This window comes from Uloborus diversus, chromosome 4, assembly GCF_026930045.1.
Source record: "Uloborus diversus isolate 005 chromosome 4, Udiv.v.3.1, whole genome shotgun sequence".
NCBI classification, from domain to species: Eukaryota; Metazoa; Arthropoda; class Arachnida; order Araneae; family Uloboridae; genus Uloborus; species Uloborus diversus.
In genome coordinates, this window is record NC_072734.1 from 100,620,386 (window position 1) to 100,764,564 (window position 144,179).

General features: G+C 33.5%; 2 protein-coding genes across 2 annotated transcripts in view; both read right to left on the reverse strand.

The window, feature by feature from the left end:
- The window catches only part of LOC129220732 (uncharacterized), an 8,659-nt gene extending 6,465 nt beyond the window's left edge, over positions 1–2,194 (reverse strand). The window contains exons 1-2 of the mRNA XM_054855161.1: positions 2,075–2,194; positions 874–1,273 (exon numbers count right to left, since the gene is read on the reverse strand). Of these exons, the coding sequence (XP_054711136.1) occupies positions 874–1,273; positions 2,075–2,194 (520 nt within the window). The remainder of the gene's footprint in view (positions 1–873; positions 1,274–2,074) is intronic.
- Positions 2,195–28,133: 25,939 nt separating this feature from the next.
- On the reverse strand, positions 28,134–86,838 carry LOC129220733 (cyclic nucleotide-gated cation channel beta-1-like). The gene is made up of 17 exons (XM_054855163.1): positions 86,757–86,838; positions 81,436–81,586; positions 79,132–79,250; positions 76,431–76,622; positions 73,448–73,656; positions 67,853–67,903; positions 65,390–65,476; positions 61,007–61,071; positions 55,126–55,248; positions 53,815–53,956; positions 46,839–46,998; positions 46,631–46,728; positions 44,449–44,532; positions 42,135–42,253; positions 38,095–38,241; positions 30,250–30,385; positions 28,134–29,099 (listed from the first exon to the last, which is right to left on the reverse strand). Exons 1-17 carry the CDS (start codon positions 86,836–86,838, stop codon positions 28,134–28,136), a joined length of 2,931 nt encoding a protein of 976 aa, XP_054711138.1.
- Positions 86,839–144,179: the final 57,341 nt, after the last annotated feature.

The window sequence follows — 144,179 nt, forward strand, 5'->3', positions numbered from 1 at the left end:
CCCGCCATCGTGCATAAAGTTTATTTGTGGAATCGGGAACTAACACTATAACTTGCTCTCCCTCTTTAAATTCTCTTATCGAAGATCTTAAATTATAGTGGTGCGCCATCCGCTCTTGTTGGATCTCTGCAGTTGCGTTAGCTAATCTCGCGGCTTCTTCGAACCTCATTTGCATATTGTCTAAGTATTTATTAATTGGAGTCACGTCTAATTGCGCGTTATGCACCTTCCCTGTCCAGGTCGACTTTAATATAGATAATGGCCCTTCGGGAGGTCTCCCATATAATAGCAAGAACGGTGACACCCCCGTAGTACTGTTCGGAACCTCCCGATACGCCCATAGAAGATAGGGTAACTGTTTGTGCCATCCCCGTTCATCTTCTCGGATTACATGATGGAGCATATTTTTCAAAGTCTGGTTAAAGCGTTCGACTAATCCATTGGCCTGGGGATAATACGGCGTAGAAAAACGGGGACTAGCCCCTAATCTCCTTTCGAACTCCTTCGTGAGTCCTGAAATAAAATTCCTGCCGTTGTCGGAGCTTATCACGGAAGGAACTCCCGTACGCGAAAAAATGCTCAACAAAGCATCGCAAGTCGAACGAGCAGTCAACGATTTTAGAGGAACAGCCTCCGCCCACCTGGTATGCTGGTCTACCATGCATAAAATATATTTGTGCCCCGCGGAGCTCGGCGGATCTATAGGTCCTATCAAATCTACATTGACGATCTGAAATGGAAGTTCTGGCCTGGTTATGGGGGTAATTGGTGCCCTATCTTTAATTTTTGCATTCCTTCTCAGCTGACAGCCCTGGCATGCGCTGCAATAACCCTTTATATCTTTATTTATCTTCTCCCAATAAAACGAATAACGCACACGATCACATGTCTTTTTAGCGGCCATGTGTCCGCCGAAGGGCGTCTCATGCGCTCTTTTCATTACCTCTAAACGTTTCTCCAGAGGCAAAACCAACTGAGTAACCTCTATTCCTCCAACCTTCTCTTTGTGAAAAAGCAGATTATCCAGGACAAAATATCCTCCCTTTCCCTGGGACGCGAGCAACCATTCCTGGAGCAGAGAGTCGCTCTTCCGCTGCAAGCGGAGAAATTTTTCTTGGGGGCTGAGATCACCCTGATAGTCAGCTCCGTCCACTTCTCCCCGAACTGTTTTCCCCTTTTCCGGTGCCTCGAGCGCTTGCTCTTTCTGCGCTTCTTCCTCGGACGTTGCTGCTAACTTCTCTGTTTCTACCTCCAACACATCTGCTTGCTCTTTCTGCGAAGAATCGGTTCCCCGTTGCAAACACTCGCTTTCATTTCCCCCTAGCAACAGATTTAAAATTTTTGGGTTCAGGATAGCCTCCTCGGAAATAAACGGTGTGATTGCACATAATATTGGCTTGTGCACCACACTAGAGTTACCCCCTATGGGTACTGCTAAATTTAAATGCCCCAACTCCGTCATAATTGGTTTACCGAACGCTGGCTTTAATAGAATCCTTCCTTCGGACTTCTGTCTCCCTTTCGGTAACATACTTTCCTTTATAACAGTGATTTGGGACCCCGAATCTTTTAGCGCAGATATAATCCTTCCTTCTACACTAATTTTTATCCGTTCCAATGGAACGATTAATGGGGTATTGGAACTTGTTATATCTGTATTGTGCCCAATGTTGATTTTAGCCACAATTGTCCCCTCTTTTTCTGGTTCGATTTCAGAATTTTCTGCCACCTCTATATGATTTACTCCCTGACCATTACTCCCTGTTTTTAAGTTATAGTTCTTTATTTTATTTTTATTCTGGGGACAGTCTTTCTTACGGTGGAACTTCGAAGCACAAATAAAGCATCCTTGGTTGGAATTTTGTCTGTTTTCTGTGCTCCGAAAGTTTGGTCTGGCCGTTGGGTAGCTTTTGGCCTTCCCTTCTCCCTCATTAAATTCATTTCGACTTTGATTTGAGGCTGTTGCGCTCACGTAATTATCGATTTGTGTAGACAATTCGCGCGGGAGGAACCATTTCTCTGTCTCTTTTAACTGTATGTATTTTTTTATTTCTGGGCTTAAGCCATCTTTTACCTTATCAGCAATAAGTAGCTGTTTCAATTGATCAAGATTGTTGACTTTTCGAGAATTGATGTACATATTGACTGCAGCTTCTACCCGTAGAGTGTATTGGGTGTATGTTTCACTGTCCATTTTCCTTATTCTATCAAGGTTGTTTTTATATTCTATTGGGGTGATCTGGAATTCGCTCAGCACGAGCTCTTTTAAGTTCTTATAACTTTCCAGACCTTCCTCCCCTAGTCTAGAGCTCAGGCATGTGACTCTCCCCTTTAAGGTATGTAGGATTATTTTACCTTTATATTCCTCAGGAGTGTCGTACAGTCGAAATATTTCTTCGACCTCCTGAAAGAAGAAGGGCCAGTCTTCTGGCCTTCCCCTCACTTCAGGTAGGGCCCCTTTTATGATATTCAAGTGGGTCACAAAATTCTCCTTGCTTAGATTTGAATCCGCCCCATTCCTGAATTCATTTGTTTTAATCCTTTCGACCTCTAAGATATGCCTCCTCTCCGCTTCTAGCTGATCATTTTTTTCCTTCTCTAACCTGTCATTTATTATTGTAGTTAAGCACCCCTTAACAAATTCCTCGTCATACGAGTCACTTTTTGTAATTAGCTCTTTAAACTCAATTATCTTCGCATTTAAAGGCACCTCAATATTTAACTCCTCCGCTAATAAAGCGAGGTCTTGTTTTTTTCCTTTAGACAAAAAGGCCATTTTGTTCTTTTACCAATAATTTTACAAATGACAAGGTTAAAAATAAGCAATTCCAAAATTCAAAATACACATAAAAATTATCAACTTGTACTAAAAACTCAGTATTTTAAACATAAATAATGGGTTCGCAGCCAAAAAGTGCCCACTAACCTGGAGACCGTTGAAAACATCTCTTGCGATCTATTGTACTGCTGGGAGGATGACGGAGATACACAGTCCCATCAATATAGAGGCTTCAAATCTGTGCTGCTATATTCTGCCAGAGGCTATTCAGGAACTCTCGAATGTCTCAGCAAACTGCACTCCAGTCCGAATCGGAAACACGCTTTCAGGAACCACCTTCCACGGGAAACCGGGGCCTTAGATTTTATTCAGAGTCCCTCATTCAGCGTTGAAATTGGTGATCAAGTTCGTCCAGAAAGCTATTTGACTGTCGCTGATATGAAATCGTCATTTGCGTTGCCCGCAATCGTTTTCCTGCCTCTCAACACACACACACCCCACTCCTGACACCAGTATGTCGGAGTTGGCCGAGCGGGGGCCGTTGTAATTACTTGTGAGATTGGTGTGAGGAGGCAATTGAGCAGAGTTCGCTAAGCATAGCTTTATTTATACAATTCTATGTACAAGATGATGATGATGAATATGGAATGAATGATGGGTAGTAACCTGACCGACTAAGGCCAGCTAAGCCCTTCTCGCAAACCGCGAGAAGAAAATCACAGCCTCCCGTGTGTACGGGACCGAGAGACGTACCTCTTCTCTCTTGAGCTTCCAGGGGTCAACTGCCCCCTTCTTCGCGCGGCGTTCTCTCCTCCCCCTCACTCCTTCCCCACTTTTGGCGGAGCGCGCTGTCGATCGCGACATATTATAAAATTAAACATTAGCAGACGATAAATTGAAAACTAAAAAGCATATTTCATATCACGATGCTTTGTCTTTTCCTTTTTTAATAATATCGCTTTTTGATTACAGACGATATTTTGAGCTCATTTTTAGCCTACTTTCTCGTTAAAGTAATATAAAATAAAAAAGGACATAAAAGGTGGTTTACTGTGCTAAGGTTAATGTATCGTAAAAGTATTGCTTAGTACAAAAAATCAGTCAAAGAAATAGATAAAATAATTAAATAAATATCAAATTCAAAAGTAGGGGTTTGAGATGGGGAAAATATGTGTCTGTCGGTCGACCTATGTGCCCTCCCCCCCCCTCCCCCCCCAAAAAAAATTAACAAATCGTTCGATTCAAACAAACTTTTTTACTTCCTTTTACAAAAAAGAAAGTATTGTATTCGCGAAAAAAAATTTCACTCAAAAATTACCTCAATTTCCATTTTGCTCAGCCCCGAATGAATGTTGAGTTTTTTTTTTCTTCGACTCTACCTCACGTGGATAAGTGCCTAGACACACGAAATATCCATTTTGACGATTCCCAAGTTAATTACAGCGAGTTTTCTCGTGACGTCCATACTATGTATGTGCGGATGTGCGTATGTATGTCACATAACTCAAGAACGGTATGTCCTAGAAAGTTGAACTTTGGTACGTAGACTCCTAGTGGGGTCTAGTTGTGCACCTTCCCTTTTGGTTGCATTCGGGTGTTTCTAAAGTTGTCTTTTGCCACTTTTTTGGAGGAAATCATTGTTAATTTCGATGTAAACTCAAGTGGTGTTATAATTTGGAGGACACTTGGCAATATATCGCCAGTCTTTTGGACGCCAAGTTTACAAATTTGGCGATTTTTTTTTAAATCTGGTTTCTTTCGCCACTGTTGGTGATATTCAGAGAGTATTGCCAATAATGGGAAAATTACATTAAATTGGAGTAAAAGGAAGTCGTTTTTTTAAAGATCTTCCCTATGACACCTCATTCCGGTATTTCATTTTTTGATTTGAATATTTTTTCGTTCAATTTTGAACAGTTCAAAGCACTTTATATTAGCGCTTGCGGGAAAAATTTAAGTCAAATATAAAATGCGAACTTAAAGACGGATTTGTTTAAGAAAAACTTTGTTGGAAAAAGCTCTTGATGAGAATATTTTTACAAAAATTTTTTTAATTAGCCATTTAAGGGCAATTTTTCGACAATTAATTTTTTTTTTCAAACATTAACGGCAACGCGAAAAAATATTTTATGTCACCAAAAACTGAAAAAATGGAGTAGATTCTGAATACATTCTCAATTTTTGGTGACAAGAAATAAAAATGAAAGTTATTAATAAATGTAGAAATATCATATCTCATAGACTTAACATTGATGAAAGTCAGAGATTAATATGACTGAATCAAAATGAAATGAATTTAAAGCGCAAATGTTTTTACCAGGACTGCGGAGCTGAAGTGAAAAAGAACCAATTCCGAACTGTGACTCTTACCCTATCCCCTCGTTTGTGCACTAACTATCAAGCAAATATTCATTGCTGATGCTTGAATAATTTAATCCAGTGGTGAATAACCTTTTTTTTTTTTTTTACCTGCGGGCGACAACTCACATTAATAGGAATCTCGTGGACCAGAACAAATATCAAATTTATTTATATGATTTAAGTTTAATTACTACATGCTTATTTTATTGCATCTGTGTTTCAGAAATTAATTTATGACTACTTGACCTCAAAATTCATAACACCGAAAGAAGATTACTAGTATTTTTGGAAGGTTTTAGAATATATTTTTCGTTTTTTAACACTGAATACAATGACGGGGCACGTGGGTCAACATTTGATCCGCGGGCTGTAGGTTGAGCACCACTGATTTAATCAATGCTCCCAGTTCATCAGAACATTGGATAGACTATAAATGCGGGCAGTATTGAAATACAATTTAGCACTATTTCCATTGCATCAGATAATGTTCAAAAACTAGTCTCCTGTACATGCCCGAAAACTCAGTGTTCTTCGAAGAGATGTAGTACATGCAAGACGTAAAATTGTTCATGCACATAATTTTCCTCTAGTGACTGTAGCTGTATAAACTCTCAGGAGGAAAATAACTCCATACGCAAAAACAGGATAAATGAATTCAGTGATTCTGACGATGATACTTCAGAATGAAGAGTTTGCTTCTTGAAAAAAATATATTTTCTGATGTACATACATAATGTTTTTAACGTACATGCATAATATTTTAAATGTACATGTATAATATTTTTTATGTATTTAAAATTTGTCTGCCTCTTGCTTGACAGTTTCACTCCTTTTCATGTATCTTTAATGGTCTGTAAAAAAATTATGAGACACTATTTTTTTGTGAACATTAGGTTTTTTTCATCTGTAGACACTAAGGATTCAGAAAAATATCACTTTTCGTAGTTCCCGAAGTTGGCAAACGAAACCATGTTTTTAAGCATCTTTTATGCCTTCGTCCCACAGCCTATAACCCCCATTTATACGATCTGAGTTGATGCTCCAGCCTGTTGAAACAAATATTTTATTTTTAGCAAAATTACAAAGCTAGTATTGAAAAAAATTAAGTCATTAAGTTTTATTGTTATTTTGCGTCCGTCTGTCTGTATGAAGATCGATCTTCTCGAGAACCGCTGTGAATCGAGAGTCAAACGAGATACGGGTAAATTCGAAATTTTCCAAAGAAAACAATAGAAACAAACTCGTAATTGTGCGACTTTAATTAGCGGAGATATTAATTAAAACGTTAATTAACATAACGTTATTCAGGAATTTTTATTTCTTTGCTGTTGCCATTTTGCATATAAGTGAGCAAGTAAAATTCTAATAATTGTTTTAAAAGAGATTTTTTGGCTGCTGTTCAAATCTTAAAACACCGTTTCCATCTAGAATTTCATTTTAAATTAGTTTAAAATTGGTTGCTCTATTCGGACATAGCCTTTATTTTATCGTCTGTCCTTTTTTTATTTTTTACATTCAATGTTCTTAACTCTTTTCAGCATATGAAAGTTGTTTCTTTAGCTTGTTAATTGATTGTAGTGCAAGCTTATCATTCACCGGCCTCATAGTTTGGTACAATTAGGATGTGTGACTAATTATGTTTATTTTGTTGGACTTTCTCCCGTCACATGGGTGAGTTTTCAAATTGTAATAACTCTCTTTTTCCTTTCTGTTTCTATTTTTGAAATACAGTTTGTATCGTTAAAAGAACATGTTAAATTAAGATTGTTTGGATTTCCTTAAGTGAAACAGAGTTGAACCAAACAGATTGTTTTTAAGTATTTTAACAAAAGCTAAATTCGAATCTGATGACTTGGCATTAAATTAATGCTTATTGGCATTTATTTAGTATTGGTGTTTTAGTTTCATGTAATCAACCAAAAAGTGTGTGTCATTTTATGTAAAAAGCCGATTGTAATTGCACATAAATATTTCAGATATAGTCTATCAGATGTAATTCATTTTAACGCGAGTACAGATAATAGTTGATAATGCATATAGTTTCATCTTTTGTGCTAATTGAAAATACTCATAACTTGTATCATTGATAACTATGATTAACGTTAAAGAGATTTTTGCCAAAAATATGCTCAACTGTTGTTTTGCAAACCTTGCATTACGCGTATTTATTTACTCCTTAGTGCTTTAGAAACTGATGTCAGAGTAATACAAAAACATCAATTGGACACCTCTTTCATTTTTTAAGTAGCCCGTGTAACACTGGGCACGCAGGAAGTTATTAAATAATTTGTGAGACTCGCATGTTTTAAGTTACGCATGCATTTACTGTATTAAATGAAATACATTTTTCAAACCTCGTTTTTAACAGCTTGGCGGAAAGGACCAGGCCAGGGTTATTGAAAACCTGGTGACTCTCGAATTTTTCGGCATGCCAGTTAGTACCATGGACGTCGCAGCCCGGGGGGGGGGGGGTCCGAGAGGTCCGAACCCCCTCAATAATTGAGAGTCAAACCCCCACAAGAATTAGAATTTGTCAAGATAAAATCCATTATTTTGGGGGGGGGGACTTATTACTATTTTAATTTCAAAAAAAGAACGATAATGCACAGTTACATAACACATAATTTATTATGTAAATGCAGTTGTGAAATGTTTGAGCTTCGCTAGCACAAAAGGAAAGCAACTGTCTACAATGAAAGCTTAGAAGCAAGGAATTGCTTCTGAAGCGCTGCTAATTATTTCTCAGAAGCCTAAACTACCTAGCAAGCAAGTCTGTCATTTCGAATTTTTACGGGGGGGGGGGGGGGTAAGGGGGGGGAGTAAAATTTATGCAAAAAAAAAAAAAAACACTTTTACTAACATGTAAATACATACAGCCCTGGCTATTGGGCCCCCGGTAATTTACTGAATATACCATGCCTTGCCTTCAATCCTCGAGTTGAACCGGACCATTGCTTCGGTCACTCGTCTGGCCTGCGCTACTTCTATATTAGCTACCTGTTTGTTTGGCACTCTTGGCTTCCTTAAGAGGTTTTCCATCTCCAGTTCATTCACTTTCCTATGCCGGGCTGATGAGTGCTAATAAGCACAAAACTGCAGTCCTCGGCTGGAAATGACTGAGCTGGCAGTGTATTTCATGTATTTCTGCTTTAGCCCTGGCTATTGGGCCCCCGGTAATTTACTGAATATACCATGCCTTGCCTTCAATCCTCGAGTTGAACCGGACCATTGCTTCGGTCACTCGTCTGATCTGCGCTACTTCTATATTAGCTACCAGTTTGTTTGGCATTCTTGGCTTCCTTAAGAGGTTTTCCATCTCCAGCTCAGTCACTTTCTTATGCCGGGCTGATGAGTGCCAATAAGCACGAAACTGCAGGCCTCGGCTGGAAATGACTGAGCTGGCAGTGTATTTCATGTATTTGTGCTTTAGCCCTGGCTATTTTGCCCCCGGTAATTTACTGAATATGTAAGTACATTATTTCCTCAAAACTAGGGATAACCTAAATGATGGGTCTGTTCGCAAGACAAGGATTAGCCATCAAGACATGGCAATAGGAACCTCATGCAGCTACCGAAGGTTTACAGATGAACATAACCCAAGCCTAAAGCAGAGGTTTCAAAGAGAGAGAAAATGTACTCAACTGGATATTCAAAATGAGATTTCACACACATGCTAATGTTATACCTCATTGAGAAGATCAATAGAAATCACTTTTTATTTTCTCCGTGATTTGCGACGGAAGGACATAATAAATTTCAAGGTTATACATTATTTCGAAAAAAGAAGATGCTTAAGATCCCCAAGAAACTGTTCTGGGTTTCTACAAAGCTCCTGCTACAGCAGAAGACCAACTTGTATATCGCTCCCTGCCCTTTTTTTTTTTAGAAGTTGGTCCTACAATTTAATTTTAATGATGGAAAAAAAAACCTTTCGCAATCTTAAGAATGAACTAGTAGATGATAAACGAGCAAATACAATAAAAGTGGAAAAAAAAAATATTTTTTTTTTCTTTCTAAATACATTCTTAAAATATTATTTAGGAACATAGAGATTCTGTATTTTTTAATTACCTTACTTGGGCGACCGAAGTATGTTTTAAATAGAATTAAAACTGAAATACAGTTAGAGAGATTTAAAATATTGTAATGAATAATCACAACAGAAGTTCTAAGTGCTTGAATGTAAGAAAAAAAAAAGTAAAACAAAACTTAATTAAGATATTCAGAAGGCATGATATTTAAAATTATGTGAAAAAATAGACCTAAAGTATCAGTGTAAAGTATTACACTAGTCTAAAATGTTAAGAGTTTTTACTCAAGCTGCAGACGAATTTCAAGCAAATAAACTATCTGGTTTGAAATTGAAAATTTCTGTACAGAAAACCAAAGCAGTCAAATGGTTTTGGAAAAGAAAACTCTCCTGACGCCTTATCCCTTCAGTTTACTTTATCATCTTGGGTAGCCTTAAAATTGTGTTTTTGAAACTTGGATTTTGAAAGCAAGGGAGAGTATCCAAATTTCATTCCTTCCAATAACGTCAGCAACGATGAACTACAATTACGTATTTAGAATTTCAATGTCGAAAAACTTCCAGGAGAGCGCCCTCCTCGTAAACCTGGAAAAACACCTACTCCTCACTATCAAATATCGTCTTAACTTTCGTTTTCAGGGTTTCAACTGTGAAAATATTCCAGAGATCCTCTGAACCTCCCACCTCTCTAATAGCACTGAAGAGCGTCTAAAACTTCGTGTTTAGACCTTCACTTTCTAAAAAAGTTTGTGAAAGAAGCCTTTAAACTCCTTTTCCCGACACCATCGAAAGTCATCTCAATTCAACTTTTTCGGAGCTTCAATTTCAAAAAATTGTTTGTTCCCAAATGTGGCCGACAATCGTGTTTTTAAAACTTTAATTTCGAAAAATTTTCGGAGAGAATCCCCGAATCTCTCTTCTCTCAAACATCAGCAAAAATCGTCTAAAAACTGAGTTTATAGAACAATAAACTCAGTTTTTTAGTCCCCTCTCCCCGCATGTGTGTGGGTGCATGTGTGTCTGTGTATGTATGCATGTGTGTGCGTGTTGTGTATGCAGTGCTGTTTGTGTACGAGCGTGTGTGTGTGTGTGTATGTAGGCATATGTGTTTGTGTCTGCGTGCAGGCATGAGCGTGTGTAGGAGTGTGTTTGTGTCTGTGCGCAGGCATGAGTGTGTGAATGTGTGTGTATAGGAGTGTGTGTTTGTGTCTGTGCGCAGGCATGAATGTGTGTATGTGTGTAGGATATGAACGCAACCTGGAGACGGTTTTCGCAAGAGGAGCAGCATCGTGAGGCCGGTCGACGCGACGGTGGTGCTGGCAGAGGGAGGTGGTGGGAAAGCAAAATCATAGGAATTCAAAACAGTCAAATGAGAACAATAAGCAATCGTGATTACTCAAAAAAAAAAAAAAAAAAATCGTGTAAAATATCGAGTATTTTAACACATATTTTTAAAAATCTCTATAGCTTTTTTTAAAGTTTTTTTTAATAAAGTTTCTTTATTAGCGCAAGATTCTGTGAACACCCTTTATTTCTTCATGAACTTCGAAGCAAGTTGCTGTTTTATCAGCAAAGCCGTAATGCGAATGAAATTATAATTTGGTACTACATGCCGTGCTCCATTACTATTATGGTTATACCAAGAACGTATCATGTGATTCCTTTAATTTTTCCCTTTTGTAAGCTGAAACAAAGTCCAAAATTCTTCAATTTGGTTCCTTTAAAAAAAAAAAAAAAAAAAAAAAAACTTTATAAAGCAAAAATCATAATTGAGAAATTTGCTAGTCGCTTAGAGCGAGTAACCACAATTTGATTAGACGCCACTCTTCCTTCTCTAGTCGACTTTTCTCGTAGATCCAAAAAGAAAAACAAAAGTTGCCAAACAACACATTGGCTTTTGAGTTGATATTAAAACATAAAAATTAACAGTTTAAATAAACGCTAACCTTTTGAAGTCGGGGCCTCCTATAAACAACTACATAACGTAACTGACAACCCACCGAATCCTGAATTAAACACTAATTTAACTATACGCGAAATTAGTCTTTAAAACTAAACCTACTCAGTTACGTTAGGTAGTTTATAGGAGGCCCCGACTTCAAAAGGTTATTAAAAATTAAGAGACCGTATATAATTAGTTAGGTATTTAAAATAATTCATCGTTTAGTAATTTAAATCAGTGTTTATTTTATAATTCGGTGTTTAGTTTAGTTGATTTTTGTGCTGGAATTTTGTAAAATAAATTTTATTTCTATATTTGGGTAGGAAATAAATGTAAGTGCAATCAGTTATTTTTTGCTTCTTAGTTTTTGGGTATTTTTTGAAGGCGGTTTTTTTTTATTTAAAAGTAATTTATTTTTTGCTTTTTAGTGGTGTAAAAGACACGGCGAGCGTCTCGGAGACTTCCGACGACTGTGAAGAAAGGCTTTTTCAAATGCCTATGTACAAAAAAATTGTCTTCATCATTTGTTCAGCTTGATCAAAGTTTACTTTCCGAAAGCAAATTCACAAGTCACTAAAAAAAAAAAAAAAAAAAAAAAAAAAAAAAAAAAAAAAAAAAACGAAATCGCTTTTAGTTTAAATTTGTAAAATTGTAAATTTTAGAATTGTAATATTGTAAATTGTAATTTATGTTTCGCAATTAGTGTCATGTAACCTGTGATAAAAGTCGCATGTTTCTTCACATGGCCCCACTATAGATGAGGATTAAAAATTCTACTAGAATTAATTTTATGTTTGCTTCAGAGAATCCTTAATTCAAAATTTTCATTATCATTACTCTTAATAATATATATTTTTAGTACTTTCTTTAACTATAGGTAAAGAAAGTATAAACCTTTGTTTTATGGCCTTTGTTTATCGATGGGTTTTATATTCAATCGTTTGTGAGGGAAATTGCATGAAATTTATTGTTTTACCCTTAACTTTTCACTAAAGAACAAATAGGGTAAATCAAAGATTTGGAACCTATGTTAAACCAACCCTAAACAAAACCACCACTAAACAAAAAAAAAAGCATAAAAACCGGTTCACTAAGTGAGGCGATATACAAAGTTAATAAAGCACAAATCGATTTAAATGTGAGTATGATATTTGAAGAGTTCCTTCAATTTCATCAAATCTGAACTTGATTAACATTAGACCGCCGAGGGACTATGCAGTTTCAAAAAAAAAAAAAAAAAAAAGACTTTTCCTTATTGGTACAGGCAGGGCAGTGCACAGAAATTTTGGAGCTCAGCATAAATGACTCTTCCGGGCCCCCTTCCATATTGTTTACCCCTATATTTCCCCGTTAGTTACAAAAATATTGTGCCCCCTCCAGGCTTGAGCCCGGGCCAACAGGTGTCCCTCCCCCCCTCCCTGTGCACGTCCCTGGCTACAGGTGTTTTCGAGTATTTATGGAACATTGTACAAAGAAAAAACAAATCCGACGAGTTCAGAATCTCTTGCTTTTTTTGAAGCCTGCTAATTGATATAACCCTAATTTCAAATTGAACTGGCGGCATCGTGAAATAGTAAATCTAGAATATTGGTCAAATTTCAGAAATCATACACAGTTATAATGTATATTATTAAAGAATATAATTTAAATCGTGGGGGAGGGGTGTTCTGTATTCAATTCCCCCTCAATTGAACACTAAATATATTTAAAAATTGGAATATTAAATAAAGAACTTTATATTTTAGTGCCTAAATAAAGTTATTTATTAGTAAATAAAATATTAAGGTAATTGATTCAACTATTAAAGTAGCAAAATATATTTAATTGACTGCTTTGCTACGCAGTAATAAATACATTAATAACACCTATAATAAAAAATTACCTTGCGGCGTAGCGTTGAGAAAATTTATCATCCATGTGCCTCGAGAATTAAATATCACTCAAGAGAAAGCCAAAAGCTTAAGTGTGAAAATACACCGATTACAACAACACCACGTGATCATGACGTATGAAATTTCAAGTTTCTTGGATTTCTCCGGGACCCCTTATCAGATCCAGACCAAATTACAATGGGACCATTTGGGAAGTATACCCTTCCAAACAAATTTTTTTTTTTTCAAATTGGTTCAGTAGTGTTGGAATAATTCGAAAACACACATAAAAAGCTGCAATAGGAAATCATAACCTCCTTTTTTGAAGTCGGTTAAAAAATGACATTTGGGCATTTGAGTTTTCTTTTCGCAATTCGTTTTCCAAATTTGCCGAATTATCAGACAGAATTTTCTGAATAAGGACTTTTTCGGAGGTCAGTGACCTCCGTGACCTCCTATTGGGAAGCCCCTGCATACAATCAAAGGTTATTTAAGTGGAAAGGAAAGCACTACATTTTTAAGAGGAATATTTTGAATCTGAGAATTTAAAATTGTTATTCCCTTTTGTTGATAATTTCACTCATCAATTACTATTATCGAAGAATAAAAAATATCCCTCCGATAACAACATTAACAAAATTAAATTCTATACCACATTGATTTTGTTTCATATATACAAGTTTAACATGAAAGAAAGATTGTTTTTTCAAATTATAATATTATTCAACCTCATGAATGTTTTAGACATTCGATCCAAAATGCCGCCCCGGACAGGGGTCCGGTTTGTCCGGCACTAGAGCCGCCCCTGCAGCAATGAAAGTCGCGCCACGGCATGATAATTCGATAATATGTTTTGGAAATATTTGACATGCAGGGAAATGCTTTAATGTCACAAGGCTGAACTGGATCCGGTAACTTAGCTGTTTTACTGGTAAGACTGTGTTTTGTGTACTGGTAAGATTTCAGGGGAATGAAGAAACAAAAAAAAAAGGGGTCAAAAATGAACGCTATCTATTGGAGTTTAAGGTTCTTCCACTGGACTTAGGGTTTAAATTGCAATCATCAAAATATCACTAAACAGGTAATTACTTCGTTTAAATGTAGAGGTAAAATTTTAACCCGTCATATCTTGACGGGCGAATTTCTAATAATAAAATATTTATAATTTTTTTACCCGTGTAAGTACTGATGATATTACACAGAAAAAACGAAAGTATGCAAAGTAAACAATAGAAAATATGTAAAATCAACCATAAATCATTTTCTCAAAATATATTGAGCAGCTGAGAGTGTAAAAATAATTAAAAACCAGAGTAACCTTCAAGATTTCGTGTCAACTTTGCTCTGATACCTTTATTTGCTTTAAAAGTAATTTTGAAAAATTATGGAAAAAAGTTTTTCGGTAACACTCTAGTTGAAATTTGAAAGTTATTATTTGTAACTTCAAAAAAAAAAAAAAAATAAATAAATAACACTTACCCATATTCTTGATTAGTTGTATTACAACAGAGATTTTAAGTTGAGGCAACTGCTTCTTCGAAACAACCGAAGCGCAAAATTGATGTTCGACGAAGAGCGATCCCTCCGGCTTTATAACAAGCAGTAGAAAATATTGCACAACGTTTTGCGTTCTTCCCGTTTCGAGCCGATTGTTGATTTCCAGGGTTGTCGCTTGTACGAAACGTGGTGCAAATGACTCTCGGATCTGGGTTACCAGAGATGAGTTTAAGCATTGATTAGCATGTTTGTCAGGTACTTTTTACTAAATTTCTGATGCAGCGAAGATATTAAATATTTTTAATGCTTTTATCCTCAATAAACAGGACCCAATTTCTCAATAGGCAAAACAGGGCAGCTGCCTAGGGCGGCAAAATTTTCAGGGGCGGAAAATTTTACTTTAACCACACATTTTTAAAATTATTTTTTATTCTTGAAAGTAAAATATTTGCATTCTTTCATTAGCATTCTTTCATTTTTCTGATACAATTTTTTCTTGTAATTTAATAATAATTGCTTTCACACATCTTAGGAAAATCAAATGTATTTCAATCATGATAATTGATCAGCGTAAAACATTAAGTGAAGACGGATAGAGGGTGTCAATTTCAGAAAGTGTGGTTGCGTTTGACCAGAAGTCGCAACAAGATTGGAGTTTGACCTAGATTTTTAGTGCTATATTCAATTGAGAACTGGTTTCTTGAATAATTGACCTTTATTTCTTTTTTACAGTATTAATATTTAAAAATTGTTTTCTATTAATATTGAGTCTCGGAGGTAAATGAAAATGAGTGACAAGCGAAAAAGGTTGAATAATTATAAATAAAGGGAAAAAGGTTAAACTAAAAGTCGAAGAACAAAAAAGAGTCTTCTAAAACGTTTCTTAACGTGATATATTTTTTTCAAATGGGCAGTTTTAAAAAGCGGAAATGAGGAAAATCTAATGAGAGGAAACGTTAGGTATCATTAAAAAACAATGATAAAACTTTAAAAGAAGAAAAAAGAATATGTTGCAATATTATCTCGAAATTTTTCGAATCGTCAGAAAAATTTGCCGAATAAGAAATTTTTTGGGAGATTTCTGTGACCCTCCCATCGGGGTGCCCCTGAATGTGAAACGTCATTATTTTTTCATAAGCTTGAGAGTTTAAATTTCGGGAACACTTTTTTGCGTGTTTTTGAGTTTTTGCTTCTTCTAAGAGGAAGGGGACGGCAGAATATCAAATCTGCCTAGGGGCGGTATGAAGCTGAATTCGGCCCTGTCATAAAAGAAATGAATTCTACAAAAATTAAGATTTTATTTCCTGTCGATTCTTTAACACTTTCTGACATAATTAAACGTGAATAATTCTGTATTGGAAGTTAAAAAAAAAAAAAACTGATTATTAACTGCTGATTCTTTTTTTTTTCATTTTATTCTTGGTTACTTACATAATAATGTCGTGGGAAGGTAAAGCGCAGTATCTACAGAACTAAGTTTTTGAGATATTTGAAGAAACGCTTTTTAGATTCCGTGCTAACAATAGGGAATTATTGGAACTTGGTGTTCTTTTCGTGCTTTATTTTTAGTGGAAACCAAATCAGCAAACTTTAAGCATAAAATTTCTTCCACTTTGACCAGCAAAACCCGGAAATTTTCTGGCGGGGGGGGGGGAGGGCATAAACATCCTAATACGATCATTGCCTGATTGACCTCTGAAGTTAGGTTAAGCTCAGGCTCCTATCAGGGCCCCCCACATTTTGTTTAAAAAAATTTTTCTAAAAATTCTACGAACATTGAAATAAAAGAATTATTTCTGAAAAAGGTCCAGTAGAATTCAAATTAAACTTTATCCCCCCCCCCTCCCGACGTATAGAAATAGTATCATTCACACATTTGTTAGCACTATTTCTCAACGAATGAGGGTGGTTAGTATTTGAATCAGATTTGTCACTACACAAAATTGTTATAAAATTACATTGTAACAAAGTTGAATCAAATTTTATTGAGCCAGTTCTAATGATTGTAAAAGTGCTTTGAACGGCAGAATCTGGAATTTTTAAACAAGGTTTTTCAGTCATTTTTTGGGCCCCCTGAACATTGTCAGGGGAACTCAATCTTTCCGAGCCTTTTGGGCAATTCGACTTTGAATGGGGTATGGTGTCACTTACTCTTTCACTGAAATCGGTTATGTGGGTGGAAGAAGAAGTTGACCAGTGCCGGATCTATATATGCATTTGTCTGAGGCGAGGTAAAAACTTGAAACTGCCGCCCTTAACCTCACTAACCTTAACCATCCTCTTTAAAGTTTTCGACCCATACCAGCGAAGTCAGATTCGGACAGATTTGGGTAAAAGGAGTCAGAGTCGAGAGTTGAAGCTTTAAAATTCTAAAAGTCGGAGGGAGGAGGAGGAGGAGGAGAAGTTTGTCATTTTCCTACAAAGTCCGCAACTCTGCCAGTGCTTGCCGTTCGGAGTCCGACTGATTTTGCGGTTAATGAGTCGCAGTCGATGGCTGTAATATTCCTGGAGTCGGAGTCGGACATTTTACCTCCGACTCCTTCCTGTTTTTTTTCATCCAGAGCACTGCTTCTAGTGTTGAGCCCTTTGAGATACAGGACATAAAACTAGGGCTGAGACAGGCCAAGGATGGATCCAGAAATTTATCAAGGAAGGGGCTGGTTGATTTTTTTAAAGTTATCCTCTTATTATGTATCTGATTTACACATGCTTGGGGGAAGGGGGAGGGTTGCAGCATCATTTTAATCTAAATTCTAAAGCATCATAGAAGTTTATCCAATTAGGTATCCGAATCTATTCTTTCGTTGAAAGAGGTGCTATAAAATTGCGCTTTAGAACTTCAATTTGATAATAATTCGGGGGAAATGTTCCTAAACTTATTTCCGCTAATATCATCAAAGATTGTCTATAAATTGCGCTTTTTGGACTTTCGGCTTCAAAATATTACCGGGGGGAAATCGCTGAACCCATTCCTTTCCCCAACTCTACCAGAGATGTCTGCAATCCAGTGGCGCCGACTCCATGGGGCCTGAGGGGGCCCGAGCCCCCTCAAAAATATTATTGAGGGGGCAGAGCCCCCCCAATAAATCAAGAAAATTATTAGTTATATTATGCTTTCTAAACTCATAAATTTAACTTTTATTTTCTTTGTTTGAAGATAGTTAATATTAGTTACCTTGTAAAATACATTCAGTAATGAGTTAAAACAAATAATTATTGCGGTAGTAAGCAGGTTAACTGAAAACAAATGGTGTGAATAATGATAGTGTTACGGTGTTGCAAGCACACTTAGAATTTGTCCCAGTTCGCGAACTTACGGATCAAGTCAGTTGCTGGTGGGCAGCGCTGCGACGCGCTCATCTAAGTTTTGCTGATCTGGAAAAAATATACGAGGGTTTGATTTGTCTATTAAATGGGAGGCGTGATAGTTTTGAATACTTTTGGGTATTGTGCTTAAAAGAAAAACCTTCACAAAATGAACAAATTCAACATCCTTCGCTTCCTCAGAATCGACGTATACCAAAGAAGTATGAAAACAATGAAGCCAGCACACCGCACACTTGCAAAATCCCAAAGTACTACAAGGCAATACATTGATGAGGTTTGCGAAATGGCGCAATCTTGCATTATTGGGCGATTTACATCAACTGGACACTGGACTCCCACAGGTCATTGCAGTTGAACAAGAGTGCTTACTTTTATTAAACAGAGGTGAAACAAATTTTGAAAAATCAACTGTTTTTCAAAAATGACCTAGACATTGAGAGACTGCGTTTACATTTGAATATGTTAGCCGATATCACTAATGAAAAAAAAAACTGGTCTTAAAAAACATGTGTAATATAAGTTACCATTTTACAAAAATACTGTACATGTTTGTATTTATTTTTTCCCTTTTTCAAAGTCAAAAAATATGTTTCAGGCTTGTCGAGTTTTCGGGGTTCTAATGTTCATTATATAACTTTAAAATGCTTTAAAACTCACTGTTTTTCATCTCAAATTTAGAACATTTCCCGCTACAAGACTTTCCAGTATGACCCTCCCCCCCCCTCCAATATTTTTTTTTTTAGTCGGCGTCTCTGGGAGTGCTTTTCTATGCAAGTCAAGTGCCCTACCTTTTTCAATGCCTAGCTACGGCACTGCACGGCTCCCCGTAAAAAAGAACAAAAAAATGCCTCTTACTAAGACAAGTGACATGATCTAGTTGAACCAGAAAATTTGTATACAAATTTTTAGATTGTTTTACTTTGAAAACGCCATTTCACATTTGTTTGTTTAAATTATACACGCCAGAAAATATGTAAATTGGCATTTTCAAGGAACAAAAATCTGACTTTTATTGGGGGGGGAGGGGGAACCTCCTAAGTCCCTGGTGATGTCTAGCCCCCCCAATAATTTTTGCAAGTCGGCGCCCCTGCTGCAATCGTATCTTCAAGACCTACATTTTTCAAAATGCCTGGGGAAATGCCTCCAGATTCCTCCCCTTAACATCACCAAGGATTGTCTGAAATTGCCTTTCTGAGACTGCAATTCTGAAACGTCTCAGGGCGGTAGATTTGAACGAAATTCCTTTCCTTAAGTCATCAAAGATGCCTTCACTTGTGTTTTAGGACTTCAATTCAGAAAAATTGTGATGTAGGCGACCTCAAGGGAGGGGCGATCGCTCCCATCGCCTCCCTATCCTTTTGTATCCGTCTTTAAGACAGACTGAGAGCAGGCAGGACCACAGAGAGCCAAGGCGGGCCCCTTGTCAGTTATGTCACCGGGAACCTTCCGCCCCCCCCCAAAAAAAAAGGAGAAAAGAAGAAGAAAAAGAAAAGGGGGAAAAGAAGTAAAAAAAGAGGGTGGGGGGAGAAGAAAAAGGAAAAGGGGAAAAGAAGAAAAAAAAAGTTGGGGAAAAATGAAAATAATCAAAATTGTTTACTAGAAAAACAATTAAATCTATTTTAAGTGACATAAGAGTAAATATCAAAAGAGTAAATTTTACTTAATCTTTAAGTTTTCTCTTATTCGGAGTCCCTCCAGACTTTTTTTTTTCTTTCTTTTTTTTTGTGTCAGTGTCGTCGCCCCGCTCCAAGGCCCAAGCCCCTAGTTTCCGACTAGGCTCTCATGGCCTCTCGTCGGGCCTGAGAGCAGGTGGATTCTGTTAAAAGTCCAACATTCCTCAAAGAGTAGATTGAGCTGAGAGCGTGAACATTTATGGATTTATGGCCTCATTTCATTGCCGTGGGTTGTTCTCGTGAGTATTGAATAAAACAAACTAATTGAGTATGAAACTATATTTTATTAGAAAATAATGTTCTACAATGATTCTCGGAGAAAATCTAATTTCTACATTTCTATTTAAAATACTCTTTCATAAAGATTCTTCATTGTGCATTTTGATTTCAAAGTTATAACTATATCAGTAAACATAACGCTTCTTAAAACATTCTTTGGGCTTAGCAAAATTTTTGCTGTTGCATATATGTTTTTCAGTTGCTTCTGATTTCATTCGTGTAAAATGAATGTGTGTAAATGATGAACAGGAATTTTTCACAAGATAGTATTTGTTTGGAAGTAATAAAAAAGAGAATACTAAAAAGAGTACTGACTTCTGACAAATTACAAAACGTCAAGTGGTTGGCCTCGTATCAGCTGATGCAAGTGAAACACAATGGGTCTATGCGGCTTCAGCTTTTTTTTTTTTTTTTTAAAGAAATTTATTGTAATGTAGAAGAATAATTTACTTATTTGGAAAGTGAAGTTGAGAAAAATGTTATGATTTTGCATGGGTCATTAGCTTTATTTACAAGAGCAAAATTTATTCACTATTTCGTATAGTTTAACTCCCTTGAAGAACATTAATCGAAAAGTTTATTATTTAAGAGAAAAACCCAATGCAGCTGCATTATTTACACTATTGAAGGATGTATTATAGTGCAGTTCAAGATTGTTGGCGCTCGGCTATGGCCGAGTCCCCGTTAAAACCGGATGAAAACAAGATAAGCATGGGCTACTGCAATTAAGCTTTGGCGAAATTGTGAAATATCGTTGTTTGTTTACAATAAGAAAATAAATTTCAAAAGAAAATTCTTGACCAACTTCCTGATAAGGAGCATAATATGGAAGTCTTGATTTGCTTATTGCTTTCATTGCCTCCCCATTTCTTTGAATTCGATGTTTTTGACTCTCCCAACGGGTCGCCAACAACGCTGAGGGGCACTACGTTTTGTTCGCATAAAGCATTTAAAAATGATGCGTTAAAAATGATTACAGCGGAAACAATCCTGAAAATGGAATCTCCGAGCAAAGCTAGTTCCTGTTTTCCAAAGGCGATCAACGATTCTACGGTGGATTTTAATTTTGAGTTATTCCAAGGCAAATGCAACTGGAGTTACGTGTAAAATAATTGGAGGGAAAAAACCCGTCACATTTTTTTTTTTGAAAGTTGTGGGTCATTTCACGAAAAAGTAGCCATTTTGTCCTGAAAATGACGGTTCATATATTTTATTAAATAGTAATAATTTTATTAGGTAATGACAAAATTTTTTGCTTCAGAAATCACATAATTGTAATTTGTAACGCATCAGGCTGTGGACACTCGCTGGTGAGATAAATTCATTTTATCTACCACAGAGGTGCATACCCCCCTCAGAGGAAATTCACCACCTAAATATTGAAGAGCCCCCCCCTCCAAAAGCAAGAGCCCCTCAAAAAAAAGAAAAAAAAAAAAAAAAACTCTTCGAAACACCCACTAAAAATGTCAATGGCACAGTCTGCGCCTTGAAGCCCCTAGGTGGGTACCCTGTCTACCAGTTTATTGGCACTCTCGGTTTCAATGAGATGGACATCTGCCTCCAGCTCGTTTATTCACTATTCCTGACTGAAGAGTTCTAATAAGAACGAAACTGAAATCTCAGGATGTGATAACCAGGCTGTCTGGTATACTGCATGTAATTCTGCATTAGCCCTGGCTTAGGGGCGGTAACTTACTGCTAAACAAAATTTTGTTCATTACCATTTTAAAAGTTTTAATTTTGACGAAATATATGAGGCGTCACGTGCGAGACAAAACGACCGTTTTCCATAGAATGGCCCTTGTGCGTTATTAAAACTACTCCTTTTGGGGCGATTGAAGGATTAATGTAGTTTTTAGGTTGTAGTTCGGAAAGCTCCCTCTGGTTTTGGTTTCACAAGCTGTGTTAAGCTACTGGAATCACGGAGCGTCTGGCGGCTGCTTTCCGTTGAAATTGGGTATTTCTATCTGTGCGATGCATTGACTAAAATTCGAAAAAACGTTTTCAAGCGTGAAAGAATGAAATGTTTTACCAAACGAATCGTTTTTGTAAACTAAGTAAAGTTTTTATCATGAATTACTTATTACTTATTGTGTTTATGTAACCAACTATGGGGTTTTGTATAACCAATAAATAGTTAAGTTCCATTCTATGCAGATAACTTTCTGGTTAGTTATATAGCTAAGCAATATGACTGTATCAAGCCTACCTAGGAAGCATATCATACAAAATATTGCTTTGAAGTTCTGGAATTTTGGAATTTTCGCGAATAGAATAATATTTTATGAAATTTAATTGAGTAATTTTAGCATTTATATTAAATAGTATACATATTCTCCTTTTCTTACTATAATGAACAAAAAATGTCGCCTATTGTATATGTCATAAAGCATCACAGCAATACTTTCAACATACACCATTTTGAATATTCAGTGATAGTTTTAAAGACGTATTTTGGCGAAATTCTTTGTGGCGACTAGTGATTGCAATACCGGACCAAAATGAAATACCGGTATTCGGTATTTTTCAAAAACGTGGTATCGGAATACCGATGTTAATACCGGTATCAGAAATTTCTTAGAAAATGATCAAAAACAGTTTTGTTTCGTTACCATATTTCATAGTTTCATGCAGAAATATAATTATGTAAATTTATTGTGAACAAATATTACATGAAGGAACAAGCGTTGTAATTATAATAATATATTTTTAAAAATTTATAGCTAGTTTGTGTTCTAAAAACGATTGCTTTCCAGTATTGATATCATCTTCAGCGATTTTATCTTGATCAGGATAGGCTTGTGTTTACTTTTTATTAACTCTTTGGTTTGAAATTTGCTTAGCTAAATTTAAGCTTGTTAGTTTCTTTTATTCATTTTATGTTCAAAATTTTTCTTAATTTTGCAACTTTCTGACGAAATATTTTTCAGATCACTATTCCTTTTCTCTTTGCAAAGTTTCAAGGCACTGTATAATTAAAAATATTATTCACACCAAATATACAGCTAAATTAGCGCGACAGAACAACAAACCAGTACCGGTGACAGCATTACAATTTGTTACACTGATATTAAAAGTTTTCCCCCGAAATCCAGTATAAATGAAGCAATTTTGAGAATAATAACAAAATATTGCAGGAACTGACAGTTGAAACAAACTATTTATAGTAAAAATACAATTGTACTTGAAATTAACTTTTACAAAAATGTGAGTGATGAGAAGGAAGTGGAAGATATTAAAACATGGGGCACATAAACGCGATTTATGACACCATCTAGTGATGAAAATATCATTACATATTTTTCCGCTACTTTGAATTAATTAATGTTCTTTTTTTTTTCGTGTGTTTTGAACCCAAATTTTTGCTTCAACAGATTGATCTTGGTACTTTCTCCTCAAATAATTTAAAACTTTGACTAAGAATTTTTTTATTATTTGCAGCTAATACCGAAAATACCGGTATGTTACCTACCTATGCCAATACCGGTGTTACAAAATTCCAAATTAGCTTGAAATACCGATATTCGGTACACCGCATTGCAATCACTAGTGGTATATCAAAAAAGTAGCTAAAGACCATAATTATTTACAGCCTAATCAGAAGTATAAAAATCTAGTGTATTTAGTTTTACTACATAAATTAGTTTCATACATAATAGTCTTTGGAGAAATGTTGATAAAAATATAAAAGTTCGTTAAAAATTTATATAGTTATCTTTCAAAATTTTAACATTACGATGGCTTAGTTTGGTATCTGTGATCAGTAACTTTTTAGAAGGCAATTAAAGCCTTTTAGGTTTAGAGCATGCTGTGTATTTAGTGGGTTTAATGCAACGAATATCTCAATTTGTAGGTCACATTTGAAGTAACTTCATTATTTTCTGCTTATGTAACTTAAAATAATAATCAAGTTGAAGAAAAAGAAAAAGAACTTTTTTTCCCAATAAGTGGAGTCGATTAATATAGTCTATTGATTAATAATTACATAAAACTGGAATCACAAAATTCTCACATCTTTTGTTGCTAAACTTATTGCTTATATCTTATTTCCTCTCGATACATTTAGGGTTTCAGAAACAAAATAGGTAGAATGTAAATGAAACGAAAAACTTTGATTCAGGTAGAAAATTCGTAATATGGAACACAAGATGCTTAATTTTTTCTTTCAACTGTAATTATTTTGCAAATTAAATGAAATAGTTTTAAGGAAGTTCATATTTATAAGCTGGGCTGTTTGATCTACCGACATTGGTGCTTCATAACAATAAAGTTCCATAACATTGCTCCATAACAATGAAGTTGCAAGTACGGCTTTCTTATCTCATTAGTTGGTGTCACTATTTACCTTTGTTAAACTACCAGCACATTTAAAGGCTGCATAGTAATTCTTGTTGCATCTTTAGCATCTTTTTGTATAGTATTGCTGTATAGTAATTCTGAAGCATCTTTAAAAAAAAGGAATTTAGGTTATTATCCTATTGCATTTGAAGCGTGGTTAATTGATCGAACATGTATTTCAAATTCAGATGATGTAATAGTTATATGTCGTCATATATAAGTTCCCCCACCGGGACTTAAATGTTTTTTTTTTTGGTAATGGGAAGGAATCTCGAAATGACAGATGAATCCATATAGAAACTTACAATCATTTTTCTCAGTGCAACAGAGATGCAACAAATGTAATTTTTCGTAATGATAAATTTCTTTTTACAACGATAGACTTTCAAAGTGCAACAATAAAATTCGTTTTATTCCATAATTATCAATCTAATGTTATACTTTTATTCTATTTTTTGTGTGCTTAGAGGCCGTCCATCAATCACGTGAGGCTCGAAAGGGGGGGGGGGGATCCAGAAAAAATCACGAAACATGACGTGGGGGGGGGGGGGAGGGTTTGTAGTAATATATCACGTGTATTTATTTTTTCGACAAACGCGCAACCGATAAACGCGTATGTGGTCCGAGGATACTCTACTTTAATATTTTTTTCGAATACCTTTCATTATTATAGTCTTTGTTATTATTATTGTACTCTTTCATTATTAGATGATACTTACACATGTATTTTATAAATATTTAAAAAGAATAATATAGATTTTTCGTAGGCACTAAAAATACACGTGATATAGTAGGGGGGGGGGTAGTCTTCAACCTCACCATGTATCAACAAGGGGAGGGGAAGGGTTTAAAATGCCAAAAAAAAAAAAAAAAAAAGAAAATCACATGATTAATGGACGGCCCCTTAGTACAGGGTGTGTTATAATGAATGAATATTTGTGTTTCAGAGGTTTTGAGATGAAGGTGTCCCTGCCATTTCGCCGACATGAAATTCTCCTCCACGTTTTCTTTTTCAATCTTGCCTTTAGAGTAATTTTTCAATGAGAGGAGGAAAGAAATTTTCGTGTCGGCGGAACGAGGGGTAAACCAAGATATAAAGTGTTACAATAATTTCTATAGTCAACATCCGAGAAACCCGTGTATGTAGTTCTCTGAAAATTTGTGTGGTTTTTACGCTGTAATATATTCTTTTTCTTTTAAATATGTTTTTATTTTTAAATATTTAAAACTTAATGATTAAGAAGGGTATTTGATTACGGTGTCTACCCGTGAACTATCACTCGTTTAGTAAGGAACACGCTTGCATTAATGATACAAGACTATCGGATCACTTTGGCATAACTTTACAGATATAAATTACTAATTGAAGGCAGATTGATTTTTCGAGAAGAATTATTCGACTACGTAATAATTTAAAAAAAGAAATGCTTATTGAACATTTCTTAGAAAACTGTTTTTTAAAAAACAAAGCACTTAATGCATTGATTTAGTAAACAATTCACGTGAGCCTTAAATAGGACTTAAAACATAACAAAGGTTGGTGTTATAAATATTACATACGTATCTCAGAGCAACAGTAAGATACCTTAGTATTATTCCTGGGACTAGATGTCTTACTGTTGCTCTGAGGCGACGATATACTCTTTACTTTATCATTTCTATAAAGTGGTGTGCCATATTATTTAGATCAGTACCAATATTGTCTGACCACGTTTGGCATGGAGTTGGCAAGTGGACAGTTAAGACAATACTACCTAATTGATGGGAGGGGGGGGGGGGATCTTTGAGCGTGTTTCGTTCATTTCAGTGTGACTTTGCTAAGGGGAGTCAGTATCCTAAATACTTTCAAAAATTAGATTTTTTGATTTTTATGTACATTTTGAAACTCCATTTCAATAACCTTTTTAATGATACAAACTTCTTGATCGTGCTCATATTAGAAGTAAGTTAAAATAAGCTTTAAAAAAATGTAAACCTATTTTGATGAAGTATGATTTTCCCCCTTAAATTGCAATATCTCGAAATGGTATTTTTGAAACTAAATGTTCCTTTTTCTCAGAAACTAAATTGTGTTAAGCTTTGAAATTTTGACCACCTATTGCATACATCTAATTGCATATACTGAAGTAAATTTTTTCTCATGTTCGAAAAATATTTTTTTATAGAGCTGATTTTGAGTTTCAAAATGGCATTTTTTGGAAAAAAAAACAACAAAAAACAGTGACCTACACATTACAATTATTAAAAAAAAGAACTAAGTTTTTTTTCTGTAACAATTTTACTTCAGTAGAGAGAAAAGAATTTAAGGTATAGAAAATAATTCATAATTTTATCTTTAATAGATTTTCAGTATATGAACCTGTGCAAATCAACATTGATGGTATAGGGGGGTACCAACTCCCCTTAATTTAGAAGCTAAGACACATCTGGAAAGTAAAATTGGCATCCCTGCAAACAAATAGATGCGTCCGTTTTCGCCTGTAAACTGGATGTTGGCATTTCCTTCCCAGCCTTGGTCAAATAGCAGTTTTTTTTAAAGTCACTTATAAAAGACTAATAGCTACATCTTATTAAAATCCAGAGTGGTACTTTGAGTGATAGTGCTTATAATATTGTAATTAGTTTTAAGAGTTGTTTACTAAAAATTGATTTGACAGCGACTCACAGCTGACAAAAAAGCAATGTCCAAATGACATTTTGGTTTTCAATTTGAATTACTTGACTTCAGAAAATAGTAAAAAGTTGCACTGAATGTACGCAACACAAAATAACAACTGTAATTGCAGCAAAAACAACCCTTTTTTCCTTGCACATAACATAAGGTTAATTTTAATCGTTTTCTTTCCAACAGTTTTCTTTTCAACATAACCAATACTTTTAACCTATTAAATGTTCCATTTTACTCATCATGATTACAGTTATTAATTAGATTACTCACTATCACTTATAAAACCATTGAAATTTTTTTAGTAATATACATGTAATCTTCGTCTTGGGTCTAATAGTATGGCAGCACCACTGCATATTATGGATTCCAATTAATACATTTCTTTAAAACAAAAAGTGTACGTTGCGCAATTGACGTAAAATGACTAAGTTCAAGAATTAATTTCCGACTCAACTAAATAAGAATCCGCAAAGAAAAATAAATGTTTGAATTTCGTATCGATTAATTAAAATAATATGTTTCTGTTTATATGACTTGAAAGTTGGTTATTGCCAATATTTTAAAGACTATTAGTAAAATTCGTAATTCTTTTTACAATTCAAAATTTAACGTATTACAGTCGCCAAATTGAATTAAAGTATTAAAATTTTCATTTTTAAACTGAAATTTTGATTAATTTTAGAATGCTCTACTAGTTTACTGCAGTTTACTATGTAACAAACGAATATTGTTATTCTTATTCGTAATTATAGGTTCATGCCATTAAAGATTATTTATTTTCTGTTTAATGAAAGTTTGAGTTTTTGAATTTTGAAAAATATCGTTTTTTGAGTGGAGAACAAATAATTACTTATTAGTTATCTTTTAGGGAATTTGATTATAATTATTTTTAAAATTTAAATTTAGATAATGATAAAATATTCCTACAGATAAGTTCTTCTAAAATTCATTTTATTGGCTTTTTAATTGGTAGGAAAACTTTCTGATGGTAAATAATAGCTTAATTTCCATCGATAAATAAAAACATGGTATAAAATTTTCAAATCGTTAAATATAAACTAGAAAGTAGAAGTTTTTTTTTCCTTTTAAAAATATTTGATCATTTGCTCACACTATCTCTCATCATTCGGATCTAGAACTTTGCCCCATTGCCGTCTTCTTAAAAATTTACATTAGCAGAAACGCCGATTTTTTTTAGAAGAAGACAACCTTTATATGTTTGCATGCTTTTTCAACTTCCTACTCTGACTCGCGCCCTTTCAACTTTCTAGGATGATATAGAAAACGCGAGTTTCCTCGGTTAATGACAATGAAACCATTCATTGGTTTTTTAAAAAGATGATTACAAAACTTCGATGTTAGGAAGGATCAGCAAGAAGAATCACTGAAGGTACTGGACCTCCTTGATAACATACTTCCTGGAATAAAACTCAAATTATCATACCCAGTAGAACTACTTCTACTTGTCAGGCTAGTTGGACTGGCATAGATGTTCTCTGCTCCATCTTTAGGAATAGGAGATAAAATGATGTCCTTGTTTGTCGAAGTTGAGGATTGACTGCTGCTGGTACCAAAGAGTCCACGCAAGCTGAAAGTAGATGTCGAACTTGATATCCACGGAGAGCTACGATCCTTAATGGCGGCACTATCCCCGGCGATCCTTCTAGTACTTGTAGTAGAGATATCACTAGAAGCATCAGAGTCACAAGAATTGACTTCGGACTCTGATATAGAATTATCATCTTCTATCTTTGGTTCTGAGATTTGGTGTGCGCTGTTGTCGACAGATATTCCCGAATCTTCACTCGTTGTGTTTGGAGTTGGTAAAATGTTGTCAGGAATTTCCGTGTCCACAGGATAAATGGCATTCCGTCTCCTGTCATATAATTCGTTAGGAACCATGTTTAGGATTGTCTTTAAAATGTCCCGCACTTCATCAGACGTTTTAGAATCTTCCGTTTTTGTACTGCTTTCGGTTTGCAGTGAGTTTTTGTTGCTGACGGGTGAACCTTTACTGGTGGCAGTGCTTGCTTTTTGGTGAAGAAAAGCACTTTCTTGGGATGATTGTTGTTTCTGTAACGTCCCATCACTCATAGATCGAGGTTTGTCCGTTTGCGTTTGTTCTTGATATTCAGAATCGTGTGGTTTAAATATTTTAGGTGATATTTCTTTGTCTTTAGAATTTTCTGATATGTTTGATGAAATAATTCCGGAAGTTTCAACGTTGGTAATTTTTGTTTCATCTGTATCTGTTGTGGCTGGAATGTTCAGGGGAATGTCTGTTGAAGGTGTCTTGGAAAGTTTCTGCACACATTTAGATTCTTTTGGGATCATCTGAAAATAAAAAGAAAAAAAGTAACTTGTAAGAACTAATACTAAATTAATAATTTTGAAAAACATCCGATTCAATAGAGTTATGTTTAAGAACTGTCTGGTTCAAGTCAACTTTCAAGCAAAAAAAAAAAAAAAAAAAAAAAAAAAAAAAACGTTTAGTATCTAAGATGCCACACTAAGACGCACAGTTTCGAGCATTACACTTATAATCCTCCTCTCTCGTCCTTTTGCCTACGTTGTTAAAATCTTATAAATTAGATAACTTTCTCAACTTTTGCAAAATATTTTTAGATTTCCTTTTATTTTTTGGTAAAATATCACTGAAATTTTTTTGATAAGTTCAGTTAAGTTACATATGCCATGAATATAATAACGTATTAATGGAAAAAATTTCTGCCAATTTTTAATAGCGGCTAAGACTGCTTAAATACCCAAGAAGACCGTGGATTGCCTATCGCTGTACCATACCAATCAATAACAGCTTGTTGGTAGGAGCTCGAGCCTTGGACCATGACACGGGCAGCCTCAATGAAAAGTTTTGAGTAGAAATTTAAGTGCATAAAGCTTTAAATGTTTTTTTCAAATACAAAAGACATCTAAATTCCTGATGATAGAAATGTCACAGGTTTGTATTATTGAAAAACAACAACTTCGAAAGCCACATTGTACGACATGCTTATGTTCATATTAGTGATGGCCATAATCGAGAACTTCTGATAATCGAGAACTCGAGAAATTGATAATCGAAATCTTTAAAAATTGAGAACTCGAGCTATTGATAATCGAGATCTTTCGAAATTTTAAACTCGAGCGATTAACAATAAGATCTTTTGAATCGAGATCTCGAGCGATTGACTTATCGATTATTTTGAATCGAGATCTCCTGCAGTCCATTGCTTGATAAGTCGGAAAGTGATGATCGAGAACTTGAGCACTCCATCGCTCGAGAACTTGAGATGTGATAATCGAGAACTCGAGTTGTGTCAGTCAAGAACTTGAGATGTGATAATCGAGAACTCGAGTTGTGTCAGTCAAGAACTTGAGATGTGATAATCGAGAACTCGAGATCTTATAATCGAGAACACATAACAAAGTTCTCGAGTGATCTTGAATAATCGAGTGATAATGAATAATAATCATTTTTTCATACCTGAAGAACAGTTTTTATGAGCTTGGGAGTACTTGGTCTCCTTTCGTCGAGTTTAATAACCGTTTCTGGTTCAGCTATCGTCAAATTCGTTCCTTTTTTTGCTTGATCTCTAGCTTCGTTTTCTTTTATTAGGCACCTATAAGACATTATCATTTTGTTATGCACAAGGCTGAGATCCACACAGAAATGCATATTAACGCATTAGAACGCTGATATCGTATAGGGATTATTATTACAACTAGGTAACTATAATTCAGTTTGTTTTATATTGCTTCGAGAAAAACTCAGCAAATCATCGTTTTTTAGAATTTTTGGAGAATGACTTGATTTAAATGTTATTGAATTACCATTTCAAAATTTCACTTAATTTGAAGTATTTATGTCTTATTTTGGATCAAAATTTCCAACAAAATTGAAATTTATTTTGTTGCCTTTGTAGTTAAACCAATACACCTAGTTATAGTACTCAGCCCACGATATATAGAAATAGCTAATTTTTAAAACACTTCGGAATGATTACTGACACAAAATATTTATATTTTTTAACTACATGTAAAAACAGGGTTTTCCTTACTAATTTAAAAATCATTTGGGGACCACAAGCGATTGACAATTCGAGCACAAAAATGTAAAAAACAAGAATAATCTAGAACACATTCTTCATCTGATTGCCAGAACAAATTTCGAATCCCACGAAATGCTCTCTTATAATTTATATATGTAACTAAAGTTTTGCTTTTAGGTTATGACAGAACACTAACAAAGTTATCTAGAGAATTTCAAGAAAGTAACTTTTACTACTAGCAGTGGCGTAGCTACAGTGTTTGCCGCCCGGGGCGGTCCCTCAACTTGCCGCCCTTTCGTTGTTAAATAGCTTATTCACAAAACTCTCAAACGTGTTTAAATTAAAACTAGCAATTTAATTGAAGAAAAAATAAGACCTTATTATTCTCTATATACTTTCAAAAGAAAAAAGGCGGGGGGGGGATAAGGGCCCCCACTTGGAGAAAATTGCTAAATTTAAGTCAAAACCGCAATTTTAGTAAAGTTTTTAGAAAGGGTGGGTTGTGTGTGTGTGGGTTTGCTCCAGATTTTTTTTTTTCAAAATCAGTCTCTTTTAGTGTTTCTTTGTTGACGTTAGGGGATCGGTACGCAACGAAAGGAAATTTCACGAAATTTTAAAATGCAGCTTAGCCTACTTAGAAGAGGTCAAGGGAATCGGGAATGGTCGGATACTAAATGCGAAAATTTTAAGCTCCTAAATATGCAATTTTAGGCTATCTTTGGCAACGCAATTTCACGCGCATTCCAGTGTTGCCAGATGGTCAAATCCAGATTTCCCCAATTCCCTTCCTACTTTTCCCCAAAAAGCGGTGTTTTCTATCAAAATTCCCCAAATTCAAAAATTATTTTTCCATTAATATTTTCATTAAATGAATCGACATCCTTTAATATTTTTGTCTCTTGGATTTTTTTTCCCCCAAATAACCAAATTTTCTTAAAAAATTCCCCAACTTTTTTTTCTTCCCATTTTCACTTTTTTTTTTTTGTCTTCTTTATCTTTATCTTTCTTTATCGTCTTTACTTAATAATAAAGCTGAAAGTCTCTCTGTCTGGATATCTTTCTGTCGGTCAGGATCTCTGTGACGCGCATAGCGCCTAGACCGTTACGCCGAGTTTCATGAAATTTGGCACAAAATTAGTTTGTAGCATAGGGGTGTGCACCTCAAAGCGATTTTTGAAAATTCGATTTTGTTCTTTTTCTATTCCAATTTTAAGAACATTTTCCCGAGCAAAATTATCATAAGATGGACGAGTAACTTACCTAGCTATCATAACGTGGACCCGTAACGTGGGCAAGCCAATTGGCGAGAATTTCATCATGCATTATTTGTAAATATACAGGGGAACCTTTTAATTTTCTACTGCGGGCAAAGCCGTGCGGGTACCACTAGTCATAAATACAAGCGCCTGACTGAGAGATGAGAAATAGCCAAATGTTTTTTTTTACTTGCATTTGCTACTCTGCTTCTGTACGTACATTTAAACTATGATTTTTGTACATTTTTATCCAAGAACATTCTTCATCACACTTATTTTTACCTGTTTTACGTATCAACTAGTTGTTTACGCAGAACATTAATATGAATTCCGTAGCATAATATTTCACATAATGCGAAATGCGAATTCCATAAAGTTGATCAAAGCTAAACCAACGCTGTTTGATACAAACAATGTAACTACTACTTCTTTTCATGAATCTCAATACAAAAAAATTCTTTTTTTCCCGAGGTTTTTCTTTTCCCAGGTTTTCCCCAAGAAAAAAAAAATTTCCCCAAAGAATTCCCCTCAAAACTCATTTCCCCAAAATTTCTCCAGAGATCACCAGATTTCCCCAAAATGGGGAAATTTATCCCAATCTGGCAACACTGCCGCATTTTAACGCAGTTGTAGGAGTTAGGGGAAAGAGGGGCACCGAGGTTTCTTATTGAAATACTTTTTTAAGTTGAAATCAATTTTAAGGGCATCTTTGGTGGTTTGGAAGAAAAAGGAAGGTTCGGATTCTTTCTTTGGAAATTTTTCGGCACCAAAGCCTCAAAAACTTAATTCCAGGCTGTCTTTGGTGACTTTGAGAGGTTCCCTAATGGCTTAAAAAATGTTGTGAAGCCCCAAGCGGTTCTCTCCTGAAAAATTTCCGTAATTAACGTTCGACTTTGGGCTTTGTTTAATGATGTTAGGAGGAAGAGGAGTCAGAGGGAGGTTTCCCTCTAAATATCATTCTTAAAGCTGAATTTCATTTTAGACTATCAGTTAGAAGGAAGGGTTAGCAAACCCTCGTACTCACGCAAATTTCTAAGAAAGAAAACTTTGGGCTATTTTTGGGGACGCAAGGAAAAGGGGTGAAGAGAAATTTTAAAAGCGCAGTTTTCATCTTAGGAGACATAAGTTGAGAGGGGGAGGGCGACTAAGATATCTTTCTCGGAAAAATTCCAAAATTGAGCCCTAAAAACGTATTTCAGGCTACATTTGATCACTTTAGGAGATCAAGGACAATCAGGATTCAAAATGCTGTTTTCACAAATTGATATTGAAGTATCGAAGCTCTAAAAACGTAATTCTTTAGCTAGAAGTTGAGACTTTAGAAGAGAGGGTGGGAGTTTTCTCCGGGAAAGTTTTCAGAATTGAAGGCCTGACTATATGCTTTTTGGCTGTATTTGCTACGTTAGAGGAAACTGTAGGGCTAGGGGCTCGGCCCAGAAATTTTCCAACATTAAGGTCTAAAAACGTATTTCTAAACGTATTTGGTGATATTGGGCCTAAAAACATTTTCGCACTGTTCGACTACAGATTCGGGGTGGGAGAGGTTCCCAACCGGAATTACATATTTGAAACTGAATACTTTAAAACGCATTTTAGACTATGTTTGGATAAGTTGAGGGTCCAACTCAAATGTTGAAAAATGAAATATGCTTACCTTCCACAAAGAATAGATTAACATGTGATCTAAAATTGTCGGATAGATTATCTACTCGCAAAAGCGAGAAAACGGAAATCTCTTATACTTCGTTTGAAGAAGAGAACTCTTGTGAAGAGTGGGAAATCAAAGCAAACTCGGAAACATGTAAAGTGTGACGAGCAATAAATTGTTTCGTGTAACATTTAACATCTCCTCCTTCCCCCCTTTTTTTTCTTACTCTTGTCACCGTTTTCCTGAAGTAAAAAAAGGGGAAATTTTTGTTTCACGAGCAGGCTTTCAAGAAACTCTAAACTTAAAATCCTGTATTAGCTTTTTCTTATAACAAAAATTGGAAAAGTTCATTGTTTTTGTCTTCCTGAAGTTAACTTCTACAGTCTAAATAACAGGTTAAAAAAAAAAAAATACTATGCACTTTTCATATTGCACTGAAAAAGGCAAAAGAACTTTACTGGATCAGAATGGAATATTTAAGTATTATTCCTTTAGTTTTCAATTATTCCAATAAAATGACACCGCAAACGAAGAAAAGAGCGGCTCAATTCAGGTAGAGAATTTCTTATTATTATCGAGCTTTCAATCATAAATTTGAGCGTTGAAACAGGCATATTTTTCTGGGAATGTTTGGTTTAAAATGACTTGAGCCGCACTTTTCTTCGTTTGTGGTGTCGCTTTCTTGGAATAATTCAAAACTACAGGAATACTTAAATTGTCCATTATGTCCCAGAAAAGTTATTTTGTCCTTTTGAGTGCTTTAAGAAGATATTTTCTTGCTTGCAATAAATAGATTAAAACCATAATTTCCTTATTTAGAAAATACATTTAATTCTTCCACATCAAAAAGGCCAATTTGCCGCCCCTAGAAAAGTGCCGCCCGGGGCGGATCGCCCCCTCCGCCCCCCCCCTTAGCTACGCCACTGACTACTAGTGAGAGTTATTATGAGATAAAATATTTAATCATATTGCTTGAGTTAAATTTAATTCTACAGGTTTATTTATTGTGATATGCAGATCATCTATGATTACTTCAAGCAAAATTAATAATAAAAAAAGTTAATAAATTATTTAAGTTGAGGTTGAAGGGTTGGTCAACTACTGGTTATCTAAAATGCTATCAATGCAGTAATTGACCAAAAGGGTCAAGTAATGAACTTATGTTGGTTTTAAAGCTTTTTTTTCTTCTCAAAACCAAAGTGACTTACAAGCATTTTTTCTTAAACTGAAATATTATATAATTTTATTTGGGAAAAGTATTTTGAAACTTCTGCGGGTAATTAATAAATGTTTTTGGTCAACCACTAAATAACTGAAAATAATTGACATATTTCTATAAATTATAACTCTATGAAAAGTATTCACGACAGACAGGAAAACTATCAGGGCCACTAAGAAGGTAGGGTAAAGTAGACGTATTTGCCGGTGCTCAAATTTGATCCCCTGAGTTCCTTTTATCTGACACTAGGTGTCGCTACCGGTGATGTCTTTTCTGATTAGTCAAGAACACTATTTAAAAAGAAAGTTTTATGAGTCCAACCCACCGCGTCGCCGTTCGGCAGCATTTATTCTGATTTTTGAAAACTTGATTTATCGTAATACTCTTTGTAAATGTTCTTTTTGATTTATTAGGAGGTGTTCATTTAGTTCAAATGGAAGTATTTGTTTAGAGTAAGCTGTGAACTGAATGATCTGAGCGTTTTGCTATATTAGGTTCACTTCACGAAGAGTAGGAAATCACCATATTGGTATGTAGATGTTGTTATTTTCGTCCCCTATCAAGACTGGCGTAAAAGACGTTGATGCATATAATGCTAGGTGCCAAAAATGTTTTATGAAGAAAAACATGGAGAAATATACGTTGCCCTTAATGTGCCTCGTGGCAGACACAAAATGTGCTAAGAGGCGAAGAAAAAAAAGTTTGTGATGCTTGCTTGGAGACTTGAATAATCAGTCTAACATTTCGTAATTAAGTATTCTGAAAAAAAAAGCCCAATCTACTGTCCAACCACGGATTGTATGGAATTTTCAAACGTCCATATGAGACAAATCTATCTGACTGAGGGGGAAAAGTAAAAATCTGATGCGTGTTCCGCTTATTTGAATGAGACATTCTGCAAAAGCTGACATCACTAAAAATAATAGATTTGTCCATTTCCGGCTGTAAAACGGATGTTTGTCTTTCCATACAATCCATGGTCAGACAGTATGATGTTTTTTTTTTTTAATTATAATTCTTAGTTCGTATTTATTATTATTACCAGCTTTTTAACCGATTACTACATCTTATGGAAGGTATATTGGAGAGGGGAAAAATTGGATAATAATTTTCAATTTTGTTCAAGGCATTTTTTAAAAACTTTCTTTTCACGGAAAACAAATTACGTATGATGTATTTAAACTTAAATACCATGTGTGGGCTTAGTTAATGGTGTTACATAACTTTTTTTGAATTAATTGATAGTAGTATATACTACTCAGATGCCAAAAATCTTGGAGGAGGGGGGGGGGGCAAATATGGTGATTTTAACCCCATGTCAGCAAGTCAGAAAATAGGTGCTGACCTGTGCAGGGGCTCTACTAGAAATGAGAGGGTAAGTTTATGGGAGGGGAGCGGGGTTTGGTGCTAAAACGGACATGGTGCTCGCCTATATTGCTACTATTAAGTATTATTTAATACGTATAATTGTATACATTATATATATATTTAGTTATGCAATATTTATTACGAGTAGTAATGCTATTCAATATTTAGGCAATATAGAAGCACCTATGACGACTAGATTCAGGTCTTGCGTCGACTCACATGTGATGGTAAGATAAACATGTTGTTGTTTTTTCTGCTTAGAGTCTATGGGCTTGCCGAGAAATAAATAAAATAAAATTCTTTTTGGTGTCAATTTTGACGAGATATTGCCACAGATCGCCAAGTTCGACTACATTTGGCTACTTTTCGAACCTTATAGGTTATCACTGGCACATACCCATCATGAAGCTCACGTGCGATGACGTCATCCACCCAACAGTCAACCAGATGTAACCTTTAGGTGGACATACATGCTCGTATATATAATATACATATGAATGGTCGGATTTTAATTTTATAGATTTTGAATTTTACTGTGTGGAAAAGATGGTAAACTACTGGCTGACACTGGTCAATTACTGGACGTAAGTGGCCTATTACTGGCGAATCCTCATTTTTTAAATAGTATTGAAAACAATTTGAATAATGCTAAATAAATCAGTAGAGTGATTGATTTTTGTTAATCCTGATATATTTATTGACGCGTTGGAAAATTTTCAATTTTTTTTCCTGTGAAATTTTTTCTTCCGTGAAACTAAATGGAACTTGTAGAAACTTCTTCTAAATGGTCTATTACTGGCAGTTCTTCCTACTTGATTTTAAAATTTTTAAAATAAATCATGAAAAGAAAAATATGTTTTAAGCAACTCTTTATTAAAGTACGCAATGGTTGGCACATTTAATTTTTGCTACACTCTACCTCAAAACATTCGTAACAAATTGCAAAGTTAGTATTACTCGAGAAGAAAAAAGATTACAGCAATAAAAGATACAGTTTGGGGGGACCACACAAGGTTTTAAACATCTTACATCACTGCCAAACGATACGTATTTCGTCATTTACATGTAGCCTCATTGTATCCTTGAAGCTTAGGTTCATGTTCTTTTCACCGTTCCAATTCAAGGAAATAAAGCTCCTATACAAATGTTTTTAGCTTCTTTTTTTGCTGCATTGCATTTTGCTTCACATGTATTTTCGATTTTATACCCTTGCAAGATTACCTTGTAATGGTTCCTTTACTTTTTTATACTCCCCTAATTGTTTTGAGCAGAGATTTGCGCATAATCCTTCCTTTACTTTGATCCCCATCCTATCAAGATTTTTTCCTTAGTGGTACAGTATTAGTTAAAGATATATAGGTGGCGTTAACATCGAAAACTGTGTAAACGGTGCGACGTTTTTGAAAGAAAAAACTCCCAGAGGAGCCGCGAGTGAGATTTTGAGGATCAACCGCCAGGAAGCTTTGCATTTAATGCATATCACCACTTCTAATAGGAAGATTTACATCCATTTTAGGACCATATGACCATAAATCCTACTTGCAAATGTTTGTAATTGAAAACTGTTTAGCACGAGTTATGGGCATTATCATTTATGATTCTAATTTGAAAATTAATTGCTGTTTCTCTGTTTTTTTCCGTGGAGTTGTGTAATTTTTGTTCAACAAACTCTGAAGGTTTCATTGAGTTTCGAAAAAATAATTTAATTTTTTTAACCATTTTTCTGTTTTTTACTTGTTTTTTGAGATAGAAGTCTATCTTTTCATTTTATATCTCAAGAACTACGTACTTTGCTTTTTTCCTGAGCACTTTCTGAGCTTCTGGATAGTTCTTTAAGGCCTCCCACAAGTCATCTTTGCTCAGTACAAAAAGGTTGGAAAATCCTTTGCTTCTCACATCAGCCGTTCGACGGTTACATCCAGGAATTCCCAGCAAGCTGTAGTAGCGAAGAAAAAAGAAATCTGAAACGTTAACTAGAAGTTGAAAATATTTTTATGATAATTTTAATCCATAAGCTAGACCTTAAAGAATGTAAATTAGTCTAACACATGATTCCAAGCAATATTTTAACAAATAAACAAATAAATATTCGAAACATTCTCTGTTCTTCCAAAGAAAATCATTCAGTTTTCTACAGCTGCATGAAGGTTATTGCATGTTATTTTTGAGCACACGTATGTTTAAAACATCTTCTGTAAGGAAATTGGGTCATTCCATGTCAAGTGATCCAAAGTTTTTTCCCTCACCTTTTTGTATTTCTTTGAAATTTGGCTCATCGATTGTACCCTTCAAGGTAATCAAAAGTCCAAATTTTTAGATTTTTATCTCTATTATTTTTTTATTTATGACACTTTGATTTTTCAAAAAACCCTCTTTTTTTCATGGATGCTTGAACATAAAATGGACGATAACTCAGTACCAAATACAGATAGAAAGATTTGGTAAAAAGCATTTTAAAGTACATTATTTGCTGTTTAATGGAATATGCAACATGACTAATTTCAGAAAAATTTTAATTTTAAAAAAATGAAATTTAAATTTTAAATTTAAATTTCTCAGAAAAGGTATAATGAATTTTTTTAAAAAAATTCTTAAAAATTTGTGTGTATTTTATCTTTATTTGTGCAAAGTTTCAAGTTGGGATCTCAATGGGATCGTATTTTTATGAATTTTTAAATAAAATTTGACTTATGAAATAATGACATTTTTTCAGATTCTAACTAGTTAAATATGGGGTTCTCTTACTGGGGATGGTCTAGTAAATAGTAATTGATCATGACTATGCTTGAAATGAGCTGACATGAATTTGTTGATTAGTACCCCCCGCCCCCACACAACCACTTTTTATCTTTTTTTTTTTTTTCAAAACTGTATTAAAAAAAAAAAAAAAAAAAAAAAAGCTGGCGCGTAAGAGTTATAATCATAATAAACTGGGAGGCACGCTGCTAAACATCAGTAGTGACTAAGCCTTATAAATGGGGAGGGGGGTCATAAAAACTAAAAGTCAGAAAAACTTTAACAGACAAATAGAACCACTCATTTGCAGCTTTTTTTTTCTTTCGGAAAGTAGGAGGGTAGGGGGGAGGGGGGCATTCTGGAATGAAGCTTAACAACATGGAAGGTTATGCTGAAGCTAGCAAAATTTGTTTGGTCTATAACTACTTTTAATATATCTGTAAATAGATCTCGCTGCATTGCTCTCCTTTACAACAGAAATTAAAAAGAAAACTAGCGTTAAAGAAAAGAAAAAAAAAAAAAAAACAGCTGCACTCCAAATGTTGTAGAAAGATGGTTTTATGCGGACAGACATATGATCTGATGCTTAGATTTAATTTTAGTTTAGTGTGAAAAGAATGGAACAACATGGGGGGAAACACTTCTATTTTGCTATGATCTTGGGGCAAACTATTTCTCTCCTCCCTTCAAAATTGAAAGTTGGTGCAGGGATACGGGATGAAATGAATCATAACTTTCCTTATCAGATAGTGAATTAATCAAGTACTTTTTGTGAAGTTCGGATGGAAAAAGAAACACTTGGTCTGAAAAAAAAGCATCAGGTGAGGCGTGATACTAGTATAGTGTTAATCGTATGGGTGGGGGGGGGGGCGGAATGTACTTCGTCTTGTATTAAAGAAGAACATTTACCTGCTTTTAACATGTTTTCTATTCATTTTGTTTTATTTTACTCATTTATTTATTTTTTACATTTTGAAAATAGTTTTGAAAAAAATAATAAAAGTGGTGGTGCGGGGGGTGGGGCTTTTTCTTGCATTAAAGAAGAACATTTACCAACTTTTAATAAGTTTACTATTCATTTTGGTTTTTTATTTATTTATTTGTTATTATTTTTTTTTACATTTTGAAAAGTTTTGAAAAAAAAGAAGAAAAAAAAAGATTAAAAGTGGTGGTGGGGGGGGGGGGGAGTTTACCAATCTACAAATTCATGTCAGCTCATTTCAAGCGTAGTCATTATTAATTACTACTTACTAGACCATCCCCAGTAAGCGAACCCCATATTTAACTAGTTAGAATCTGAAAAATGTCCATTATTTCATAAGTCAAATTTTATTTAAAAATTCATAAAAATATGATCCCATTGAGATCCCAACTTGAAACTTTGTACAAATAAAGATAAAATACTCACAAATTTTTGAGAATTTTTAAAAAAAAAATCATTATACCTTTTCTAAAAAATTTAAATTTAAAATTTAAAAATTTCAATTTTTAAAAATTAAATTTTTTTTTGAAATTAGTCATGTTTTATATCCCATTAAACAGCAACTAAAGTACTTTAAAACGCTTTTTACAAAATCTTTCTATCTATATTTGGTGCTGAGTTATCGTTCATTTTATGTTCAAGCATCCATGAAAAAAAGAGGGTTTTTTGAAAAATCAAAGTGTCATAAATAAAAAAATAAAAGAGATAAAAATCTAAAAATTTGGACCTTTGATTATCTCGAAGGGTACAATCGATAAGCGAAATTTCAAAGAAATACAAAACTGTGAGGGAAAAAATTTCCCAAATTTTGGATCACTTGACATGGAATGACCCAATGGTCATAACATGATTCATGCTATAATGACTAGCACAAAATCCATCAATTTGGCTGTTTGTCCAACGTTTGGAAGGGATAAAAATTATACCGAAAGTATCTTGTCTCAAATGCTTTACTTCCTCCTTGTCTCAAATGCTTTACTTACTTTTTTGATTTCAAGAAGTACGCAAGATTTACTTCATATTCCGGTGATGAGAAGCTGTCTCACCAGTGTGATAACTTGTGGAAACTACCCTAGTTTTCGACGAGTTTGAAACACTTAATACACACTCTCTAAGTAACTTACAAACTTCAAATAAAATTCACAGTGCGGAATTTTTTACTGACTTTAAATAGCAGGAGAGAAAAAAAGAATTGCGCGAGTAGTAGTAAAAACAAATCAAAAATATAAACAATGCACGTTTTATTACTAGTCGCCAAACATTGGCCGACATGAGAAATTTCTGGCTTTTGTTTCTTCTAGACCTAAAGGGAAACATTGACTTTTATATTTGTAACTAACAGAAAGTTATTGTTACGAAAGGAGGTAAATTATTTTCCAAAAGTGTTGGCAACCTTAAATTGCATTAGTTTTTTCTCATTCGTTCTTTCCTTCTTGCAACAAGATCGCGTCAGCAGAATATGCAAATTACCAGTAGCATTTAAGCTCCCGGCACTTTGCCTCATTCTCCTCCCTTTCAATTTCAATCCCAAGTCAGACTTGGTTATTTTCTTTCGGCAGCTCAGTTGAGTCTGTCCGTTTTTGCCGATAGCTTCGGCTTACTGTTTTTGACATGAATATCATAACTCAGTATGTTTAACGTTTCATAATTTGACTTAGAATGTTAGCTTCAGAAGTCATTTAAAGTATAATGAGCTACTTAATATTGTAAAGAGCGTATTCTCAATATTTCCTTTAACATGTCATTGTATATATCATACCCATAATAAACAAGTTACTTTTTTAACTTTGGCTCTTCATAATGTTGCACAAGATAAATATGTTTTTTCAAGAAGTATCATACGTCCTGGTTGAGCTTCCACTTAAAGTTAATAAGCTGAGCACTTTTAAAAGCTCACAGTTTAACAGTTATCATCTTGGTAAAGAATAAAAATTAGTACATCGCAATAATAAATCGCAAATACTTCCTATCAAAATATAATACAAAATAGCTCCTAATTATTTTATAAGTGTTACATCTTAAATTGTATGAAATAGCTATGATCAAAATAAAAAATTGAAATCAGAACTGCTGGAAGTTATTTTTTTTATTGACAAGCGTTGTGATATTACCTTATTTCTCCAAACACGCTTCCTTCGGATAGAGTTGCCAAGACGACATCGCTTTTATCTCCTCCGAAAACTTGGACGATTCCTTTATTGACTATGTACATTTCTTTTCCTACTTCACCCTGTAAAATACGACTACATATATTCCTTGACTCACTCCATTCTTCAGAAAATGACTTTATATGTTTCTTCACTTTTACCTTTTGAAAAGAACTGTAGATTTCTTTACATAGATTTACGTAGGTTTGTTTTTTTGAAGATACATGCTAATGGTTTTTGAGAGACAATTGATCAAAAACTGCTTTAACTTTCATTTGGCACTTTTAAATTATTACAAAACTAGCAAAAATACCCGGCGTTGCCTGGGTCAGTAATAATTATTAGAAAAAACCGTTACTTGCTTTTGTTTTCTGTTTTAAGTGAAAGAATTTAAAACACATCTTTTTGACGTGATTAAAAATCGAGTTTCTTCCTTAACCATAAAACTAAAATAGCAATAAGTATAAAGAACAAAGTAGTATTGATTTAGAAACGAAAGCACTATATTTAAGCATATACAAATTTAAAAAACATGAAATTAATCTTCTCATGTTTAAAAAGATTAATCTGTTGATACTTTTTTTTTTTTTTAACATGGAGTCTAAAACCTTCTCTGTATGGCTAATGAAGTACGAAGTGATTAAAAAAAAGTAGCTGCGCTCGTAATCCCCTTATACTTGCTTTAGTTATTTCGGGAAATTTCAATCATTGTGGCTCTTGGTGTGATTTTACCGAATTTGCGAAAGTCGTTTCGGGGTACTTTCGATGATGCTCCCCCATTCTTTCCTTACTTTGTAAAACGATATGATATTAATTTTCGTTACAGAGATATCGTCGCCAGATGCTGAGATATTTTTGGTCACCATAAATTGGCGCTAAACAGTTTCATCCGAAATGTTACCAAAATAAGTAATAAAATTCGGTGATTGTTTGAAATTGTGCAAAAAGGAAAATTAATGGAAGTTTTTGTGCTGTTTATGGATTTGCCTAATTTAGTTGCTGGATTATTTAACACGGTAAAAAAAGTCTTTTGAAAATTCTTTGATTGGCGATATTTTGTTTACATGGTGAAAGCTGAGAAACATTATGACGTAGTCTTCGGTTTCAAAAACAGCGAGTTGAAAAAACTGCCAAATGCATCAGCTACGGAAATCTTTCTGCAAAAATTTTGGCGATCTGCTGGTTGTTTGGATAATGAGTAAGTGTTCAATCAGCATAAATAATAATAAAAACCATTAATTTCATTAAAGTTCCGTTTAAATGGAAAATCATCAGCCAAATCATGTATTATTTGCCAATCTTGTGCAAAAATCTTACTTCAAGATTTGACTTGAGAAAAGCCTTGAACAATCACGAAAAGCAAAGAAAGTCAACAATACAACAATTGTCGCTATCGACAGGGAGTTGAGATGATACACTAAATACTGTATTGAGTTGAGGAAAGCCTTCGAACATGGATCTAAAAAGCTCATAACTCGTTTTTTATTCTACTTAGAAATTTCGAACAGGTGCCATCTTCAGCAGAAAAATCAGAGCTTTCGATGGACATATAATGTAAATATGTGCAAGTATTTTTTCATCCCAATATTAGAGAATTTATACAAAAATTGTGTTTTATTGCCCCCCTAAGGGGGTTTTGCTCCCCATAACGGGACGAAAACTACCCTATGTGTTATTCTGATGCATAAGCTATATTATTGTAAAGTTTCATCAAAATCCGTTCAGTAGTTTTTGCGTGAAAGAGTAACAAACATCCATCCATACATCCATACATCCATACAGACAAACTTTCGCATATATAATATTAGTAAGATAAATAAAACTGACATTGCAAAATAAATAAAATTATGTTACAAAGTAAATAAAAATTTATTAACCAGCAGTTAAAAAAATCTTAGAGCAAGATATACTATTTCAACAAGGCATATATAAAACCACTGCCTCACTTTAAATTATCTGCTACGGATTTCATCAATGCCACTTTAAATAATTTAAAGCGAAACTAAGTGTAACAAACATGCATTTCGGAAATAAATGAAGTCTATTGGTGATTTTAGTTTTTAAAATTTGATGTTAATGGAACTCCATTTCCAACAAAAATTAGTAATAAATTAAAATTAGATTTGTAAAAAGTAATTGTATTTGGTTGCTGTCAATGAATTAAATTTAGATATTGAATCGATGTTTAGAAAATTTAGTAAAATGTTCGAGTTTTATAGAAACCTTGTCGTTACTCTAGTGACTTAATACTTAACTCTTAGAAGGAAAGTTTCATTACCTTTTTACAAATATAATCTCCAGGTAAAAATAACACAGGTTTTAATTGTAGAACTAAATCTCTTAACAAAGCTTTATCACAGTCCTGAAAGAAAACAGTATTATTCAATAGAAATTCATCAAAACATTTTTTTGTCAAGGCTATGTTAGTAACTAAGTGACCGAATTATTAAAACTTTGAGTAGTTAAGACGTGATGAGCATTTCGAAATTGTTAGGGGCGCGGGAAAAGTAGTAAAACGTTCCAGATTCCGAAATTTTAAAATTAATTTTTTTCTGAAACAGCATGCTTAAAAACATAGAATTTGACCATATTTTAAATGATTTGACAAAGTTTAATATTTAAAAAAATTATTTTAATCAGTGCGAAGATTCAATTTCCTTTTTTACGCTTCTGCACATGACATCACAATTGACGAAATGCCATTCATTGATGCCGTTAGAGCAGAGCGCACAGTATTTAATTTGCTTCTTTACTCACATGTATTGGCAACGATATGGTTGATAGAAAGCGAAGAGCGCAATATTTTTAATTCGCTTCTGAATTATCATAACCTGGAAACGCGGCCATTCAGCGTTCCATGGAATGCGCGCCGAAGTACATCACTTGTGGCGTCATAAAGACCACGCCTTGTTTGGAAAATCGGACATTTAAAATTTAATTAAAAATTAAAGGTTGGGAAAATGAAGGTATTTTCTGGGTCCATGCTATTTTTTTTGCTCAATTTATCAACCTCAGTGACTAAAAGTAGTACTTTTGACTGAAGGAAACAAAACCATTGGGGCCGAACCTACTTCGTAGAATCGACATTTTCGGATAATCGAGAAATCATCAATAATCATCTAGTTTAATATGTAGTATCGTCTTTGAACTGTTATTATGACTATTTTAACTGTTAAACAAATTAAAATTAAAAGTGAAAATAAATTTATTTCTGGAACAAAAACTTACAATGGTTTAAATAAGAGCTTCATCTGGTGTAAATTAGCCATTCTTGAGATGACAAAAGACGTTAGGATCTTTGAAATTGCTTACAATCAGGGGGTGCAATAATATTCGATTGTTCTGGGACTACGCAGTATTACCTTCCAAATTTCGAAATGGGGTGCGTTTTTGTTTCGAACACGTTTGAAAGTGGGGACGAGTACTCATACCGAGAATTGAGCTTGCAAGAAGGAATTTAAAAACAGAGAATTCCATAATATCTATCCGCACTCGTAGTTCGAAAAGGACGGCTTGCATACAAAAGTAATGTGTGTGTGTGTGGGGGGGGGGACGACTTTATAAATGTATGTCTGCTAAGAGAAAATTTGTCATTGCTGTTGTGTGCCAGCTAGGCTAGTAATTTTGGAGTGCGCTACTTCATTTTTCCAATTGAATCGTGATTTGGTGTGAAGTCCAACTTCCACAGTACACACATGTCATAAGGACCAGTTAAAAGGATAGATAACGATTCCCAGCACAACAACACACTCACCCAAAAAAAGGAGAAGGGAGAGAGAAAGTACATCCATGCCAGAACCGATGTTCGAACCCGGGACCTTCCATCGCTGTCAGATTACTCTGACTACTAAATAGTAGAAAGTGAAAAAAAAAGTGAAGATGACACTGGCTTCCGTTAATCGAGGTCCGGAACTACGGTATTTAGATGAAAAGGATTTTTAAAAATGTATTTTTAGCAACTTTTTTTCCAAAACAATATAACAATATTAGTCCTTGTTAGATTAAGATCTAGATCTATTCAGAGTCCTATCACAATTCGTGATTGCAAGAAATGTAATTTGAATTGAAGACGTCAAATTCAAATGAATGCCATGGGATGGATGCTGAATTTTTTATTCATTTATTTTTTAACTGTCAATGTTGATAAGCGCGAAATTTGTTCATTTTAAATTTTTATCTTAAAATACCTGCTTCCACTGTTTTAAATTTGGGAAATAATTGGGGAAAATTTGGGAAGTACACGATGCAGATTAGATTTGCGTGAGAGTTTGCCGTCACTAACATAGAATTTGGATGAACACTTGATTGAATAGCAAAACTGAAGGCTGACTCTGTGACTATGATTGTAAAATGAAATTGCCGTCGTTTTAATTTATTATTCTTTAAGTTTAGAATGTAGCTATTGGAAGTTAAATTATTCACGAAATTGTAAGTGCATTAACACGAAAATTAAAACTTACTTTAAACAACTGCACTTTTACTAAAGTATTATAATGAACGTGGATTGCAACATCAGTTTTCATTTTTCTTGGCAGTGAATCTAAGATCCCACTTTCATCTGGGGAAAAAAAACCCTTAATTGAATGCATATTGAAATTTTTTAACTCAAAATTTAATTCGAGCAGACATTATTTGACTGCAGATAATGTTTATTGATATTTAACTTACTTAGCGTTTTTTGTTGCTCCCAAGTGTGGTTCAACCATAACCGGACTCTTCGCTGCAAATCGTCTGGAAGATTCAAATTCCTCATGTACATCACAGTTTGGTCCATCAACTGCCGGTACTGGGTTCTACTCTGAGTCGCCGTGGCCACGATGTCACGAATCTAGAACACAAACTTGACCGATATTCAAATGGGTCACTCACACATATTGGACTGCAGAAGGAATTTTTCGATTAAAAACATTAAGAATTCATTTTCATTTACATACCATTTGCTTAAACGAAAGCTTTTCTTTAATACAAGCTTGATTGTACAATAATACACCATTTCAAACATTATATTTGACTTTTTATTTTCTGACTACACTAGTCAACAAAAATAAATTTTTGTCTGCATCCTGGTTTTAAATAGTCAATTCCTACTAATTTTGGGTCGAAAAAAACGAATATGGTAGTGGATTTTTTTAATTAGCTCTTGTTTTCAAGATACAAGACACAAAAGTCCACCGAAGAAAGATACACAGCAACCACACATTGATTTGAATGTAATGTTAAAAAGGGGAAAAAATATCCTGTGTAATAAATGTTATTAAATAGATCCTGTTTTATTAAACAATGCTGTTTTTTCGGAAAACTGGTTGCTTTTTGGCTTATTGCTGTAAACGCTTCATTTGCGATTGCTTTTTGTACTTCAAAGAAAGACCATCTCTTGTAATAGTAGTTCGGCAGCATTTGGTGGGCATCAACTCAGCCCAATAACCCTGATATCTGCGTTCCATTGTAAAGATATCTTGTTAAACCCTTTCCTCATGATCACTACTCATAGTTTTAGTTTTTAAATAAAATATCCTGGAAGAAGTGAACAAAGTAGAGTTTCAGAGACACATCATTCAACAATGGTCACAGAACTTCCGTAGGGATTGTTTGACCAACTGTTTTTAGTTCTTGTCTTTTCTGTTACTTCTTAGAAATACTCATAATACACCCTTAAAGGCTTCTTGGGTGTGTTTTTTTCTCCCTCCGCATTTTTTTTCTTCCAAAGACAGTGATTTTTACAATTACGCGCATTTAAAGAGCCGTTAAAAATTCTCTCCTTAAACTTAGCTTCAATATATCTTGGAAACTTCCCTTTAAGGTATTGGAAAATTGTCTTTGTTCACTGCTTTCACGAAGTTCTTCATTATTCCAAGCAGAATGAGCATGAGTGGGCTTTCTATCTGCCAGGAAAAAAGAGCACTAGTGAGAATTCACTATCCTAGTTGGCTATGTATCTTGAAAACTGGAGCTAATCTTACATTTTTATGGTGATTTTCGTGTTTAGCGAGGCAAAATACTTCGGAAACAGCTATTTTTGAGCCGGATGCATTTTTGTTGTTGACTAGTGCAATGAACTCTTGCTTATCCTAATAATATTACCGTTTAACTTTTGCATAAAACAAATTAAAAGTATTTTTGAAATAAGAATTGGCATTAAATATACTCGTTAATACTACTGAATTATGGCTCCTATCTCGTTCCATGGCTTTTAGAAGGTGGATTTTTAGGTGAAAAAGTAATGAAAATTAGCCAGTATCTTTCTTTACTAATAATAAAACTGAATGTCTGGATACCTGTCTGGATCTCTGTGACGCGCATAGCGCCTAGACGGTTCAGCCGATTTTCATGAAATTTGGTACAAACTTAGTTGGCAGCATGTGGGTGTGCATCTCGAAGCGATTTTTCGAAAATTCGATTTTGTGCTTTTTTATTTCAATTTTAAGCCACCATTGGTAGAGTTAATTCTTCTTCAGCAATACCGAGCGAATTATTATAACATGGACGAGTAAGTTACCTTAACAAGGACGAGTAAATTACCATAACATGGACGAGAAAATTACCATAACATGGACGAGCAACTTACCGTAACATGGACGAGTAAATTACTACAGTATATTAGCGAGAAATTCATGAACCATTATTTGTTAAATTACAGGCGAACCAAATGATGTTTTAATTTTCTATTACGGGCAAAGCCATGCGGGTACCGCTAGTAAAGAATAAAAAGTCAGCATAAATTTCATCAGTCTCGAGAAGGGTATTTTGTTCGATATTAGAGCTCATAAAACTTATTTTTATTTGCTTCCTTGATTTCTAGAAACATGCCTTTCAGAATTCCATAGTTCTCGCGCCCACACTCATCCTTAATAGTGAAAGCAATGTTAGATTAAACCGAGGACGCCTTTGAGATTTAAAGGTGTGATATGACATTGTTATGTAGGGATATGTCGGCACCTTTATAGACCAAGATCCCACTAGGCTTGACCTACCCTCATCGAGTTTCCAAAAATTGCACCATTGATGAAGAGTAAAAGTTGTAAATAAGACGCGAAAGTAAGAATTTCTATTTCTTTCACTTGAACTAATCAGGGGCTTGAAAAGTGCCTAAAAATGAGTAATTTACCTTCATCAAGTTTCCGAAAATTGTTATCATGGATGAAGAATAAAAGATGGAAACAAAACGCTTAAGTAAGATTGCCTACCTTTTTCGGGTAGCTAATCAGGATTGTCAGGCGCTAAAAAGTGCCCTAAAAGGGAGATAATTTACCCCTCACGGAGTTTCCGGAAATTGTTGTCATAAATAAAGAGTAAAAGCTGTAAATAAAACGCTAAAGTAAGGTTGTCTACCTTATTTTGGAAACAACGTTTGGAAACTCGATGAGGGTAGGTCAAGCCTAGTGGGATCTTAGACTATTAAGGGAAATGATGAATAACTACACTGCTCAATACAATTAGGGGAGCAAGCAAAAAAGTGAAGAAAATCGTGCGAGACAGCCACGTATTGGCATACAATGGATAGTACACGTGTATCAGTGCCCAATACAGAAAAAAGCCATAAAAAATTTGGAATTAAGCTTTAATTCTTTAAAAATATGGAAAAAATACGAAGAGATGGTAATCGATAAAAAAATGTACTGTTTAGACATGATGCATGAGTTTTAATAGGTCGTGTTGTCTCCTTTAACAGCGAAAACTGCTGCACACCTGTTTGCTATGGATGTGATGAGGCTATCTATCAGACTTTGGGAAATACTGTTCCACTCCTCAAGAAGTGCAATCTTCAAGTCTCGAACAGTAACAGGCGGCCTTGGTCGCGCAGCAATGCGTCGTCCAAGCATGTCTCAAACATGCTCGATTGGATTCAGATCAGGAGAGCACGCTGGCCATTCCATACGTTGTATTGTTTCAGCATCAAGCAGGTTCTCCACCAGACGGGCTCTATGCGGTCGGGCAATATCATCCTGGAAAACAAAGGAATCTCCAATGGCTCCAGCCGGCCCGTCAAAATGCCACTCTGAATGATATGCTGGTTCATACATCCGCCTATGCTGATTCCAACCCATACCATCTAACCAACCCATCTATATTGTGACCTTTCACGAATGAATGCGGAGTTATTTCGAGTGCCCCTGTCCTTCAATACCAGAACACGTCGGGTGTCACACTCCAGACTGATTTGGGAATCATCTGTAAACAGCACTTGGCTCCAATCATGTTGCTCCCTATCTCGAGGTTCAGCAGCCTATCTTCTTCGGGCCGCACGGTGGCGTGGGGTCAACAGAATGCAGACTATTGGCCTACTTGCATACAGCCCTCCCTTAGCCTCGAAACAACATTTCTGCAGACTCCAACAGCGTCCGCGACACTACGTTATGTTTGCCAGGATTAAAGTCCGCCTATAACACACCATGTCATGGATTCCGGTAAATCACGTTGTTGAGACATTCTCAAGTAACCTTGTCTTAAAAAAAAAAAAAACCCTGCATAATTGAATTTTACACAGTTACGGTAGTAAAACAGACGTTTCTGCAACATCCCGATTTCTGTCCTTATTTCCTTTTTCTGGTTTTTGACGTCATGAACACTGATTTGCATATAAAATTTTCTTCTCCGTTTTGTGGTAGGCTTTAAATTATGGGATGATTCATTTTATGTTACTTATTAGTACATCTTTGCGTAATTTTGTTAAAACCATGTGCTCCCCTAATTGTTTTGAGCAGTGTAGTTCATATTTGTCGATTTTCTAATTTATTACTCCATTAAATAAATTATTCTAAACCGCAAAAACCGAAGCAACCGTCGAAAGTGGTTATTGCTGCAAATACAAATTTTACAATTTAGGACTTATTTATTTTTTCTGAGCCTAAACCATTTTATTTCTATGGCACCAAATTCAATTTCGTTACTTGGAGTCTAATTTAATTTAATTCCTCGGCGCTGGCATTTCTAAGGTAAATATGCGAATTTTCATGTGCTTAAAACTTTATGCATTTAGTGCTTTAAAGCAAATTTAGAGGAAAAGAAATACAGCTAACGACCAATATTGATATGGAAATGTGTTACTTAAGAATATGAAAATCCTACAAGTTCGTGTTTCAGTTAATGCCTGATGAACCCATGGTATTTGTGGCCATTCATCAATTACGTAAGGGTCCCGAGGGCGAGGGGGGATGGAAAAATCTCTACATACCTTTACTTTGAGGGAGGGGGGAATCAAATGCATTCTTACGTAATATTTTCCAAGTCAGTATTTTATATTAGAAATCGTGCAGTCAAGTGGTTTGGCAGGGATCATATTTCATTTGCGTCTGGAAGGTGAAAAACGTATTAGGATGAGCTATTTATTTGTTTCATAAAGAATGAATAGTGTAAAATATAATAAAAGAATCGCAGAATGTATGTCATGTTTTATTTTTAACCAGTGAAAATCGTTACTTGCTTTAGTTTTCTGTTTTAAGTGAAAGAATTTAAAACACATCTTTTTGACGTGATTAAAAATCGAGTTTCTTCCTTACCCATAAAACTAAAATAGCAATAAGTATAAAGAACAAAATAGTATTGATTTAGAAACGAAAGCACTATATTTAAGCATATACAAATTTCCAAAACATGAAATTAATCTTCTCATGTTTAAAAAGATTAATCTGTTGATACTTTTTTTTTTTTACATGGAGTCTAAAACCTGTATGGCTAATGAAGTACGAAGTGATTTAAAAAAAGTAGCTGCGCTCGTAATCCCCTTATACTTGCTTTAGCTATTTTGGGAAATTTCAATCATTGTGGGCTCTTGGTGCGATTTTACCGAATTTGCGAGAGTCGTTTTGGGGTACCTTCGATGATTCTCCCCCCTTCTTTCCTTCCTTTGTAAAACGATATGATATTAATTTTCGTTACAGAGATATCGTCGCCAGATTCTGAGATACTTTTGGTCACCATAAAATGGCGCTACACAGTTTCATCCGAAATGTTTCCAAAATAAGTTGTAAAATCTGGTGATTGTTTGAAATTGTGCAAAAAGGAAAATTAATGGAAGTTTTTGTGCTGTTTATGGATTTGCCTAATTTAGTTGCTGGATTATTTAACACAGTAAAAAAAGTCTTTTGAAAATTCTTTGATTGGCGATATTTTGTTTATATGGTGAAAGCTGAGAAACATTATTACGTAGTCTTCGCCTTCAAAAACAGCAACGTTGAAAAAACTGCCAAATACATCAGCTACGGAAATCTTTCTGCAAAAATTTTGGCGATCTGCTGGTTGATTGGATAATGTAAGCGTTCAATCAGCATAAATAATAATAAAAACCATTAATTACATTAAAGTTCCGTTTAAGTGGAAAATGATCAGCCAAATCATGTATTACATAAAAAGTAGTCGAAAACTTTGTACTGCATAGTGAATAAAATATGACAACGTATATAAAGTACAAATACAAAATGAAAAAAGGTTAAAAACGGTTTTAACCTTTTTTCATTTTGTATTTGTACTTTATATACGTTGTCATATTTTATTCAAATCATGTATTATTTGCCAATCTTGTGCAAAAATCTTACTTCAAGATTTGACTTGAGAAAAGCCTTGAACGGTCACGAAAAGCAAAGATAATCAACAATACAACAATTGCCGCTATCGACAGGGAGTTGAGATGATACACTAAATACTGTATTGAGTTGAGGAAAGCCTTCGAACATGGAACTAAAAAGCTTATAACTCGTTTTTTATTCTACTTAGAAATTTCGAACAGGTGCCATCTTCAGCAGAAAAATCAGAGCTTTCGATGGACATATAATGTAAATATGTGCAAGTATTTTTTCATCCCAATATTAGAGAATTTATACAAAAATTGTGTTTTATTGCCCCCCTAAGGGGGTTTTGCCCCCCATAACGCGATGAAAACTACCCTATGTGTTATTCTGATGCATAAGCTATATTATTGTAAAGTTTTATGAAAATCCGATCAGTAGTTTTTGCGTGAAAGAGTAACAAACATCCATCCATACATCCATACATCCATACAGACAAACTTTCGTATGTATAATAGTAGTAAGATTAGTTAGTAAAAAAATGTCGGGAAAACATTCAGCCTAGAGTGTAACTTTTTAGTAAATATTTTTTTACAAAAAAAGGTTTGACGAAAAAAAAAAGAATTTAATAACGATTCCAGTGATGTAAGTTTCGTTATTTTATAATTTTGAAAAACGAAATGGAATCTTACGTGAGAATAGGAGGGGGTGGGGTGAAAAATCTTATGTACACTTACATGGGGTGAGGGGGGTCAAAAATCCAAAATCGTCTTTACGTAATTAATGAATGGCCCCTTACCTGCAACAGCTATACGAAAATCATAAAGTGCTAATAAAGTAAGTAACAAAATATGAACAGCTAAATTTATATGCTGTTCTTCATTGCATGGATTTTTATTATCTGGTTGAAGTATTTTACAAAAGTATTCAAGTACCACATTAGTGTAGGTACAGTAGTGATTGGTGGGGTTTAAGTAAATAAATAAATGTATTTTATTCTATTCAATAGCTATGTTTTTCATCACTCCTTTAGAATAGTCCCTGCCGTGAAATGAAGTTCTTAATCCTATAAAATTAGAGAGGAACAATACTTATAGGAATTGACAGTTATTATTTTTTTTTATCATTGAAAGCATATTTACCTGTCCAATTAGGAAGGCAAAGATGAAAACTCCCATGAGCCATGAAATAGTCATAAAGACGTACTCATACTCATTCTCAGGTTTTGGGTTCTTGCCAATCGAAGTTGCAGTTTTTGTGGCAAAGTAAAAGCAGCGAATGTACCTGCACAGAAACATAAAAAGTAATTTATTAAGTTTATGTTGCAAGGATGAAATATTCATTGACATCTTTGAGCATAGTGAAATCATATCTAGGGTGAGGTGGGGTTAAGCGCAACTGAATTTCAATGCTTTAGTTTTGTCCCTTTCAGATGAATTGAGCGACGAAATTCTGTGCATTGCATCCTGAACAGAAAAAATCTCTCTGAGAGTAATTAGGGACAAAGATGAATGACTTTATAACTCTTTGTTAGCGAAAAAAAGATCGATCTTTTTACTGCATCGTGTTTCCTTTTATCCCAGACACTAAGGTACAAATAGCTGAATGAATACTACTAAATAAATTCCTGCCTCAAAATACCATAAAATATCATATAAAAACATAACAAGCTACCTTAAAGTCTTTTTTTTTTAATTCGAAAAATAATGAAAAATATGTCTGAGTGTGAGAAATTTCTTGATAATCAAGGTTCTAAACAAAATCAACCGAAAAATTTGCGTAATTGATGGAAAAAAAATTCTGGGATAATTTTTGATCCCACTGGTATGCAGCGTAATAATAAACATACATAACAAAGTCAGATGCGCTTATATGCTGGTGTACATTTAAAAAAAAAAAAAACTTTTTCATAAATGAAGTTGATTTTTTTCCCGATTTGTAGATGACGTACTTAAAATACAGAAAATTTCAACATGTGTTGAGATAAGATTTGCATTAACTAGTGAATATTTGGTAGCGCTGCAGACATTTAAGTATTGCCTGTAGCATGTAATAAGATTTAGTAAGACAAGCAGTTAACTACATTTGTAAAGTTTGAATAACATTTAATTTCAGTTGCGTCAAGCCTACTTAAATACGAAAAGGTTCGAACCTTAAAAATCACTAATGTAAAGGGTAGTTTATGATCAAAACTCTTTATGCGTGACGATGTCGAACATTGTTTAGTAGCAAATATTACCAGCTCAGAAAAATGAGATCTAAAAATGTATTTTTGTGAATAACGAGTCATACCTCCTGTTATTTACAAAACTTCATGTTTCTCGTATGGTTTTAGCTTTACTTCTGCTTGAGAACACAATTTACAATGCATAACTACTTTTCTTTAATTTAGTAAAGGATAAAAACGAGCATAGTTCAACCACACACCCAGATGTTCAATCGCCTGTACTTACGCATTGCCTTCACCTTGAAATACCCATCCATTGGATCCTATGCCTTCCCAGGTGGACATGGCGTAGTAGGCACACGCGTTCAAGTGGATAAGGTACATCATGTAGATAAGGGTACGGATGATCCTGTATCAAAACAAAAATAGACTTAAATTCCCCAAGAAAATTTGAAGTTTTACAGGGTATTTATAAAGTCTTGCACTGATACAGAAAAATTTAGTTAAAAAAATGTTTAGGATTTATACATAATTTTTTTTCATATTTGTCCTTAGTTTATCAAGATTTTCCGCCATTGGTACAATATTAGATAAAACCATGTACACTGTAAAAGATTTTATGTAACATTACTCCATAAAATCGCTGGCAGCTTAGCTGCCTCCACTACTCTGGAGTTACCTAACTGATATACCTGGTGTAAAGTTACAAATCGCTTGTGAAAGGTTGCGCCATGGTAGTGTAACTATAGCGTAACGTGTCAAACATTTCTGTGAAATGTTACACAAGAATTTTCTGTATGCTTTACCGAGAGATTGCTTGAAAGGTCACACATTACCAAAAGTTAAGCTTTCATCTGACTTTTTTGAACGATTTATCAAGTTCATGCTTTTTAACAACCAAAATAAACATTTTTTTTAATATACAATATTTATTTACTTTAATATACAAACAAGACATTTTTATTGGTTTAAGAGAGGAAGCGACCTGAGTCAGATCCGAACCCAGAACGCGAATCTCACAGACGCGCACAGCAAGAGCTTTTACCGCTCGGCTACCAAGGTCGGTTTACGTTCTGCTAATAAGAGTTTACCTGCTTTGTGCCGATTCTGATCTTTACGCATGCGCTTTGAATTTTACTGAAACCATAGTGCAAGGTTCCTCCAAAAATTTGAGTTTTTAAAACAATGATGCTACACATTTCAGAATTCGTGTAACGTTACACCCATTCATACTGGTAACAATACATATTTTTTTTAGTGTAGATGGCGTTAATACTAATATCTTGAATGAAATCCTTTATTTAAAAACCCTTAGAAACACTTTTTGAAACAGTTTTCAAAACACTTCTGAAAATACTTTTCTTATCATTTATTTGGTTCCGCATACCTTTTCAACACTTTAGAGAACAAATCTGAAACAAATCTTTTTGAACACTGAGACGTGCCCCTTCTTTTAGAACACTTCGTAGCATACTTGTAACAGCATTTATTGAACACTCATTTGATTGTAACCAGTAGTTTTTGCTGTTAATTTTACAGAAATCTCGCGGGGTCACTGTCGATCGCCGTCGGGCAATGGACTGTCTTTGATCAAAGGGAAGTTCTTTTTTAGCGGCACTTGTGACATCACCTGCGACATCGATTCATTGCAACAAAATTTTTAATAGTACTAGCTACGGCGTTCGGCTTTGCACAGACCACCTCGAAAATAAAAGTTATGTCAAGTGACGCGTGTTCAACAAACAGGCTTGAACCAAAAAAAGAAAAAAAAACAGTAAAATTTTGCGGCAGATTTCGGAAAAATAACCAAAAAGTAAACATTTTAAATCCCCCGATTACAGGTTAAGCCTTTAAAACAAAGCACAGAATTTTATTTGCTCATATTGGAGACAAAAAATGGCAACAGCTCTTTCGTCTCAATATGATTTTCTTCACGCTATAAATTTTAATAAAAGCATTGTTGCGGAAAGTTGAGATGAAGCACTGAATAATATACTGAATGGAGGAAAGCCATCGAAAAATAGGAATTTTATGTCGAAATCTAAGTGTCATAATTAGTAGTTTTTAATTGATATCTCCGCTAATTATTATCGGAGGATTATGTTAAATAGCCAAACATAAAAACGGGAAGATTACGAATCCATCGATACCTGGTTTGATGGTCAGTTCACTGTCGTTCGGGAGAAGAAAGATAGGTACATACATAGATACATACGCTCATACCCAATCTCCATCAAATGCATAATATCCAGCGCTACACCGGCAATCTAAATTATTGTATAATGTTTAATAACTTCTTACCGTAGAAATCGTCCCAAAATAGAGTCAACAATGATGCTACCCGAAATGTTTCCAATAAACAGTAAAAATTTGGCAATTGTTTGAAATTGTGTGCAAAGACAAAGTAATGGAAGTTTTTGCGCTGTTTATGAATTTGAGAATTAGTTGGCGAATTATTTTATGTGTTAACAAATTAAAAAAACATAAATATTAAAGAAATGGCGATATTTGGTTACATGGTGAAAACCGAGAAACACACTACTTCGTAGTCTTTAGCTTCAAAAGCAGCGACAGTTGAAAAAAAAAAAAGCCAAATGCTTTAGCTATTGAAATAATTGCACAAAAAAAGTTTGGCTAGATTCCAGCTGATCGATTAAATACCCATTCAATACAAATAAATAAAAAAAAAAACATTAATTGCCTCAAAGTTGCTTTAAAATGGAAAGAAAAATCAGCCAAATTCATGTATTATTTGCCAATTTTGTGCAAAAATCTTACTTTAAGATTTGACTTGAGAAAAGCCTTGAACAGTCACGAAAAGCAAAGATAGCCAACAATACAATACTCGCTATCGACAGGGAGTTGAGATGATACACTAAATATTGTATTGAGTTAAGGAAAGCCTTCGAACATGGAACTAAAAAGCTCATAGCTCGTTTTTTATTCTACTTAGAAATTTCGAACAGGTGCCATCTTCAGCAGAAAAATCAGAGCTTTCGATGGACATATAATGTTAATATGTGCAAGTATTTTTTCATTCCCATATTAGAGAATTTATACGAAAATTATGTTTTATTGCCCCCCTAAGGTGGTTTAGCCCCCCATAATGGGACGAAAACTACCCTATGTGTTATTCTGATGCATAAGCTATATTATTGTAAAGTTTCATCAAAATCCATTCAGTAGTTTTTGCGTGAAAGAGTAACAAACATCCATACATCCATACAGACAAACTTTCGCATATATAATAGTAGTAAGATCATTTTGAGAGATTCTATTGACTAGTAGTCAAAGAAAGCTGTTAAAATTATACAGGATGTTCCATTTTAACCTGAAGGACCTTTATTTTTGCAACCGTTAGTACTAGATGTATACTTTTAATTGCAAAAATGTTCAAAATCAGATGCAGAGTTAATATATTGAAAGCTTGAACTAAAAATCAAAATAAGTCTTAAAATACGAAGTTTAATTTTTTATACGGCTCCCAGGTCTCCTAACTTATGCTAAGGCGAATAATTTCCATTGAAAAACAATTCCAACACAAAAAGTTTGAAACGACCAATATTCACCGAGACATGAAACGCTGCATTTTGTGACTTATACCACTTTTCACTTGTTGTCAACAACGTCTTTTGGGGGAAAATATAGTGGTTAGCAAGTGTTTAAAATTATATGTGTGTATAGAGTGTGGATTTTCAAACTGTTCGAGGTTTTGTTATGTATTTTTGCGTATCATGGCAGAAAATTTGCATTTATTACTTTCTTCTATATCTAATATATAGAAGAAAGTATAGAATTCGTGCAAATTTTCGAATTTCGAATTTTGACGGATTCGAACGTTTTGAGGTGTGCTGAGTCCATTCCGACTATTTTTGGAAAATGTCTGTCCGTCTGTGTGTGTGTGTCACGTCTGTGTGTGACCAGTTTTTTTGTGGCCGCTCTACAGCAAAAATTACCGCATGAAATCGAACGAAATTTGGTACACATATGTGCTGCTATGTGAACTTGTGCCCATTGGTTTTTGGCGCGAATTCCTCCAAGGGGGGTGGAGCAATGGGACGTTTTTTGAGTTACGTGTGCTTGCTATTCTTCAGGAAGTAACTGGCGGAATCAAACAAAATTTGGTCCATATGTTGCCATTAACAGGAATAGGTGCTAATTCAATTTTGGTGTCAATAACTCAAACGGGGGTTGAGCTATAGAATTTTTTTTGTCGTCAATTGTGACTGCTGTATCTCAAGAAATAATGAACGGAATGAAAGAAAACTTTATCGGCATGTAGCCCTTAAGCCCTTAGTGGGTATAAGAATTGATTTTATTTTGGTGTCAACAGCTAAAAAGGGGGGGTAGCGCAATCACCCGTTCTTTTTTTCCATTGTGAGTGCCCTATCTCAAGAAGTAATGCTACGTTCTGGTTGAAATTTGGAATATATGTGAATCCATATGTAAACAGGCTTTGGTTCAATTTTGACGCCAATCGCTCCAAGAGGTGTTGATTTTTTTTTTGCGAATAAAAATAGCTTTATTAATGCAACAATAAGAAAGATAAATCGTAATAGATTGTCGTCTGCGTATTTCTCGTGATTTTAATTGTATGGAAATGATCGGAAATATTATCTCAATGATTTAAAATTTTTTACTGTTGCCATCTTATGTTTGTTAACAAATAAAATATTTGTAATTAATTCAAGCAAGGCTTTTAAAATAACTTTCAATTTTAGCTCTTTGCTTTGTTTTTGCAATAATTTTTGCATGTGTAATTTTGTTTTTGTTGAAAATATTGCTTCCTCATCAAGCATGGGGAGGGATCAGAAAAAAAAAGAAAAATATAGAAGAAAGTTTCGTGATGGCCACAACATACTAGTTTTTAAATAGCAATAAAAAATATAAATACTTTATTTTTCGTACTTTGACGACCTGTCATTCTTCTGAAAGAGCGATAAGTTCCAATCTCATCTTATGCATGGTCTCTTAAAACTCTGAACTGGAACATCTCCTTGAGTTTTGGCAGCACAAATGTCAAGTTTTTTGTGTCAGTAATAGTTTTCAATGGAGATTTTTTCCCCTGAATATTAGTCAGGGAACCTGACTAACGGTTGCGAAAGTAAAGATCTTGCAGGTTAAAATGGAACACCCTGTATATGCATGGAAGAACGCAATGATTTCACTAGTGTGGACAAATTGGTTCCCAATCTGTTTTCAAATGTCCCCCAATCTGTTTTTAAATGTTTTCCCAAGTTTAACTTCAGCAAATATCCTGAGCAGGACACATTTTGAACAGATTCGGAGCACATTTTAGTACATTTTCTTTTTAACGAAGCACAATCGGAACACTATTTAGCAGGGCTGCGGAATCGGAGAAAAGACGACCGGGGACTTAGGCCCCTACTCCAGGAATATTAGAACCTTCGAATCCGACACTCTTACCCCAAAATCAGTCTGACTTCGACTCCAACTCCGACTCCGCAAGCATTGCCAGAGTTGTGGACTTTGGAAGAAATTGACCGAGTCCGACTCCTTTACCCCATAATCCATTCAACTATGAATCTTCAACCCCTACTCCGTAGCCCTGCTGTTTAGGACAGTTCTAGGCAATTGGAATACTTTTTCTGAATTAAAGTTCTCCAAACGTCTTTCCAATGTGTACCGGTTAATGATAAAAAAAAACAAAATCTCGCAGAAAGTTCATGTGGTGGGATGTAAATTTCCCCTCCCAGAGTTCCAAATTTTAGTTCAAAATTTTTTTAATAAATGGCGCTGCAGATAGTAAGTCTTTAAGTAAAAAAAGAAGGATTGAAATTCACCAATTTTTCCGCCGATTGCGGCATATGGTTGCAGCCGCCGACGGTAGACATTTTGAAAATATTGCTGTGTAATTTTGTTGATTAAAAACATTTTTCGAAAAACTACAGTGTCACTTTCCATCTTTCTTTGATTTACGGTCTTACGATCTGCATCGCCACCTAATGAAAAATTCTTGAACTAAAGTTTGGAATTTGGGGGGGACAAAACTTACGGTCCACCCCATGAATTTTTTACAAAAATTATTAATTTTTTTTATTATTAACCGTTTTCCTGTTATAAATTTTTTAAAACAGTCAATCTATTTCAGGACACCCTGTATCTGTTATGGAAAAATATTGAGTGTTACGCAGAATTAAAATCACCTAATAACGTAAGGCGTCTTGGCAACAGCATCCACGCGGTGAAAAAATTCCCAAAACGTTTGAACCTGCAAAAAGAAAAATTTATGTAAAAGATATTGATAGTACATACAGAGTTTTTTTTTGAAATATTTTAAACTTAATCTTATCTACGCAAATGAAATTCAATACTTTGTTTTTGTTTCGTAAAATATTCTAGTTCCAGGTTTTACTTACTGTATACACAATTTTAATAGCTAGTTAATCTTTATTTCATCGAAGTTTCATGAGTACTGAATGTATATTGACTACGTATAAAACAATGCCATCTCTTTGGTAATTTTTTTTTACAACTTAAAATTAGTAGAATTTTTTTTTTAATTTCGCCGTTCCAAAACGATGCTTAATTAAAATTTTTTTTACATTCAAAATGTTTTTAAGCACTTTTATTATACTTGGCGTGATTGTCACGGAGTAATCTGAGGCCTGCTTTTTCTTATGTTTCAGCAACTAGATCACTTAGAGACTTTTGGATTTCCCTAAATGATTTGCTTAGACTTAAGCTACAACTTAACGCTGAAAAATTAAAATTCTGAAATAAAATTATTATTTAGGTTAGAATGGAAAATAGCAAATTTTATGTAATTTCTCAATTAAATGTTTAAATATAAACGCCATTGTAACAAATTTTGTTGCGTTGCAAATGTAATGCTAATAGTAATCACGATGAATATTTTGAATCATGGCTTCTCTGGAGCGAAAATGAAATTTATTCACTGACGTTGCTTTCTTAAACCGTGGCGTAGCTAGAAGGGAGGGGTGGAGGGGGCGGTCGGCCAAGGGCGGCACTTTTTGGGGGGCGGCAATTTCTCTTTTGATGCGAAAAATTTAACTCGTTTTCCCAATAAGGAAATCATGCTTTTGATCTATTACTGGAGGCAAAAAAGAAGAAAAAGTGCGAATTGTAAGGTTTTGGTACGACTATGATAATAAAATTACTCTAATACAAAAAACATGTGTTTTTCTTGTATACATCTCAGCACTATTGTTTGTTTGTTCTCTTCTTTCGTTTGAAGCCACAGACTGAGGGAGGTGGTAGTGTAAAGTCAAGGGACCATGTTTTTTTCTTTTCTTTTGCTGTTAAGGTTAACTACTACAGAGGAAACAATAAATTTCATAACTTTTCGTTATATGATGAAGCTACCACTTGATTTTAAGTAAGTTCCTAGGAAACCACCGTATTTAAAAAAAGAAAAAAAAAAGCCTTTTTTTTAAAGGAAAGTGATAACAAGAGTAAAAAGAGAAAGGTCTCAAATAGTGGGCGATTTCTTACTCATTTTCAGGATAGCATTATCTGTATCAACAATTGCTTTATTGGTCATTGACTACAAAATTTTCACTAAGACAGAATGAATTTTAAGTTCATTTTATAAAAAAAAAATATTCACAACTCGAACAATAATTGCTTGTATTACTGTATTATATCAACTAATTCCTTTATACAATGAGTTTCACAATTAGTCATTTATTTTAAAGAAAGGTTTTTAATTAATAAAATGATCTCTAGGCAAAGCCTTAGAACATTTCGACCTCTATTAGGGAAAAGAAAATCATTCAAATTTGGTAATGTAGCAGTACCAGATCTAGGGAAGGGGAGGGGATGAGTCTTGCTCGTACCCTGGATGGCAACTTCTGAATTTGTCAACATTAGGTGAGTCGCTCAAGCACGGATCCAAAAGGGAGTAATAACTTCCTTTGAGAAACTAAATTGACCATAAATTTGCGTTTCTAAAACCTTAAATTAGGAAAATTTCCCCGACCTTTACGCTTCTTCCTATTGTCGCAAATCTTAAAATGCAATTTCAGGACTTTAATTTTGAAAAAATTCCGGTGGAGAGCCACTTACTATCCCTTCCTCCCATAAGTTCTCCAAAAGACACTAAAACAGCTTTTTGGGGGGTTCCATTTACACTCCCCCCTTTTCGTTATCTAAAGTGTGTCAAAGATAGCTTTAAAATGTGTTTTTAAGCCGGAGAACTTCAATCAACTGAGGACAGCTTAAAATTGCGTTGTTAAACCCTCAATAAATGTTACATTTTCGGAAAGAGAAACCGAAACTTCCTATCCCTTAACGTCACTAAACAGCCCAAGAGTGCAGCTTTAGGCCTTGAGTCTCGAAACATTTCCAAGGGATAACGTCCACCCCATCCCATCACATCTCATCTTTTAGCCTAATATTGATTGAGTTTTTATAACTTCAATACAAACACATTCATAAGAGCGGTCAAGCCTTGAACCTTCCTGTATAATGATTAAAGATAGTCTAAAGTGTGTATTTAGGACATCCACTTCGAACTTTAAAATCCCCATCTCATCCAATGTCACCAAAAATAGCTTAAAGTTGGGTTTTTGAAACTTAAACTTCAAAAAAATTCTAAGGTAGGGACCCCAGATGTGCACGAAATCACCTAATGTCATAAAAGTTGGCTCCAAATTTTGTTTTTAGAAATTTCTGAGGGAAGACTGCAAACCCTTTTTTTCTCAGTAGTGAAGAGCTTAAAATGAGCAACTGTTTCGAAAAAGATTTCGGGTGGGAAACCTCCCTCTGAACTCTCTTATAACGTTGCACATCCAACAATGGCTGAAGTCGCGTTTTTAGGACGTCATCTGAAAAAGTTTCAAGGAGAGACGGAAAAACCATCTGACTTCCAACATTTTTGGAAACATTTGGAAACTATTGCCGTCAAAGATAGCAAAGATATATAATTGCGCTTTTGAAACTTCGTCCTCGAAAAATTTTCAGAGAGCTCCTGAACGTTCCCTATTCTCTTTAACAGCATCAAAGATAGACTAAAATCGATTTCAAGTTTGAAAATAGTTCGGCAAGAAAATCCAGTCTCTGTTGGAGTTAGGAGAGACCCTTACACAACTAGACAGTCTCCTACATTTACGTGTTTTTCTGTTTAGTTGAAAAACTTTCCGGACAGCGCCCCCGAGCCATCCCCAATGTCTTCACGTATCCAAAAATACCCTAAAATTACTTTTTTTAACACTTCAGTTTCGGAAATTTTCCTTGAAAAGTCCTGACCCCCTCACTTCTCCAAAGAATGCATGAAACTAATTTTAATTTAAAAAAAAAACCTGGTGGGAGCTCCAAGCATCTTTTCTATAAGCGTTACTAAAAATTGCTTAAAATTCCGAATTTTGACTTAAGTTTTGGAATGTTTTGGTGTTGCTCTGGATTCCTTTTTTCCCCTTCTTCAAGAAAAATAAGAAGGGAAAAAAATAAGTTTCTTTTCTTGTTTATTAAAATCACATTAAAATACTTTCGACTCTTTAATGTGTCAACTATTTCCCATCATAAAGGGCGGCAACTTGAGGAACCGCCCCGGGCGGCAGAAAGTGGAGCTACGCCATTATTCTTAGGGTTTTTATCCTCATCTATGCCAATAATCGATAACGGGGCTAAATAAAGAGACATACTAGGATATTTATCAGAAGTAACTTATACGCTGTGAACCATTCTTTTGCTTATATCTCAGCAACTAGAGCACTTAGAGGCTTCGGAATTTCACTTAATGATTTGCTTAATCTTAAGGTACAACTTAATGCTAAAAAATGAAAGTCTAAAATAAAATTTTGTTTGAAAACGAAAAACGTCAAAATAACAGAATTGTTTTGAAAAATACTAAGCACTTATCATAATGCACTCAAAAGGATAAAATAACTTTTCTGTGTCAGAAAGGATAATTTAAGTATTCCTGTAGTTTTCAATTATTCCAAGAAAAGGACTTCACAAACTAAGAAAAGTGCGCTCAAGTCATTTCAAGCCAAACTTTCCCATTAAGAAAAATAGCATACTTCAACACTAAAATTTATAATTGAAAGCTAGATAACGATAAAACATTCTCTACATGACTTGAGTCGCACTTTTCTTCGTTTGTGAAGTCTTTTTCTAGGAGTAACTGAAAACTACAGGAATACTTAAATTGTCCTTCCTGACCCAGAAAAGTTATTTTATCCTTTTAAGTGCATTATGATAAGTGCTTAGTATTTTTAAAAAAAAATCTGTTATTTATTTCATTGAAAACACGAGTTCATACTATTATTATTCAAAAAGAATAATGGATTGAACTCTTATGCTTTTTTTCGAACATCGACTGCATTTTCTGCTTCATTATAAGATATTCATTAACATTAATTATTTTAATAATTTCATGTTATCTGCGTAATGTTCAGAATAATGTAAAAACTAGAAAAAAAAAAGCTATAATAAAAAATACTGATTTTAAATAACGATTTCGTTAGTATTTAATTCGTTAGAACCAAAGAAAATAGAGAGAGAGAGAGAAAGTTCGTGTTATAAGGAATGTTCGAACGAAATTTTACTTAAATTTGAATACGTACTTTTAAAAGCCTTGGCATTCGAAAAAGTGGAATTATTCCATATACAAAATACAACAAATCCATAGGAAACAAAGATAATACGTCTAACTGCAAAAAAAAAAACTTTGTTACTTTAAAATTAAAATGTACATTAAAAGTACATTCATCTAAAACATTTATGCCATTAAAAATGAATTACGTTGACATTAAATATAATACAATAAAAGAGAAATAAATTGAAACTTTACAATGCTTATTTTTGTATTTGGTATAACGAATACGATAGAAGTAATTTTCAAATTTGTGCTATATTTGTTTTCGTTATCAATGAGAAAAAGATGACAAATGAAAGGATAGAAATATATCCATTCAAATATGCTTAAGAAATCCCGAAAAATAATTTAGTATCACACTGATACAACTTTTTTTTAAAAATCATTTAACCAAACACTTACAGCAAGAATAAATAAGATAATGCGAAAAAATGTAAATATGACGCTATTTAAATAAATTTGTATTATATTCTTATTTAAATTCCTTTAGTTTAACGCTCTTAGAACATTACTTGTTTTGAAAGGCTGAGTCTTCTAAGTCTCTCAATGTTAAGCAAGGAAATCAACGTTTAATTATGCTCTCAATTCATTTTTAGTTTAATTACAGATCGTGAGTTCAGCTTATTTAACTATTTATTGAAGAACTTTCTTATTGGTTAAAAAAAAACCCTGAGGCAAATAAGTAGCTAAGAAACATAATAATAGTAATTAATATATTAGTTTATCTTGTGCAAATTGAAAAAGTTTCTGAATCTAATAACCGTAGCCATTTCTGTGGTGAATGTAATTTTTTGTTCTTTTTTTCCCAGTAAAAGAATGGAATGATACCAAATGTAAGCGAAAGAAGTATTTCAAATTTATTTAAAATGAAAATCTTGACTTAAGCTATACATTAGCTAGCTATACATTATCTAATTGAACGAAAGCATAAATAAACTAGGAAATGCAGTGAACAACGTTTAATACGATCACATCAGTTGAAAAGGTTCTTATCTTTCATGCATGAGTCTGGAATATAGCGGCGTAGTTTTTCAATCTATAATTTCAACCGATGAAAGATTTTTTTAATCAAAAATTAACTCTTTCAATAAATAGAACGCATGTGTTTGTGTTTTATACATAGTCTTTAGACAATGTATGAAACCCATTTACATGAGGTCCAGTATTTTTCACGTTATGCAAATAAACAGAATGCCCCCTAAAGTCCGTTGTTATTCCAATAATTTCAGAACACAAGAACTATAGTCATGTAAGTGGAGTTTACGCATAGTAAAGTTTTTGCTGCCTTTTGGAGCTGCTTATAGCGCCACTTGGTATAAAAACTCGGAGTTAGCGTTCTTATTTCGGAAACGATACGAGATAAAACAAAACCGTTAGATACAAAGTTATTTAGCAGCATCAAATTAAGAAAGAAAGGATATCTTCCTCACAGTAATGTAAAAATAGTAATGCACCATTATTTGATCGCGCTGAACAAAACTGCACCTGCCGGAAATAAGCCTTACCTGCCCGTAATGCTCTGAATGATACATTTCAGCACAACTACGCAACTGGACATGGTACTGCACTTCTCGCTGCACATTGTACAACATGTCAGGTGATACGCTAGTATAAACATACGTAACACGGTTTAAGATTTTCCAGTTTTGGTAGAGATGTTGCATAAACTCGCTATGTGATGCATTCTTACAAAAAAGAAAATCTAAGAATTCAGGTCAGGTGAACACGGTGGCCATTATAGGCAACTACCATACCCGACGACTAATAGCTGGAATGAATTTTACGCCTATTATTTTTAACATTACAATGCGGAAGATGACTTTTCTTTCTTAACTTGATGATGCTAAACAACTTTGTAATTGATTTCTTTTCATGTCTCGTATCGTTTCCTGAGATAAGATCGTTAACTCCGAATTTTGCCACTATGGCGCTGTAAGCGGCATTATTGAGCAGCATATTCCAACTTTACCTCACCTAGAGCCCACTTTTATGACTACAGCTCATGCCGTTCAGGAATTATTGTGTGACAGCGATTTTATAGGGCACCTTGTATGTTGTGTATGTATCTTTACAGAAATTTCGAAGCACATTAGCCATGTTATATAGGTAAGCTCTACTGTGTTACAAAATTTAAACGTCTAGTTTGAAAAAAATAATGTGCTTGTTTTGAAATGTAAATAGGTTTACCAGCGTGCACAGTAATATCGTGTTGTACCACCAAGAACACTTGCACCGGAATACAAAATAGTTTATGAGGGGTGTGTATGTCAAATTTATCTCTACCACTATAAATATACCTTAGAATGATGTATGAAGCGACCTCCGAGATGACGCTTATAAGTTCATTTTCTGACCTCCGTGTATGTAACTGCTTTTTCTTTTTGTAAAAAAAATATACAAGTGAATAAAGAGAACGTGCAGTAATATTTACCTTGAACATGCGTTTTCGCATGTAATTCGCTCTTGTTTTCTTGTAATCATCCTGCAATGAAGTAATTAAATTGAAATACGAAAAAATACAAATAAAGAAACTGAAAAAGACAAAAACACGTTATGTAACGTAACAAGTATGCTTTGAGGGAAATGATTCTATAGCAGAAAGAAAGCACCAGTATAAAGTAACGTTACAATATGGTGCTTTTCTTCCTACCGCAAAAGGATGATTTAATTTACGATCAAAGCGCTATACACTTGTACAGCGAGGTCATATGCCGTTTAACTCAATTAATTGTCGCTACTAACGCAATTCCTTCTGGAATACAATTTCGAGCGCTTCGAAAGCCGGTGAGGCCGATATGACTTGGATTTAATTAACATTCATTGAAACATATCGATCGTTTGCTATTGTATTTCCCTCGCGTTGGAGTAGGGAACTCAGAAGCGAATACCCTAAATCATAGTGATAACTCGCATAAAGTGATGCCCTTGATGAAGTTAGATAGCTTGATGGATTAACATACTTGGCGTTTCTATGTCCTTCTATCTGTTATAAACCACGAGTCAAGGTCTTCTGTAATAAAACAGACAGTCTGTCCGCACGGAAAACTGAGTGTTGTTAAATTGTAGCGAATTTGGGCTTTAAAGGAAACGAAAGCAATGATCTTATATTGAAGGCAATGATACTACACTACTGGCCATTAAAATGGCTACACCAGGAAGAAATGCAGGTAACAAAATGATATTTATTGGACACATATATTATGTTAGAAATAACAAATGATTTAATTTTCATGAAATTTGGATGAATAAATCCTGAGAAATTAGTAACTAAAATCACTACCTCTGGCAGCAATAACAGCGCTTCTGCGTCTAGGCATTGAGCTTTACAAAGATTGGATGGCATGTACAGGTACAGACACCCATGCAGCTTCAACACGAGGCCACAGTTCTTCAACCGTAGTGACTGGCGTTTGCTGCCGAGTCAATTGCTCAGCAGCCATTGATCAGATGCTTTCTAATGGTGAGAGATCTGGAGAACGTGGTGCCCAGGGTATCAGTCGAATATTTTCCGTATCAAGGGAAGCCAGCACAATACCGACCACATGCGGTCGTGCATTATCCTGCTGAAACGTAGAGTTTCGCAGGGTTCGAATAAAGGTAAGTGCCACGGATCGTAACAAATAAGAACTGTAAAGCCGACTGTTCACAATGCCGTCAATGTGAACAAGAGGTGACCGAGATGTGTATCCAATGGTACCCCATACCATCAGACTAGGGGATAGGCCAGTATGACGATGGCGAATTCACGCTGCCAGAGTGCGTTCACCACGATGCCGCCAAACACGGATGCGACCATCATGATGTTGTAAGCAGAACTTAGATTCATCAGAAAAATGACGTCTCGCCATTTGTACACACAGGTTCGTCGCTGATCACATCATTGAAGGCACTCCTGTCTATGATGCAGTGTCAATTTTAGCCGCAGCCATGGTCTACGAGCTGACAGTCCATGCTGCTGTAAACGTCGCTCAACTGTTCGTGCAGATATTTGTTGCTTTGCTAATGACCCCATTTCTTGACTTAGGGCTCATGACGTGGCTGTACGATTCATTAAGGCCATGCGGATAACATGCCTGTCCTCTCGACTGCTAGCAATTACTGGCCGTTGAGAATCAGCACGGCCATCTGTATTACCACCCTGAACGCATCGAATCCATATTCTGAAAACCATCATTGGATCTCGAACGACGCGAGCAGCAATGCTGCGATAGGATAAACTGCAATCACGGTAGGCTACAATTCGACCTCTATTAAAGGCAGAAACGAGCTGGTACGCATTTCTTCTTCTTACACGAAGCATCATAACAATTTTCCACCACGCATCAACGTTCAAACTGAATTTGCACGTAAGAAATTGGCTGTACAATTTCCTCACAGTGTAGGTGTCGCAGTGGGCGCCTGTGATGTTTGAGCGCGCTGAAAAACTAATCATTTGCATATCACATCATCTTTTTCCTGTCGTTTAAATTTCATGTCTGTACCATGTCGCCTTCTTGGGTGTCGCAATTTTAATGGCCAGTAGTGTATATTTAAAGCTCTAAATCGTAGCTAAAGTAGCTGTATGTCCGCCATATTGGATCTAAGTGACGCTTTTTTTCCTACGTCTGTGCTATAGTGAAGTAGTGTTTCTTTTGCTTCTTAATTCTGCTGTTTCTTGATTGGGATTAATATAGAGCATGGTCCCACTAAATGGCGCTGACGCTTAACGGCCCTTAAGAATTTATGACTTTTCTGTGTTAAACAGATGCAACTATGATCCGTTCATGCATTCACCAATCAATGTCAACGTTTAAAAATTTGCTTATTTTTGATTGGACGTCGCCCATTTTGACCGAAAGAGGCGCTGAACGGAATCCTTGCATCCACCAATCAATGGCAACGTAATTTAAAACAGGGGTTCCATGTAGCGCTCTCTTTGTTGCCATGAGTTTCAGCGATTGTTACGATCTATAAGCGAAAGCGAAATTCATTGGGGCCATGCATAGAATTAATAAGAAACTACAATCAAGAAGCAAAACACGCTACTTCACCATAGCAGATATGGGAAGGAAACATCCTTTAGCCCCAAGATGGTGGATGTGTCGCAACTTATTCAACGATTCAGGGCCCTAACTATATTCTGTGCGAACAAAAAAGAACTAATATTTGATGGATGAATCTGTGATGTACACTTTTGCGGAAAGTATTGTATTTATGTAGCGCTTCAATTAATCGAATTTTTTTTATGTAATAGAATCTGTATTCAAATTACATTAACCATCGACTGTTATTTACCAAATGATTGGAACAATCATTGTCTTGAATAGAACAAGAAGTTCCGTCTAGAACTATACGAGCCTACTTTCCCGTATACCCATACTACTTTCTAGTACCTGATCAATATTCTCAAAAATAGCTAAAATCGCAAATTGTTTCAAATATATTTTTTAAATATTTTAAGCTAATTTCTAAGAATAAAATATTTCTCACTCATCTAAAAAAAATTAGATGCGTAAAGAAAACGAACTAATAAAATAGCAGCACCTTTTAAACAAAGCAACTAATACACTTTTTTACCATTTAAAAAAGAAAAATTCTTTAACAGCTTTCAAAACGAAAAAATAATAACTAAAATTAATAAGCTCATTAAAAAAAATACATCATATCAAAAAAAAAAAAAAAAAAAAAAAAAAAAAAAATCGTTTCTTTTTCTTCTGTTTCTAAAAATAATTTTTTTAAATGAATTAATGCACTTACCAAAATAAATAAAAACAATAAAATGTCAACTTAAAGAAATACTTTTCATTGCCAAAAAAAAAAAAAAAAAAAAAAAAATCGTCTGCGCATATCTTTATGTAGAAACATAAATGACTTCGAGTTTATTCGCCGAAAACTGAATACCTAAATTAAATCTTTAGCATGAAAATAAAAACAAGTCATATCAACAATAATTATTTCACAGTTCAAACCATAGCTGCGGAGTCGGAGTCGGAGTCATAAGGAGTCAGAGACGAATATCCAAGAATCGGATGCAGTCATTTGTCCTCCGTATATAAATTTTTGCCAAAGCTACGAAAACAGAGTCGAAGTCCGATTAATTATCGGGCACAGCAGTCGGATTCGGAGTCAGGTGCTCCTAAATTCTCGGAGTTGGAGTCTGGAGTTTAGCGTCAAGAGCTATGTCCAACAAAATTTGTTTGAAATAAATCCGCCTTCAAGTACGGAATCTACATTGACTTTCAGTTTCCCCGTAGGCGCTAATGTTAAGGGATTTGAACTGTTCAAAATTGAACGAAAAATTTTTCAAATCAAAAAGATATTTTATATACAAGTTTTTCATCAAAAGCTTTTCCCTGCAAAGTTTGTTTGAAGCAAATTCGCCTCACAGTTCGGAATTGCCTTGAATTTCCCCGTAGACGCTAATGTTAAGGGATTTGAACTGTTCAAAATTGAACAAAAAATAGTTCAAATCAAAAAGTGAAATATGGGAATGAGGTGTCCTCGCCGAGATCTTTCGAACAAAAAAAAGTTTGTTCGTGTCGGACTATTCATTCAAAAGTTATTAGGGGGGCGGGGCGGGGACAGACAGACCGACAGACATTTTTTCCCATCTCAATACCCTACTTTCCAATTTTTAATTTTTCGATATTTATTTAACATTTTTATTTATTTTTGAATTTTTTTATGTTTTTCGCGACATTTTAAAGATACATTAAGCCTTTTTTTATGCTTTTTTCTTCTTTTTTTCTGACTTACTGGGAAAGTAGGCTAAAAACGAACAATAGATTGAATTTATTCTTAGTATGAAAATTTCGTTTGTCAAATGGATCAATTATTTTTTTGCATTAATAGAGCATATTTTTATGTTTCTTTGACAAATTATCCACTTTCAGTTTTAACTAAAGCTAAGCTTAAGGTATCCGACTAGGTTCGGAGCAGTTTTTTTTTTTTTAAACACTGTTATGAAATAATATTAATGTTTTTTTTAGAAGCAGAATGATCTTAAAACATGTATTTTGTTTCAAAATAAACTATAAAATATCAATAATTTTTTTTTTTAATGGGTGATTTTTCGGCAAAAATGACTGAAAATTACTAGTTAGGAGAAACACTGTATTGATAAAAATTAACTAGCTACAAACAATTTGCTTAGATTATTTCACATGTATAAATGCTACACATGAAACATACCACAGGTTAAGAAATATTTCAAGAATTTTAAGATTTACGACAAATTATGTGACTTTATCCAGAAAGGTCTCGAAAATTAGTCACTTCTTTTGGGTAAAAAAGCTATGTACCAAAAAATATTTCATCTTTCACATAATCTGGGGTCTGTTACACTCACAAGTACTTACAAGACAGGCATGCCAAATTTCAAGCTTAAATACTGAATAGAATTTTCAAAATCATGTTTATCGTAGCCAGTATCGAGCAAAAATTGCATTCTTCAAAAACTGTGCTTAAAGGACTTAACACGTGTTATACTGCAGACACTTGGTATTCAAATGCTTATAATGTGAGTTCTAACTCGTGTAGATTAAAAAAGAAAAATGTTTTATAATCTTAAAGAATGGGGCTGCTGAATAAAAATATTTTGAGAAAAAGTGAATTTTGGTCGAAAATCGCCTTTTCAACCTAGACGAATACCTTAAAACATAAATGAATTAAAATTAAATAAAAGCAAACACGAGTATTTCAATATTATTGCAAACTTTTTATTAATCTGAGAAATATTTCTAGTAGTTTCTCAGATAGATTTGCATCGCATATATATATATATATATATATATATATATATATATATATATATATATATATATATATATATATATATATATATATATATATATATATATATATATATATATATATATATATATATATATATATATATATATATATATATATATATATATATATATATATATATATATATATATATATATATATTATATAATACGAGCTTAACTTTTCGAAAATAAATAAAAATAACATGGTTATCGAATTTTTCTAGAGAATTCATTTATTATTCTGAATTACTTACCACCCAAAAGCCGTCATGGAGAAATTGAAGACGGACTTTGAAAAGAGCAATGTCAAGAACATATATGATGTCCGAAATGTAATCAAAGACAAGAAAAATGGGCACATTGGCAGGGGTTTGGTAAGGAAACACTGCACGAAGAACAATTGACCAGGCATTGTAGACGTAACTGACCATCACGAAAAACAGCCAAGAAATGTAAATTTTACCTATATTTCAACACAAGAAATACATTAGAAGCTTGAATAACAAATAAACTTAATTTTTTTTTTTTTACAATGGGATTGTTTCCATCCGTCAAAAGTACTACTTTTAGTCACTGTAGTTGATAGAATAAACCAAAAAAAAAAAAAAAAACCTTGGAGCGAGGGAAATCTTTTATTTTCAATCTTTTAGTTTTTAAATAATTTTTTACAGTGTCCAAATTTTTCAAACAAGGCGTGGTCTTTATGTCGTCACAAGTGATGTATTTCGGCACTACTCCACTGGCGCACTGAATGTTTCGTTTGCTGTCTACCACGTTTCCAGGTTATGATAATTTAGAAGCGAATTAAAAATTGCGTTCTGAACTAATGACATCAGTGTAACATCACTTGTCAGTATTACATCATTTGTAATGTCATGTGCAGAAGCGTAAAAATTGAAAGCACACCGATTAAAACAATCTATTTAAAATATTAAACTTTGTCAAATTATTTAAAAAATGGTCAGATCCTATGTTTTTGAGCATGCTCTTTCAGAAAAAAATACTTTTGAAATTTCGGAAACGACCCCATTCCCTATTCATAAATCTGCATTATAATAAACACTTTCAAGTCACTGTATCATACAGTTGGGTTCGTGGAGATTTGAGATTGGAGTTTTTTTTACTAACATTAACTGTTTTCTATACTTACAAACATTAACGTAATTAAGCCCTTTTTTTTCAAATAATATTCTTGGAGCGGATATTAGTGAAACATTTGAAAAATTTATTTAGCCTAACTAATGTCAATGTTTTATCATTCGTTACTTACCAAGATGGAATTTTTCTATAAGTCGTTTTTAGGAATTTTTAGCTAAACAGTTTAGTACGCTTCATTTTCAGTTTTTTTATAATTTATTTTTTATAACTAAAACAATGGTTTTAGCAATTAAAAACGCTATTCAAAATATAATTCAAATAAAGCTAGCTTCGCTTAAGCAACTTAGCACGAGGACAGATACAAGGGAGGCGATAGTCCCCTCCTTGAGCTAAGATGTAGAAACACTCCCTCGGCATATTTTCGATACTGAAGTTCCAAAACCGTAATTTTATACGATTTTCAATATCGTTACGAAAAAGAGGAATCTTCCTTGGAATTTTCTCAAAATTTTTAGTATATGATCCTAGATGGCTTTTGTGAGCTCTCCCCTAGAAAGTAAAAAAAAAAAAAAGCCGTTATAGGACACTTTTTGATGACGTTAAGGTAAGGGATGAGGTTCAGTACACCCCTACGAAATTTTTTAGAAATTGAAGTCCAAAGTCCAAAGACAAAGAAGGAAAAAAAAAAGAGACAATTTTTAATGACTTTAATGGGCGGAGGTTTGGAAATTCATAAAGGGGTTAAGTATCCGAAATCAACTGCCTCCTCCTTGAATGCATCTGAATCCGTCCTTTACTTTGCATCAGCAAAACAAACTGAAATAAAAATAAAAATATGCTAAAATTCGCCAGATCGTGATTTTAGCGTCATCAAATTGCCTAACGAATGGTAAACCGTTATCGATAAGCAATTTGTTATCAACAGGCAAAGTGTAGCCTCAGTTACTACAAAAGAATCCTGCCAAAATTGCCTGATCTTACTTTACCGTAAATATTGTTTCTTCACGGCTCACCGTAGTTCACCACTGTAAGAAAATTGTTAATTGCAGAAAGCCTAATTTCTGTAAATGAGAAATTCAAAAAGAAAACTTTGTCCTGTACCGTCATTTTGCCCCTGATTTGATAACCCTATAAAAGTAGATTGTAGCCCATTAAGCTCCTGATTGTTATTATTAGAACTCCGGTGTCCTTATTAAGACATCAAAAGATCGGGTGGAGGACATGATCGTGTGCTGCATATGCTGCACACATGTGCACTATCTGTGCACAGGATGTGCACTATGTGTGTCTGCAAAAAATCCCAGAAATTAACGACTTACCAGTGTCCTGAATGTAACGGTTGATCCTTCTCCTTTCCATTGAAGTAAATATGGAATTTTTGATAATGTGTTTTTGAGTTAATCAAATGTGGTTTAATATGTTTTTATATTAACGTTAAAGATTTTTTCAGTTTTTTACATTGTGATAGTATTTTTTTTTGCGTTTCTTCAAAGTTACTCTTATTGATGACCCGTGTTCTTAATAAAGCCAAATCGCCTTTCTTTCACTGTTCAAAAACATAATTCAAATTTAAATTTTCACATGAAAATTTTTCCTTCTATGACACATGTGAAGAATGGACACAATTTAGAGCCTGTTAAATCATAAATGACAAGATACTGGGCCATGATTCTTAGAGTGGCCTTATTTGACGCACATACCTTATTTGAAGATTGAGTAACTAATCAAAAGAAAAAGAAAAAAAAAACCCTTTTAAACAAGATAGATGATTTCATACATTTTTAAAAAAATTGGAAGCAAATAACTTTTTACAGAGACCAAAGACTCAGAATGTAAGAGTTTAAGTTAAAAAAAAGTGTGAGAAGTTAGTAGTCATTAGTGTATTATTTATAAAAAAAGGGCTCTACTGTAGAGTGCCAAGTCATACTATGTTTAGTAGTGGAAAATGATTTGTATCTCTCTTAGCGGAATATCAGATTTTCTAAATAATTTAATTCACATTTTACTGTTTAATAATTAAAAAAAAAAAAAAAAGAAATATCTTTTTTTTCATTAAATTAGTAACTGAAACTTCAATCCTCAATCATTTTCATTTGGTCTGCAAAATTCATCGGTAAAATGAAGTGAATTGATTCTTACTTTGTGGGTCAATAACGTTAGGAAAAGACGGAAGGAACTTCCTTTTGATTCGACAGCACCATAAGCTAATAGTGTCACTCAAGACTTCTAGCTCTGATTTCTGATCATCTTGCTGAAACAAAGAATAGAGTCTTGGTCTGCCTTTCCGTTCAGGGGTCTGTCCATTGTCACTAGAGTTGTCTAAAGGTGGAGCTGAAAGAAGAGTGAAAAAATTGGACATTTTAGCTAACGTACGATGTCTATCAAATACGTTTATACATTATCCATACATTTTTGAACTAGTATGTTGTGGCCATCACAAAACTTTCTTCTATATATTTCTTTTTTTTTTCTGATCCCTCCCCATGCTTGACGAGGAAGCAATATTCCCAACAAAAACAAAATTACACATGCAAAAACTTGACGACCATCCCAATGTCTGAATTATTGCAAAAGCAAAGCAAAGAGCGAAAATTGAAAGTTATTTTAAAAGCCTTGCTTGAATTAATTACAAATATTTTATTTGTTAACAAACATAAGATGGCAACAATTAAAAATTTTAAATCATTGAAATAATATTTCCGATCATTTGCATGTAATTAAAATCACGAGAAATACGCAGACGACAATCGATTACGATTTATCTTTATTGTTGCATTAATAAAGCTATTTTTTTTTTCAAAAAAAAAAAAAAAAAAAAAATCAACACCTCTTGGAGCGATTGGCGTCAAAATTGAACCAAAGCCTGTTTACATATGGATTCACATATATTCCAAATTTCAACCAGAACGTAGCATTACTTCTTGAGATAGGGCACTCACAATGGAAAAAAAGAACGGGCTATTGCGCTACCCCCCTTTTCAGCTGTTGACACCAAAATAAAATCAGCTCTTATACCCACTAAGGGCTACTTGCCGATAAATTTTTCTTTCATTCCGTTCATTATTTCTTGAGATACAGCAGTCACAATTGACGTCAAAAAACCTTCTATAGTTCAACCCCCGTTTGAGTTATTGACACCAAAATTGAATCAGCACCTGTTCCTGTTAATGGGAACATATGGACCAAAGTTAGTTTGATTCCGCCAGTTACTTCCTGAGGAATAGCAAGCACGCGTAACTCAAAAAACGTCCCATTGCTCCATCCCCCTTGGAGGGGGTGGAGACGTGGGGTTTGGAGGATTCGCGCCAAAAACCAATGGGCACAAGTTCACATAGGGGCACATATGTGTACCAAATTTCTTTCGATTTCATGCGGTAGTTTTTGCTGTAGAGCGGCCACAAAAAACTGGTCACCCACAGACGTGACACACACACATACACACACACACACACACACACACACATACACACAGACAGACAGACATTTTCCAAAAATAGTCGAAATGGACTCAGCACACCTCAAAACGTTCGAATCCGTCAAAATTCGAAATTCGAAAATTTGCACGAATCCATTACTTTCTTCTATATATTAGATATAGAAGAAAGTAAAAATATGCTCGAAATCTAAATTCTTTGAAGGTAATCTGAAAGAATGTTGTAAACTGAGAAATGGAAAGCGATTGTTTGCGCTCGCATATGTGGATTAGCATATAAAAAGGTGCAAGAGGACATCACCACCAATTTAAGAACAATACTCTACCATAGCAACTATAAGATGAACAACGTCCTAGAAAAACCTGCGAGAAAGACGTAAATTGTACACCGTATACACGATGCGGTTATTCGTAGACCCAAAGCAGCACGATAACCAGTTTTAACTCCACTAAGCGTTTTTCTTTGGTTTTTTTCTAAATCCAGCGTGTATCAAGTGAAGATGGATAGCATTGAACAATCAAAACAGTACATTAGGACTGCAGCAGCTAAAAATTTAAACCAACTACATAACAGAAGATGTTAAAGTCTGTGATGAAACGATGTCAATTGCACCCAGATATTCGGATTGGCTATATTGAATTTTATTAGTTTGATGTAAGTTTATTATTAGTTTATTAACTACTTGTATTGGTAAATAAGTTTACTTGTATTAGTAGTACTTGTATTAGTGTATAAGTTTATTAAGTACTTGTATTGGTTTATAAGTTTGATGATGATGTTATTAGTTTGATATGAAATAAAAAATATAGTGCATTCGTAGAAATATCTTATATTTCATATTAAAACTTGCTTAAGCAAAAATGTATAGACACTATATATATATATATATATGTATATATATATATATATATATATATATATATATATAGACACCCTATACAGTGGCGATATAAAGTCCTTTAAAGATAAATATAACAAACTGGAGCATTGTCATTATGATATCGATTTTATATCGTATCATTATTTCTGATTTTAAAATTTAACTTTCTGTTTGGCAGCACCAGCGCTAGTTCAGTTCAGTATACATTCTTGTAAATAAACGTTCGTGTTCATTTTATCTTGTGTTTACGAGTGTTCTTTCAATGAATTAATTTTCAGATAGAGTAGATTCTATTATACGCAGTAGTGCATGCTTATTATTCTGCAAGTTATTACAGTCATAACGTTCGCACCATTTATCAGAAGTCTTTATGACTGTATTTCTCTTTTCTGTGAAAACGTAATGCGAAATTTTGGTGCTCATTCAAAATCATATTAAAACAAGGAATTTTCCGTAACTATAACGCTATGATAACATTTAATAACTTTTAATTAGACAAAGAATGAAAATTGTACCAAAAACTTACAGGGAGAAGGTGTAGGAGGCTGGACAAGCTTTTCTTTTACCTTTTCGGTCCTTGATTGAAAAGCTTGGACTAAGTCCTGAATCCTTTGAGAAATGAAGGCGCCTCGATCAGTTTCCATCCTAAGACGAAGCAAAAGAAAAAAAAAATAAATGAAAAAACTGAGGAAGCCTAGTATTCAAAGAGCTGTCTGAAATGCTGATTATTAGTTGGTTCATCAAGTACTGGTGCTAAAAATATTCTGTCAAATTGATACATACATGCATGCACACATGTTATGTACTTATACATCTGGTGAGAAGTTGAACGACAAAGTTCTTAAGAGCTAATAGCATTCACCGATGTTGGTACGATATGGAGAAATAGTTGCTTAAATAGTTGCTGGTGCCAGGGGAATGCACTAAGCCTGCATATTGTGAAGATCTATTGTGCACCTCCATTAGAAATAAACAAGCCGACGAAAATGACGCGTGTGGGCTTGTCAGGGAGAAGTACTGGGTAAAATATTTTAAAAATCTATAATCTTTTTTTGTTGGGGAATATTATAACATGCAGACGAGCAATTCCTTGAGAAATTTCAACCTTAGCATAAATATTTCATATACAGCCTCCTCAGCGAATATTTGACCTGATTAGTATCCGGAAAGGTGCTTGAGGGCATAAATTATTTAGACAATGGATGCTACCGGACCAGGTTTCAAACTTGAATCCACGGCGTCTTAAGTCGGAAACGGTGCAGGTGAACGGAGCAAAGCCAAACTTCTACCTTCTGGTGTTCAGGGTGCATGCACTGTAAAAAAAAAAAATTGTGTAACCTTACTCCATAAAATCCGTGGCAGCTTAGCTGCAATACACTGCTCTGGAGAAACTTGACTGAAATAACTGGTGTAAAGTTACACATCACTTGTGGAAGGTTACCCCTATGGTAATGTAACTGTAGCGTAACGTCTCACTCATTTCTGCGTAAGATTTCACCGGAATTTTCTGTATGATTACAAAAATTAAGCTTTCATCTGAATTTCTTGAACGATCAAGTTCGTGCTTTTTAAAAACCAATGTACACAAATTATTTATTTATTTTGATATACAAACAAGACTGATACGTTAACTGACTAACAATTTGTTTTACTTTAAAATGACTGCAATGTAGTTTAATTTAATACTCCTAAATTATTCTTAGTTTTCCGTAATCAAAATCATTGTTTTTAATCATCTTGCATTGAAAGAATTAAAATTAATGTATTCCAAAGAAGTGCAAGCAGTCGTTCATTTTAGCGTCATTTACACGCGAGACGTAAAAATGCTTGAATGAAGAATTGAAAATTGTCAATGAATTTTATTTCTCGTTCTGAAAATTATCGAGCTTGTGTTTGCTATTACAATAGAGTCTCGAAAACTTGGCTTAATATGTATCAAAAAGTTGCCGAGTTAGTGAAAGTGCCGGGTTATTAGGAATGCGCATAACAGGTTTTTTCACCTTGGGTTTTCTTCCCAGAATGTGGCTGAGTTTTCTGGATTTCGCCTGATTATGGCGGGCCGAGTTTTATTTATTTATTTATTAAAACGTATAGCACACTACAGAGAAGATTCAATTGCAGTGTCAAAAAAAACATAAAAATAGCAACTGAAACAAATTACACATTTAAAATATTAAAACATCTAGACTAAAAATTGTAAAATGACATGTTAAAATATCTAAATCACGACAATGAATGTTAAAATTTTGTAAAATTTAAAAAGACAAAAATTACCTACATAGTTAAATCCAGTAAAGATATTTTTAGTACACGAACGACTCCTAAGAGTCCTGTTTGGGACAGCTAGTTGGATCGAATTAACAATATCAGAGCAGTCAATTAAATTATTTAGTACCTTTTGTAAAAAAAAAAGGAAAACATAAAAGTTCACTGCGTGATTTTAAGAATGGGATCATTATAAATGTATAAATAAGAGTAAGCATAAGCCAAAATATCTTGATTATCAATTCTGTAAAAGTTTTCGCCAATCTAGGGCCAGTTGTTAACTAAAGAGCTCTGATTCAATGAAATAGCTAACTCAAACTGGAGTATATCATGTCTAGTTGTTAGAAAGGATTGACACATGATCCCAAATTTGGCATTTCATCGTAATAACAATATTCCATTTTCATCCACAAATAACGTATTTTTGCTAACTGTTGAGTTGATTTTACCCCAATGAGAGCAAACATAGGTAGTTGGTTTCCTTTCTGATTACTATATGTAATATTATTTACTTTTCTCGTTATTCGACTCAGATAGATCCAGTCTAATAGTTTTTTATACGAACTTTATACTCACCAAATGTGTCCCTCTGGGATTGAGAGAGACTGTGCCCGCTCCTGATTTTTCATTTATAGGCATTGTTGAATGAACGGTGTTGTATGATTGGCCACGCTCTTGGTTCAGGTAGTTAAGGTCTGCCAGCTGCAGAGGAATTCCTGGGAAAATAATGTCAAATGATTTGCCTTGAAGAATTAGTATTTAAAAATCAATGATTTTTTAACAAAACTGCAATTAAAAATTCTTATCCAAGGTCGTTTTTCTTTTATAGAAACATTTGGCAGATCCACATTTACAGCGATTACAGCTCTTACAAGATTACGTTATAAATAATTGTAAACCACGTGTCAGCTCAAAACTTTCTCCATTTTTCACAGTTTAATAATTGTTTCAACTTTTCTTCTCTTGGAAATCACCTGTACGAAACAGTTGAAATTGGATCATTTTTTTCTCTGGTATATATTTCTTAAACAGGTTTTTGTGGTTCTTTAACTTTTCTGAAATACTCTTTATAATTAGAGAAAGCATTTGAGATGGTTAAAAAATTTTAGTTAATGCAAAAAATAACAAAAGTCTTTGATAGTTTTTGAAATACAGTTAAAATTGTAATACATTCAATAGTATTTTTTGATATTTCATTCTTAAATATACATAAAATCATTTCGTTTTACAAAAAAAAAAAAAAAAAAAAAAAAAAACACACAAAAAGAGTACGATCCTTGCACGAGAAATGCTGAGCGAAGCGAGCGGTTAGAGGAGCCTGCAGTAAATAAGTATTAGCTGACTAATTATCATTTGGATTTTATTTCTGGTAAAAGTTATTTCAATTGACAAAAAGCTAAAATTTAAAAAAAATGATGATTTTAAATGCTTTTTTTGACAATTACTGCACAAAAGCTACCGATTTCGATTTCCACCTTAGCATATTCGTAATCTACGCAAAAAACGGAAAAAAAATGATACCTCACCCAACTTTATCTCAGAAATGACACTTTTTGTCGAAATTTCGGGTACTAGCAGATAGACTAATAAACTTAAAGGCTTCTGGGTGTTTTTTCCTCCCCTCGCAATTTTTTTTCTTCAAAAACCGATTTTCATAATTGCGCGTATTTGAAGGCCGTGAAAAATTCTCTCCTTAACCTTAACTTCAACATATCTTGGAAATTTCCCTCTAAGGTATTGGAAAATTGTCTTTGTTCACAGCTTTACGAAGTTCTTCATTATTCCCAGCAGAATGAGCGTGGGTGGAAGCAGAAATGGGTGGAGCTACTAGAGACTGATTTTGGGCATTTCTCTTCCCAGAATAAAAATTTCTTGTAGTCCATTTCAGTTTTCATGTTGTGAAATTTTCTATTCAAACCTAGGGTCAAAGTTTAGGAGGCAGTCAGTTCCCATGGGAGGTGTTTCTATCTGCCAGGAAAAAAGAGCATCAGTGAGAATTCACTATCCTATTTGCTGTGTAACTTTTAAACTAGAGTTAATCTCAACTTTTTATGGTGAGTTTCGTTTTTAGCGAGGCAAAATACTTCGGAAATAGTTATTTTTGACCCGGATGCATTTCTGGTGTTGACTAGTGTTATTATTTACATTTTTTGAAGAAAGGATGCAATTTGAGACTCAAGTTTTAACTCTTCTCCAACAATTGTTATCAAATTAATATTGTATTTACATGAATTACACCGCCAGCTTACTCATTCCAGGACTGCAGTTTCGTGCTTATTAGCAGCAGTCATCAGACCGGAATAGGAAGTGACTGAGCTGGGGGTGGGAAAACCTCTTAAGGAAGCCAAGAGTGCCAACAAACTGGTAGCTAATATAGAATTAGCACTAATGCAATATATATTAACAATTTTGTAATATTCCGGTTTTAATGCAACCTATTCCGGGCTGATGAATGCTAATAAGCACGAAACTGCAGTCCTCGGCTGGAATCGACTGAGCTGGCGGTGTATTTCATGTATTTCTGCCTTATCCCTGGCTATAAGGCGGTAACTTACTGATAATAGTATATTCGATTGAAAAACACTTATTTTTGCAGAATCGTTATCCTTGGGATGTTTCTTGCAGTCGACACTGAAATTATAAAAAGCTTGATGTGTACGTTGTTGGAGATTCATAAAAATGATCTTCGGCAGTGTTGTTTGCAACCAAGATCACACACACAATGACTAACTAATAAAATAAGCGTGAGTGACATTTTTACTCCAAAAATACCGAAACTCATTAACAGCCAGTAAGACATCTCCTGTTAGAACTGAAAGGCTGTCAATTAGAAATGGGAAGTGAATAGATTTTCCTGAAATATGGAACAGACGCATCCACAAGGGCTGCCGTTTGGAAGGGTTGAGTGGCCGTTGCTAGGGGTGTTTTTGACATTAAGTTTAAGGGCTAATAATTTTTTTCGTAAAAACTTTCCAAAGCTCGTACTCTCCTCCTACAGTAAAAGTGTTTAAATACGTAGAATTGAAAGTTCGTATCTAAAACACATAAAATTCTTCGTTAACTGACTTGATTTGGTAACTGCCCAACAATTTGCTTTACTTTAAAATGACTGCAATGTAGTTTAATTTAATACTCCTAAAAGTATTCTTACTTCTACGTAATCAAATTAACTGTTTTTAATTAGCTTACAATGAAAGAGATGGGGGTCGTTTCCAAAATTTTAAAATTATTTTTTTTTTTCTGAAAGAGCATGCTTATAAACATAGGATCTGACCATTTTTTGATAAATTTGTAATTTTTTGGCGGCTGTTTGGAAGGGGTCGAGTGGCCGTTGCTAGGGGTGTTTTTGACATTAAGTTCATAGGCTAAAAAATCCGTGCCGCATAAAAATTGGCCGTTAAAAAGGGTGACCACTTTAAGATAGGCGACCGCTAGAAGAGGTTTCACTTTACAATAAAACATGAAAATAATGACATTAAAAATAAACGGTATGTTAAAATAGAAATTAGTGTCAAAGTTATTTGGCGCATAACGTATTCTTTACTTCAATTTAATGTTTTGCAAAATATATTAAAGGGTGCCCCAAAATTAACGCAAGATTTGAATTTGCCACCATTTTTTTCCATAAATTGTTGGCAGCCATGAAAAAAGAAACAATTTGACAGTTGAGAGTTTAGGGTTAGTAAAAATGGGGGTGTTATTGTACCATACAGCTAGAGAGAGTGAAACATTTCAATTACTGCATAAGGCACTTCCTAGTCGCGTACTCTCTCATTTCGGTGATCAGAATTGGCACCCTAGATCATGTGATTTAACATTTTTAAATTTCTTCTTATGGGATTATTTGAATTCAAAGGTCTATGTCAACAATACCACAACCACCCGTGCATTACCGTGTTGCGATACCGAGCGTCAATAACAGTAACTGCTTGACCAGCCTCAACTTTCATTATTTTTGAAACAATTGTTCAATAATGAAAGCGCGTTATTGTATCGTATAACGCTCCATTTTTGATTACCCTAAACTCTCAGCTGTCAAATTGTTCTTTTTTCAGGGTTGCCAACCATTTATTGCAAAAATGGCGGCAAATTCAAATTTTGCGTTAATTTTGGGACACCCTTTAGTTTATAAAAAACTACCTGTCATTAACAACATTTGTAAAATTTTATTTTATAGAACTGATATGCGTCTTTCTATAAAACCATTAACCTCGTTAACATTTACTAACTAATAGAAATATTGACATTTAATTTGATAAAAGATGGTTCTCATTTGTATAACCATTCAAATTACAAAGAAAAATGAAGATGTATCGTGAAAAATACTTTTAAAAATTTATATTTTAAAGTAAATAACAACTTCTTTTTAACTAACAAATAGAAATCTTAATATTTAATTTTATAAAAGATGGCACCCATTTGTACAACTATTCGAATATAGTGCAAATTAAAATCTGTAAAGGAATTTTAAATACCTGTAATTTAATTTTTTTAATAGTTCAAGCCATAGCTGAGAATTGTATAGAAATATGAGTAAAACTTGTATTAGCAAATGGCGAACTGTAGTTCATAAAAAAGAAATAAGCTTAACTAAATTACTCAACTATTTTTCATGTTTTTGCTAGCAAAATATTGATTTTTGATTTTCTCCCCCTTGAAGTTATCTTTTATCAATTAAAGCAAATTAAGAACTATAAATCGTAAAGGAAATAAGCTGAAATGAAATTGTGCAACTATTTTTCATGTTTATGTTAGAGCAACGCTTTCATACTAATATTTAAATAACATTTCATTAATCAAAATTTTCATTTAACTTTTCTATGCTTGTAATTTGCGTAAAATGTTCACTAAACTTCTTTATCTTTGCTTTAAAATATAATTTTGTTAAATTTTTTTCATTCTTATATTTTAATGTGTAAAATTTTTTGTTAGAAATAGGAACCCCAGCTGTGATTTAACAAACTTAAATTAAACAAGTCAATGTTAAATCTTCAATCAATTGTCACGTTTTTTTTTAGCCTTTTCATTAAATATTTTCATGCTTCTGTTAGAGTATAAGTTTCATTAAAATTCTTCATGTTAACATTTTGAGTAGATTTTTTATAAATGTTTTTGCTTCTGCATTGCAATTTGTAGTGTTCTATGTTATCAATATGAGCAACAACTATGATTTAGAAGCCTTTATTTCCAGTAAAATGTTTTTTTTTTTGATGAATAGTTTGTATTGGAATTTGTCCATATTTATAATAAATATATTTTGAAAAAAGAACAGTAAAACGGGTATCAACATCTGCAAATAAGAAGATTTTAAAGAAATTTTCTTAAAAAAAGGTACTTATTTTTTTTTACAAAATAGCTTTCAATTTTTTTCATATTTTTCCACGAATGTGTTTATTTTTTTAAAACTCATTTACATTGTTGGACGAGTTAAACTCAAATGTAGAAAATTAAGTAGAGAAAAGGATAATATTAGAAACATCAAAAAGTTATTTCAAAATAAGTAATCTATTTTAAAAATCAATACATGTTTTAAAATTTTTAAAATCAACAACTTGTGTAGCTTAAAAATAATTCTTCAATTTTAAATTTCAATGCACGATAGTTTTCTAATTATTTTAACTGTCCGGGAGCGCACCGAAATATCGATAGTGAAACTTTTACTTCGATGCATAGCGATACAATATTGAGTTGAAGAGTATTAGGGGTTCACATTGCGACTACTGTGACATTCCAGAAATAAACATCTATTAAAAGCACGTGGCAGTTAGCTTCAACAGATGTTATTAAATGAAAAAAAAACATTGGAGAAATGGAAATCGTAGCATAAGCGGAGTTTAGAAGTTAATGTTTTGCTGCAGGAAGCAGACGATAATTAACCTTGCTTACCTAAGTACTTCAGGATACTTAAACTGATCTTGTGGACGCTTCGACAGAAGGTAGACATAGAGTTACCAATCATACAACACATCTCTGTAGGACGGAGGCACTATAAATAAACATAATAGTTATTCCCTCCGTTCTTGCCACAATTTCAATAGACCGTCCGACTAATGTTCCCTGTTAGCCATCTTGTAACCTTGCGCAATCGATTGGCGCCGGAGCGAAGGCGCAAAGACGTCCGCTGTAGGCAAATAGTACCACTAGGAGGAATCGAGAGTCACTTTAGAGAATTACCAACACTTATAAGATGGGAAAGGAAGAGAATAACGATATGTTTTGCATTTGATCACATGGGAGGGATTTTATCCAAAGATTCCGACTAATTATGGGCTTAGATCGAAATAGAAATATTTCGCGATCTAGTTTTACTTAGAAGTTTATGATTTCGTTTTAGTAAATCAACCGTTGTTTAAACTGCTTTTAAAAGTTTTGGAAAGGTTGAAAATGTACGGAAGAGAGATAATATATAAAATGTGTGTATCAAATGCAATTAAACAGTACGATTGCAATTAAACAGTACAGATTTTCTTTTTCTGAGATTCTATGTAAATATTATCTCATAGGAAGCAGCAAACATTTCGCAGTCTGTTTTTTACTTTGTTTTTACGTGTTATACTTATGGAGAACGGTAATATATAAAGCATTCTTTATGGTATTATATCAAAAGCATTTAGTATATTTCCTTGAAGTTTTGCGATTACAGAAATAATATTTACGTTCCATTTTTATTCAAAGCTCCTATATAATTGTGAACTGACATTTTATTAGGTAGTATTTGAAACTGGTTTGGACAACCATTCAAAATTGAGTTTCTCATCTTTTAAAAATATTCATCAAGTATCTTACGCACATTTTAGGTTGAGTAATTAAAAAAAAAATGTTAGAGAAATGAACGTAGATTAAATGCTAAATTGAAAAAAAAAAAATATCAGTAAAATAAAAAATACTGCGACTAAAGTATTGCTGCTAAAGCTGTAACTTTAATACGGAAAATTTAACAAAAAAATAACTGATATACCTCGAGCTTATTCAGCTAAAATCTTGTGTTGCAAATTGGAAAAAGTAAATCTTTATCACTCTTTACATATTTCAATTTCAGGCGAATTTGAAACCTTAAATTCCTTAAACATTCTGGTAGAAAAGTAGAGCACCCTTTTCATAACTTGACCGAATAGGAGGAAAATTAAGTTTTTAAGGACATCTCACTTTTATACAAGTCACAGCGACGTTATATTTTGAAGCTTTTTTCTTTTTTGTTTTCAAAAAAGATTATTTTAATTCATGATGAAAAATAATATTTAGGGTCCAGTAAAAACTGCATCTTTCTGAAAGTTAATCACTATTTAGAACGTTTGAGCTATAAGCAAATAATTTCTCCAATTTTGTATTTTAAAGGTTAAACCAACTCAACATTGTCAATTTTAGAAATAATCATTATAGTCTTTACAAGTTAAAAATATCGAACTGATGGTTATTAGAGACTATTTAAAGTTATAACTCAAATAAAAGACTAATTAAAATATATATTGCAGAATCACCTTTACATCGGATAATTACGGACATTATGCTGTACATTGACAAGGATTATAAAATCCAAAGCAATTGTCAAATGATTTTAGTAAGAAGTAAACCATCTTGAAATCTACGAAAGTCATTCCAATCAATGAAATAGAAAAAAACCTGGAGTAATTGCAGTACAATAGATTTTGTTTTTATGTTTAGTGCAAAACATCGATAATTTTGGTCATTTTTTAAAAGCTTTTTCTTTAGTGTGATCGCAACTATTAAGTAAGCATACCAGTAACTAGAACTTTTTTTCAGAGCATATAAACAGCATTTTAATTTTCGTTTAAACAGCATTTTAATTTTTACCAGTGTGCTTATGCAAAATACAATAAATTAAATTATACAACTGTTATGTCAAACAGAAATTACCATAAAATTTTAAATAAAGATTCAGGGCATTTTGAATAAGTAAGCTGTCTTTGGCGACTAGATTTACTAATTTATTTCATCGATTATTAGTGCTTACTTTCGTCGTCAAACGTATTTAATCCTTGAAATACACCAAAGCTCAGTCATTTCCAGCCGAGGACTGCAGTTTCGTGATTATTAGCACTCATCATCCCGGCAAAGTAAAGTGACTGATCTGGGAATAGTTTCCCATCTCCTCGGCTGGAAATGACTGAGAAGGCGGTGTATTTCATGTATTTCTGCTTTAGCCCTGTCTAATGGGCGGTAATTTACTGAATGTGTTTAACCCTGTTTGCACACTTGGATGGGTTTATCATGTGTTTTGTAAATAACGTTAGGAGCATGCGAAATTTCATGCACAAACAGATTCTGTAAGGAATTAGTACCTCCTGAATATCCCCCCCTAAAAAAATCAAAGCAAACATTTTCGAATTTATGTTGTTCTTTTGTATAGATCAATTTCTTTCACAATACATAATGAAACGCACAATTTTTTCAAAATTTTAGGAAGGTGCAAGTTCCATACAAAATTAAAACTTTCTTGAAGATACATTCCAGAAAAGGAAAAAGAAAATCGTACGAAGTTTTTTGAATTAATTCCTTTTTGTGTCTCAAAGAGTTTTTCTTCAATACTGAATGTCATATGCAGTTTGTACATTTTTATGCATAAGCAAGACAAAAAAAAAAAAAAAAAACACCTTACTTACTTGAAGATTTACTTAGGGGAAAAATATTATTGAAGAATACCTTGCCCTAGTTACTTAATGTTTGTTACAAAATTCGAGTTTCATAGAAATGTTCCAAAATACGCTTTGAATCTATCAGTAATTTCTAACTATTCTTACCTCCATCTTCATCCGGACTGAAAGCTTGATTCACATACGAAATGTTCTTGTCACGTTCTTTGGCAATGACCGGAACGTCATCCGGCACATTCGGATGGTTGAAGTTCTCTTCTCCAGAAGAGCTACTCGAGATTGCGGCGTGGTTGGGGATTTTTTCAACAGGGGAACAATTGTCTTCTGGATCAACCAGATCATCTTGTTCTAAGGGAAGTTCTGTGCTTTTTAGCTCCGGCATCCCCTGAAAATACAAATTATCATATTTCGCTAACTAAATTAATGCATTTTCATGATGTACTATAAAATATGCAGAGTAGGTTAAAAAAGTAGTAGGTCTGAATGAATTTAAAAGGAGTCGGTCCCTGTATACGCATAATGTTAAATTGCTGTTTCCTGTACCTTTTCCCCAAAAAACTTACCGAAGTCAAAACGGATAACCACTTTTTATTTTTCATTTTTTTTGTTTATAAATAATTTGAAAAAAAAATAATTTAATCAAAATAATGGGTATGTCCTAATAGAGCAGCGGTTAACCCTGTCTCACGGGTGACTAACCAGGAGTTTACCGGTTAGTAAATCGTGCATGAAAATATTCAATAGACGCTCACCGCACTAACCACTGACGTCATCAAACATAATGAAATCAACCCTTGTTAACCGGTTACTCTATTCGAACATGCTCCAAAGTAGCTAAACGGCAATTAAAGGAAAGGTGATGATCCTCGATATGTAGGAGAACACCGATTACTATCTGATCAACTGCACAGCACCATCACCACTCATCACCATCTTCATTCTTTCTTACAGTTGTCAATATCATTTATCTATCTTCTGTATAGTACTACTATAGCGTTGCATTTTACTATTAGTACCTGGACGACCGAGCCTCGATCGGCTTTAAAAGAATTATTTTTTGTCAGCTCGTGTTTTTCTAAGGTTCAATACTTTTCCAAATATGCTTAAAAAACTTCACGTTAACGAAATATTAAGCACTCGACCTTCTTATAACACTAAAGTACCAAACAAAGAAGATTCTGAATGTAATTAAATCAACATTTTCTTTAAACTATCTGTCACATTTGTTTCCACAATACAATTTTCTTGTCAGTAATTAAAATATTTTGACCTTGGAGCTAGTTTTGCTGTGGTGAAATCGGTTTTTAACGGAATACTTCCTTTCATACTATGATTAGTTTCACGATTTTATCCCAATCGAGATTTTCTTTTTGAATAAGTACTTTTAGTGTAGTTGGTCACTTTAAGCCAGAAAATGCTACATACAGCATGATATCCATCCAAACAGATGATCCACTAACCATTCCAACAAATGATAACAACTGTCTTAACAAAACATAAACAGTCTCAAGACATACGTTTCTTCGAAATAAAATTTAGATGCGTGATTTAAAAAACATGTTAAACTATTTGAAGTGTAGAAAGAAAATAAATAAATAAAATAAAGTAGGACGGTCAAGCAATAGTTTCACTTAAAAAAGAAAAAAGCCTTACATCGACTTACATAATGCTTTTGAATTTGTTTTCAGCCAAGTGTGTTTGAAATTAGCCAAAGGGGCCAATATCAGCCAAGCCTGGCAACCCTAAGCAAGTTTAAAACTTTAAAGCGAGAAGAGACAAATTTTCACTGTTATGGTTGCAAATCGTCTGCCTGATGCGCCAATTCACAGTTTACTTCAAGGCTTAACTCAATTAGACTTTGTATTAAAAAACCTTTTTTTTTGTAAAATTCGCGTTTTTACAGAAAAAACACTGATGTAGATGAACTTAGAATGCTAATTTACAATTAAATCCAAAATTTCATCCAAATCGTTAGAGCCGTTTTCGAGATACGAAATATATACATACCCACAAGAATTGCTCGTTTAAATATATAAGATTATTGTATAATACTTACAGTACTGTACTTTATGTCTCTCAAATTGATCATTGATTTTATGCATTGTAGCAGCATTTCATGTTGAAATACGAAGCTTTAAAAAATAAATAAATAAATAAATAAATAGGAAAAGTGAAAACTCAGTTCTTAGTTCAAAAACTAGTAATATGTAGTTCAGAAAGTGTTAACAACAGTTTGAGGGGTGCTTACAATTGTTTAAAACAGTTGTGTATGTTTACCAAAATTTGCGTACATAGTCTATTTCACTACGTGAAGTTTTGACTTACTCAATAGGATTTGGAACATATCCCTCGATTATTCCGACTCCACTGTAACGGGTACCTCCCCCCCCCCCGCATTTTACACTGATAGAAATAATTTGTCCAATAAGATCACACAGGGCAAAGATCAACAGAAACAGTACCGTATGTGGTTGAAATCGGTCCCAATGTTTTGTGAAGTGGATAGTTAAAATGAAATTATTTTTAAAATAGCTGTGCACATCACCATGATACCAAAAAAAGTGCCAAATTTTATGCTTCTAATTTAAGGAAAAATGGTCCAAATAGGACGGAAATGTGAAACCGTAAATAAAATCTTAACCAATGATCGAAAATGCACAAAAAATCAGACAAATGAAAACAAAATTCATAAACTCAAATGAAATACCAAAGTCGAGAGAAAAGCAACTTTCCCCTTCAAAAACACACTTACCGTAAAATTGATCAAGACCCAAAACGACTGCAAAAAAAGTTCTGCTGAGCCTTGTTTTTTTATTTATTTGTTTTAACGTTAATAATTATGAGAGTTCTACTTTACTCAGAAATTCTGAACAAAATTCAGCTCACGTAAAAAAAATCAAGTCAAATTTTGTTTAAAATTTAAACTTAAAAAAAAAAAAGCATTTTCGAAGGGAAAAAAATGTTTTTCTTGTACACATCTACAGCATTACACTTTTTGAATTATATTAGTTTTATTCCTTCTTTTATAACTAATGGTTAAAGAAACACATCTTTCGAAATTTTTAATTTTGTTATAATGGATAAAATGCCCATGAATTTTTGAAATACTTAAAATGATAAAAGACCAAGAAGCAATAATTTTAACATTTTACCTTTCCGTTCTGCTTCCTCGTACTGTGAAGTTTGTTTTTCCAACACAACCATACCAGAAAGGTGAAACGAGATTTACAGAGAATTTTCGCTGCGATTTACTACGAATGTTAGCATGAAAAACAGTGTAATTAATACTTTCATGGTAACATTTTAAAGTTAAGTGGCTTATTCTGTTAAGCTTACCGAAGACTAAATAGCCATGTTTTTTTTCTTTTTCAAAGAGGATTTACAGACCCGAAACTTTTTTTCTGAGTTCGCTTAAATGTTAATTTTTTCTCATTAGATGCTTTTACGTTTTAATAGTACTCATTAAAGTAGTCTTTGTCTGTGGAGTTACTGTTAGTTATAATAAACATTTCAATTAAGCAGTCGTTATTGATTATGTGTTTAAATATAAAATTCAGAACTATTAATTAATTAATTTGATGCACTAATTGTTAAACATTTAAGATAATAATATTTGTGGATTTATTGTGGATGCGTTTTGTCCGTATTATCATATGGACGAAATAAAAAAATAAATGCAATATAATAATATATTTAATGTACTAATAATATATTTGATATGTACTATACCATACGTTATAATTCATTTAATTTGAAAACTGTGAACTATCAATGAACTAATATAATTACTAATGATCTCAATTTTCGTTTAACTGATACTATAAGTTATAATTCGTTTGAATACAGAATTGTAAACAATTAGTCAATTAATTGCACTAACGGTCATTAATTCAATATATTAATATTTACATTTTTAATATTATTAAATGAACTTCATAATATTATTAAATTTATTTCATATGGTAATATTTAATTAAATGATACTAAAAATTATAATTAGTGTTTCAATAGCCCATTATTTGAATGACGACTCATTATTTCGTTGAAATTGAAAAACTAAAACTATTAATTATTTTTAAGGAAAATATGACGAGGCGTTTCTTATTATCAGTTTTACTTACTCAGGGGAACGCGTTAAATGAAAAATAGCAAAAAAGAGCAATCAAAAGTAATTTGTGGATAGAAAAATCTTTGACTTAGAGGTAATTACTCTATATTATTTAACGCTGTCAAAAAACATTGTCTTCAAAATTTAGTAAATTTCAACGAGAGAATTTGATATTTGACTTAGCAAAATCAGTAGTAATAAAGATTTTTAGCTTTTTTAAATAGCAATAAGTATTGATAACAAGTTATACAAGAAGATATATGGACAAGCATCTGGTGAAGCAACAACTGTTAATAACAAACTATTCAATAACATTTGATATACAAGTATTTTGTGACGCATTAAGCAAAACTATTCACAAGAGAATATATTGGAAAAGTATCTAGTGAAGCATTGCAACATATTAGTAACAAGTTATTCAAGAAGGTATGTGGACATCTATCTGGTAAGGAAAGATTTAAATTCAGTAAAAAAATGAGAAAAGTCAAAAATCTTTCATGAAAGATGAGCTTAAACTTGATCAGTTAGAGTTAGTTCAAAATTCGGATTTGCCAAACTTCAGGAAAATTTAGTAATTGCAATAAAGGTTAAAATATTGGTCTCAAACTATATAAATAAGCTTGGTAGCATTTGTGTCGAAATGATTACTTACAAACGAGATTTCTGCGAGTCAGAAATAACCATTCAAAGAACAAATATGTCATATAATTGTTTTGTACTAATATCTAAAAAACAGCTCAAGAAAGAAGGTAACTTAAGAAAATACGAGATTCATTGAAAGAAATGTTACCTTTAAATTCCATTGTTATGACTAGAATTTCGGAAAGATTCAATTATTGCTATAAAAACTAAAATATCGGTGTTAAACTTTAAATGCCTAACAACTATGTCATATAATTGTTTTGTATTAATATCTAAAAAACAACTCAAGAAAGAAGGTATAGTGGTGTAGATTGTAAGTTAAGAAAAGACGAGAATCATTGGAAAAATCTTACCTTTAAATGTCATTGTTATGACTAGAATTTCAGAAAGATTCAATAATTGCTATAAAAATTAAAATATCGGTGACAAACTATATAGTTGAGCTTGGTAACATTTGCATAGCAACGATAAGTTACAAACAAGATCTCTGCAAGTCAGATATAACCTTTCAAAAAACATTTATCGTATATAACTGTTTCTCACTAATTTCAAAAGAAAACAGCTCAATAAACTAGGTATAATAGCAAAGGTTTTAACTTAAAAAAATATGAGAAACATTGCAAAAAAACCCCTTACTTTTAAAGGCCATTGTTATTACTGCAAAAGTTTCAAAACATGTTATGTCTGCTAATAAACAAGGGAAACTTTTGACTGTTCCTGTGGTGGGTACTCCGAAAAACGTTTAGGAAACTCCACCCAAACATAAATAACTAATGAAAAAACACTTACTTTTGATATTTCGTAATGAAAACAAAGAATTCAAAGACCATAAAGGCCAGAGCTGATCGTAACTGATGATGACCTAATGGGTGTGATCATTCTTCTACGACAACATGCATTGTATTTTGTAGTCTCAGGTTGAGTTGTTAGCGATACAACCTGTTAGATAGTAGCGTCGTTGTCATGGCAACGAGTATCATTAAGGAATCGATTCTCGAATGTTAGCTTTGAGAACAGGTGACGCAACTTTGTGCAGTTTTTGAAAGTAAAAGAAGATTAAGTTGACGTTTATAATGATGTTGAGGATAATTTTCCTCAGTTTATGAAGGAAGTAAAAAATAACGCGCGTTAGTAATAATAATTTATCATGGGGTTATCTTTATTATATGTGAGAGGTTCTATTTTTCTTTTTTAAATTGTTACTAATTATAATAAATGCTTTTTTTTTGTTAGAAATGAATTTAAAGATAACTTTTAAACAGTAAGTAGAGCATAATTTTCTAATAATATTTTTAATTAACTTAGTCAAATTTCAAAACATAAACTATACCTCACTTTTTACAATAAAACTGCTGAGTTGACAAAAAAAATTCAAATTTATGGAGTTAAAATACGATAGAATTAAAGTATTTTTACGGCTTTCATCTAAATTGCAATTCTTACATTAAAAAGTATTCACGAAAGTCCCGTTTTGAGACTTTCATCTAAACTCAAAGAAAATAACTAACAACTCGTTTCAGCGCCCAAATTGCTTGCAATTCTGCCTGAGCTTCGGGAAAAAAAGGAAAATTATCTGAAGATGTTTACGTTACACATTTTAACAATATAGTTGCTGCCGTTGGTGAATGGCGATTAAAAATATCAAGTGCAAGGTTCCAAGTAAAATTTTAGATCGCAAAAATGAAATATATACTTGCTATTGTATTTAATACTAGCGTTACCCGCACGGCCTTGCCCATAGTAGAACATTAAAAGGTCATTTGATTCGCCTGTGTATTTACAAATAGTGGATGGTGAATTTCTCGCCAATATGCTATGTTAATTTGCTCGTCCAAGTTATGGTAATTCGCTCCGTAAAACGGGCTTAAAATTAGGATAGAAAAATAATAAAAACAAATTTTTGAAAAATCGCTTCGAGGTTCTCTCCTCTATGCTACAAACTAATTTTGTGCCAAATTTCAGGAAAATCGGCCGAGCGCTATACGCGTAACATACATCCAGACAGAGATTCAGACTTTCAGTTTCGTTATTAGTAAAGATTTCATGAAATCGGCCGAAAGATCTAGGCGCTATGCGAGTACAGGCATCCAGACAGAGATCTAGAAAGACAGAGATCCAGACTTTCAGTTTTATTATTAATAAAAATTGACTATCAAAATGATTTAAATAAATGCAATAGCAAATCGCATTAAAATCATTGCATATGCATCGCTAAAAATTGTAGGTAATCTGCAACGAGGATAAAGCTTTTTAAAACTGATTTTCTTTTATAAAAACGAAGATCATAGAAGTGAAACTAAAAAAATGTAGCTCTTATTTCCAAAAAAAAAAAAAATTTTTTTTTCAAATGATGCGATAGTAATACTAAAGTCATAGTAACAAAAAATACTTTGAAAACTACGCTGCTCTTACTTTAATGGCAACTGAAAAGCAACGGTTTGAAAAAGCGGATTACTCAAATTTTTAAGTCCATGATTACTTTTAGAAACTTCTGTATCTTTGCTTGAAGCAATTCAAAAGCTTTTTTTTTTCATCCAGCACCAGTTATTAAAATTTGCTTGCTTCGCTTTGCTAAAAATAACATCGTCATAAAACCTATTAAGCAAATTCGAATTGCATGTAAGTTAAAATTTTGGATGCATTAAAGTTAGCTTCCAAAATGCTAAAATATTTCATTGCATAACGAGAAATGGACGTGCATTAAAGCATGAAGAAATTTCTATGTTTACTTTTCCCCCCTATCACGAATTGATACATTAGTTTTGATTAAAATTTATGTATCCCGGAGGAAATATAAATTCATTTTTCCTTTAGCTGAACGGATTTCCTTACTGAAGCTTTTTTTACTTCCTTCGCTAAAAGTTGCAAAATTAAACAAGCTTATGGAACATTCTGTAAGTGAAGCGAATTTCTCATCCCTGTGATATAACTTGCTTTATGGTTAACTTTTTTAAATGAGAAAATTGGGATTAAGTTGGAAAAAGCTCACATTTAATGTTTGTTGTCATTAGTTTACGTATTTTATCTTATTTTATGTAAATCCTTGCATTATTTCTTAACACAGAAATCACACTAAATGCAGAAAACTTTCGACTGATGCCCCTTGTAGCGTAGAGTGGTTCAAAAAAACTTTTTTTTCAGCTAGAGTCCAGGACACGCCTTATTTCTTTAGACTTACTAATAGTATTATGCTGTAAAGGTTTTTGCTTCTTACTCAAATTTTAAGAGGGTGCTCAATAACCCCTAAATTTAACATTAGCCGTAGCATAGAGAATGTCACAAATTTAGAAACATTTAATTTCCCCCAGCTGTTTTTTTGTTTGTAAATAATTACTTTATTGCAATATCTTTATACATAAAGGGCTAATCTCTGTCCGGATGTCCGGGGTAAACTTCAAAACTACTGGACGGATTTTAACCATTCTTTCACCATAGATAGCTACATAATCGGGGAGCAACTTAGGCTGTAATTTATTGCTAAAAAACTTAGTTTAAGAACGTCGTTATCGAAACAGTAAATGTCATGTAATTTCCACATCAAATGATTAAAGATTTAACCCACTGTTTCGAAAATTCGTTGCCGAACAACAGCAATATTAAAAGTAATCACATTTAATATATTTAATCAAGGCTTCTCTGGACAAGCATGACATTTATTGCTTTCTTAGGAGTTGCATCCTTATCTTTATACACAAAGGGCTACTTCTGTCCGGGGTAAACTTCAAAACGACTGGACGGGTTTTAATCATTTTTTCACCACAGAGAGCTACATTATCAGGGAACAACTTAGGCTATAATTTATTGCTGAAAAACTTTGTTTTAAAAAGTTATGGTGGAAAGCAGTAAATTTCATGTAATTTCCCCATTACATGATTAAATATAAAACCCATTGTTAGGATAATTCGTTGCCTAACAACAGCAATATTATAAGTAATGACAATGAAAATTTTGATTTATTCCTTAAAAACTTAGTTTTAAAAATTTGTGGTGGAAAACACTAAATTTCGTGTAATTTCCCCATCAAATGATTAAATTCGCAACTTTAATAAACTATAGGGGGCGCAGCAGTCACTGTCTAATTGCGGATGAAAAAGGTAAAACATATTTTTACTCAGTAACAACAGTAATTTTTCATCGTATTGTGAGGAGCTTTCTTTTCTATTCTTCTGAAATTACATTACAACATCACAAACTGCTTGAAACCTGTAATTTACCCCAAAGAAAACACGTGGAATGGAATGTTTTACCTTTTTCTTCAGTATTGGTAACCACCGCAAGGTAGCGTATTCGAGCTCTGCAGTTACGAATATAAAACCCATTGTTACAAAAATTCATTGCCTAACAACAGCAATATTAAAAGTAATCATAATGAAAATTTTGAATCAAAGCTTCTCCGGAGCAAACATGAGTTTAAAGTCACTTAAATATTTGGAAACACTACTTTTTGCACCCTTAAAGAAACTTAGTAGAGAGCTTTTTTTCTTTTGTGTGTGTGTACTATTTAATTAAATAAAGCGCGCGGTTTTTTTAGTGATCTTTGTGTTTGTTAGTTCTTATTTTGAAAATTCTTCAAATTTTTATGTGCTTAAATTCGTGCTTTCGTTTCTAAATTAATATTCGTTCGTTCTTTATACTTATTCTATTTCACTTTTATGGGTAAGGAAGAAGCTCGATTTTTAATCATGTCAAAGCGGTGTGTTTTGAGTTCTTTCAGTGAAAACAGAAAACGGAAGAAATTAGCGATTGTTTCTTACAATGGGGTGTTTCCTTCGGTCAAAAATAGTACTTTTAGTCACTGAAATTGATAGAATGAGCAAAAAAAAAAATAACTTGGACCCAAAAATAATTTCATTTTCCCAACGGTTACTTTTTCATCAATTTTTTAAAATGTCAGATTTTTCAAACAAGGCGTGATCTTAATGATGTCACAAATGATGCACTTTGCCGCATCTTTCACCACGTTTCCACGTTATGATAATCAAGAAGTGAATTAAAATTGCGCTCTACGCTTGCGATCAACCATTATGTTGCCAATACACGTGAGTAAAGATGCGAATTAAATATTTAGCTCTGTGAGTGGCAACACTAAATGACATTTCATCATTTGTGATGTCATCCGGCAGAAGTATAAACAATGAAAGCGCACCGATTTACGTAATTTTTTTTAAACATTAACTTAAACAAATTATTTAAAAAATGGTCAGATCTTATGTTTTTAAGTATGCTCTTTCAGAAAAAAATACTTTCAAAATTTTGTAACCGACCCCATTATTACTTACACGGGCAACGCCGGGTATTTTTGCTAGTATATGCATATAACTAGTGTATATTATAATATGTTTTACAGTGCAATGTATTTTTTTTAACCTCCCTCCCCATACGTTTGAAGTTTGGGGGAGGGGGTTGAGCACCCTCTTTCAGTTGAAATAAGAAGCTAAAATTCTTCCAGTATATTACTATCCACAAGTCTAAAAATATTGAGGGGTGTCCTGTTACCTAGGAGAAACTGTTTTTTTACATGTATTTTTGAACCACTCTATTGCAGCGACTTGCTTCAAAAACTAATCAGCACCAATTCACAAGAATGTGGAACAAATTGTTCTGGATTCTACGTAGCATGTTTTGAGTGAGAGAAGAAGTCTTCAACGTGGGTTTCCGAGGAATAATCAGTACCGCTGGAATTTCGACAAAGGTTCCGTAAATCTGTGTCTCTGCAATTTGTTTAATCAAAGCCCCATACTTTAAGCAGAATTTTAACTTTTATCAAAGAATGAATTCTCAAACGCGGCTGGGGGGCTGGGAAAAATAAATATAAATAAAAATACTCATTAAAACATTTTTATTGATTTATTATTATTTTAATATTTTTTTGTTTACTATTGAAAGGCTTTTTTTCAGACAGCAATAAATAAATAAACTAAAAAAATTATAGCTACCTTACCATTTATATTCTTATAAGGATGTTTGCATTGAGTTAAAAAAGATTGTGGTAACAATTTGGATAAATATATTTTTTAAATTGTTATCTTTCTTTTACCACAATAGAAAGATCAGTAAGTTTGAGTTGGATAAAGCTTCGATATCCTGTTTCTTTCCGTTCTATGACCAGGAGGTTCCTTTAAGAAAACGGTGAGCTCAAAGGAGTCCCTAAAAGAGTAAAGGGTTGAACCCCCCTGCGTTAGAACATCCATAAAAAATACAAACAGACAGACATTGAAAATGCGCCGCGAACTTCTTATAGTTTTGAAGTACTAAACAAAGAAGATTCTGAATGGAATAAAATTAACATTTTGCTTTAAACCAGCAGTTCCCAACCTTTTTTCCTTTGCGAACCTCGTTCAAAATCCAATGGAAGTTGGAAGACCCCTTGTGCAATGAGTAATAAGAAACAAGCAAAAAAAAAAAAAAAAAAACCTCACTCGCAATAACATTTGGGAGCATTTTTTTAAATTTCATTTTGCTCAATAGTTCATTGCAAGAACAAAAATATAACTGCAAAATATAAAAGTACTAAAATTGCTAAAAACTAAAATAGTAGTTAGAAAATGAATGCAAAACAAATTCAACTATAAACAATCCCAGTGATTATTTTTACTGAGCTTCAGTCAACTTCGAAAAAAGCTTAATGGGATCGTTGTGGATCAAAGAAGCTCAAAAGTTAGCTCAAATATCTGACAGTTTCAGCCAGGCATTAAATTCAGCATTCAATTTAATTCTATATTCTCAGTATATGTTGAAAATCCTTTTTCTGAAAGAAACGTTGTCTAAAATGTCTTTTTGTAACACAACTGTACATTTATTAGTAACACTAAATCAGAAGTTAATTAAAAATGATCTTTGAACATACCTTATAGAAAACTGCCTCAGATTAACTAAACGATATTTTTTCTAAGTATGGACTGCTTTTTTAAAAATCTTTGATAGAAATAATGATCTTCATGTATGTATAAAAGAACGGGCCGAAAAAAGGAAAATTTTGATAAGCAACTTTTAATAGCAAAAAAAAAAAAAAAAAAAACTTGTTTATTGCCATCCTAAACATGGGAAAAATAATAAAAAAAAATAGTATTTATGTCTACAGATCGCGCATTAGCAGCAAAGTTAAAAAAAAAAGGTAAAAAATGGTCAGTTTTCAATTATTTTTATAAATATCCAAATGTTCAAAATTTTTTTTCTAATCCCGTTTAAAAACTTTCTTTTAATAGTCTTTTAATATATCTTTGAAAATATTTACATTCCTTTACAGTTTTTAGTTCGCACATAAGTCGCAAAGTTACGTGAAATCAACCAAAAATCGACGTTTTTAGCTTATTTTGTATATTTCAGTATTTCTTCTTTTAAATCCCAGGTGAAAATATTTTTTACAGTAAATGTGCACTATGCAGCTCTTTGCAGGAACTGCAATTAAGTTATGTTGCATTAGCTACCCAGAACCCACCCCAATTTGGTGGTTGCACTTGGTGTTCCACCTGCAGTTCCCAAGAAGAAAGGTTATTGACAGGACTCATACATTTGTAAAGTAACTTATAATAATAATAACTGTATTTGGTTTTAAACAAGTTTCTAAGTTTCGATCAAGGTTTGAAGTTGGACTTGTGACTCAATTTTTGCATTGAGGATCGCGATATGATAAAGGTTTTCACATTAATCCATATCGTGTCTCATCCCAAAAAACACCCTACCTACCGACTCCCTAACCAGTTTAATAACCCATTCTGCAACCGTAGTGTAAAAGAGGAACATTTACTGATTAATGGGTAAAGCATCAACTGTTTTTGTAAAATTAAATATTATTAACTTAGAAATTACTCGGTCGGAAAAAATCGAAGTTTTGGAAACTGACTTAAAAAGCGAGCAAAAGTATTTGATGGATATTGTTATTACAATACACAAAGGAAAATGTGACTTTGATCTCGCTCTCACAAAACTAAGACTTTTCGTCATTAGCTTTCGTCAACGTGTGCTAACGGAGTGCTGTGGCTGTATAATATTTAAACTAAACTACTAGAGGAATGAAGGCACTCGTCGATAATTTCTTTAAAAAATATGCTTCAATGGTTTTATATTATCAAAATTTTAAAGAAAGGAACAAACTTCTCTGAAACATGGACCTGTACACTTAAATCTACAAGTCAGATGTTTAATAATCTTCCATATATCGTGGATCCAGTGATTCAATGAAATGCTTACTTTTTTTTTGAGAAATTGTTATTGGTCAAGGCAATGCACTAAATGAGAAATATAAAAGAGTTGTATTAAAGTAGGATATCTATAAACGCAAAAAACTACCAATCAAGAAACACTTCAAAAGCTATCAGAAAATTACTTCCATCAATATTAAGATTTCAAGATTCGACTACAGCAGTTAGTTCGAACTACAGCAGTTACTTGACAGGTCAACGTGTTTACTTCCTCCGCTTCAGTGATGATATGAAAAACACGGATATTTTATCATTTCTAGAAACTATACATGTATTTCTTAAGTATGTATTCTTAAAATTCTCATATCACGCACGGGCAGTGGAATGGATTGTGGAACTGTTCAGTGAATCTACAGAAATTCATTTGAGGTATTAGACGGAAGAGATGGATTTCTATGAAAACCTTTATATTTTTCAAATATCAGTGCTAAAACTGAGTCGTAAGTCCAACTTCAGACCTTGATCGAAATATAGAAACTTGTTTAAAACCATATAGTTATTATAAAAGTTTCTTTACAAATGTATAGGTCTTGTCAATAAGTCCAATCTTCTTGGGAATTGCAGGGTGGAATTTCGACAAAGGTTCCGTAAATCTGTGTCTCTGCAATTTGTTTAATCAAAGCCCCATACTTTAAGCAGAATTTTAACTTTTATCAAAGAATGAATTCTCAAACGCGGCTGGGGGGCTGGGAAAAATAAATATAAATAAATAACTCAAAGCAAATGCAAAGACAGAAAATGCAATAAAAATGAAGAAAATATTTACTTTGGAGTCATGAAATTTTCTTTCTCTCACAGAATCGTCAATTTTACTCATTTGATGCTGGTTTTTACTATGGCACCATTTAGTGGTGAAGGTTACTATTAGATGGTTACAAAAAAAAAAAAAAAAAAGGCTGCTAAAAATAGATTCTTAGAAATTAGCAGGGTCCCTAGGTACAAACTTCCCAAGGTACAACACTCTCCCCATCAGGATAGCTTACATAAGCTAAGAAATAGGAATTTAAACTATCCGAATGATTTGTAGAATGCATAAAAAGTATTGTAAATAATATTTCGATTTCAAATTGTGAATAGATAAAATTATTAAAAAAAAAGATTGATGCTATGTCGGTTATAGCACGAAATTAAGCAACAGAATAAGTAAAATACCGAACAGATGCAGATTTTTACACATCATGTTGCTTCATTTACTGCTACATCCGGTAAGATCTAATCTTTTTCACAATAGACCTCCGGTAACACTGCTTGATTCAATTGAGCTTCTCCTTTTTCTCAGTTCAATCTTTTTACAATGGATTTAGTAACTTTTTATACAAAAAACATCACTTATATCTTATGAATACGAGATTTTTGCAGACGACGAAAATAGTGACCGATGAAAAATTAGCATCCTTTTACGAATTTTTAGCCTTAGTTTTGAATGCTTATGTGCTATTTCAAATTTAATTACTTTACATATCGCAGCTTGAAAAAAATAGTGACATAACTATAAAAAAAAAAGAAAAAAAAAAGCAGCTTTTTCAGGACATCACTTTTTAAATTGTTGCGATTTGTAATTTATTGTTGTTTCATTCATAACAATTAATAATTAATTATCGTAATGCCCCTTACAAATGATTTATACTATTCTTTTTGTTTTATTCAAGCAGTTTTTGTGAAAGTCATTTAGGTTTAATAGAAATTTTAATCAAATTTAGGTGAAATTAGATTTTAATTAAGTTGCCATCTACCGACAACTTTTCTACCTACGACTTGTGTCTTTAATCAGTATGAAAGACAAACTTCTTAAAAGTATTATCAATTATAAATCTCAATTTCGGTAACTTTTGAGTTGGGTCACTGTTTTTTTCAATCGACAATTTGTTGAAACGCATTAAAATTGCTTAAAAATCCCTTACATTAAAAATAAACTAATGTGCACTGCAACAAAGTAAAATAGCTTACAAATCTCTTAAATTTCAAAAAGCTAATGCGCACTACAATCTCCCCCATTAAAAAAAAATCTCCCACATTAAAAAAAAAAAAATATTGCACATCATGTGAAAAAAGCAAAAATGCATGGACTCTTGCTGTGAGCAGTTTAAATAAAACGAATTCCCATTTTAGATGCTGAAACGAAGAGAGAAAAAAAAAAACCTTTTTGGATTTTTTATTTAATTTTCGATTAAAAGGCATCAAGCCGGAACGATACGTTTAAACTTCAAAGTGAAGATCACAATATCGCTCCAATAATGTTTTCAAACTGTAAAAATAAATGAAAACCCGAGTATTGGTTATCTTTAAATTGATTCAATAGTTTTTCAACAAGCAGTTTTTTTTACATATAGACAATGATATTGTTTTAAAATCTATTTAATAGATCACGAGTTTCAAATAAAAATATTTTTTAATTTACTTAATGAGTAAAAACGTGTTATTTTTACCAGATAATGAATTACCAATATTGTGATAATGTTACCTACGGAAACACTACGTTGTTCCGCCATTTTACTGGAAATTAAAAATAATATAAAAATTCTTACGTCTTTAAAAAGACGCAAGTTAATAACTGTTCAGAACTAAAAAATAAATCTAAGTTTTGTGTAATATTCGATGAAAAAATATAATTTCCTTTCATTGCTTTTTTTTTTATTTTTCAGTGCAGTCTTCGAAAAAATGTCAAGAAATGAAAACATTTAAGTAATAATGTAAAAAAATTACAAAAAGCCAGCTTGTTTCGGTGTTCCTGTAAAAATGTGTCATCATGTATTACATAAGTTAAATCTGAAAAAAATCAGGTTTTTACAATCAGAATTCAGCGTAAAAAGTAAGATTTTCCCCTAATGTCAATGAATAAACTATTTTGAAAAAACACGCTTAATGTTTTTTTGTTAACAATGATTCATTGTTTACTGCTGCAGAAAAAAAGAATACTGGATTTTACTTCGAAATACTGTCTTCAACATTTAACGAAAAGATGTCGGTATTTTTTTGAATTTTAAGAAGTAGCTCATTCAGTTTAGCTACATCAGTTTGGAAAAAAAGAAGGTTTATTTAGTATTCAATAACACAAAAATAATATTTAAAGGTTTACTTAAAACCACTATTTTCAAACAAAAGAAATCATAATCAAAATCGTTTTTGTCAGTTTTCCCATTGACGTTCATGTTGATGATTAATATCAACATTTAAAGTAGGCTTTAAAAAATAGTGAAAAAACTCCAATTTAATGTTTACATTACCTAAAAATACCCATCATTAAAAATGCCATAAGTTATATGTTACGGCACAGAAAGACTCCGCTGAAGAATTTTGGCTCACGCAGGTGAAGTTATGGGCGAAAAGCACTAAAAACAAAGCACCAATCCCATACGGTAGTTAATCACACCTGTCTAAACCGACATCATCTTGTCATTCACCCGCATCCATGTAAATGAGATTTAACATCCGGTTTCCGTATTTTTACTCGTTAACAATTTATTTAATTTTTGACTTACCTTTTTGCCTTTGATCAACAGTTGGCTGCACACGATTAACATCTTTATTTCTTTTTGATGAGTTAAACGGGATCTTCACGCTCAACACACGACAAATCGCTGGAATTCAATCATTGGAATGTGCCTATTTTAAGAAAACATCTCTTCTCGATGATAGTCTGATGTTAACAGCTGCTGCCATCTTTTGGAAAATGAAGTAAACAACACAATATTGTTATGTTAGAATTTTACATGTGTAAGATTTTCACAGAGGTACGTGATTTATAAATTCAATGGTGAAAAGCCAAATCAACTGAATGCATCGCCGATTCATTCAGTTACCTTGAAGAGAATAATGACTAAAACTTTCAGTGGCTAATGTCAATACTTCTACGGTTTAAAGGAGTCATACTAAGGAGCAAACGTCAAAACAAGATTTAAAAAGTATAATATTATTAATTCTTTAGAATTATCAGGAAAAAAGTGTACCGTTGAACTTTACGAGAGCTACACTGCCGTGGGCAAATGAAAGGCAGTAATTGCAAAATTTTCATTTTTCATTTTTTCCCCATCTTTGTCATTTTTTGTAAAGGGTGTTTTTTTAGAGGTATAGAACTTTAGGTTCAAATAAAACACCGTTAAATAGTGTAAATTGCCATGAATTTGGCTTTATTCGAAAGTTGATTCTTTGCCATTTTTATTTAAATGTGATTTCTGGTATACGGCCACTTCGGCTGGCTTGGAGAAAGTCTAATCTTTAAGTTCAATTTTGTATCACTTTCTGCAGCAATGGGTGCCGTATGTGAGTGATATGTGGCTAATGTTCTCGTCCAAGGCGTCAATCGTCTGTGGCTTATCGTTGTAGACCTGAGACTTCACACAGCCCCACAAAAAATAGTCCAGCGTAGTTAAATCGCATGATCTTGCAGGCCAATTCACGGGTCCATTAAGCGAAATTATTCGTTCACCGAAAGTTTCTTTCAATGAATCAATTGTGACGCGCGCTGTGTGGCATGTTGCATCGTCCTGTTGTCTATTCATGATGAAATGGCAAACCAAACTAAACACAAAACAAGTGACAACTATCAAAACGTTCCACAGATCAAACAGTGTTCCCGACTTAAAGTTCTATACCTCTAAAAAAAACACCCTTTATGTTAGCTTGATTGTACAAAACTGCCCATTTGGGTTCCGCTGAAAAAAAGTTCAGATAAGACGCTTAACTCCAACATTTCCCTGCTGTTAGTATTGAATCCAAAAGACGATTCTTCAAATATCTCGAAAACTCTTTTTTTTCTGCAGATACTACCGCTTACCTGCACACCGATGGCTGGTACGTCCGATGGCTGGTACAGCCATCGGACTCACTGTCAAGGATTTAAATATCTCACTAGCGTGTTTAATAGACGAGATATTTCGTCACTAATCGCAAATTGATTAAGAGGACTTCTCTTGCTTCACCGGCTATTTTAACATTCTAGTTGTCTGCTTGTAGGCTTAATCTTCTACAACTTCCAACAACCTAAAATTTATCTGAATGCACTCTCTTTAGAATTCTAGTGTCCCAAATAATAGAAGACTGCAATGTTCTAATTATCCCAGATAAAGAAATCTATAATTTAATTTCTCTTACATTATTTTAAAACTTAACTCGAGAGTAAAACCATAACAATTAGCATTCTGGGAAACTTCGAACTCGATGAGCTAACAGTTTTGAATTGATAGACGCTAACACTTAACCGTCTTACATAAATGTTTAGCTTCACTACTATCGGTAACTGGCTGGTGGGGTGGTACATTAATGTGTCTTCGACATTCATGCAATAAAAATAAATAAATAAAAAATATAAAAGTTTGAAGATAAAAATCCGTCTCGAATCCGATTCTGTGTTTGTGCAGTACACAAGAGCAATGTATTACCACGTCCATGTATATTTCAAATTATGTACCTCTCCACCAGAAGCTTGTTTGGTGTTCCCTACTTTTTGCAGAGACAAATATTCCTCCCCCCCCCTGTTTTCAGTGTCAACCTTACCTTTTGATACATTTGAGGGGGAGGAAATTTTAAATGTCGGCGAAAAGTAGAATAAAACCATTTGTTTTGAATCATATTACACTAAGGAACATTATTTAAAACTTACATTTGATTGAACGAAAACTTTGAAACAATAAATTAGTTAAAAAATGAGTATGTACTTTACAATAATTAGTGTACTGAAATGGTACAGATCTTTGATACTTTCAGAATGATTGAAAATTTCAGTTTTTACAAAATTTCTTCAAACAATTGTAAAAAAAAGGTATTTTTAGAAAAAATACAATAGTTTTCTAATATAAGACATAGCTTCTCAAACTAAAATAAAAAAAAACTTTCTAGTCTTTCCGTACTATCAATTTTTTGTAAAGCGACGATTAGCAGGGATACAACGATCACACATGCAATAAATTGCAAACATGTAGATGAATAATAAAAGGTATATTGAGATTATGCTGATGATAATAAGGTACATCGCAGGATTGAAGTTTTTGTATTGTTACAGTCACCACTTATAGTTGGGGCTAACCTAACGAGACAGCGTCGTAGTGCTGTGATTAGGATCTGCGTGATCTTCCCAATACTGTCAGGTTAAGTTTGCTCCAACTATAGAAGCATAGTAAAGTAAATTTGATAGCATAAAAATATTTATGTTGTCTATTTATAAACGCTTTTTTCTTTTTCAAAATTTGGAAAGCTAAGAAAATAACATTGAATAAGAAATTAAAGTTATATTTACTACAGAAAAGAGAGATTTTTTTATTCTATTACTTCGTAATGTATAGCCTAAATTTTATTGTTTTCACATGTATTCTGCTAGAAAGCTGCGTTGGGTAAAAAAGATAGAATCATTTGAAAAAAGAACCCATTAATATGTTATAGAAAGAAAAGAAAATTATTAATATTTTATCTATAGTGATATCCCACCGGTGCAAAATCTCAGTATTGTGTTACTATGGCAATCGATTAGTGCGCGCACTCAAAATATTCTTCAAATAAGCATGGAAGTCAACAAAGTAGCACGAAATGCTTCGTCTTTAAGTCTAAATTCGATTTCTGAGACACGTAGTCGCAGGCGTAAAGTATGCTAGATACATTTATGGATCTATCACTTTCAATAATTCGCTTTGCTTTGTGTTTTCACCGATCTTTCCCCACCTTTTTTCTACTAGTGTTACCCACACGGCATTGCCCGTAGTTGAAAACTAAAAAATCATTTGGTTCGCCTGTATATTTACAAATAATGGATGATGAATTTCTCGCCAATTTGTTATGTTCATTTGCATGCCCATGTAACGGTTCCACGTTGTGATAATTTGGTAATTTACTCGTCTAGGTTGTGATAATTTGCTCGGTAAAAGTTTCTTAAAATTGGAGTAGAAAAAAAAAATCGAATTTTCGAAAAATCGCTTCGAAGTGCACACCGACGTACTATAAACTAATTCTATGCCAAATTTCATGAAAATCGGCCTAACGGTCTAGGCGCTGTGCGCGTCACAGAGATCCTGACAAATAGACAGACTTTCAGCTTTATTATTAATAAAGATTACAAGAAAGTCGCCCATCAAGAACGGGTGAAAATTGCTTCTACATTTGAACGAAGCCATTGCCTGTTGATAGTTGAAATTTTTACCCTAATTTCAGTGGGTTAACCCTTAACTCCAGTAGGTTCCCATCATTGTTTACAATTTTTTCGTTTCTTCATTCCCCTGAAATGAGTCTTACCAGTAAATCAGTTAAGTTATCGGATCCAGTTCAGACTTGTCACAATAAAGCCTTTCTCTGCATGTTAAATATTGCCAAAACATATTATCAAATTATCATGCCGTGGCGCCAGTTTCATTGTTGAGACACGCAGGTTACTCGATTATAGGTTATTTGTTATATGAGGATTTTATGATTTTCCTTCTGTGATTCACGCTTAACTTTATACTAAATTCATCTATTTAGATTCACTTATGGGGTGTGTATGTTTACAAGGTACTCGCTAAAACAGATTGTCATCCCAAAAATTTCTGAATGCCAAGAGCTTTTAGACATGAAAGTGGAATTTAGGTATAGTAATGTTGCCATGTGTTGCACAAAAAAGTCGCTTACAGCCCCCCCCCCCCGGCTGTAAAACTCGGAGTTTGCATTCTTATCTTAGAAATGGTTTGAGATAATGGGAAAAGTCCTAAGTGCAAAGTTTTTCATCATCTTTAAATTGTTAAAAAAAGGCATCTGCCACACAATAATGTTAAACGTATTAGGCGCATAATTCATTTCTTCTACAAGTCGTCGGGTATGTTGATTGCGTATAACAACTTGAACATTCACCTAAACTGAATTCGTAATTATTTTTCTGTGAGAATATATCACACAGCGAATGTATGCAACCTTTCCACCAACACTGCAGGAACTTTGAAACCTCATTACGTGTGCTTATGCCCCCCTGCCTTGCTGTACAATGTGCAGTGGGAAGTGCAGTCCCGTGTTCAAATATGCATTTGTGCTGAAACATACAATTTTAAACATTACAGGTACCTTAGGTTCATTTTCTGCATGTGCAGTTTTGTTCAACTCAACCAAACAGGTATCTTCTTTCTTAGTTTAATGATGCTGAACAATTTTGTATATAACATTTTCTAGTATATAATACTATTTCTGAGATACGAATGCTAACTTCTAGTTTGCCCCCAGGTGGCGCGGTTGGCAACTCATTGTGTAGCGCAGCAGGACCTGTTTTTGTGAGTATAGCTGTTGCAGTCTAAATATTGAAGTGACAACGGAGTTTAGCGGATATTTATATGACAACGGATATATATATATATATCTATATATATATATTTATATATATATCTCTCTATATATATGTGCCCATAAATCAGAGCCTACGGTGGTGGAGTGGGGTGGGACGCGATCGCCCCGGGTGTCATCCGTCGGGGGGGGGGGGAGACCCATAGTGGAATTGTATGTTTTTGAAAAATTGAAGCTAAAACCTATTTTTAAGGCAACAAATTTGAAATATTTCCAGTAGGAAACCCCCGGATCCCCCTTTTTCCCACTCCACATCATGGAGTGAATACTATAGACAGGATTGGGTTCATACTTAGACCTTGAAGTGACTTCCTCTTATACCAAAAAAGGGAACCCCTTTATCTTTCTCTGGGTTTGAGATACAGTTAAAAAAATTAAGGGGCCATCTTCAACCTCTCAAGCCTCAAAGACCTGCACATTTCGGTCTGTTTCAAGTTTTATAAAACGCGTTTATAGTTATTATTTGGCTTTTGTACATTGGCCCACCTAAAATTTCGTTCTAACACAATTAGTTGTATCTGAAAATTGTATGAATTTCATGTTTTCATGTTTACACAGAATATTAAAACTCTTTTTGTCTGTGTGTGCGTGTGTGGTGGGGGGAGGATGACACCACATATTACCGCCCTGGGCGTCACCCATGCTATGTATCCCGTACTTTGAAACAACATGAACCAATGTGATGCAACGCTCTCGTATTCAATAATAATAATTTTATTTACCAATGTTCTAAAAATTCTGAAGAATATCCTCAAGTGTTTTTATTTAGACCTAAAACAAGCACTGCTACCTGTACTTCAAGTATATTTAAAATGATGTACATTCCTAAAGCAGCATAAGCTAACCTCTTTAAATGTTCACAATTTTGTTGGACTCAGGCGTAAATGTTATACAGAGTCATAAAATAACCATTTATTTAATTTAATTATTAACTTATTAGTCATTAATTAATAAATTTTTAACTTTACAACTAACTCTAGAACCCTTTTTGGCATTCCCTGCTGTTTTCCCCAGAAATGTAACGTAACTCCCCCATTACTGTTTAAGAATGCAACCTGATGGTTGTTTTCTTTGCATTTAATATCCTATTGTACTGAAACGACTTTTACAGCAAAGATGGGATTATGATCCCAGTAGGGCTGGGCGATATTAGAATTTTAATGCTGCGATATATCGCTCTCCAAATATCATTATTTTCGATATATCGATACATTTATGTCGTTAAATTCAACATCTTATGGGGGGGGGAAGGCTGCAAAGCATAGACAAAACACAATGCCTATTACATAACTTAGTATCTGTACTAGAGAAAAGCAATAGGCCATCTTGGTGACGAAATGTTTCAGCTATTTATTCTTATGATAATGCGTAGCTATAGCAAGCATGCTCATGTATGTGTGCGGGGGGCGGGGGGGGGGGATTATTATAGGTACAGTTTCGAAGTTCTCAGTACTATTCATCCAATCGAACGAACGTCTCTTGGATTCTATCTGATTGCAACAAGGAAATTCTCTTACTGCAATCCTGGCTTTACACAGGGCGCGGTGCTGCATTCTTCAAAACGCTCGTAGCGCCAAAACTGGGGAGATGCAATTTTTTGTTCTGTAAAGCATGAAAATACTTGAAAATTTTTCTCGTAATCAGAACAACGGAAAAAGACATGAAAATCTGTAAACCTTCTGGGAAATCTGGAAGTGTTGGCAGGTATGATTCACTCATTAAGCACGAAGAATTATGAATAAATATGTATTTTTAAGTAATTATTTCAATTAGTTCTTAGTTAAGTCCGTTCCGACGATATATCAGACAGATTGAAATCTAAATATCGTTACTGCGGTAGTAAATATGTATCGACATTTTACAGTACATCGGTAAATCGCCCATCCCTAGATCCCAGTGAAAGCATAAGAAAATTAAGGTAGTATTTTAAATTCATTGCATCGATTTTATCGTCAAGATGAGATTTGCCGAAAATGTTGTAAAGCACAATTTAATGTATAAACTTTCGAATATGATTACTTATTTAAAATAACCGATGATTCGAAAGGATTCAGAAAATTGTCATTTTTTTGACATGATGATTTCTGAGTCATATTCTAGTGAGGGATATACATTCCAATGAAATTTTTTTGCTATCCTCTGCTTCGGTGACTTTCACTAGCTAAAACATTCCCGTCCGTACCACGGAAGAGGCTATTTACAAAATGTTTGGACTTTTCACTTCTTATCCCTCACACCTGTTTTAAAATTCTTCACACGTTTTCTGTCACAAAAATTATTTCTAAAAAATTCTTTTCGTCTAATTTTCTGGTGACTGTTTTGCCTTATATCAACAACATCCCTATCATTTGCCGTCTGTTTTAATTTTGCTTTCTTTTGAACTTGTTAGTGGCTACTAAGTCGCTAATTTTACGCTATATATGGTCTACAGGTACACAATTGATTTGTACATCTAAACCTAAATAACACATTTTTAATTAATTTTTTAAGAAATATATTTTCTTATAGACATCTTTTCCTATTCACATTCAAATATATTATCATCCTTTTAAATTATCGTAGTTTTTATACAAATTAAATAAAAATGACAACACAATTTCTTTTTTCTTCAATTTTATTTTTTCTGTCGTGAATACATTATAATAACAATTCAAATCAAGTAACGTAACTCGAAGAGGTGTGTTCAACTTCATCAATTCACTTGTTATCAACAACATGTTGATCGGACGTTTCTTGACAGTCATTGCTGGCTGTCACTTTTTTTGAGACTAGCAGTAATGACATTTTGACACTTTATGTTATGATGACAAAATTTGAGTGACGGCATATGTTCCATGAGAGAATTTTTGTGCTTATATATTTAAATTCATGATGCATTTCTTCTTGCTTTTAGTATTTGTTCTTTATTTATATTTTTCTGCAGTTTTCAGAGGTTGTTTGAAATAATGTATCGACATTAAGGTAAAACAACGCATTTTGTTATAAGAAACAGCAGACCGTAAGAGTTTTTCTTTGCCAATTTTTTTAAGAAATAAAGAATACTTCGATGCTTCTTTTAAAAAAATGAAGTCATTCAAAAACAAGTATATGCAATATTAGAGCTTGAATACGCCACCTTGCGGTGATTTAAGAAGTTAGTAAAAGAGGTAAAACATTTTGATCTGTCGTAGACGAAGCAGATGTGTTAATGGACAAATTAGAGCCTACGTAAGCAGGTTTTAAGTCTTTCAGCAACCATTACTTAGAGGCTGCAGTGCCACCTGTAATTTATATGAATGGCAAACATGGTGCAAGAACCATTTAAAAAAGTTTTTAAACTGATGATGTAAATGAAGAAAGCCTCGAAAACCTGTATTGTTTAAAAAGTTTCAAAGGCCCAAAATTTACAAATCTATGCTTGGTTGGGTTCAGCCTTAAAATTAATTTAGTAACTCTTTTCAAATTTAAATTCATAACTACTATTTTTGTTTTTAGCAATAATGAAAAAGCTTGCCTAACCCACCAAAAGCAGAATAAGTTTAAAAGTAAAATAATAATTTAAAAAACTAAAAAGACACGATTTTGAATCAATATGAACTAAAAATTAAAAACTTTAATTTCATTATTAATTTGAATTGGTTACTATCCTACTCACTTGTTTCTAGAAACGGCTCCTGTCCCGTCTCTTGGGCGGTTACGTGTGTACAGTTGTGTATATGTATGTGTTCCATTTTTTGAGTTTTCAAGATTAGTAATGAAATTGAGCTTGCAATGTTTTGGTAAAAGTTTGTTGGAAACTGAGGTGCTTGGTGATTTAGTTCAGCGTCATTATTGTCTTTAATCACTGTATTGATTAGTTGGCGATTCAAGACTTTCGTACTAAAATGTTTACACTTAAGTTTGGTTGGACTAATCTAAAATTTCGGTGAAAAACTAAATCATTTCTAATAAATCATTTTTCTGTTCTGAAGGGAAATAAATTTCAATTTTAATTTTCGAGATTTATAATGAAATTAAGCTTGCATTGTTTCGGTAAAAGTTTTTTTTAGGAACTGAAGTGCTTGGTAAATTTGTTCCGCGTCATAACTGTACCTAGTCATTGTATTAATTTGTTCAAAATCGTTTCTTTGACTCAAGCTTTATTCAGAAGTCCATCCATTATGTGGATAATGAATTGTTCGGACCGTAAACTGTCTCTATTCTAAACTATAATAAATAAATAAATAAATAAATAAATAAATAAATTAAAAAAAATAAATAAATAAAAACAAATAAAAATAAAAAATAAAAAATTACGTCTAAAAAAAGTAAGGCAAAAAATTGAGTTTTCTTCTGCTAATTATTGAAAAGTTTTAAAAATATTTTCTATATTGGAAACGTTTATTTTTCACATTTCGAATTTCTAAGCTATAGTTTAGTCTAAGCTATAGTATATCGTAGCATAGCATATGTTTCTCAAACTTAGTTTGCACAAATTGTAAACTTTCTCTTCAGATATTTTATTCTCACAAAATATCTCATGAAAAGAACATTACTAAATTGAATTACTCTTACTGTTGTGCCACCATTAGTCAGCAAAATATAAATTAAATAGGAAGTAACGAGTGCGTACAATTATAATGTTAAAAGAAATCTGCAACTAAAGAAAAATGAAAAATCTTAAGAACATTTCAGGTTTAAATGCGAGACATTAAATTTCGCCTTCTTTGATATGTACATAAGTACATCAAACCGTAAGAGTCGCTTTAGAAAATAATGTTGTCAAAAAAAAAGGGGGGGGGAGAAGAAAAGAGCTGGTTAATGATTTTAATTAAAAAAAGTTTTTAGGATTCAATCAAAAGCATATAATTCAGTTTTAATTGATTTCGAAGCTCCAAACAAATTTCATCTTACTCAAAAAAGCCCGCTTACTCGATTGGTACAAATTTTTAAATGTTTTTCCTGGCACTTATCCCGTAGAAAATTAGTAAGTGGCCAGTTAAGATGATTCGATCTGAATGAGTCGAGCAGGGGAAACTGAAAAATAGTAACGGATATCGATGTACGTATTTCGTTCTTTTCAGTTAGATTGCTTTGAATTCTTGCTCCAAGTTGGTTTTCTGCGAAATATACATCTGAAACTTGGAAATTGATTTTCTGAACATTATATTTCTAAACGGAGGGAAAAAAACCGGAACTTCAATAAATAAACGAACAGCTGTAACGGCAAACTGTGATCATCGCATGCTAATGTTTGTTTATATAAAAGATTACGTTACTCGCTATCTACCAATCACTAAACGAGTACATTTCCAGTCAAGACCACGGAAAAGTGAAATCAATAAGCAATAATCTATTTTGCTCAAAAAATATGAAAAGCCATTAATTTTCTCAGTCATATTCAATTGGAATTTATTATTATTTCTTGCTGTATAAAATTTTTTACAGCTAGCGGAATCCATTTACTTCTGAGACCTAAATGCTTTATTTACAGAGTATAAACAAGATCTAATTCTAGAACTCGTATACTCACATTGGATTTTATTATATGTTTCAACAAATTTTCGTCGTCTTTTTTTTCCCATGGATCTCTTTCCATTGGATAGAAAATTACTTTTGAACTAAAACAATTGTTTTCGAGCAGATGTAGATTATGTTTTCAATTTATTTACGGAAAATTGAGCTCGGTAGTTTTAGGTTAGTTACTTTTAGCATCCGTCGGAAAATAAACGAAACAAAGTTGCTGTCTGTCGCCATTTTGTTTTGTAGATGAATGAAAGACTGTTGTTGTTTGTGAAAGATTATGTTCCGAAAAATAAAACTCACACTATTTCATTTTTGACATTCTAATTTTCTACTGCTTGACAATATGTTTTAGGGTATCGATAACACTTCATTATTCTATTTTAATTATTGAACCAGATTTCACATTGTGACTGATATTCAGCCTTAGTTTCTGTTAAATGTTGTAGTCGTATAAACCGGGTGACAAAAAACATTCCACTGCTTTCGAGTTTCTGGTCAAATGTTATGAAATTTGATCGAAGCTCAATTTATGATTTCTGTTCCTAAAACTTAATTTAAATGACGAAAATTGAGGGCATTTTTTAAAAGTTATAAATATGTTACGTTCGTAATTACTCATCTTCTGTATTTTTAAAGCCACTAGTGTTCTTCAGTTTATACACTTTTGGGTACTCCATACGTGTTCGGTTTTGTGTGACCTGGTCCGACAAAGCAAAGTACGTGCATACTTCCTAAAACTGATTCAAGTTACCACCAAAAAGTACTTTTTCTTTAAAATTTAAAGCATGCATTTTTTTTTTGAATCTAAGTTACCAATTTATCATTCACACAAAAAGTGAAGCAGTTTTACTCAACTTTGTTGCTCTAGGAAAAAAAAATTTGAATTTTGACCTCTTGAATTCAAATTATGTTTTTCGCAACCACGCGCGCGCTCGCGCGCGCGTGTGTGTGTTTATGTGTGTAAGAGGGGACATGTGCGTTTGTGTGTAGGGGGTATGTGTATGTGTGTAGGCATATGTGTTTATGTTTGTGTGCAGGTATGAATGTGTGGATAGTTGTGTGTATGAGTGTTTGTGTGTGGGGGGTGGGGGAAATGTGTATGTGTGTGTAGGCATATGTGTTTGTGTCTGTGTGCAGGCATGAGTGTGTGGGTAGTTGTATGTGTAGGTGTGTGTGTGGATGTGTAGGTGTCTGTATGTATGCGTGTGTGTATGTGTTTGTGTGTGCGTATGTGTTTGTGTATGTGTGTGTAGGTGTATGTGTGTGTAGATGAATGTGTGTGTGCGTATGTGTTTGTGTATGTGTGTGTAGGTGTATGTATGTGTGTGTATGTGTTTGTGTGTGTGTATACGTGCGTGTATGTATGCGTGTAAGTGTAGGATATTGACGTAACGTGGAGACGGTTTTCGCTAGAGGAGCAGCATCGTAGGTGTCTGTATGTATGCGTGTGTGTATGTGTTTGTGTGTGCGTATGTGTTTGTGTATGTGTATGTATGTGTGTGTGCGTATGTGTTTGTGTATGTGTGTGTAGATGTATGTATAAGTGTGTATGTGTTTGTGTGTGTGTATACGTGCGTGTATGTATGCGTGTAAGTGTAGGATATTGACGTAACGTGGAGACGGTTTTCGCTAGAGGAGCAGCATCGTGAGGCGGCCGGTCGACGGCGGTGCTGCAGAGGGTGGGGGCCAGGGGGGGAATAAAATCATAGGACATCAAAACAGTCAAATGAAAGCAATAAGCAATCGTGATTGCTCAAAAAAAAGAAGAAAAAAAATTAAAAATAATAAATTGTAAATAAAAATAGAAGCAATAGTAGTAATCAAGTAAATCATTCTTATCAAGTACTGTAAGATTTATACGCAAAAACAACGCAAGGAAAAGATCTTGTAAGGTATCATCTACGTTTATGCTATAGACAGCTCGATGAATATCCATTTGAAGAACATTAACCTTTCTGGGATTAATGAAGAATAATTCAGTATAGGAAAGAAATTATTATTCACGCAAAAATCTTCTGAGAAAAACTAAGAAATGATGTTCCCGTTTGACTCGAAGCAACTTGTAATGCATTATATTTAGTTACTAGCCGTACCCGCAGTAGAATACTAAAAGGTCATTTGGTTCGCCTTTATATTTATAAATAATGGATGATGAATTTCTCACTGATATGCTATGTTAATTCGTTCGTCTATGTTATGGCAATTCGTTCGGTATTGCTGTAGAGGAATTAAATCCACCAATGCTGGATAAAAATTGGAATAGAAAAGGAACAAAATCAAATTTTTGAAAAATCACTTCGAGGTGCATACCCCCATGCTGCTAACTAATTTTGTACCAAAGTTCATGAAAATCAGCCAAACGGTGTAGGCGCTATGCGCGTCACAGAGATCCAGACGTCCAGCTTTATTATTAGTAAAGAAGTACTGCATTATAGGGTAACGACCCCAGTAATTGACATGTCACCAGTGATTGGCACTTACAACAAAAATGTCCTAAAATAAGATTCCTATCCAATCTTTTAAAAGTAGAAGAATATATACCCACTAAATGTACATTTACTTTAAATATTGTAATTTCAATTCACATTACATGGTAGCAGTGCACATGAAAGAGAAACAATTGTGGCTTTTGTCAAATCAACCATTTTTATTGCAAAAGCTTCTTCTCTATCTTAAGGGAAGCATGCACATCAATCCGTTAAAATCGGACTTAAAATATATCTTAAGTTTTGGTTATCAAAAGTTTTGTTAAGTTGAAAGATGTCACTTGGAGTGGGTAGGAGTAAATTTTTGTCTCTTTTTGGGTTTTTGAAGAAATGATGGATTCAGTTTTGCTAGTCCCCAATAATTGGCATATGTGCTTATAGTCCCTAATGCGTTTTGCAATGTGTCACAAGTTTGATTTCTGATACTTTTGCAGCAACAATATTATATGGTTTCTACATTTGATTTGAATCCTCCAGAATGTACTAATAATTTTTTTTAAAGAAAAAAAAATATGTTTGGCCATCACAATCAGATGTTGCGCGACCGTAGAAAACTGTTCCATTTTTTATGGCCCCTTTGAATCATCGGGTAAATGTTCCTTTTTATGTGAAAACAGCTATAATTTGAAATATCTAAACTGCATGCCGACTGATGAAACAGCAATAATCTCAATATTTTTTTCCGTGTAACATTCCAGATTTTTATTTCTCAAAAATATGCTTTTAACGTCAAGATTTGTGATTTAGCATTAATTTATATAAAATTACCTACTTTAAATTAACATTAATTACGTTTCATATGATGATGAAATTTGTATGTAATCAAAAAAAGAAAAATAAAGTGATTTTCCAGTTCTATTAACATGTGCCAATCACTGGATCACAAGGTGTCATACACTGGGGTATCAGGTGCCAATTACCGGTGATTTTGGTAACTTTTTATACATATTTTTTTATAGGTTTTTGCTTTTAGTGAACTAAATAGATGCACAGATGTGCATTCTTTGATACAAAAATATTTACAAGTAAATGTTTCTTTTCCAAGAAATGAAAACAAAGATAAGTTTAAGGTCAAACTCTTAAAGTGCCAATTACTGGGGTTGTTACCTATTTATTTGCTTATTTATTTATACACTAGCAAAAATACCCGGCGTTGCCTTGATCAGTAATAATTGTGAGAAACAATCGCTACTTTCATTCGTTTTCTGTTTTAACTGAAAGAACTCAAATCACACGGCTTTGACGTGGTTAAAAATCTAGCTTCGTCCTTACTCATAAAAATAAAAGAGCAATAAGTATAAAGAACGAACGAGTATTCAATTGGAAACGAAAGCACGACATTTAAGCACATAAAAATCTGAAGAATTTCCAAAATATAAAAATTAACTTGTTTAAAAATTTTTATCTGTTAATATTTTTTTCTTGTTTTTTTTTGAACATACACTAAAACTTTTTCTACCTGGCTATTGAAATACACGGTTTTAAAAATTACTGAGATTATTTTGGGGATCATAAAATGGTGCTAAACATTTTCTTCCGAAATAAGTAATAAAACTTGGCCAGTGTTGGAAATTGAGCACAAAAACAAACTAATGGAAGTTTTTATGCTGTTTATAGATTTGCCTAATTTAATTAGCGGATTATTTAACATTTAACAAAAGCTTTAAAGATTCTTTTAACTGCGATATTTTGGTTACATGGTGGAATGAAAGCCGGCAAACATTATTACGTAGTCTTTGGCTGCAAAAACAGCCCCAGTTGAAAAGATTGCCTTACTACATAATTGAATCGTTACGATTAATAATTATTATGTTCTTATTTCTATGAAATTAATATATATATTTAGTAACTAATTTCCAATTGTATGTTTGACGCGTAAACTCGTTTGTAAGTAATAAACTTACACATATTTTGCAAAGACTCTTTCTTTCAAAATAGGCTTTTTGCCTACATGTTAAAGCCCAATTAGAGAAAATCGCTTTATGATTGAGAAAAATGGATGTCATATTTAAAATTTGCGCACCCAATAGAATAAAAGGAACTACTTTGATGTACCCCACAAATCGGAAATTTGGCGACTTTTTTTTCTCACTCATGGTGCAAAATACAAGAAAATGCTAAATTTGGCAACAGCAAAAACCTAAAAGCTGAAGAAACCTTAATTGGCAACACAAAACAAGAAACAACAACCCTAAATGTCCGTAGGGAGTGCCAGATTTGGCGCGTATTTTTTTTTTTTGGGGGGGGGGGTATATCAAAGTTATACCGAATAAAAGTCATTCATTACCGTACAATCACTGTTTCATGACCCGAAATTTGTAGGCCTGTGTAGTTTTAGACAATATACACTTTCTCTTTTCGACTGTTGCCAAAATCAATTCTTTTTACTTAGTTCCGTTATCGAGTATGGCATAGATGAGGAGAAAAATCCTAAAAACAATAAATTTCATGCTTGCTCCGAGGAGCCTTGATTCAAAATTTTTGTTATGATAACTATTAATATTGCTGTTGTAAGGCAACGAATTTTATAACAATGGGTTTTATATTTACTCATTTAATGGGCAAATTGCATGAAATTTACTGTATTCCATCATAACTTTTTTAACTAAGTTTTTAGAAATAAACTACAGCCTATGTTGCTTCCTGATAATGTAGCAATCTATGGTGAGAAAAATGGTTAAAATCGGGCCAGTAGTTTTGAAACTTACCCCGGACATACATACAGAGGTAGTCATTTATGTATATAGGTACAATTTCTACGGAGATCGGCTTTTTTACGTATTGCGATTCTTCGTGTTCCTTTCTTTTTGAGATTTCTCAGCCTTTACTGTTGTGTTTATTTAAAAAAATATTCTTAATATTTGATTTCTCAAAAATATCCTGATCCCGGTATTCTTATTTTTAATTTTAAAGATCAGATCTAAGTTTTTTGTTCCGAAAATTCTATTCGCAGTTTCCCAAGATTTTAAAGAGTGCTTGATCAATGAATTTTTTTATTTCGTAGTTTGATAGCTGTTAAATTTTATTGGAGCATAATTATAGCATGTTTTTTGCTAATCTGCTCAAGTCAAGTTCCCTCACGATTTTCTGGGTCTCAACAGGAAGAAAATATACTTGATTGCGCCAAAATGTCTTGCCATTTAAATAGTTTGATTATTGGGTGAAATCATCGGAACATATTCCACGCCTGGTTTAATGTTTGTTATTCGGTTTCAAATGTTCTCGTTCGTCAGTTAGTCCTTTAAGAACTTATTAATTCAAACACTTCCAATGAACAATAAAATTTAATTAAGCATACAAAAAAATTAATTTTCATCACCAATTAAGGTAGATGAGAGAAAGGGAGTCAGTGTTTTTATTGTAGACTGCTCCTAAAAGTAGATTTTTATTTATTTTTAATCACGAAAAGTTGATACTGCATTGTAAATCATGTACCTGACATGCAAATGGTATAATATGAAAAGGTTACCTTGATCGGTCACCATTTTGTGTAGTGATTTTACTTTCGACGAGGAATAATTCTAATTTCAAGGTTTCAATCTACAAGTATTTAAATTCTTTGAACTTAGATAAGAGACGTTTTCTAAAGCATTATTAATTTCTCTTCAACCACATTTCCTTTAATTAATTTTTAATTTTATAAATTTAGCAGATAAATAATTTTGCGTCGTGCAAATGGTAACCACATGCATGCTTCCAAGGACCTTAGAAAAAAATGCGTAAACTAATTTAGAAACGTAATTTTCGATGTTACACTGTATTATATTATTTTTTTTAAACAATAAACATTGTTCTGCTATCATTTCATAAAAAAACGTTTTACAACAAGCGAAGCCATGACAGCGTTGGATCGAAAAAATCTTCATTGTGATTTTTTCCTCGTAATTTCCTTATAAAACTAAAGTATTTATTTCAATTTAATATTGCACTTCTCTTATAGAAGAAAAAATAGTTAGCTGATACCATGAAATACACCGCCAGCTCAGTTAACTGAGCTGGGGGTGTATTTCATGTATTTTTGCCTTAGCCCTGGCTATAGGGCGGAAACTTACTGAATAGTTAGCTGATGATGTTTTTTTTTTACATTGTACAAGTGAATTCAACACAAGGGCCACCTTTGGAACACTATGCTGCCGTGGGCAAATAAAGGGCTGTAACTGCAAAATTTTATTTATTTATTTTTTTTTTCATTTTTGTCATCTATTGTATGTTAGCTTTAGTGTACAAGCTTGCTTATTTGGTTTTCGCTGAAAAAAATGTCAAGGAGGAAAAAAAAAAGTCTAATGGGGTCGTTTCCAAAATTTTGAAAGTATTATTTTTCTGAAAGACCATGCTTAAAAACACAGGACCTGACCATTTTTCAAATAATTTGACAAAGTTAAATATTTAAAAAAAAAATATTTTAATCGGTACGCTTTCATTTTTTATTCTTCTGCACATGACATCACAAGTTATGAAATACCATTCACCGCTGCCATTAGCGAAGAGCGCAATATTCCATTCGCTTCTGAATTATCATAACCTGGAAACGCGTTAGACAGCAAGCGCAAACATTCAGCGCGTCAGTGGAGTAGCGCAAAAGTACATCACTTGTGACGTCATAAAGACTACGACTTGTTTGAAAAATTTGACATTTTAAAAAATTAATTAAAATTTTGACTGATGGAAACCACCCCATTCACATATTTTCCTATTGTTAGTATGGAGTAATTAGAGACTAATAATAAAGTCAAATTACAAAAAACTTTTTAATGTTTATATATATATATATATATATATATATATATAAGTCAAAAAATGCAATTCTAGCACATAATTAGCAAAATATTAAAAAACACACCATATTCTATAAAATAATTTTTAAAGGCAAAACATTTTAGAAATGTATTCAAAAAAGACTATACTTCGAAAATAATAATAATAAAAAAAAAAGGAAACCAGAATGATTTAGGAAGTTGTGTGAAAAAGAACGACTCGAAAAGTTCGAACAGTTCTACTTGGAAAATTTATTGAATAAACAGCTAACTATTATTTGCCGAGCCCAGTCTTTAGCAAATAAATCGTTATAATACACTTTACACAAATACCTGTTTTTCCTTCAATTCAATTTACAAACAAAAAAAAAATATTCTTATTCTTCCAGCTCGAAAGTCGTCTTTATTTTAAATTCAATTTCTTCCCTTCCATTTCAAATTCGAATATCCAAAAACTACGAAAGTAAATCAGGATCATTCCTAGTTAGTGTTCACTTTTTCTATTCCTTGCGAAAAATAAAATTCGGTTCGGGTAATGCAATAAAACGGAACTTGGAAAAAGAATTCGTTTATGCAAGATATCATTTATACTTTTGTGTTTCTAATAGAACACGTCTGCAGCTCAAAACCGCGCTGAAGTAGGATTTAAATTGTAAAATTCCACGAGGCTAAATACTATTCGTTAAATAATGAGATATATTAAAATTACAGTTTGAATTTAACAAGGTCAGTTATTGGGTATTGGAATTCCAAAAAAAAGCTTTAATGCAATTTTTGTCAGTTTTAACCAATTACGCTTGCGTTTCATTTTCAATAACACTTGCTTATTGTATTTATTCTATTCTTTTTAACGTTGACACGCACGTTATTTTTAGAAGACTTGAGAAAAGGGAGTTTAACGGAGCTGAAACCTTTAATTTGATAGATACGCATAGAAATGAATTGTTTTGAGACGTAGAATAGTTTAAATAAAATATCAGATTTTTTCCCCTTAGTTAGGATTTTGATGATAAATAAGAGGTGGTCGCCTTTATTGATTTTTTTTTATTGAATTTGTGCTATAGTTTGTTTAACAATTTATTTATTGACGTGACTTCTCAGTTCTATTATATTTGAATTGTGCATTTATGTTTTCAGCAAATAGTTTAGGTTATTAGTTACAAGTTAAGTATAGTTAACTTTTATAAGTTAGTAGATACAAGTAGTAAAAGTTAAGATAAGTATGTAGTCTCGCGCTGCGTGAACAATTAGTATATCTAGGTATCTATCTATCTATCTTCAGTCGACTCTCCATAAATCTAAGTCTTACAACTCGAATGTTTCTTTATCTAGAAGTTTTCATTCGGTTCGAAAACAATTTAGTGTTTTCATTGCAAAATTGTCTCTATGTCTCGAATGTACTTCTTTGAAGTCGAAGTTTTTACAAAAGTTTCGTTTTTCATTTTATGAAAAAAATTCAGCCAAAATAAGAGATAGATAGATAGATAGATAGAGAGAGAGAGAGAGAGAAAGAGAGAGAGAGAGAGAAAGTATATTTTCCTTTTACACGTTGCTTTTTTTATGATGCGCGGCTTGTTACCTAAGATTTTGAAATCCCACGTATATGCTTCTTTTTGCATTGTATTTTATTCGTTTTAAATTACTACATACAAAACAACCTGAAAATCAGTAAACCAGTATGCCAAAACAGACACACACACATGCCTATACACATGAACACATATGCCACCGCCCAGATGGAGGGACATGCTCGCAGAAGTTTGTTGTGTGCTGGATTTTTTTCCCGTCAAAAGAGGATTTTGTAAAGTCGAAAGGGTAGGGTATAAATAAAGTCAATTCAGGAGACTGGAGCCGTTTGTAGAAACAACACACCCAACGAGTAGGGTCCTATTCCTATCGCAAAACTATTGCGAAAAACATAATTTGAATTAAGATGCACAAAATTAAAATTATTTTTTCTAGTCGAGATTAGGGCAAATTGCTTTATTGTATCATTTTATTTCAAATTAAAATTAAACTTTCATATTTTCAATAATATTAATGTTTACTAGTGCCATTAACTTAAGGTTTTTTCACGGAAAAAGGAGGGGGGTGGGGTGACAGGTGTTAGTCAACCTCTAGAAGGGAGTTATGAACTCAAAACTATTGGGAATCACTGATATATATGTATACATTTATCTATTTATCTATTTATTTATCTATCTATCAATATACAGGGTGTTCCCTTTTAAACCGCAAGACCTTTATTTTCGCAACCGTTAGTCCTAGATGCATACTTTCAGTTGCAAAAATGTTCAAAACCAGATTCGGAGTTCAGATACTGAAAGTTTGAAGCAAAAATAGCAATGAGTAAAAAAAAAAACTTTTTATACGGGCCCCAAGTCCCCTTACTTATATTTAGAGAAATAATTTCCATTAAAAACCATTACTGACACAAAAAACTTGACATTTGTGCCACCAAATTTCAAGGAAATATTCCAGTTTAAAGTTTCAAAGAACCATATAGAAGATAAGATTGGAACTTACCGCTCTTTCGGAAGAATGACAAGTTGACAACAAAAAAAAAAAAAAAAAAAAAAAAAAAAAAAAAAAAAAAAAAAAAAAAAAAACCTAAGTATTTTTTTTTATAGCTATTCAAAAAAAAAAAAAAAAAAAAATTGCAAATGTTATGCCGTGATGCGCAAAAACACGCTGAAAAATATCGAACAATTTGAAAAACCACACTCTATGCACACATATAATTAAAACCCTTGTTAACTGATATATTTCCCCCCAAAAGGTGTTATTGACGGCGAGGGTAAAGAGGTGTAAGTCACATAACGCTGCGTTTCATACCTCGGCGAATATTGGCTGTACGAATTAAAAAAAAATTCTGTTGAAATTATTTTTCAATTGAGAATATTCCCCTAAACATAAGTTAGGAGACCTGGGGCCCGTATAAAAAGTTAAATTTTGTATTTTTTTGGCACAATTTTATTTTTACTTCAGACTATCAATAACTTAACTCCGCATCTGATTTTGAATATTTTTGCAATTGGAAGTATGCATCAGGACCAAAGGTTGCGAAAATAAAGGTCTCGCAGGTTAAAACGGAGCACCCTGTATATATATGTATAATTTTGCGATGGAACTCCATCAAGCATTGAGTTCCTATATCATTATCTCTAAAGACATATTGTAGAATAGAAAAAAAAAGAGAACCCCCTCTGTAACATTACGCTTTCTTTTTATTTACCGAGGATCACCGCACAAAAGAACGGAGTTGCATTCAAATACCCTGTTTCTCCCAGGTTTATTTTTAGCAAGTCTTTTATGCTCTTGCCAGCCACTGTAATGCGATTATCCAATATCAACCGCGGTGATGTTACGATGATTTTCAGCTTAGCTTTTATTCGCGGTGGAATTTTCCGCTTAAATTTATCACGCTCATCTGGGAATGATTTAACTCGGGAACAGAAGATCAATTAATGGACCGTGCTGGATAGATTCCTTCTTTGTTTTGTTCTTTTGCACATTCTGAAATTTAATCAATTACAAGTATTTTGTAATTAACGTATGGCTAGAAATGCTTTTTCTGAGAAGTACATAAAATTGTTCGGAAATAAATTTATGTATCGTTATTTGAAGTAATCCATTTCCACTTGAGAAGAATTTGCGTTTCACCCTCTGTTCAAAAAAAAAAAAAAAAAAAAAAAAAAAAAAAAAAAAAAGAAAAAAAAAATCAAATTATGTTTTTTGCAATCACGAGTGGGTGTGTGTGTCCATGTGTGTATGTGTGCTTGTAGGTGTATGTGTGTGTATGTGTATGTGTAGTTGTGTATGTATGCGCGTGTATGTTGGATATGGACGCGACCTGGAGACTTCACTTGCTAGAGGAGCAGCATCGTGAGGACGGTCGACGGTGGTGCTGTAGAGGGAGGTAGGGGGAAAATAAAATCATAGGAACATCAAAACAGTCAAATGAGAACAATAAGCAGTGTGATTGCTTAAAAAACTCCTCATATATAAATAGCCAATGATCGAGTAACCCGCGAGTTTCAACAATGAAACTCGTGCCACGGCATTATAATTTGATAATATGTTTTGGTAATGGTTAACATGCAGGGAAGGCTTTATCGTGACAAGGCTGAACTCGATCCGGTAGCTTAACTGTTTTACTGGCAAGACTGTCATTTCAGGGGAATGAAGAAACGACAGAATGGTAAACAATGAATGCTACCTACTGGAGTTTAGGGTTAATCCACTGGAGTTAGGGTTACAATTTCAACTATCTAAGTATCACCTTACAGGCAATGGCTTCGTTCAAATGTAGAAGCAATTTTTACTCGTCATACCTTGATGGGCGATTTTCTAGTAAATAAATAAAAATCCATTGTGTAAGGACGAGATAGAACAACAAAATGTATGAGTGAAATAGACAAAATTTGCCATAGTTTCCAGTGTGGCACACATAATGCTCTATTCCTGAAATAAATTGGTAGCATTCCGTTTCGGATTGACGTTATACCTTCTTCTTCAAATAGTCTCCGCGTAGAAGTTCTGCTTACGGTGGCGGTTTGAGGGAAGAGTTATGACTTCAAGTTGAAGCGGAATGCTACTGATTTACCTTTATAGTACAGTAAAATTAGGCCAAAAAATGGCCAAACCCAAACATCAAAAAAAAAAAAAAAGTTGAAACCTGTTGTAAATTACTTCTTACCCTTCCAGCAAGAAGGGGTAAAAAGTCCCAGCACTTTGCGCGTCGGGTTTTGGGGGAAAGGGGGGGGCGAAATAATCCTTTAAATGAAAATAATTTCTATTACTTAAAAAAAATACTCAAAAGTCGCAGAAATCACTCTATAATAGTAAAATAATAAACTCTCATAGAAAAAATGCTAATTAACCGGAGTGCACAGGCGGGGGGGGGGGGGGAGGGGGCTTATGGCGCAAATTGCGTCATTGGAATTTTAAGGGAGTTTTTTAATTTTTTCAAGGGGTATTTCTTTCTTTTTTGAGGGTTTTTACTCTGGATGGGTTCTCTGTCACACTTCAGGGGTGCACCATCGCTTTGGGGGGGGGGGGGGACCATGAATTTGCATTCTAAAATCACCAATTGCAGTGAAGTTCATGAAAAAAAATTCATTGATTTAAAACTTTTTCGAAGTACAAAATGCCACACAATGATATAGTAATATCAGAAGGATAATTCTAAAAGATCTAAGCGAGCTCAGTAACCAATTTAGTGGTGACTGGAGTTATTAAACTGTTTAGAGCGCTGGGGTGATATCTAAAACAAAATCCCTGTGCAGCATAAATAAAATAGTCCTAATTGACTGCAGTTTATCTTCTTCTTCTTAATTAATTTATTTCAACTCTTCTTTAATCTTTTGCCATTACCGTAAGGGGGGATAAACCGAAATTGCCAACAGTGAGACAGGCAATGTTGCAATTCTGCACCCTCCAAGTCGGTGGGGGTTCTCGTTTGCAAACACTTAGCCGCCTCTCTTTTATGCAGCCGGTTATGTGAATTATGCTAAATATGCGAACATATACCTGCAACACTTTCTGAAACTTTCGAGTACATTATGCAATTTAAAAAAAGAGATAAATATGTCACATCAGCTACCCAACGAATCCAACGCAGTAACAAATTTAGGTGGTCCAGAACCTGTAGTGATTCAACGATGGTAGAAGTCTTGATGAGAGCAATGAGCAATACAACAGTAGAATGCTAAATACTGCTCTTCCCTAACTACGGGTATTGACTCAAGTTGGTAGTGGTGTTGCTCGCCGATACTGGTCGGTCGCTGATAATAAGGTGAAATGTGATGAGGGGTAGTAACATAAAAGAATATGGAAAAGAAAAAAATTTAGTGGCATTTCTTTGTAAAGGAGGTATACAATTATGTCTCTAGCTTCTGTTACGAGAGTAGTTACTATTTGTAGAGATTGTAAGCTCAAACCATCTTTTACACCGAATAGTATGAACAGTAAAAATGATGGAACAACAAATTGCTGAAAACTTCTAGTACGAGTTGTGCGCTGATCCTACATCAGTATTCGATGAATCTGGTTTCAGAAGTAAAGAAAACTTGTATGGTTAAGTGTTATTATCCCCCCCCCTGAAGCAAAAGATCCATCCACGCCACCATCATAAAATAAACAATTGGTGTCATATATGTTATAGATGGAAGATACCTTCTCGATCATGCTTTTTCGTTTTTTTTTTGGTAATGATCTGCAAGCCTCAAGGAAATATGCCAACAATACAGTGTATATGTCACTTGTAAGTATGGGAAAGCAAGTGTCATTTTTGATGGGTACAAAGAAGGAGAAAGCACCACAGAAATATCTGCGTCGTATTACAACAGCCAAGTCTTCCCGCTCTAGAAGACTTTCTTCGCCTCATATCTTGTTCTTGTTCTAAGGGGTTCATTGGAAAAATGAATGTTTGATAAGTCTGAAAGTGGACTGAAGTGCTCAACTATATGCGCAAACTGTGTCAGACATAGCTGCAACAATAACGATTTTGCAGAGGATCTAGATTCCAGAAAAGATCTTGATAACGAAGACTTTTTGTTACAAGCTTAGGAGAAATTATTTGAAAACTCCAGTTGTGATGGCGATTTTATCTCAATCTGATGACGTATTTGAGGCATGCATGTTATAATGCAAACTAAACATTTTGCTTTTAAGTACTGCAAAAATGCAATATAGTACAAGGAAAAAAAAACAGTTCAGCATAATTTTTCTGACCATTTAATCAAATGTGCCATCAGAGGGGGGGGGGGTAATCTTTCAGTATATTATTTCGTTTTGGAAGGTGAGCTACTGTTCTTGTGGGGTGGATAGTCCTGATTTAATGCATTTTAAATCTACATGCAATAATACTTCTACTTGAAATGGAAAGAAGGGGGGGGGGGGAGGGATTGGCGTATTATTTTTTGGGTGGGGGGAGAGGGTGCTGCAGCTTTGGAAGGAGGGGCACCATCGCACTTCACTTGGAGGATGGACACACTTTATTACTAACTTTAACTTTGCATAAAATAATATTTCCACTTGAAATGTATGGAGGGGGAGGGGGACAGGGGTACTGCTTCGTTTTACGGGGATAGGGGGGTTCTAGGTGGGTTGTGTCATTCCTCTTGGGGGTAAACGCCTTTATTTTCATGCTTTTAAATTTAGTATGACATAATATTCCCTCTTGAAATTTACTCTAAAAATTCCGAAAAATGCTCAGAACAGCAATTTTTAGATGCCCCCCATTCCGAAACCCGACGCACAATGCGGTGGGACTTTTAACCTGTTCTTATTGGGAGGGTAATAAACAATTTGCACCACGTTTAGCTTTTTTTTTTTGGATGTTTGGGTCCGACCCCTTTTTTTACTGTACTATTAGAATAGTGCCCGTAGTCTGATCCATGAACGACATAGACCTTGGTTTTGAGATATATAGTGCGATCCAACTAGTATTACGAAAAGACCCTTTATATATGGAGGTAGACCACTTATAAATATTTTAGGTGGTTTCCCACACAGAAGTAAAATTCTCACACCTGAAAAATATTTTTAGGGCTCATGTAAAAACATGAAACATTTACTCGCAATATCAGATTTCGATCTTTGCTGATTCGTACTTTTTTTAGAATTTTAGTTTATGTACGTAATTGTTGTAAGGTATTACGTATCCATACACTGGTGTAAGTATTTGAAAATGATGGCTTGAGTACGAACATTAGTATTATTACGCAGGTCGCTCTTACGGATTTATGATTATGTAAACTTGGGTATTGATTTCTGTAAGTTTTTGGGTAAAGATATATCTTTATGGATATGTGATGTTGTCTTCGTCACGACGGACTGCCAGAAGGCTGAAAAATTCCTGCGGCAATAACAAATGCGCTAAAAATAATAAATTTAACAAAGCACCTGGTTGCAGGAATTATGATATTTTTCTGGTCCATTCTGCTATCGTACCAGTAATACTGTAAAAACTTCATGTATTGTTACGTGGAAGCATTGAACGCAGATAACACTCAGTAGTCCTCAGTTTATTGGTATTAGATTAATGGTAGGAGTTTCTAGAAGGTACACATCCTGTTTCAACACATGTAAGTTCACCCAACGAAAACGTCTGATGCTCGGAACCAGTAGGTTTTTGGTTCTAAAGTTACATTAACTTCAATGAACAATGAAACATAAACCATAGTATGTCATAAAAACTGTATTTAACTTTCTGATTGTTAATGAACAATGTTGTATGATCAAAATTTAGGCTAATATATATTAGAGATGCCGACATTTTGATTCCAAGAATTACGGTGAACCAGTAGTCTACGAATCAAAAAAGCCATGGGGCCGTGGTGGCCTGATAGATAAGGCGTCGAAATCGTAACCGAAGGGTAGCGGGTTCGATGACAGTCGGTCGAAAATCCTCCTTGTTCACTGATAATATGTGTAATGACCTTGGGGCACGTTAAATCTGTGGTCACAAAGTTCTCTATGTAAATCAATCAGTGGTTGGAAAAACTACATTTTTTTTGTAGCGAACTACAACTGCTTTAGTACAAATGTAGTTAACTACAACTACAGCTACTTTTTTTAAAATGTAGCAACTACAAACTACTTTTGAAATGTAGTCGCTACTTCGCTACTTTAAAAAAAATAAGCATACACATACACACCGTTTGAGGATTGAATGAAAACATTCAAAAAATGGTTTAAATTTATAAATTGGGTTATTTGAACATGGCATATTACCAAGAATTATTTATTCTTTCTTTCCTTTACTGAACCCAACACTTAAATTAATAAATTGGGTCATTTGAACAAGGCATATTACTAAGAATTATTTATTTTTTCTTTCCTTTACAGAACCAATTTATCAATCCAAAATTTTTTTACGAATATTCGCTGCAAGAAAGGATATAAAAGTTGAAAGAATTCAACCTTCAAATTTTTAATCCTTTCCTGACAGTGAATATTTAATTCAAAACAGTGCTTTTTCAATTTTTTCCCGGTGATTTTACAGCTTTTTTTTTTTTTGAAATTCGAAGGAAATGAATGAATTTGATGGGTGTTTTTCGCGCGCTTTCGAACGGCGCCAAAATCGAACTGATCAGATAATTATTTCAGGTAGAAACGGTTCGAACGGTTCGGTTTTCTTTTTGGCGTTCGAAAACACCCCTACGTTCCTTCTCGGGTGCCCAAGTAGCTCCTGCCAAATTTGGTCCAGATCCGAAGAAAACTGGATTTGTATAGGGAACATATACGAGTAAACATATATACATATACAATACACATATACTTTGTTTTATTTATTATAGATTTCTGTAATACTGTAATATTTATTGTTTGCCGGTGAGGGTCTTTCAATATCCTTCTCCTCTATAACAACTACAGTAGCTTTTCCATATTATGTATCTTCGTTGACATCTAAAATGTTCATCCACGGGACATTTTCTGCTGCCAGAAAACACAAAAGCGGTACTAAATTAGCAATTATCGCTTATTCTTTTCTTTCTAAGCCATGATCTATTCAAGGAGAATGTTAGGGAAATGTGAAAGTTTCGATGCCAAACAAACTAATGGCGTTAGAGTCTTACGAATCTGATTGGAGAAAGTTTTACTCGTATAAGACTTGCACGGTCAAACTCGCTTGAAAACCTTTTTTCTTTTTGAAACTTTATTTAAAAGTAGTTTTTTTGAAATCACTACAAACTACTTTTTTTGTATTGAACTACTCGCTACTCTACTTTTTTTGAAAAGTAGTGCGCTACACTACAAACTACTAAAAAATGTAGCTACTACAGTAGCGTCGCTACTTGTAGCGTGCTACTTCCAACCACTGAAATCAATACCTCTAGAAGTGTTTTACCAGGGATTGTTCGGCTTCTGGTCTGGATCAAAAAATAGGTACGGGGGACCCTGAAGTGTGATATGATGCATCCAAAAAGCCATGACGAAAACATATATGCACTTGAAGTGTTTTGCTTGGTTAAGGTTTGACTCTTCTTCTTTATGGTTAGTTTTGCGACGTAGCAACAACTGACTACGACAACTTGTTTTCAATCACTTTAAACAAGACTGAATCCATATTTCTCTTAGAACCAAAATGTCGGCAGCATGTATCTTCGAATCAAAATCGTCACTGGAAACAAAGTAAAAGTTGCAAGTGATAGTAATAAGAGAGCTAGCCTAGAAATTTACAACCCAAATTCAAAATAATAGAATATCAGAACAGTTTGAAGAAAACTTGTCCCTTTGTCGGGAAAAATGAACGCATGCAAATTAAAAAGACCAAAACTCGTTACTCATGAATGGGTAAATCAATTTAAACAAATTTCAGATATTATTTTAACAAATGATGGATGATTAACACATTGGAAAATAGGTAGCTTTTTTATCTGGGGCAAAAACTTAGAATAATTTATTCATTCAATGTGAATTCCAAAAAAGTAGCGAAAATATTTGCATACCTGTTACCCTATAGTTTGTCACAAGTATGGAGTTAGGCGCCCGGATAATTTTACGCTTTTTTAAAAGCCTTTTATTGCTCAAAATGGGTCATCGAAGTGATAAATGGGAAAAAACAAAGTTACATATTTTATCATTTCTTAAAGTTAACAAAAAAAAAAAAAAAAAAACTATCCAACTTAATTCAAATGAACGTTTTACAATCTATGGAATATAAGATTTTAAAGGAATAAAGAAGGACTGACCAACTAAAAAGTAACTGAAGTAAACGAGGTCGAAAAATTGTAACACCTGGCAAAGATGAACCCAAATTGAAGTAAATTGTCCAAAATAATCTAGTCCAGTCAATGAGTGCTCAAAACAGGGGTGTAGCTTGCATGGAATATGCGATAATTTTTTACTTCAGAATAGTGTTAGGAATAGTTAGTAAGTAAACATACTAAAAGTCCCCGCCCCTAGGGGTTGGGCTAAAGGTGGGAGGGAGTAGGTAAGAAAATTTTGGGAGGCGCGAGTTTCATTGTTGATGTCGTCAGGAGCGTTACTCGATCATTCGCTATTATAAATATGAGGACAATGATAATCTTCATATATATATATAATAACCAGTGCACTGATCGAGTAACGCTCCTGATGTCACCAACAATGAAAATTGCGCTATAGCATGATAATTTGGTAATATTCTTTGGTAAAGTTTGACATGCAGGGAAATGCTTTATTTTGACTAGACTGACCTGGATCCGGTAACTTAACTGTTTTACTGGTAAAACTGTCATTTTAGGAGAATGAAGAAACGAAAAAGTGGTCAACAATGAACGCTATCTACTGGAGTTTAGATTTGATCCACTGAAGTTAGGGTTGAAATTTCAAGTATCAAAATATTATCAAACATTCAATTGTTTCGTTCAAATGTAGAAGATTTTCTAATAATAATGATAATAATAATCATACTACTGCTAATAAAAAATGTAAAAAGCATTCTGGGCAAAGAAACAGGTATCCATGCCTCAAGAGATAGTGAATGTGCAAGTTCGATGGAAAGTAAGCAACATTAGTAGAAGATAAATCTTGTTAAAGCCAAAGATTATTTTCAGCCTCGCTAGACAAAACTTTTTAATTTTGAATTTTTTTTCCAAAATAGTTGAATTTTCTTTCTCTCAAAAGTATTGCAGTTAAAAATATTTTTTTAAAGCCTTCCTTCAAGATTTGAGTAGAAATGGTTTAAAATAAATAAATAAAAAAGCATTTTAAAAATCCTCTATTTATCTAGACAGCAAAGATAAGTAATTTTGCATATTTTACGCGTTATTATCTTCGTATTAGTCTTTTGTGTTCGCTTTTGTATGAGCTAAATAAAAAGAAAATATTATTAGCACTCTTTTCAATGCCGATAAAACCGCACCATGAGTCTTGAAATTAAATTCTGTCTGAGTGAATAAACTTCCGACAAATAATCCAACAATAAACACAAAATATCAATTCGATTTTAGTATGTTCTCCATAAATCATTTACTTCTTCAGAAGCTAAATTTAGCAAAAAGACAAAAAATCCATTTGAAGATGAAAGAGAAATATACATTCTTCTACGCATTCACCCGCATAATTTATCTACGCGAAGAAAATAATCCAACTTCGCAGTAATCATTACGATAAGGATAGTGCATTATCGTATTAAGAGGGATCCTTGGCTGGAGCTCATTAATGCCCCTCTGTAAGCTGTCTGTGGAAAGATGAGAAACGTATTCTTTCAGTATTTTAGTATTGGAAATACCTTTCTTCTCATGTAGACGAGCTAGAGTGATAGTGATGTAAGTCAAAAATTTTGCAATGTAAAATATGAAGAGCAGAAAGTTTCCATAGGGGGGAGGGGGTATACGAAAATTTTCGAATCTGAGCCCGAAAGGCGCAATTTTAGGCTCTTGCATGTGTGTTCATACATTTATTTTTGAGCTCCCCCCCCCCTACGTGGGCTGCGTCCTTACATCATCAACATATAGATACAGCAAGTGGGTGTAGTTGTAGACGCAGGAAAGTGAGGGGAGACCACGTGACTCCGTCCTTCCACGGAAAAGCGTTTTGCAGAGCTACACTAAACCTTGTTGGGATTTGAATAGTTTTCGATTTAATTTTTTAACTCCGGCCTGAATGTTTTGGCACATTTTTTTTTCTGTCACCCGCAAACGTATAGTTTTCTCATTCATGGATAAGGGTTTTTTCTTTTTCAATTTCTACGTTAAGAAGATTAGTTATTCCGATTTGAAAAGGACATAGGAAGAAAACACCGAAATCCAAAGGACCGAACCACGTGGTACACGGCAGCGAAATTATTTGATCTTCTCTCCGTATCATAAAACTTTTCGCCTTTACTCCTGCTTCAGCGCTTACAATAATGACTGAATGGAAAGGCTTGTCTATCTCTCAATGATGAACAGATTTTGTTGGTTTCTCTATTGTTCTGCTTTTGCAGATATTCTCATCCCTTCAACCTCTGTGTCCACATTTGAACCCTGATGTAAGATCACGCCCCCCACTATATGTCATTAATAAAAGTTGTGTAGTCGGAATTTGGAAAAGAAGCTAGTTAGGGATAGCTGAAACTGGTTATTGAATTGAAATATAGATAACTTCGTACTAAACATTCAATATCGCATTATTTACTTTGAACATATTATTAAAACACGCATGCAATACCCAGGGGCGCGCACGGGGGAAGAAGGGACCTAGTTGGCTACTTGGATCCACGCTGTGCAAAATGGTTTGGAGTACAAGATGCCAACTTCCTTTTTCGATTTCGCACGTTTTAAGAGCTCTGGAGAACCTTAATCGTTCTTAAAAATGTCACCCAAGTTAAAATTGCTTTTCTATCGACAAAAGAGTTTCTAAAAAAATAATAATACAAAATTAGAAAATTGGGTTGCTTCCCATTTTTCAAAAATTTTTTTTTCGAAACCATGGGGTAAGTTAGTTTTTTTCTTAATATTGACTTATTTTCCCCCTTAAAAAATAATCTTAAACGACATTTAGCCGTTGTTTTTATTTTCGCTGCTGATGTGACAAGTTAGCTACTCGCTAGGGTTAGCAGAATAAAGTTTCAGGACGCTGACAAAACTTCGCTAAATGAATATTGTATTTGCTCAACAATTATTGTAATTCCGATGATAAATTTCTCACGGTGAAAAGACCATTAAAAGGCGATAATTGTCAGAAAAGACAACCATGAGCTCAGATTCAAAATGGCTTTCATTACTTGTGACGTCACATGATGAAACATTTCGGTTTACAAATTAGACGTTTAAAAAAATTAATCAAAAATTAAATGTTTCAATTAATAAAACTATTTTCTGGGTCCAGTTACTTTTATTTCTTGTTTTACCAATTTCGGTGACTAAAAGTAGTACTTTTAACTGAAGGAAACAACCCCATTGGGAAAAATGTATAGTAGCTGCAAATTACCTCAATTGACATTTGTTAAGAATTTTTCTCTGTAGTGTTGCATTAACACTTAATAATTATTTCTAAAATGTTCATATATTTGTTGCTTAAGTTTTAAATTATTTGAGACTGATAATTAAAACTTAAGAGACTGACTCTTAAGTGATACAGACGGATAAACAAAACGGCAAAAAACAGGCATCAGTACGAACCCCCCCCCTCCGAAAAAAAGAGAACCAATGAACTGTTCATGGTTATAGTAGAGTACATTAAAAACAATGTCCCAATCTATTGGTTGTACTATTAGTCCAGAGGGTTTCCCATCTGGTATGTCACCGCGTTACGAGAACAGGAGACTCTCGGGGTCGATGTATTATTAGGTCTTATATTTATTTTTATAAATGATCACACTAATGTTTGATTTCGTCCGCAATTAATGTGACATTTTGAACGGGGTCAACGCTGTGAAATATTATTCGGAGTACAAGATGCCGAGTTCATTTTCGCAGCATGCTTTGAAGAGATTACATGTAAATGCAGAAATAATCAAAAAATTTACCATTACAAATAAGATAAATCTTCAAAAAATCTAAAATATATTTAAAAGTGTTAATAGTTAACGAAAAAATTCCATACAGTGAAGAAATGAGAAACTTGAAGAGCATTTTATCATACCGTCATCTTTTCCATAGAAACAAAATCTCTCAGTTCCACTTTTATTCCTTTTTACCAGATTCTCCTCCCTCGTCTAATTTTTTAGCTAGTCAAAAGAGCTACGATAGCAAAATATGTCGTAACTCATGTTTGTAATTCCCTTCAGTTTATTCAGTCTCATTTTATTCTGTTTCTAAATATAAATTTCTAAATACATTCTTTGAGTTCAACCCATTCACACAATTTTTAAGGAGTTTCTATTTAAGTTTTTCATTCAGTTTCCAAATCAAATATTTGATTAACGGATTTTAATTACATTTTGGAATCTATATTCCATACGCTATTTAAGGCATTCTCATCAAAAGAAACAATGATCTTAACGCTCTAAAATAATTTTTGCTTAAACAACTTAGCGTATTTTAATTTTGTTTCACATATAAAATCTATCAAAAAGAAAAAAAAACAAAAAACAAAAAAACAAAAAAACAAAAAATGAAGCGATAATGGGGTTGTTTTCAAAATTTTAAAAGTGTTTTTTTTTCTGACAGAGCATGCTTAAAAACATAGGATCTGACCATTTTTTAAATAATTTGTTTAAGTTTAATAGTTTTAAAAAATTACTTAAATCGGTGCGCTTTAATTGTTTAAGCTTCTTCCGATGACATCACAAATGATGAAATGCCATTTCGTGATGCCATTCACAGAGCAAAATATTTAATTCGCATCTTTACTCACGTGTATTGGCAACGATATGGTTGATAGCAAACGTAGAGCGCAATTTTAATTCGCTTCTTAATTATCATAATGTGGAAATGCGGTGGAAAGATGCGCCAAAGGTAATCATTTGTGACGTCATCAAGACTATGCCTTGTTTGAAAAATCGGACATTTGAAATAATTAATTAAAAAATAACTGTTGGGAAAATAAAAATATTTTCTGGGTTCATGTTATTTTTTTCGCTTATTCTATGAATTTCACCGACTAAAAGTATTACTTTTGACTGAAGGAAACAACCCCATTCTTTTGATTATTACAGGTTTCGTACCTTTCTGTGAAGTTCTGTAAAACGTGCTGATGTGTGCCTCACATGACTTCCTTTTACTCCAATTTAATGTCATTTCCCCATTACTGGCAATTTTAATTTGATTCAATAGTTTACTCTCTAAATATCACCAACAGTGGTCAAATTGAAACCAGATTAAAAAAAAAAAAAAAAAAAAAAAAAAAAAAAAATCACCAAATTTGTCGCCAAGTTGGCGACAAAACTTGGCGACCAAAAAACTGGCAAGTGTTCGCTAAATTGTAACACCACTTGAGTTTACATCGAAATTAACAATGATTTCCCCTCAAAAAGGGGCAAAAGACCCCCTCAGAAACACCCGAATGCAACCAAAAGGGGAGATGCACAACTAAAGTCCACTTGGAGTCTACGTACCAAATTTCAACTTTCTAGGACATACCGTTCTTGAGTTATGCGACATACATACGCACATCCGCACATACGTACATACAGACGTCACGAGAAAACTCGTTGCAACTAACTCGAGAATCGTCAAAATGGATATTTCGCATGTCTGTACGTTCTTAGGCCGTTTTCCACGTGTGGTCGAGTCGAAAGAAAACTTAACATTCATTCGGGGGTGAGCAAAATAGAAATGAAGGTCGATTTTTGAGTGAATTTTTTTTCACGAATACAGTACTTCCTTTTTTGTAAAAGGAAGTAAAAAAGGGCTGAAGAATGTTTCAAGGTGCTTCAAGTTGAGTAAAAATTTTGAAATCTCGTCGATAACAAAAAGGGTCTGGATGCTGTCTGTATTAACATTCTGCAGCCGCTGAGAAAAGGCAGGACGCCCTTAAAGATAAAGGTGTCGTTATCTTTGTAAATACTTCATATAGGCATAGGGTGTTCATAAAATCACTATACATGATCGCTTTAAAAAGTTTTAATGGTAAATATACGAAATGTGTGCGTGAGAGCAATGTAATTTAACATCAAAGTAGCAATATTCATTATGACCACCCTGAGGGCCTAGGCACAATTTTCACTGTTCTACTACAGACCTTCTGTAACGTTGTTGGTGTAACGTGAACTGCTAAAGTCATAACCCGCTGATTTAATTGCTCAATGTTGCTTTATAATTCAATCTTTACTTGATTCACAAAACAGCCCCAAGCAAAAAAGTAGTGGAGTTAGGTGTGATGATCGTTATGTTCTCTGGATCCGAGCAACCACGTTTTGTGCACCTTGCACATCTTGTGGAGTCATTGAAGGTCTCCTACGACGGTGTTCATCTTTAACATCACCAGTTCACTTGATTTTATTTTATTTGTGTTTCTCCTCTGTAGTGCCTTTGAAATAAAAAGGATTATATAAAAGTAAAATTAAAACATGGGTTTAAGTAAATGGATGTCATATTTCGATAAAAATACATTATGATTTATTTAGATGTCTACATATTATGAGCACTTTCTTTAAAATACATTGTTTTGAATGGTCAACTAACATTTTATACTTGTAGTTTTTTGCAGAGTACAGCACTCCTCCTTTTGTAGTTTGCTGTACAATTTTACATTACGTCAATGAGTTCAACTATAGCTATTTTCTTATAAACAGCGTCTAATTGGGTTGTTTTTAATTTTTCAAAAATATTTTTTTCTGAAAGAGCATGGTGGAAAACATGGGGTAAGTTCCTTTTTTTTGTCTTAATTTTGACTTATTTTCTCTCTCTCTCTCTCTCTCTCTCAAAAAAAAAAAAAAAAAAAACCTAAAAGACGTTTAGTCGTAGTTTTCATTTTCGCTACTGACGTCACAAGTGAACAAGTCACTGGAATTACCAGTACAAAATTTCAGCACATTGTTAAGCTACGCCAAAGGAATGCTTCATTAAACTAGCGATTCAATCAACAAAAGGCAAAATCATGCCAGAAACGACAACCACTTGATCCGATTCAAGATGGATATCTTCACTTGTGACGTCCCACGATGAAACATTTTGTTTTAGAAATCTGTCATGAAAAGAAAAGAAATCAAAGCTTGAGAAAATAAAAGTATTTTCTGTATTATTCTTTCTTCTATTATTTTCTTTTATTATTATTTTTTGCTTAATCTATCAATTTCAATGACTAAAAGTAGTACTTTTGACTGAAGGAAAACCCCCCATTATAATTAAGGCCTCTATACATATGAGTCGGCTTATTAGTTTAAAATCAGCCATTTTGGATCGGAGCGCGTGTTTGAGTGGTTGCCGTTTCTGGCAAGTTATCGAGTATGGTGATTGTTCACTGCGAGCAAATATTAGCTTCACGTGAATTGTTTATTAAACAAAATACCATTTTTGGCCAATTTGGCAAAACAAGAAACTTTGCTCTGGTAACCTTAGCTTCGCAACAATGAAAAATCCGATCCAAAATGACTAAACTTAAATGTGACGGCCTATTTATATAGAAGCTCTAATTATAATGCTCTGCTTCCAAATTCAATTCTTCTTAAACGGAAATACATTTGGAAAAATGTCTAGATTTTATTAATGCTTAAAAAGCAGAAGTAAGTAACCAAGACGTTTTTTCCCCTTCTTTCCTCTGTTCATTGATAATGAGTGCGACACTTGTCTTTTTGCTCAGTCCAAGAACAGGAGATAGCATTTATCCCAGATCAGCATGATTGATTGCACTTACACGAAAGAGTTAGCGTGCTAATTAACCCAAGAGAAATCACAGTTCTCTGATAGCTATCATGTGATTCTTTTTCCTAGATGCTTGAATACCGTCTTTTCAAGCTTTTGATCTTACTACCTAGATAATACAACACTTGTTTCATCAAGAGAAGAAAAGGACATGTTATCCGATTGGAGATTTTAAAGGAAAAAACATAAACATTAAGGAAAGGTGTTGCTCCTTTGCAAAATTTAATTTTTCTTAGCTTGAATATTAAGGCAAAATTCTTAAATTTTATTGTAATTAGCATTTTTATTTTTATCACAGTTAATTTTTTCTAGGTTCTAGTTTTACTTTTAACATGTTTTATTTAATCTTACTACCTAGATAATACAAAACTTGTCTCATAAAGAGAAGAAAAGGACATTTTATCAGATTGGAGATTTTGAAGGGAAAAAGCATAAACATTAGGGGAAGGAGTTGCTGTTTTGCAAAATTTAATTTTTCTGATCCTGAATATTAAGACAAAATTCATTAACTTTATTGTAATTAATATTTTTATTTTTATCATAATTATTTTTTTTCAAGGTTCTAGTTTTACTTTTAATGTGTTTTATTTAATTTTTGAAAAATAATAGTACTGTGGTCAAAGGAACAACATATAGTTGTACCTTTCACAATTGGTTGTTGTACCTCTGACTAGGCAATTAGACAACACAGCAGGTGCAGAAAAAAATCATTTCATTCAGGGACATTGCAAATATTTGTTAAATTTATACAGGACAATGTAAGCATAATAAAAATATTACTAACGATATTATGTTCAGAATATTGCCTTTCATGCTTGTTTACGACTTTATATGATAAAAAGTCTATTTTAAATGACAAACGTTTTACTGTCGAGCAGATCCACTAATAAAAAGTAGGGTTTGGAAGCTTAGCCACAATGTCTTCTACATCAGTATCATACGACTTTTTATCTTTTCTTGTAAACTTGACATTTAAAGTTGGGGTTATTGAAGCCTCTCTAAATGTCATTTTCTGTTCATTGATAAACGTTGTTGTCCTGCTAAATCAAAGAAGTTGTCATCACTGAAACACAAACTGGCTCTAACATTGCTCTAAAAGTTTGGCCAAGAAATAGGACTAGTACTGCCATTACTTGAGAATGTTTCAAGATTTTTTGCTTGACGTTATCCTAGTAAATTATACCATGTTCACATATGCCCCCTTTTATCCTATAAAGTTATTATTGTTAATGACACATGAATGGGCGGTATTTTGAATGGGTGCTGCTTTTTCATGAATGTATAAATTTGACGAACAATTTACGACCTCTTATTTACTTCAAAAATGTCCCTGCAACTAAAGCCATAGAAAGGGACTTGGATATCAGGTTCTTTTACGGGTCTTACTCACTAAGTAACTGCTGGTTACATCGGGACAAATTTTGTAGTGCTTAAATGTACATAATTCTATTTTCTGTATAAGAACAGTTCCAGCTATTGCCAATCATGGGGACTTTGCGATGTCCCGCGTGAATTTGCTCGCTGTTTAAATATTGGTTTGTACATGGCCCCACTAAATTTCGCTTACGCTTATAGGCCGTATAACAATCACTGAAACTCATGGCAACAAAGAGGGCGCTACAGGGAATCATTGTTTTCCATTAAGTTGACATTGATTTGTGGATGCAAAGGATGGGTTCAGCTCCTCTTGCGGTCAAAATGGGTGACGTCCAATCAAAAATAAACTAACTTTGAAACTTCGTATTGATTTGTGGATGCACAGAGCTCCATTCAGCGCCTCTTGTGATCAAAATGGGCAACATATGAAAGTTCGAATTTTTCGAGAATTTCAAGAGCAGATCATAGTTGCATCGGTTTAACACAGAAAAGTCGTAAATTGTCAAGGCCCAAAAGCAACGTCATCTAGTGAGGCCATGGTTTGCAACATTTTTGATGCTTGACAATGTTCTTTTTTTCGTTTGATAGATGAACTGCACTGAATGAAATGTTTAATCCTCATCTTTGCTGTCAAGCTCGGTTTCAGGTATTAGAAAAGTAAATAATTTCTTTAAGAGTAACACTAAACTAAAATAAAATGCTGTTTAGAAAAATATAGTAGCATCGACAGCTTTAATTCCTACTGTGACAAAATGTAAAAATCGATATATGTATAAAAAGCCAAATAGAAATTAGAAATATGACAAAACAGCATAGCTACTTTTGAGAAATGGCTATTGTCCCTGACTGTAAGGATTCGATGAAATTACAAAGCCTCCTACTGTTTACAATACATTTCAGTCTTTTGTAGTCCTAACAATAAAAACCGAAGCACCGTTTTTGAATTCGAGACTTTCATTGACTTAAAATGAAAACCTAATTAAAAACGTCGGGTTTTAGGAGAAATAAATGTAAAACTTGAAAAAGTAAATAAACGAGTAAATATCCAGGGAGGAAGACATTTTAAACTAATGAATGTTATTTTAATAAGTATAGTTTTTCATTAACTATGTCATTAATCTTTTTTTTTTTCAAA

Coding starts and splice junctions, on each gene's coding strand:
- LOC129220733 (XM_054855163.1), bottom strand. CDS start 86,838: ATGTGTTGTATGATTGGTAACTCTATGTCTACCTTCTGTCGAAGCGTC. Junction 76,623..79,131: donor GCCTCCTACACCTTCTCCCT/GTAAGTTTTTGG, acceptor CTCTTCTTTCAG/CTCCACCTTTAGACAACTCT. Junction 30,386..38,094: donor GTGCTCAGGAAAAAAGCAAA/GTACGTAGTTCT, acceptor AATGTCTTATAG/GTGCCTAATAAAAGAAAACG.